The 144,179-nt window shown below is 41.4% G+C and overlaps 1 protein-coding gene across 3 annotated transcripts; it reads left to right on the forward strand.

Annotated features, from left to right (window-relative positions):
• Positions 1-3,939: 3,939 nt before the first annotated feature.
• On the forward strand, positions 3,940-95,054 carry HNRNPLL (heterogeneous nuclear ribonucleoprotein L like). Of its 3 annotated transcripts, XM_064277183.1 has the most exons (14): positions 3,940-4,180; positions 15,949-16,067; positions 20,492-20,729; positions 22,501-22,586; positions 24,425-24,521; positions 24,611-24,683; positions 29,120-29,191; positions 33,933-34,150; positions 37,008-37,129; positions 37,600-37,801; positions 38,456-38,513; positions 38,607-38,705; positions 42,064-62,537; positions 71,419-95,054. In XM_064277183.1, the coding sequence occupies exons 1-13, from the start codon at positions 3,995-3,997 to the stop codon at positions 42,117-42,119; spliced, it is 1,626 nt and encodes a 541-aa protein (XP_064133253.1). In that variant the 5' UTR covers positions 3,940-3,994; the 3' UTR covers positions 42,120-62,537; positions 71,419-95,054. The 3 variants fall into 3 exon arrangements, with proteins under 3 accessions (XP_064133253.1, XP_064133255.1, XP_064133254.1); XM_064277185.1 differs by lacking the exons at positions 15,949-16,067; positions 71,419-95,054 and having other exon boundaries at positions 42,064-48,096; XM_064277184.1 differs by lacking the exons at positions 29,120-29,191; positions 71,419-95,054 and having other exon boundaries at positions 42,064-48,095.
• The last annotated feature ends 49,125 nt before the right edge of the window (positions 95,055-144,179 follow it).

Below are 144,179 nucleotides of genomic sequence, written 5' to 3' on the forward strand. Positions count from 1 at the left end.
CCACTAATCTCATGGTGAGAGATAATGGGAAGGCAGGGAATTCACCCAAGGGGGATAAATAAAATGTGGTTGAATTCAGTCTTTTGAAATAGGTTCAAAAGATAGGAATTCTCTCCTTAGCTTTCTTAATTTCATCTACTCTTCAGTTCTTGATTTTACCTCCTCCAAAAAATCCCTAATCTTTCTCCTGAATGCCTATAACATGCATTGCCCTTATCATTCTTTTTTTCCAATTCAGCTTTTTACAGGTGTACAATTTATTGACAGCAGTTACAAGAATCTGCTGTGTAATACCCTTAGTCAATGTGATTTTCCACCTTATCATTCTTTTGATGAAGAGTACTGGCTCTGGAGTCAGATTGCTTGGTTTCCAATCGTGGCTCTCCAGCTTACTAGCTGTGCCTCTAGAGCAGGTTTGTTAGCCTCGCCTAGACTGCTTGACTGTACAATAAGCATAGTAATAAGAGTGCCTTTGGTAGAGGGCTTCTCTAGGAATTTATCTCCTTGGCCCTTGTAGCGGTTAGCACAGTGCCTGGCACGTTGTAAGTGACTGTTGTATTACATGTGTGCTATATGTGTCTTGAGGCTTATCTCTTGGGTGTGTGCCTAATTTCCCAACTTGACTGCATGGTTTATAAATTAGTTCACATAACAAATGAGAGAGTAATTCCAAATTCCAGTAATGGGAGAGATAACTAAAGGGCAATCTGGGGCTAGATTATGAAGGATGTTAACTATCAGTTTCTCCAGGGCTGATCTGGGCCCACTTCCCACTCTATTATAACCCCTGAATCCACTTTAAGTTGTAGCAATGTGAATTCTTGACCACTGCCTATCCCACTCAACAGCAGCCAATCCAATACATTCAGACAATTGGCCAAAAACCTGAGGCTGTACTGCACATGAGGTTCTGGACGGTCATAGTATTTAAGAACTGTTTCTGATTTTCTTAGGTACTTTTGGCTACTAGGCAATGGGTAATTTCGTTACTTCATCTAAGTCAAATCACACAGAATACAATTTATGCCCTCCTCCTTTTTTTTTTTTTTTTTCCTTTAGTTCTTCTCATGGTATGGAGGTGAGCTAGCTTGCATTTTCCTTATCAAAGAACCTACTGTCACTGTCTGAACAATTCATTTGCAACAAGGTCAAAGGTTGCCCATCGTTAATATACTGAACTATGTCCTTTAAAAATGCTTTGTCGGTTTTACTTCTCTGGCATTTTTTTTTTTTCTCAACAGTTTGATTCAAGCTATTTGAAAAAAGGATAAAGTTTAATACTGGTACATATTGACTCCTACCCACTGTGAAGTAAATGCCAAGTATAGCAGCCTGGATTTTGCCAAGACTGGGTTTCCTTACAGGTTGGTGTGAGAGGTACATTTCAACTTGGTATAGGTTGAATGCAGGGGTTTGAGAATTTTAAATGTCTTCATCATCACAAGAAATATTTGGAAAACCTGTATAAGGCCCTCTGGCTGCCCTCACCCCTCCAGAGCCCCGTGGATGTCATTTCCTCATCTGCAGCTCTTTCATCTTTCTTCTCTTCACTTCCATTTTATATCAACTTTAAAAAATGAAGTTCTAATTATTTTTTAGTCCTATTTTGTCAAAATACACCTGCAGCCACACAAAAATTTGATTATAGCTGTACAATACTGTGGAAAAGCTTGCAATTGGATTCCAAAATGACAGGCAGTGTAAATTACAAAGTACAAAAGAGTGTATGGTAAAGCACTATCAGCAACAAATAAAAATAGCTTTTTCAGAGGAAATAACTTTGGAAAGGAGAGAGAACTAGGCTGGAGCAGAAAACAATCTTCACAGGAAGAGCCACATTTAGGGAAGCACCTTTGGGACAAGGACAATAGGCACATTTAAGAGACTCTTAATGCCAGGCAGTTCTCCAAGGGTTAAGTCATAGAAGTTGCATTACAGATTTGCCAGTCTCTTTCTTAAGGATCATTTCATAGAGACCCTATAAAAAAAATTTTTTTTTTCTATAGGGACCCTATGAGTTGCAATCAACTCCATGGCAACGGGTTTGTTTTCCCCTAAAGATATACCCATTGCTGTTTAGTCATCTGACTCCTAGAGACTCTATAGGACAGAGTAGAAGTGCCCCATAGGGTTTCCAAGGCTGTACTCTTTAAGGAAGCAGATTGTCACATGTGGGTTCCAACCACGACCTTTCTGTTAGCAACCAAGCTCTTAACTGCTTTGCCAACAGGGGTCCTTCTTCCTAAAGATACATTGTTGCTGTGTGCCCTGCGTCCTGAAGATACATTGTTGCTGTGTGCCCCGCAGTCGGTTCCAACTCATAGCTATCCTATAGGACAGAAAAGAACTGCCCCATAGAGTTTCCTAGGCTGAAATCTTTAAGGGAACAGATCACCAGCTCTTTTCTTCTGTGGAGCGCCTGGTGGGTTCCAACTGCCAACCTTTTGGTTAGCAGCTGAGCGCTTAACCGTTAAGCCACCAGGGCTCCTTCCCCTAAAGATATACTGGACCTTCTTTCCCAAGGACCACTCATTCAGTATTGTTGAGCGCCTAAACTGAGCCGAGGACTGGCTCAAGAGATGGGTTTACAAAGATGGAGAGAGCACAGTTCCTATCCTAAATCGCTGCTCATTTTAAAAGTAGAACAGGTTAGGAAGTGGGTACACAGGGCCCTGTGGCAAAAAGAGCACGGAGAAAGAAGCAACTTAAAGCCCAAGCCAGGAGTCCACAGGGCTCCACAGAGGAAGTGGTCTGTGATCTGTAGGACAATTTTGCTAGGCTTTTGTATCTTTCAAAACGAAATGATTAAAAGAAATAAACAGATCGTCCAGAAGAGAAAGAGCTGGGAAGGATGAGATTTTATACTGAAGGTTTAAAACACGTTTACCTGGAGCAAGAACTTGCACAGACAAAGCCCCTGAAATTGTCAGCAAAGAAGGGTCCAGGTTACGAACGAGGGATAACTGATCACACTGCCATTAGCCCATGTGGAGTGTCTTCTACAGACTTGCACCTTTGGCATTCGGTAAATGTTGCTGGTGTTCTTGAATATCACGTTAGGGGCTGGGAGAGAGAGAGTTCACCCGCTTGTCTCAGATTTCGCACACGACAGGAGGGGAAGGATCATTTTATGGTTACAAACCCTTTTCCCCTTTTCTCCCCTCCCAACCCTGCAGTTTTAGTTTGTGCGTATGTATGCAGGGATTTTAGAGGTTTTCCCAATCCTTTTTTTGAATAAAAAAGTAATAAAAGCATTTAAATGAGCGGGAGGGCGGTTAACACCCGCAGCCCGGCCCACCGCACGCCTCCTGGCCCGTCCCGTTTCGCTCTGCGCCGCGTCTCGGGCACAATCCCAACAGCGCTAACGGCCCCGGGGCAGCAACGGCTCCGGGGCGGCGCGCGCCAGGCGTTGCGCAGCCGGGACTGCCGGGCCAGCGGCCAGTTCCGAAGGCGCAGGGAGCGAGGCAAGGCCGGGCCGTGGGCGGATTTTGACAAACAGCCTTTAGAGCCAATTGGAACCCCGGTCGACTTTTCTCCCGCCAATAGGAGAAATAGGACCCAGGCTGGGGGGGGTGCTTCCCGCGGGCTGCGGCTGGATTCGATCCCGTGAGCGGGCCGCGAAGGCGGGGGCGGAGGCCGGGCTGGGCGGTGGGGAGCGGATTTGGGGAGGAGGGAAGACCGGAAGCCACGGGCTCGTCCCCATCCTTAGATTCGCTCCCCCGGGCCGGGAGCGGAGACGGAGAAGGAGGCGGAGGCTGGATGTTGGTGATAAAGCGGAGCGGCCGCTGCTGAGCCACGCGGGGCGCCCCCTGAGCCCAGCCGCTCCCCGCGCTCCCCCGGCTCCTCGGCCCCGGGGCGCGCGCCCTCCGCGGACCGCTCGGCCGCGCCCCCCGACGCAGAGGCGCTGCCCGCGGCGCGGACTGGCCGGCGGCACCGGAGGCCCGCGCGGCGCCACCCCAGCCGCCTGCCCGCCGCTCCCTCGGCCGCCGCCGCCATGTCCTCCTCCTCCTCCTCCCCCAGGGAGACGTACGAGGAGGAGCAGGAGTACGAGAGCCAGGCCAAGCGCCTCAAGACCGAGGAGGGGGAGATCGACTACTCGGCCGAGGAAGGCGAGAGCCGCCGGGAAGCGACGCCCCGGAGCGGGGGCGATGGCGGCAGCGGCCGGAGCTTCTCCCAGCCGGTAACAAAGCGCGGCGCGCGCGTGCGGTGCCTGCGGCTCCCCGAGAGCAGGGCCCGGCCTCCTGCCGCCCCGGTGCCTCCTTTGCTGCGCGGCCGGCGTGCCAAGCCGTAGTCCTCCCTCTGCCGCGTCCCCGCATCTCCGCCGCGAACCGGGCCCCGGGGTGGGAGGCCCTGCCGCGAGGCCGCCGCCGGACCCTGAACTTGGGAAAGGGGGTCGCGAGGCGGGGGCGGCGAGGCGTTGCTTCTGCGCCGGGGCTGGGGCGCGAGAGTGGCTCTTTGTCGGCTTCACTCCTCTGGGTTTTGGCGGCCGACCGGTTCCCTGCAGCCCTTCTGCCCGCAGCATCCGCGCGCTGCTGCGACCTGGCGGGTGGCCGGGGTCGCAGGGTGGGTGCGTCTGTGGTTCAGCAGAGGGCCCTCCTTGCCCGGGTCCTGCGGAGAGCCGGAGCTGAGTGGCACATTACGCCCTGCCACCCTCATGCTGGCTCCCCTGAAGGTTTAACTTAAAATCCTTACTCTTTGCAGGCATGACGTCTGTGCTTTGCTAGTGTGTGATTATTGTTTTGTGCAATTTTTAGCTCCTCGATTAACAAAATGTGTTGGTAGGTGTGTTACTGCACCCCTACTTTCACGTAAAGCAAGTCTTAGAATCCCCTCAGTTGTTCATTGGCAGTTTATTGCAAATTTACCTCACGAAAGGAGGAACTGAACTCAGGACTTCATGAAATACATGTACGTAGATTCTTCTCTTTGATCAAAAACGTTGGTTGAAGGTAGAAGGAATGTGAAATTCATTTTATCCACAGCAAAGTTTAGTTGGATACAGGTTTACTCAGGTTAAGTTGGATACACACTTTAAGGAAACAACAAAGCAAACGTTTTTGTACTTTCTTGGTACACTCTAACTGTCTTAAAGACTTAGATGCTCTTTGAACATTTAACACACTTTGTGATTAACTCAGCAAACTTTAATCAAAACTTAAACTGTTCTATTAAAATGTTTTTCACTTATAAGAGGCTATTTGAATTTTGATGTTAAAAAAAAAAAAGTCTGGTCAATAGTGATCCAGTTGTTAGGGTTTCCAGATATGATAAAGTGATGGACAAGGTTGCAACACATTTAAAAAATGGAACTTTTTCTTCTAGATAATTTCCTTGTGTCTACTTATTACTTTTGATTTTTGTGGTCAGCTATTTGGAATATTCATAACGTAATGTGGAAACGTGAATAAAGGAAGTGCATTTCTTCTTAAGAAGTCTTCAGTTCAAAGCAACTACATTGTCTTTTAAGGTTAAGAAAACAGCTGTAATATTTAGGTGTGTGGATCAGCATTCTTCTTTTGCCAAGACTCTTGCTCGAGTTTTTGTGCAGCCACATGAAATGTCTTAGAAGTGTCTTGGAAAGATACTTAAGGCAGTTTATAAAACTTTTTTTTAAAAAACAAAATAATAGGTCATTAGTATTATTTTTAATCTTGGGAAGTAAATGATATGTACTTAAGATATTCAGAGTGAATTGTGTATTAGTGGAAGTAGCACTGAGAGGGTTTGGAGGAAGGGGCAGGAGTCTAGTGGTAGCTAGCATGTCTTCTGTGTGACTGTGGGAAAGTCAGTTACTACCCCCCTGAATTCTGTTAGTCTGTAAAACATGAAAATTGAAAAACATGCATTCCATACTTGAAGTTGTAGTTCAGTGATGGAAAGAATGCAGCCTTTAAATTACCTACACAGAAACTCATATATGCAGAGTGAGTTATAAATTCTAATTTTTGTTTCTCTTAATGCTGTTGTATTTCCTAGGAGAGAATAAACCAAAAAAACCCAGTGCCGTCGAGTCGATTCTGACTCATAGATATTGTTTTTGTTTAATAGAACCAATATTGGACAATGAAGTTTAGTGAAGGTTTATTTTTCTTTTAAATATTTTTTTCTAAATTTAGTTTTTGATACTATTTTGAAATTGCCAAAAATATGGAAACCAGTACATAATAAAAATCCTGTCACTGGGACAGGAAAATCCTGGCTAGAAATTTCCTGTCTAGTACTTCATCATCTCGAAGTATGGTAATTCATCTAACTGAAGAGGGTTTGGCCCATCCTCAGTGGTCGTGAGCCCAGAGGAGAAATATTTTTGTGGTCAAACTGTGAAAGTAAGTGTAGATTAGGTAACAATGTTGAGCAAGCTTTTCAACTCTAGGTGGAAGTTTGCAAAGTGAAAAGTAAGACTGTAAAGATTTATATTGCTTGGCTTTTCATGATTAACTTTCCATGAGTGCTTTAAAAATTTAGTAATTTAAAGGAGAAAGTGAGTAAGAAAAATGTGGTCCTACCAGTTACCACATGTTCTTGAGTTGATCCTGAATCAGGTGGCCCCATGTCAGATAGAATTGTGCTCCATAGGGTTTTCAGGAGCCGATTTTTCAGTAGATCTCCAGGCCTTCTGGGGGGCCTCTGGGTGGACTCAAACCGCCAGCCTTTCAGTTAGCAGCCAATCATGTTAAGTGTTTGCACCCACGGATGCTCCTAACTTAAGGATGAGTTGATTTTTGTAAACGATCATGATATTTTAAGGTGTAAAGAGAAGTGAGAGAGTTAGTACTTTGACTCTGAGAAACAAGACATCCTTCAGATATGTGTCTTCTGGGACTTATTTTGAAGGGCAAAAACTCCCAGGCATCTTCAGATTTACTTTGCCACACTTCTTGAACAAGATGTGATCATGAAGATTTGTACCGTGTATTACACAGCTACTTTAAGTGTTCCTTATTTTGTTGCTGTTGTTGAGAATATGCACAGCAGGATATGCACCAGTTCAACAGTTCCTACATGTCCAATTTAGTGACATTGATTACATTCTTTGAGTTGTGCAACCATTCTCCCCCTACATTTATGAGTTGTTCCTCCTCCATTAACATAAATTCACTGCCCCTTAAGGACCCTTTCTAATCTTATGAGTTGCTGTTATCAGTTTGATCCTGTATTATAAAAGATAGTTCTTAAAAGAGTATAATGCTCGAGGCAAACTTTTTTACTAGTTAAGCTAAACTATCATTTGGTTTTAAGATGACTTCAGGGGATATTTTTGGTTTGAGGTTTAAAGATGATCTCAGGGTAATAATTTCAGGGGTTCACCTACCCCCCCAGGCTCCAGAAAGTCCAGAGTCCATGAGAATTTGAAACTCTGTTCTGCATTTCCCCCCCCCTTGATCAGGATTGTTTTTATGGACTCTTTGATCAAAACGTTCGGTAATGGTAGTGGGGCACCATCCAGTTCTTCTGGTCTCATGGCAAAGGAGCAATTACTTTATTATTGTGGAAAAAAATGATATTCTTAAATTTAGCAGGCAGAACTTTCAGTGTCATATTACTAGTAAATTTCTGTATCTGCTTGCTTTTAAGAAATCAGCTTGACTTTCAAGTATTAGAGCTTCACTTGGCAAAACCGATTGAGGAATTGAATTGGGAGATCACCTAGAAAAGATCTGCTTTTCTGAAGGCTGGTATCAAAAATTTATGGAGTGCTAATTCATTTTGGAGGTTGTCAAGTTATTTTTTACTCTGTTCTTCTATTGAGTAAACAGGTACATCAAAAACTGTTACTGTGATTTGTTTAATGATGAGTTGAAAGTTTCAGTTTCTCAACATTTAGTAGACTTGCAAGATGGCAAAATGATAAGGTAAAAAGGTAATATTAGAATTTTTGAGCAAAGAAATATTCACTAAGTAGAGTTATCCAGTGTGGGTCCAAGCTAATACTATTATACTTGTATGATCTAAATTACAGAAATGACATAAATATTATCATGGTTTATTGTATGAATATGGGGTGAGAGATGGGCTGAGGTCACTTTGTAGGCTTAGCTCTCACAGGAAAAGTTTAGAGACCCTGAACCTAATAACTATGCTCCCAGGAATAAGAGACCAGAATGGATGCTCCAGAGCTAAGTGCACCGTCTATACCAGTAGTGTCCCATGTCTCCTCCAGCTAAACTGCTACACTAGAGTGAAGATTACTTATTCTTAGACCCAGTTTTGAGAAAGAAATGAAAAGTAGTAGACTTCATTATCTTTGGTTTTAATGAGTGACAATTTCTTGGTGTGAGTACATATAGTGATTTTTTTTCTACAGACAGCTCTTTAGCTGTTCCTAGAGCCAGAAGCACAGCCAAGGCAGTGTCTTGGCTTTGCTGCCAGTAAGCTTTGTGACTTAACCTCTCTGAGTCTCAGTTTCTTCCTGCCTGTCTCAAAAAATGTTTATATTATATGATTGCTAAAATGTCTTGGCTCATTAAAAAATAATAACTGAGTCCTTGTCATGTGCTAGGTTCTATTCTAGGTGATGGGGATGTAATAGTGAAAAAACACTGTATCTAAAAATCTGTGATTCTACATCACTTAGTGCTTTTTTCCCCCATCTATAAAATTGAATACAACTTTCAGGGCTTGCGCTTGCAGCCACAGAAACAACTCAGTTGAGCTTAAACCAGAAAACCAAGCTTGTTGCTGTCGAGTCGATTCCGACTCATAGCGACCCCATGTGACAGAGCAGAAATGCCTGATAGGGTTTTCTTGGCTGTAATTAGAGAAGCAGATTGCCAGGTCTTTCTCCCACAGGGTAGCTGAGTGGGTTCAAACTGCCAAACTTTCAGTGAGAAACCAAGTGTGTAACTGTTGTGCCACCAGGGCATAGTATAAGTTAAAATAATATTTGCAACTGCCCCTTAAAACTTTTTTTTCCTTGGTTTATGGAAGTATCCAAAGTAAAGGAGGAGATAATCTTATTATGTCTGTAAATACTATCCTCATGTCTTGGGTACTATGTTGATAAAATGTAATGTGTCCAAAGAGTGATTATCAGGATGGAGAAGGCACTGGAGATCACGTCATAAGAGGAGTGATGGAAGAATCTGAGATATTTAGCTTGAAGGCGTGATGTAAGAAATCGTTATACATAATTGGAAACTTATTAGGTAGAAGGGGGAAATGTAGATGGGACTAGAGGGTACCAACTAATATTTATTGAACCTTTGTTCAGTAGCTACATCTAGCACTGTTCTTGATGTTTTATATACGTTCTTCTGTTTATTGTTGTAAAATAAGGATTTTTTTTTTAAATAAACAGTGAAACTGAGGCTCAGAAAAGTTTAGTTACTAGCTTATGGTTACCGAGTAAGTATCCAAACAAGCATTCAAACGTTGGTTTGATTCCAAAGGGTTGGATAGGAAGCTACAGTAAGACAGGTTCGATGCATATTATGAAGCATTTTCTAAAAGTACAGTGGATTGTCTTCTGAGGTGTAGTATGCTTCCTGGCATTGAAGGTATTCAAGGAGAGACGATAATCATTTGGAAGTAGGTCTGTGTGTTTTGGAGTGGGGAGTGAAGTGTTGAATCTGAAGTTGGACTTATAATTATAGGAAGGGAGAAAAAGTCGTTCAGTGACTGTTGTGCATGCGTTGTGGGTGGAGATGTTAGGAAAACAAACACTTTAAGGACATTATGCATGGCCTTTATGAGTTTACAGTTTTGCGCTTTGCTGTCTGAAGAGGTGTTAATAGTCGTTCTCATTCCTCTTGGATAAGAGCAGCTTCGTTTAGATTCTGTGGAGCTTCCCTCCTTCCCTTCAGTGGAGCCTGGTTTTCAGTGTACTGAAGACAGAGTTGGTACTTAGGGTTGATGTTATTAGATTGTCCTTGAGATAGCTTTTGAGGGGCTCTGGATTTGGAATGGCTGTTACAACTAGATTGGTTCTAGAAGCTGCAGTGGGGACCAGGTCATGCTTCCATTATAGTTGACCCAGTTTACCTAAAGAAGGTACATTGTACATATGTACGTTGTAAGCATGACTTCATCTGCTGGGTACTCACCTGGAGTATTGTCTCTAGCCTGATAAGTAATAGATGTGATAGACCAGGAGAGAACCTAGATAAGTAAACATTTCAAATGGAAAGAACATTGGGTCTTCTGTATAAAAGAGGATTAAAAAAAAAAAGACTCCTTATACCAGTGAAGACATGTTCAAAGTATTAATATGTGGACGGAGTAAACAATTCTGACTTATCCACCAGTGTAGGAAACATTCAAAGTATGATGCTTAATAGAGATAATGTGTAGGTAAAAGATACACTACAGATGATTTTAAAATTTATTATCAATATATAGTATAGGAAGGAGCCCTGTTGGTGCAGTGGTTAAGCACTTGGCTGCTAACCGAGTGGTCTGCAGTTTGAACCCACCAGCCACTCTGCAGGAGAAAGATGTGGCAACCTGCTTGCATAAAGCTTCACAGACTTAGAAACTGTATAGGCAGCTCTACTGTGTCCTGTAGGGTTGCTGTGAGTCAGAATCAACTTGATGGCAGTGGGTTTGGGATATAGTATAGGTAGAGATAAGAAAGTATTGATTGAAGAGGAGTGTTAGTATTTAGTGGAAAGAGGAAGAATTCAGAACTCATTAAGGAGGGGGCCAGTTGTTTGAAAAAAAATACCTTTAATGTATCAGTTTTATATTTGGAGACAACTCTAAAGCTCTTCTTTTTTTAAAAAAAATAAAGCAAGCTACAGAAAGGATGAGAAACTTCTGTTAAAGAGGATATGATTTAAAGATAAAGAAATATCAAGGTAGATTAACTCACAAATGGCAGATTCATAGTAGGTTAATAAGGAAAGGGCAAGGGGCTTAGGATGTGCCTTCAGCCCTTGAGGTTCAAATAGTTGTATCTTCTCCTAAGTACTATATTGATTGTATTTAACATTTTCCAGTTTTTACATAATTAAATAACAACATAACAAAATGAAGCCTTTTGACGGGTTTTTTAATTGGTCCTGTAATGCATGTCTTTGTGAGAAAACCAATTAGAAAAATAGTCATGTTTCTTAGAACCATATTCAGGATAGTGGTCACCCATGATGACAAGAGTAGTAGTAGGAGGAGATGTGATCAACTGATTGACAGTGTTTTTATGTATAGGTTGTTGTTAGGTGCTGTCGAATCAGTTGCAACTCATAGCAACCCTATGTACTACTAAACGAAACACTGCCTGGTCCTGCACCATGCTCACAGTCACTGTTATACTTGAGCCAATTGTTGCAGCCACTGTGTCAGTCCATCTCATTGAGGGTCTTCCTCTTTTTTGCTGACCCTGTATTTTACCAAGCATGATGTCCTTCCCCAGGGCTGATCCTTCCTGATAACACGTCCAAAGTATGTAAGATGTAGTCTCGCCATCCTTGCTTCTAAGTAGCATTCTAGTTGTACTTCTTCCAAGACAGATTTATTCCTTCTTTTTTCGGTTCATGGTATATTCTGTATTCTTCGCCAGCACCACAACTCAAAACCGTCAGTTCTTCCATCTTCCTTATTCATTGTCCAGCTTTCCTGTGCATTATGATGTGACTGAAAATAGCATGGCTTGGGTCAGGCACACCTTATCCTTCAAGGTGACATCTTTGCTTTTCAGCACTTTAAAGAGGTCTTTCGCAATAGATTTGCCCAACACAACGCATCTTTTGATTTCTTGACTGCTGCTTCCCTGGGCGTTGATTGTGAATACAAGTAAAATGAAATTCTTGACAACTTCAGTCTTTATTTATCATGATGTTGCTTATTGGTCCATTTGTGAGGATTTTTGTTTTCTTTATGTTGAGGTGTAAACCATACTGAAGGCTGTGACCTTTGATCTTCATCAGTAAGTGCTTCAAGTCCTCTTTACTTTTAGCAAGCAAGGTTGTGTCATCTGCATAACACAGGTTGTTAAATGAGTCTTCCTCCAATCCTGATGCCCTATTCTTTATACAGTCCAGTTTCTCAGACTATTTGCTCAGCATACAGATTGAATAGGTATAGCGAAAGGATACAACCCTGACGCATACCTTTCCTGACTTTAAACCACGCAATATCCCCTTGTTCTGTTCGAACAACTGCCTCTTGATCTATGTACAGGGTCCTCATGAGCACAATTAGGTGTTCTGGAATTCCCATGCTTATGTACAGGTAGTCCACAGTTTATGATGGGATTCCATTCTCACGACTCTAATCATAGGCCAGTTCTGACGTAAGTCAGATACCTTTTTTTATTTTTTGTTGTAGTTTTTGTAGCCTGTTATGTGGCAGTATTTTAAACAGTAAATCATAGCAAAGACTATCCGCAAGTGAACATCTGAGAATGATAATATCAGCAAATTAAGTGCTGTAACAAAACAGCAGGTGGTCATACGTGTTTAAGTGCATAAGTATGAATACGTTGTAAGTCAGGAACTACTTGTACTAAACTAAAAAAAGAAATATGGGTATTTGTTTACATTATTCTTCATACCCTTTTGTAGGTCCTAAATGTTGTGTAGTAAAATAATGTGCAAACTTTTTATCAACGTAAAATGTTCAATTGCATATACTTTCCACAGAGATTCAGCAGTTTTTAACATTTTGCCATTTGGGCTTTTATCCCTATATTTATATAGGAGGGTAGTGGTGGTTCTGTGGTTTATTCTTAAAAAAGATTGTTTTTTTCTATTTCTAGCTTTTTAAAAAAATTACGATTTAGGTGAAAGTTTACATAGCAAGTTAGTTTCTCATTAAGCAGTTAATACACAAATTGTTTTGTGACATTGGTTGCCAAGCCTGCAACGTGTCAACATTCTCCCCTTTTGCACTCTAGGTTCCCTCTTTCCATTAGTACAGTTTTCCTGTCCTTTCCTGCCTTCTCATCTTTGCTTTTGGGCTCGTGGGCCCATTAGTCTTGTATACATGATTGAACTATGAAGCACATTCCTCATGTGCATTATTTTTGGCCGTATAGACCTGTCTAATCTTTGGCTGAAGGGTGAACCTCAGAGTGACTTCAGTACTGAGTTAAAACGGTGTCCAGGGACTCTGCTTTCGGGGTTTCCCCAGTCTCTGTCAGACCAGCAAGCCTGGTCTTTTTTGTGTGTGTGTGAATTTGAATGTTTTTCTACAGTTTTCTCCAACTCTGTCTGGGACCCTCTATTGCGATCCCTGCCAGAGCAGCCAGTGGTGGTAACCAGGCACCATCTAGTTGTTTTGGGCTCAGTCTGATGGAGGTTGTGGTAGTTGTGGTCCTCCGTGGTAGAATTCTTGCCTTCTATGCGGGAGACTTGGGTTGATTCCTGGCCAGTGCATCTGAAGTGCAGCCACCCTGAAGGCTTGTGTTAACTTCTGAACAGGTTTTAGCAGAACCTCCAGACTAAGACATGCTGGGAAGAAAGGCCTGGCAGTCTACTTCCAAACATCAGCTAATGAAAGCTATAGGGATCACAATGGTCTACTCCTGTGGTGCATGGGTTGCCATGAGCCAGGGGCTGACTGGACAGCAGTTTACAACGTATTTATGTACATATTTATTTTACTAAACTATTTGAAAGTAAGTTGCAGACATCATGGTACTTTATCTCTAAATATCCCAGCATTCCTAAGAATGAAGATGTATTCTCACATAACCATTATACCTAAGACAACAGTAATACAAGTTTCTCCAATTGTCCTTAATATGTCTTTTATAGCAGTTCATAATATGCACGGGGTCACCAGGATTTGGAGTCGACTTGTCAGCTGGTGGTGGTGATCTATTATGAAATGAAGCTCACACATTGCATTTGGTTATCTCTTTAGACTCAATCTGGAATCCTACTTTCTCTATTTTTTGTGATACTTTTTGAAGAGACCAGCCAATACAGTTTTAAAAAGAAATTATATTTCTCACTTTTGAAGATCTACAATGTCTCCAAGTTTTCTGTTGTCCTTTTATTTTACCTCTGCCAGCTGATTTCTAAGAATCAACTGAGATAGATGACTGTCTTGACTCTTAATTGTATCTGCAGTTTATTGTGTAATTATTTTTACAGGAAAACCTGTTAAGTTAGCTATTACTTAACATCCTCTTTATGCTTTACTGTACTCGTTATTGGAAACCCTAGTGGCGTAGTGGTTAAGGGCTACAGCTGCTAACCAAGACGTTGGCACTTTGCATCCACCAGGCACTCCTTGGAAACTCTATGGGGCAGTTCTGCTCTGTCCTATAGGGTCTCTGTGAGTCAGAATCGACTTGATGGCAGTGGGTTTGGTGTTTTTTTTTTTTGGGGGGGGGGTACTTGTTATATTTAATAATAATAATAAGGTGTATTTAAGGAACTCCGGTGACGCAATAGTTAAGTGCTTGGCTGCTAACCAAAAGGTTGGTTCAAATCCACCCAGTGGCTCCAAGGGAGAGGATCTGGCGATCTGCCATGAGTCTCTGTGAGTGGAAATTACTCAACGGTATCCAACAACAATAACAGCAGTGTACATTTGGTTGTCAAGTTTCACCTAGGCGAAGATTCTTATTTGTTAGCGTTGCTAATAGATTGTTGGTTTATATAGGACATTATCAGAGAGAGTCATTTGAAGGTAATGTTTGAACATCAGTTTAACCGTAGAAAAAACTCAGCATAAGCAATTCAAATGAAATTCCAAGAACTGAATTAGTATGTACGAGGAGCTGGATTTATTTGTTGGATTTAACAATAGCGTTAAGAATAGTCCCATGGTTACCTTATGTTTTTAAGTCAGTGCCTTTAAACGCTGACGTACTTTTTTTTAATTGACGAGACACTCCGTTTGTTAAATTTTTCTAACAGTCTTTATAATAAAGAAAAATTGGTGAGTCTTTTAAAATAGCCATAAAGGGATTTAATTTTTAAAAACTGATTAAATTTTAATGGTAAAACATTTTAGATTAGTCTGTTTGTGGGGAGAAAAACTTTAATACATTTCCTTTTATATATTTGGATTTTACATGGAAGTTGTTTCTGACATTGTGATGCAAGAGAGGTGCCCAGTGGATAGGAATGAATATAGATCTTTGTCTTATTAGAACTTAAGTAAAAAAAGAGAAGTATTTGCGTTTGCAAAGTAATTCTCGTAGAAATTTCCTTTTAAAATAAACTTTAACATCATATACCCACATTTTATAACATCTTGCTGGGCATACTTAAAGATACACAATACTCCATAGAAGCCCAGGAAGGCTGGCATTTTTTCAGTGCTCTTTTTTTTTTTTTTATCAGCAGAGATTGTACTTGTAACCTTTAAGTTACCATGTGTACACTGCTGAGTAACCTCAAGTTATAAGGAGACTAGATTACCAATTAAATAGCAACAAAAGATTATATAAGCCTATTACACTACAGGAAAAAGTATTTGTTGTTGTTGTTGTTAGGCGCCATCAAGTCGGTCCCAACTTACAGCAACCCTATAGGACAGAGTAGAACTGCCCCATAGAGTTTCTAAGGAGTGGCTGGTGGATTTGAACTGCCAACTGTTTTGGTTAGCAGCTGAGCCCTTAACCATTACGCTACTAGTATATTGTCTTTATATTAAGGAAAAATTTTAAATTGGGAGTTTTTTGTTCATGTAGCCTACTTGAGATTTTGATTTTGTGGAAGGAAAACTATGAGATAAGAATAAGATAACCAATCATTGCATGATGAATTTTTTTCTGAAATTCCCTTGGAAGTGGAAATAAGTTATAAATTGATAACTTATGTGTACTTCTTTTTGAGATAGAATACTCCCTCTTTAGAAATTGAAATTTTCAAACCAAACAATTGATGATTTTACTCTCAGGCCCTTTTGCTAACTTATCAATTGGCAATTGTGTTTGGGATTTTTTTTTTTTTTTTTTTGTAATGTTTGCTTTTTTAATGCAGAGTTGAATTTCCTAAAAGATGCAATTTAGGCTTTTAAAGCTTTTAATTAGAAATTATTTTCTCTTGTTAGGAGGCAGGTGGAAGTCATCATAAAGTTTCTGTTTCACCCGTTGTCCATGTTCGAGGACTCTGTGAATCTGTGGTGGAAGCAGACCTTGTGGAGGCTCTTGAAAAATTTGGGACTATATGGTAAGGACAGTAGAGACTTCATTTAACAGATTTAACTCAGTGTGGCATAATGTTTTACTCTCAGCTTGATGTTTAACGTGGTATATGTTGTCTATGAATGTATTTCTTTGGAACCTTTTAAGCTTATTATTTTTAACCTTCTGGGGTGATGCATGGATATACTTTGTGGGTCCATGTTCACCTCTTACTCCCCAACCAGGTTGTATGTAGAATTGATGATGTACATTTTTCATCTGGTTTTCAGATGAGTCCATGATTTCTTCACACACACTACTCTAAACCAATGAATGGGCAATGTCCTTCATCTTCAGAGCTTCAAGAAGTGGTACTTAATACTGACTTTTTTGTTTGTTTGTAGGAATTCATTGGTAGCGCAAAATGGGTAGATGAATGGTAGGCATTATTTGCTTAAGTCCATGTTACTGTGAGTTCTTACTCAGATCATGAGACGCCAATGTTTCATCCTAGCTTGTCTTCCTGTTGTACTTTGTGTTTTCTCAGGCTCCTCCTTTCTTTTTCCACAGCTGGTGTATGTTCAAGCATATTGACTTAAGTGAAACATAATTAGAAAAGTAAATCTGCTGCCAAAAATAGCTGCTCAGACATTCTTTCTAAAATATTTTTGGTGTATACCCAGCTGTTCTCTTCTTAGTATGGATAATCTGGCGTTGATTTTATTCTTTTTTTTTTTTTTTTCTTGACAGATATGTTTGTGGTTTTTATTATAGGCGTCTGAGACACAGCCAACTTTGGAAATATAGAAGTAGAGAGGAATTTTCAGTGTATTTGCTAAGACAGTTGATTGCTTCAATTTAATAAAAAATGATGTGAAGTTTTTTTGAGTATGGAAAGGATGATACTTAAATAGATAGTGAGGGAGAGATGAGAGATGCCCACAAGAAACGAATCATTGCTTCAAAGTAGGAGTAGTGTCCAGTGACGCTGTCCATCATGGCAGCATTTTATTAATTTCTTGGTGACCTTATTGAGAGGCAGTAACTTGTCAAACCTGTCACCTCAATTTGTGTACTTCAGAAACCACTGTTACGTATCGTTTATCGTTGGAGGTAGAAATTGAGAATCTACATGGGCATAGAAAAGCCCATATCTTGAAGGATCACTGAGGTGACTATGTCAATTCTCAGTCTTTGAAGTGAATACGAAAAAGTTAAGTCTGTTTGGAGAGTTAAGTCTTGAAGTTATATCTAGTGTGTTGGCATTAGAGAGACTAACCACATTTATTCTAAGGTTCTTCCAATGGTTGTATAAGTGGTGCATTGTCCTAAAGGTTATAAAGAGGTGGGACTCTGGTCTAGTTTTCTTCCGTTCTTGTATATTTAAGGCTTTTTAGGTTGCTTTCTTACAGCCAAGAAACACTGAGACACATGTCAGGAAACAAGATGATGAACAAATACAGTTGGAAACTTTGGGGAGGCAGTAATGGTTTTGATAGTTGTATGTTAATTATGACCTTGACCTGAATATTAGAGGTTAAAGAAATGGAGCCAGTTGTTTAAGTCGATGAGTAATTTGAATTACTTTTAGGTGATCTGTCCACTTTTAGACTTTACATTATACTTAGTCCATGGTATAGTCTTCTAGATATGAATGACATTCAGTTGATTTCTGTAGTACACCTTTCTGCCTTCAAGATTAGTAGTTACATAGATAGAAAAGTTGTGAGGCAATTGGAACCAAATTAGTGTACAATTAAGAGCTTATCTGGCCTAAATAAGTATAAGAGGGGTTTCAGTTGTATGAAATAGTCTTGAATAAGTGGTGACTATCTGAAAGCTGAAAGAACCATGAACAGCCCCCAACCATGAGTAGAGGCTTTCCTTCAATGTGTTACAGTCACAGAATCTTTCCTTATTATTTATTTACTTACTTATTGGGGTGCGTTTGTGTGAGTGTGAGTGAGAGAGAGAGATTATAAAGATTTAAGACTATATGGAAACTGCTCATATTAAAAAAGCAAATTTCCAAGTTAAATATATACTGTTTATACCTAGAAACTAGTTGTATAGGAAAGAAGTGCAGGAGAAAACACAAGATGTTAAAATTGATTGTGTCAGGAAAATAAAATTGCTGTATTTTTACGTTTTTCTTCCTATTCCATAGTATGTTTTTGTGTATTACAATAAAAATATTTTAAAATATGTATAGCACTCTTTTCCTTTCTTGCCTTGCATTTAAAGGAGTGAAAGCTAGGTGGCAATTAGCGTTACTAGTTTAAAGTTTTAAAACAGTAAAACTTGGGGACTCATTATTTGGCAGTGAAGTGGTTGCCTCCTCCTGTTTTTATTTAAAAATTCGGAAACGTTTTTCAAGGTATAGAGTTGAATGCACTGACCCTGTCATGTGCCTTAGCCTTTTTGTTTCTTTATCCATTTATCTCTTTGGTCTTCCAGTCTTCCTCATATTGATGCTTTTTGAAGTTGTGCATGTGTGTTTTTTTTTAACTGTGTGCCAGACAGTTTAAGCACATGCTCAAATAAAATGTCTGTGACACTCTGGTTTCCCTTTCTCTATCCTCATATGATGCCATTTTCCTGGGTCATCTTTTTTACCTGTGCTTTTTTTTTCTACCTTATCCGTGCTTCTACCTTGCTTCTTATCTGAGTTCTAGAAAGCAATTTTGCTATAACCAAATCTGTAATTGGCCAATAACTAGTTTATTTTTAAAGCTTTATCCTTTATCTGAGCCAGAAGGTATTAGTAACATATTTACTTGGTGATGTAACTTAGGTGTTAAGCCAGCTTATATTTGTGAGATCAGAACCAGTTGCCATGAAGTCAGCACTCCTACTCACGGCAACCCCGTGTGTATCAGAGTAGAGCTGGGCTCCATAGGGTTGTCAGTGGCTGTTTTTTGGAAAATAGATTTCCAGGCTTTTCTTCTGAAGTGCCTCTGGGTGGACTTGAACCTCCGACCTTTTGGTTAGCAGCTGAGTGCATTAGCCATTGGCACCATCCGGGAACTTCATATTTGTGAGAGAAAAACATTTGTTTCTGAATTTCTTTAGCAGACCTGATTCTAGGGTTTTCTATTTTTGTATGCAAGACTTCAGAACTTTGGTGAGAAATCTGGTTTCTAAAAGAAATGTTTGTCTAGTGGTGTTTATATCTCGCACTTATAGTTGGTAAATTTTTTAATTCAAGGCCATATTCTTTCTGCATTTATCTCTTTAATTTTGAGTGACGTGGGTTGGGGAGAACTAAGAAGCCTCATAGACCAACAGATCCTGATTGAGCATCTGCTGTGTGCGAGGCTCAGTTTATAGATTCTGAGGATATAAAGATAAGGCAAAGCATGGAGAAAATACGGTAATAGTTACCTTTTATTGAAGACCTTCAATGTGCCAAGCACTCTGCTAAGCAGCTTGTATGCCGTGACTCTACTCTTGTCAACAGTCCAAGGTTTATGAATGAAGAAGTAGAGATTCATAAGAAATTCAGTAATTTGCCAGGCTCCAAGATGGTCTGTCTGTTATTAATACTATATTGTTTGTCAGTTTCTAAAGCATAGCAGTAGGTCCTGGATGCCTGCTTGAGAAACACTGCTGTCACTGAGTACCTGATCTGATGGGATTTTTCTCAGCCTTTTGCTGTTAAAAAAAAAAACATTTAATTGTATTTTTAAACATTTTTCACAGCATTGTTCAAGTGAATAGAGGATATGTTGTTTCCCCCTCTGTGATCCATGTGCTGTGATTTCTCTCTTCCCTCTATTTCTTCATTTCTTTATTTTTCCTTTCATATGGTAAAATAAATTCCACAAAAAGAAAAGTATAAAAAAAAAAGTATACTATGAAAAGTAAATAAATACACCACTTCCCTGCCCATAGGCAACCGTGATTATCAGTATTTACCGTATTTAGTGAATATATTTTCATGGGTTCTTTAATATTTAAAAGTATTTTAAAGGAGATTCTTTGTATGGATTTGGCTCAGTCTGCAGTTGCTTCTGTTTATCTTTTGATTATTTGTTTTTAGTAAGAAAAATGAAATTATAGTCAGTTTCTACTTATTGCTAGTGTACTTACTAATTTGGAAAATTCAAGAGAGGTAGTAGTGTCTGAGGCCCTAACTGCCAGCCTGATGTTGAATTTAATCTGTGTCGGTTTCTGTATCTCGATACTTGCCAATATCGCTTGGGAGTGGCTGCCTGAAGAGTAAACTGGGTGGTGCCATTAGCAACCGGTAACAGGAAATTACGTTTGAGGGTGGAATGAGGTACAAAAGCTTTCAAATACGTACCGTCTACTTGGTATACCACAGTTAATTAGGTGATTTAAGACTTAACATTGACTATAGGTAGTGAATGATACTAACCTGTATGATTTGACACATTTTTATTAAAGGCTAATTTTACTTTTTAACTTTTTACATTCGGGTGTTTCCTTCCAATCTCTCTTTTCCAGCTATGTGATGATGATGCCATTTAAGCGGCAGGCTCTCGTGGAATTTGAAAACATAGATAGCGCCAAAGAATGTGTGACGTTCGCTGCGGATGACCCGGTGTACATTGCTGGTCAACAGGCTTTTTTCAACTATTCTACAAGCAAGAGGATCACTCGGCCGGGAAATACTGATGACCCATCAGGAGGCAACAAAGTTCTTTTGCTGTCAATTCAGAATCCCCTTTATCCGATTACAGTGGTGTGTATTTTAGTAGGGCAAACTAAATAAAAAGTGGTTTTGGAATTTGCCTCTAATCAGCCTATATAGCGTGCTTCATTGCCATCTAGATATTTGAAAGTTGTTCCTTTTTTAAGAATCATTAAAATTAGTATTGATTCTCAACTGTCGTGTTGAAGGGACAACAAAAAAGGTATACATTGAAGCTAAGAGGCCAGAAGAACAGTTGTCCTAATTAAATAAGCACATTTATTAAATTTTATTACTTAATATCAGCGTCATTTCTGTTTGTGATAATAAGGGACTAGACAAACTTGTTGGAAGTGATCCAGGAAACCTCTCACTCAGGTGCCAGCTCATGTAGTAGGAGCATCTGCTGGATGATGGCAGCTCCGCCGTACAGCGAGAGCCACATCTCTTTTGGGATAGCGTGTTAAAAACCTGTCTTTGACTTTCTTAAAATTCCCTGATTCTTCATCCTTTTAAAAAGTGATATTAATGGAATTTTTAAGAAGAGTTCACGTCTTGAAACAGTTTAGTCTTCTTCATTATCACATTCCTTTTCATAACAAGCTGGTGAAAAAGACACTTGACTTCGTAACAGATAGAATATCCAAGTAAGGAAAGCCTTAACTGTATGATTCCTCGCATGGTTATTCGATATTGGGACATCATAAGCTTAAAGCAAAGCATAAGATACCCTTTAGATTTAATTGAGCATTATAAATCTGTTCACTTTTTTACAATATTTATTGACCTATGTTACAGTATTAATACATTTATAATATTTGCTGTTCTGGGAAGAAAGAATACTTGTGTGTGGCTATGATGCTGAACAAGTTTCAGCAGGTTCCAGACTAAGACAGACTAGGAAGAAAGGCCTTGCAGCCTACTTCCAAAAATCAACCAGTGGAAGCCCTGTGGATCATACAAGTTCAGTCCGCAGCCTATCACGGAATGGCGCAGGACCTGGCAGCGCTTCTTTCTGTTGTGCGTGGGTTCGCCATGAGTCGAGGGCAGGCTCAACGGTAGCTAACAACAGCAGATCTAGTACAGTGACTCTCATTTTTTTATTGTTGTATCCCTGTTAGTGCCTAACAGTGCAGCTGTGTAGTTGTAGATGGCCAAGACACTTCTCAAAAGTTGAGTAATTGTTTCTAAGCCGGTGTTTAGATGCCGTTTAGATGACTCGAGCATCTTCTTTGGTGACAACTCTCGTTGTATGATTGATATACTGTGGATCTTTCTCTATAGCCACTGCCCCTTGAAAAATGAATACCGGAGTTGACTGCTACCCCTTAATATTTGTTGCTGTAATTCAAGTGATTATAATATTAGACATTTTGGTTACATTTGGAAAAAATAAACATAGATTAATGATAATTTTTAGTTTATTGATTATGTATTATCAGAGAGCACCTGTGAAGAAAATAAAAATTGAGTATTTGTTTAGGAGATAAGACAGGTAACAGTGCTTCTCAAATGTTTCATTGGAAATACTTTAATGTGGGTATATTATGTCGGGGAGGAAGTAACTTTAGGCTCATTAAAGTGTAACAATTTGAAGTTAGTTAAAAAATTAGTTAAAGTTTCTAAACTTTTTTTATTGAGCTTTTTAAGTGGTCATAGTTTATGTAAAAATTACTCCTGGATGTTTAGTTAGTAATTAATAGAAATGACATCTTGACAGGTATTGGTTTTTAGGTAAAACAAAAGAAACATTAGAGTATAGCTTTAATGTTTTTCTAAATGTAAGTTATTAAGAAATCTTGTTTTTTTTTCTCCCCCATAGGATGTTTTATATACTGTATGCAACCCTGTTGGAAAAGTGCAGCGTATTGTTATTTTCAAGAGAAATGGGATACAAGCAATGGTTGAATATCCTTTATTTGTAAATATTGATATGTATGAATGCTGTCTCAGTCGTGTGAATGTGATTTCTACCTACATAAGCATTTCTAGACAAGCGATGTTTGCTTTTTTCCCATCACAAAAATCTGCTTGACTTAGTTTTTTTTTTTTTTAAACCATATTGTATTGTGTTTTTGGTGAAAGTTTACACAGCATTTTAGGTTCCCATTTAACAATTTCTGTATACATTGTTTAGTGACATTGGTTACATTTTCACAATGTGTCAGCATTCTCATTATTTCCATTCTGGTTGTTCTGTTTCCATTAATCTAGCTTCCCTGTCTGCCCTTACCTTCTCATCTTTGCTTTAGGGTGAATATTGACCATTTGGTCTCATATAGATGGTTTTTCAAAAGAGCTCAGTACTCACTGGTGATATTGTTTATTTTATGAGACAGTCTGTTGTTTAGCTGAAAGGTGGTGACCTCTGCGAGTTGTTCCAGTTCCAAGTTTAAAGGGTATCTCATGGCGACAGTCTTGGGGATTCCTCTAGTCACTACTCGTCCAGTATGTCTGGCTGTTTTTAAACAACTTGAGTTTTGTTCTACATTTTTCTCCCATTCTATCTGGGACCATCTATTGTGCCCCTGGTCAGAATGGTCAGTAGTGGTAGCTAGGCACCATCTAGTTTTTCTGGTCTCAGGATACATGGGCCATGGCTCATGTGGGCTTTTAGTCCCATAGCGTAGTTTCTTCTTTGAGTCTTTGGTTTTCTTCTTTGTCTTTTGCTCCAGACCAGTAGAAACCAACAGTTGTATTTTAGATGGCTGCTCTCAAGCTTTTAGGATCCCAGACGCTACTCACTAAACTAGGGTGTAGAACACAAAGTTTATGAACTGTGTTATGCTAATGGACTGAGTTGTCCCATGAGACTATGGTCCTAAGCCTTCAAAACCCAGTAAACCAATCCTGTGAGGTGTTTGGGTGTATCTAGGTGGGCTTAGGTTTTAAAAATGAAACTGCTACCATAAAACAGTCTAGTGCTGCATCTTATAGTGTACTTTATAATAGGGGAAAATTACACCACTCAAAATATGTATACTTTTACCTTTTTGAAACTTAACCCAAGTGAACTTTTCTGAATCATCCCTTAAAGTAGGTAATTTGAAGAACCAATACTTTAAAGCCAGTAGAACCTTTCTAACCTTATTGAGCTTTTTTAGTGCTCATGGTTTATATAGAGGTTACTTCTGGATATTAAATTTGCTGTATGTTGAGTTAAAAAGAGAAAGTTGCATAAGAGTATATATAGGACAATACCATTTTTAAGTGAAAAAGAAAAACTAACCTATCTCTGCATGCATAGAAAAGATAGAGCTATACATCAGACTGTTAATAGTGCTTACTTCTGGCAAGGAATTTTTTTGATTGATTTCTTTATTTTTATTGTTTGATGTATACGTATACATATATACATACTACAAGCATGGACTAATGCAATAAAATGAAGATAGTTAAGTGATCATAAAAACCTCCTTTCTTAGAAATATATATAAAAATTTTGTATTGTTTTTGATTTTTTGTAACGTTCTTCCTACGTTGAGTAGTATTTCTGTTTCAGGGTAGCAAGCTGCCCTTAGAGAATGGGACCACATGCTATTTTTTTTTTTTTTTTTTCAATTTGGTTTGGTTATATGATGTTTTATTTGAAACCCTTGATCTTAAAATTGGTTTCTCCTAAAATTCAGCTAGAAAATGTATTAGTAAAACATTTCCAAAAGTGAATATTTTCAGCCCTTTCTTTAGAGACTGGATGATGATTAAATATTGGACACCTTAAACCAAATTTCCTTAATAGAAGTTATGTTTGAATCAGTCCTTTGTGCCCAGAAAGCTAAAGCAGCACTCAATGGAGCAGACATATATGCTGGATGTTGCACACTAAAAATTGAATATGCCAGGGTAAATACTTTTTTTTTCAACATTTTGCCAAAGAAATATTTATACTTTGGATATATAATTTGAACTTACTTTCTTTTTAATCTTAACAGCCAACGCGTCTAAATGTTATTAGGAATGACAATGACAGTTGGGACTACACTAAACCATATTTGGGAAGACGAGGTAGGTATTTTCTTCATTTTAGAATGTACTTACATCTGTTGAAAAATTTTAACATGCAGTTAGATTCCTTTTTCCTGATAGGAACTAGTTAATTCAAATGAAAACCTTGTTGATGAATGCTTTCATTGCAAAAGACCATGTAATGCTGGAATATAACCTTGAACGTTAGTGCCCCCTACCGGTATTTACTGAGCTACTTATATTTAGTTCAACAAGGAGCCCACACATACAGGCACGCCCGCAGTTCAAGGACTTGCATTTCTCCAAGCAGCTCTCTCTCTTTGGAGGAGAGGAAACTGATTCAGAACATTCCTTACAAACTTCAGACTTGCACACTGCTTCTCTCTGGAAAGGACTTTTCCCCCAAGCTGGACAAGGCATTAAGAAGGATAGAGGACTCCGGCAGGCTGACTCTACACCTCATCACGCACATCGGCAACAGCAAAAAGCCCTCTGAAAACTCAGACTTGCAATTCACCTTGACTGCATACTGCATGCACCACCACCCCACGTTTTCAAAGGAGGACACTTAACAGTACTTCAGACTTGCATGGGATGAGCACCATGATAGACTGTGCCCATTTACTCAAGTTGTACGTGTATATCGGTCTGATTGCCCTTCAGGTTTCAGTTGTAGAATTTAAGACTTTTCACTAACGAAAACCAGACTTTCTCTGCAGTGTTGTAAATCTTCATGCCCATTGCTGTAATTGTTTGCAGCTCAGCTTTAAATTGTTAATTGGCAAATAACCAGGGCCAATGTATCTATAGGCCTTGGGAATTAATAATGCTCAACCAGTCCACACAGGTATATTAAAGATAAAACAACCAGAGCGGTGCACACTTGCTGCCCTTAAGTTTATTTTCTTGTTTTTTTCCTCAATTGTGAACACTGAACAGAAATTCTAACGTAATGGAAAGGTGCATTATATGTAAAAGACGTTTTTCTGTGTGGTTTGATTTTTGTAAAGTGGCTGTTTATAAGTTGTCACTTTTTGTAAAAATTAAGGTTATCACTCATGTTAATTTGTGTAACTAGAAATTTTGACATTTCAAATGTAGGTTAAAGTACCATGTCTGTTCAAGGTAGAATATATTTAAACTCGATACATCTGAAAATAAGAACATTTCATTTGAGATGCATTTTCACTTATAACCTATAAATGCTAGATTTCATGAGAATAGCTTTGACTGATAAAATTGTTCAACTAACTGTGTGGCAGTTCTGGAATTTACAAATTACAATGTGGATCTTGTAAAAACAAGGGGGCTGCAGTATTGCCTACATCTCAACTACAATATCAGTATTTGAATCATGTGTTGGAAACACTCACCAGATGAGAATGTCTGTGAAACTCAATAAACTAGAAATTTTTTTTATGGCACCCAAAATATATTGGGTATTAGGGACTCTGCAGTCCATGTACTCTAGCAAAACAACAACACAGAGATAATGCGGTTATCCTTCTTCTGCATGTTCAAATATTTAGGACTTTCGGGTGATCGGCCCCTTTGACTCTGATTCACAGGGAATCATCTTGCCTTATGCTTGGGGTTGCAGAAGGGTTTGTTCTGTAACGCAGATTTTTCTGTACCCCACAGCACAGTTCACTACTCATGGAAATCTGCTTGGCTTACACTTGGTGTAATAGAATACAGTTAACGGAAAACAAGGCCTTAGTACTCAAACAATAGGACAAGTGGTTGATGAGAAACCTCTCGCTTCTGTCAGTTTACGTTCAGTGAACACTTTTTTGTTGTTGTTCACACTCATTTGAAATAGCTTTGGTTTACATTTCTCAGAACGTCTCTTAAAATATTTATTGTTGTTGTTCATGTTAGGTGCTGTTGAGTCCATTTTGACTCCTGGCAACCCCACGTGACAGAGTAGAACTGTCACGTAGGATTTTCTAGGCTGTAATCTTTATGGGAGCAGATCGTCAGGTCTTTCACCTGTGGAGCTGCTGGGTAGGCCCAAACTGCCAGCCTTTTGGTTAGCAGCCAAGCACTTAACCGATGTGCTTATCAGGGCTCCAAACGACGTTTATTAGATATGCTTTTTGTTCTTATTTTATTTCTGTTCTTTAAAGACGTTCAAAGTTTGCACAAAGCCAGTTTAGATTAGTTTTTCTTACAAGGAATATGAGTTTACAAATGTGTAAGGTAGATACTTAAATAGTGAAATATAATTAAAGGAAGTAAAACAGAATTTTAGTTTATACTTTCAGGGGAAAAAAAAAATCTTGTTTTCTATTTCCTTACAGATATTTGTGTGGCAAGACTATAGAAGTTTACATTTTTATTTCTGTGGTAATCTCAGCTTGCTCTCAAGTTGATGAAAGATACTGAAACTGTTTAGCTGCTTACCCCCAAATAAAGACCCTCATCACTTTTTCTACTCCTGCCTTCCTTCCTCTACCCAACCCCCCCTCAAAAAAAAACAAACTTTTAAACACAGTCTCATTAAAAAAAAATCCTTTTCAGGCCTAATTGCATTTTAGTGCAAAGAATCCTTAACCTGGGCTCCAGGGAACCCTTCAGAAACGTTAAGCCAAAGTTTGTAATATATTCATCTTCCTGGGGAGAAGTTCCACAGCTTCCATCAGATTTTAGAAACTGAAAAGATTATAAACCACTATTTAGAAACTGATATATTCAGTGTTTGACTCTTCTGTCCCTTCTTCAGTTCTGTCTGACCTTATAACCAGAATGTTTGGCTGAAAGAGACCTTGGAGATCATCTACTCTAACTCCTTCATTTTATGTATGGAATCTTCTGGTCCTCAAGCCGGTGCTTTTTCCTTTTTAGCGCACTGTTAACTATAACAATAAAACTGAGCCATGAAGACATTATAGTGGTTTTGGTTTATTTCTAGATCAGATAAGGAATTGTATTTAGTGTTTGGTGGCATACTTAAGCAGAGGAATAATAACAGACTGGATTAGCAGACTGGATTTATTGAAGAGTGAGATTTAAATGGTGAGATATGCTGGATGCCATGTCATGGAAAGAAGGAACTGTGAATGTTTAGTCTGGAGAAGAAATGACTTTGGAGGAGTGGAAGGATGGTGGGATATAATAACTTTTCAAGCATTTGAAAGGGTTTTGTGAGAAAGATTAAGTCTGTGAGGCCCCATTAGGGGGTAGATATATGGACAAAGAATCAGTTTCTAGACAATAAAAAAATTAATTTTGCCATGATTTAGGACTACTGGAATATGTAATATGTAAGGGAGGATAGTGAATTCCTTGTCACTGGTGTGTTGGGTAAGCAGAGACTAGATGGTCTGAATTGATCGGGATGAAGTAAAGAAAATTTATACACCAAATAAAAGTTAAACTAGATGACCTCCTAAGTCCCTTTCAGTGCTAGGATAACTTGGAATAGATAATTAAACCAAAGTGAAAATTAAACTATTTCTCATCTCCCATAAACCTCATTTGTTTAGGTGACTAAGGGTATATGGAAAGTCTCTCTCTTTGAATTTTCAACAATTAGAATGACCAGAGTCTTAAGATACGTAAAAAAAAAATCTTAGTGGGCACTGTGATTCCATCAGCAAACTTTCTAAAAGTATTATACAATGATTTTTAAATTTTACTAACCAACATAGGAAGTTCCATTTTAGAAACCTGCATTTTTTTAAATTAATATCTCAAATTAGATTTTGGAAAATTGGCCTGCCCTCCCCCAAAATATAGCTAGAATAAAAATATTCTTTAGGAGTATTGTAGTGCTCTCATGCAATAATGTAGCCCCCTTGCTTGGCTTTATCTTGGCATATTTAAACTTTGGGGGTGCTCACAATTCTGCCTGGTGTTAAGGTCTGTAGACAATGGCCGATCCATGATACAGTATGGGCCAGTGATGTGCAAAATTTCAGCTCTCCAGTCAGTAGGTGTTTGTAAATATGTGTATATACATATAAAATACTCTGTGTTTACTGATTGTGAAACCATGTAATACAGGTTGTTGTTGGCTTATGCTGAAACTTCTTGAAAGAAGCCCACTTTGAAAATGTGTTGCTGTTGAAGCTAATAGTATGATTCAGGTACTGTCTTTCAAAAGTACTGCACTTAAAGCTTGTTTTAAAGACATGTATTGGTAAAAACTTCTGTACAGTGTCAAACTCTAGCATTGTGTACATTCACTTTTTGAAAAGTATCCATTCTTCCCTTAAAATTTGAAAGCGTGTTTGTATTTGGCATTTGCCAAAAAGATATTTTCAAGTTAAGTGGAATTTGTTGGACAGAATTATTTTCCTAAACTTTTGTTGTTTGTATTTAAATTGGATATGAATGGATGTTTAAAGTTAACCAGGAATCATATTTCTTTTATGAATTGTAATGGATGTTTTGAAGGGGTGTTCCCCATGTGAGAACTGTTAAGTACGTGGGTTAAAATTGTTAAAACCATGTTTCTACTTTTGTGTCAGATAGAGGAAAGGGTCGCCAGAGACAAGCCATTTTGGGAGAACACCCTTCTTCGTTTAGACATGATGGCTATGGTAAGTTTGCCAAGGCAGAAGGAAGGTAGTATAGATGAACTATTAGATTTTTTGCATTTCTGATGAAGAATTGCACATTTCTTGCCTGTTTATTTTTTCTGTCCGTCTGACTTGGTTTATATGGGGTCAGTCCCCTTATAATACACGCCCAAGGAGTTGTCCAAAATTCTTTGTTTTCTTGGGATACTGACCTATCAAATGATCCTTGAGATAAATGAGAGTTCTTGGTTGGGAATTGAAAACTTTTTTGCCTTTCTGTTTTGTTATGTTTTGGTTTTGATTTGTAATGGCTCTACACTAGAGAACCAAAAAAGAAGTATTATGGCTCAGTAAGTGGTATTTACTTCCATTCCAGCGGTTTTGGGCAATGAGAATAATAAAGGCAGAAGGAATAGGACTATTTGTCAAAAAGGAAGCATGTTTCTGGATAGATCTTATCTTAGTTCTACAGTTGGTATTTTGGTTTTGGTTAAATTTGTATTTAATTCAGTTCCCCTTTAAAAAGTCTGAGCTTTTAGTATTTACTATTAAGATATGTTGATAAGGTTGTAAAATCCAGAATAACTTTTCTCCAGAGAAAAGTTAGTTATCCTTATAAGTAGATGTGGAGAATTGCTATTGATAAACGTTTTAGCTACTTATAAATTCTGTGGTTTTATGTGTTTTAGTCGTAGTTAATGGCCCCACCTATTCTGTGATTTAAATTTGAAGTATAATACTATCAGAAGTGGCAGGAAATAGGAATTGCTATATTGTACTCTTGGGACTTATTGAAAATCGTCTAGTGTTGCCTATTGTCTAAAATGTTTTAAAATTACCTACATATTTACTTAAAGGATCATTCTTAGTTGTGAGTTTTTGCTTATTCCTTGTGTCTTTTTTTGAACTCTAGAAATTTGTTATCTGTGTTTTATATATATATTCGTTCAAGGCTCTATAGTAGTCTATATGGCAGAAGAGATTGAAACAATCTCTATGTTATGGTAAAACAATCAATGTGGTATAGAATGAAAATCATATTATGGTTGTTTAGTGAATGTGTCCCTTGGTCATTTCACTTAGTTGTTCCTGAAACGGTAAATATTAGATATGGTCTTATGGGTAGTTCGCCTGATCCTGCTAAACTAAAAAACCACTTATTGTGAGCCCGTTGTGCTTTGCATAATGGAGGGTGACAAAACAGTTACTAGACACAAGTTTGTAGTCTAGTTGTAGAGTTAAATATGTCATGACAATCAGCTGAAGGCTAAAAGACTGGTTAAATGTTTTGCCAAAGGGGACTAGAAAAATCTGGGAAAGCATAAATTAAGGAAAAGGAACTCTTCTGTGGTACTGTTGAGACAGATTATTTTCTCAGTATAGGTTTTCAGGTTTGCCTTTCTTTATAAAATACATTCTACTGAAAATTGTATAAACAGAAATACGCTATATGCTCTAGAAGAATTTTATATTAAAAAAACTATCATAAAAGTCTCTGAAAATTTCACGCTTTAATTTATTTACTGTGTGTGTGTGCGCGCGTGTGGGCGCGCAAAATTTAAAATGTAAGCTTCCTTAAAGAGAGGTGCAACGTTTCTTTGGAGTGACAGTTGTTAAATAGGAATCATTCAGGCGCTACGAGGAGGAATGGTTGTGGTGGGCTTGTACAGGGTCGCCCTTTCTGGACTATCTCCATTAAAATTTCTGAGGATAATACGCCGTACTTTCCCAGGGATGAAAGCAGAATTGAGTGTAGGAAAAGAGAGAATAAAAAGAGGTGAAGAGAAGTAAGATAAGGAAATGGGAGATAAAAGCAAAGGAGAGGAGGTGGTAGTGATACTGTTTTTACAAGTCACAGTTGTATCGCTTCAGATGAGCAGTTCAACAAAACAGGCATTTACATTTTGAGGTTACATCTCTGGTGGCTCTTCCTGTGTGATGGTGTGTGAAATAGAGAGAATAGAAAAAGTTAATCATGGTTCAGGACCTGTAGATTCCATTAGGATAAATTTATTCAGTGGTTTATTTTAGTAGTATCATTAGAATTCTTTTAAGTCTTTTAATTTGGGGAAGCCCAACCTTAATGAGATGTCCTGGTAGCAGTACTCATACCTAAACAATGGCAAAAATGAGTATACAGATTTATTTGCTGTGAGCCTAAGAAAAGTTTATATATTCGTCAATAGCATCTCTGGTTATGGTTCCTGGACCAAAGATTTTAAAGTTCAGAGATGAGAAACACCTTTAGAATATAATAACACTATCTTTTTTGTGTGACACTTTCCCACATAGAGTTTTTTAAATACCTGAAGCATTAACCTTTTAAGCATCAAAACTGTTTGCATTAACTAGTGGAGAAAGCTTTTAAAATTCTCTTATTCTTTCCTGTCTTCTCAAACAATATAGGTAACAATTTAAATAGTACATTGTTAGCTGCTGTTGAGTCAGCCTCCAACTCATGGTGACGCCATGCCCAACGGGATTGGGCCATTGTGATCTATAGGGTTTTTACTGACTGATTTTCAGAAGTAGATTTTCAGGCCTTTCTTCCAAGTCTGTCTTAGCCAGGAAGCTCTACAGAAACCTCATTAGCATCGTAGCACCACACAAGCCACTACTGACAGATGGGTGGTAGTTGCGCTTAAGGTGCATTGGCTGGTAAATGAGCCTGGTCTGTTAGTGGAAGGTGAGAGTTCTGTCACCAAACCACCACTGTTGTTAGGTGCCGTCCAGTTAATTTTCAATTCATAGCGGCACCATGTGACAGAGTAGAACTGCCCCCCGAGAGTTTTCTTGGCTGTGATCTTTATGGAGTGCCACCACAGCACCTTCTTAAGTGGTATAGGTAACACATTAGAGACATTAGTTATTCTCTTGCACTGAATTTGGTCGTTACCTAGAGTAGTGGTTCTCAGCTTTGGACGTTGGCCAACTTAAGCAAAGTCAAAGTTTCCACTACCCACCTACCTCACATTTTTCCATTTTCCATGAAGAAGAAAATTTAGTAACAATTATAAAGTATGACGGTAGTGGTGGTGTTTGGAGAGGGGCAATATAGTATGTGTACATACTTGGCAATAAGGATAAGAATCATTGATATTTGAACCTTGGTGCATGTGTAATGGTCTAAATTAGAGGCCAACATATGTATAGTTATTAGAAAGTAACTCCCCATGAACTCTGTTGATTGTTTTGATAAGCTACCAGGTATGAGCAAGAAGAGCAGTTGAAAACCATGACCAATTTAAGGCAGTGCTGAAGCTGATGCATTGCTAAAGTATCGCTCCCTACAACTGCAGGAATTCAAACTGTTCTGCGTCTGCTCAGTGGTTGTGTTTTGTGTTGTTATGAATAGCAGCTGTAGTTAGAATACTGATTGGCGTCCGCCATAAGCTAGCTGTATAATAGCATGCTAATTTTAGTTGAATACCAAACTTTAATAATCCTTAGTAATTCACTTAGTAGATGACAGGCGTTTCTTAATCCTACAAAAAAGTGGAAGTCAGTGGCATTGGTATTATTTTCTTCTTGAGAAATGAGGAAAGGTCTTGGATTTTTGGGTTGGTTTCTTACACACTCAGGAGACCTTTGCGTGTACCTCAGACTGGGTTTCTGTAATCACTAACTCAGGGTCGCGTAACACGTATAATAAGGTTTGTTCTGAACTTCATGTCTCTATCTTAGTTGCTTCTGAGTTCTAATGCCTCTCTCCTTGCTGCTGTAAATGTGCCCTAGGCCTCGTTTTAGTATCACAGTTTCTCCAAACTCCTTACTCCTTTCCATCCCATACTCTGGCTTTATTTTTCTTGTTACTTCTAATCTTCTGTGGTTGAGAAACCAGATAAATAACTGAAGTTAACAAAATTGACTCTTAATGACGGTTCTCATGTAAGAGAGTTAGAGTTGGATGTGTGTGTGTCTGTGTTTCGGTGACAACAGTTTCAGCTACTCAGAGGCTTATTTCCTTCTGGGTTCTTGATGTTTCAAAAAATGGAGATTGCTGAATAATAAGATACCTTGGGTAGGGGAGGTGTTAACTAAGCCTAGGGTTTTCATTTCCTCAGGTAGAATTAGATTAAATACTAACCTGAAAGTTCATTATAGTAAAATATATCCAAGGAGACAACTTTTTAGTGGAACTAAAAGTGTCCTATTTATCTGTATAGAGATAGCTTCCTAGAATGCACTGTTTATTATATTATTTCTCCAAAAGATTACTACATTGGCAGAGGTTTTTTTGCTCTTTTTTGTTTTGTTGTTTTAGTTTGAGGTATAATTTATATATAGTGGCAGAAAGTTTAACGTAGATTTTTTTACCCCTCTATTTAATCTCATATGCTTTGTTTTGTTTGGTAAACTAATGTATAATGTATAAACTTGTAGCTTGATATATTTAGGTCAGTATTTGTCGGACCTGGTACAAATAAGTATAGCCTGTTGCCATCCAGTCAGTTCTGACTCATAGCTGCCCTGTAGGACAGAGTAGAACTGCCCTGTAGGGTGTCCAAGGAGTGGCTAGTAGATTCGAACTGCTGACCTTTTGGTTAGCAGCCTGAGCTCTTAACCACTGTGCCACCAAATCCCCCAAATAAGTATAGATTTTATTAATTTCCCACATGTTGTATTTAAATATTCACATGTGTAAGTTTTCCTTGAACATACATCCAACTACCTGAAACTAAGACTGTTTTTGTGTGTGGTAAAGTGTGTCTGTTAGACTATTTACAATGGCAACTATACTTTTTTTTAATCGTTTTTATAGGATCCCATGGTCCACTGTTGCCTTTACCAAGTCGTTACAGAATGGGCTCTCGAGACACACCTGAGCTTGTTGCCTACCCACTGCCGCAGGCTTCTTCCTCTTACATGCATGGAGGGAATCCCTCTGGGTCTGTCGTCATGGTTAGTGGATTACATCAACTAAAAATGAATTGTTCAAGAGTCTTCAACCTCTTTTGCTTATATGGAAATATTGAAAAGGTAAGTATCGTTTTATATATTAGTTTCTTTTGCTAGGACATCTAGTAGGACATCCTGAAAAGGCTGCAGATATGTGCCTTTTCCTTGTAACTTCACTATGTGGGGACACCAGAAATTATTTTTTATTGGTAAGTAATAAGTATACATTCTTGGTACTAAAAATACGTTCTTAATAACTAATACAGAAAGAAACCCAAACAGTAGTTTAATCAACTTTAATATTATAGGCATAGAGGCTATATTTATGATCACTTTGATGATACACTGGCATTTAAAATGTTGAACTGTGGGATTTGAAAGAGCATTTACTTTCATGGAGCTAGGTATACGTAAACATGGTTCACAGGGTATCTACAAATCATAAATTTTAGGAGAGTTCTAGGATTTTATACATTTATTTCTTACATACTAGCGTTCTAATATTTTCTGAGGAACAATGTGCTTTTTTAGCTCAATCAGTATTTGAAAGCGAGCCACTTTGATAGAATGTGTCCAGACTTTCTGACCAGAAGTTTGCACTTAGAAAGTAGCAAAACATTTAAAATTTACATATTTTGAAAGGCTTTAAAAAGTATAACTTTATTTGCACTAGCTAGTTCTCTGATTCCCCAGAATCTGTGATGTTTTATTCATATGTCTCACAAATACTTAAAATAGTACCTAGAACTTAGTTAATGCTAAAATCTTTTTGAAAGGATCATGAACGTTTAACTGGAGAAATGAGTGGTAGTCTTAAATTACTAATTGTTTGGTACACTTGCTGGTTTGAGTTTGAAAGTTGGAGTAACGTCTCCCCCAACCCCTCGTTGTGTTAAGTGATTTTAGTGTTCTTCTCAAAAGTAAAAAAGTGCCTACACATGAATTGTGTGTGAGAGGGCGAAGATGGCTTGAAAACTTGGTACTCTGTTAATTCTAAAGTTTTCTTGATCTGAGAAGGCAACTTGGAAAATCTCTGAGACAAGAATTTTCTTAATGTAATTATTTGACCACATTAAAAAAACAAAACAAAAAAGAAAGCACCACACTGTGTCTGGGGGTAACATATAACTTATAACTGCTTCTATAACTGGCTAAGTATACACAGGACAGATGGGCAACATTGGAAAAAGTGGTTTGGATTTTTCTCCTGCAGACATTTGTCTTATATCTGGGTGTTTAATTAAGATCTAGGAAATCCATGCTTGGTAACTAAATGGGCTTTTAATGTATATTTTAATCATCTTTATATAGTGTGGAAACCCTGGTGGCGTAGTGGTTAAGTGCTACGGCTGCTAACCAAAGGGACGGCAGTTCGAATCCACCAGGCACTCCTTTGAAACTCTATGGGGGCAGTTCTACTCTGTCCTATAGGGTTGCTATGAGTTGGAATTGACTCGACGGCACTGGGTTTGGCTTTTGGTTTTGGTTTTCATAGTATTACTTTTTTACTTGTGCTTTTCACATTTATAGACAGCCAGAATTAGGTAATTTCATCAATATCTTTAGTAGGTATCTATCTTTTGTGTTATAAACTGTCTCATATGATTTAGAAACCTAAGTCACTTTTTTCTAATAAAACTCGTTTTCTGTATGTTTTTTGACCAGTTCTAGTCTCTGTCACTCTACATCTCCTCAAAAGTTATTTTTAAACATTTTAAAATAGTGCATTATGATAACATTAAACTCAAGCTATTAAAATCCTTTAAAGATCTATATAGTTTTTCTTAATTTTTTTTGTGTGTGATTTACCAGTAGAAGAACTACATATTTAACACATATGATTAGTCACTATTAGATTTGTGAGTTGTTACTGGATTAAATTAAGGTAGAGGAATTTTGCCTACAAAAAAGACAAGTGATTTCAAACCAAACCAAAACCAAACCCAGTGCCGTTGAGTCGATTCTGACTCATAGATGAGTAATATCAAGTAAAGCTGAAAAATCCTGCTAGGATTGTTTTGTTCAAGTACCGTAGTATTAAAATGTAAACACAGTCCGTGAAAATTGGTAGTTGCAGTGATAGAAGAAATGGTATGTTACATTTGTTGTACGCATACATTCTCATTATTCCTTTGAGAATGATAGATAAGGAAGAAATGCGTTCAAGTTGTCACATATTGTACTTAATAGCTACTATTGATAGGGCTAGGCACTATCCCGAGTGCTTATCATTCTTTATCCCATCTGACCCTTGCAGCATTATATACTGACGTTGGAGTGTGGCTTCTGCTCAAGACGTCGTGAAAACGCGTGAAGCGTTCCCTACTTTTTAAACACCCTCTACCGTGCAGAGGCCTTCCCTGGCCATGCCATTTCCTGTTACTTATATGGCATTGTGTTTATTGCCGTAACAGCACTCTGCGTAGTCTGTAGTTGTTATTGGTTACTTTTTGATTTCTGACCTGCCTACTAGAATATAAGCTTCAAAAAAAAAACCTTGTCTATTGTGTTCATCATTAAATCCCTAATACCTAGCACAGTGCTTATTGAAACATATTAGGCACTTAAGTATTTGTCAAATGAGTAAGTATTGATGTCCTGCGAAGTGTTTATCATCATCTCCATTTTACAGGGACAGTCTGTGGCTCAGAGAAGCTAAGTAAATTACCCCCAAATTGCACAATAAGTAACAGAGTCTGGCGAAGCACGTGCATTTCTTCCGTGTGCTGTACAATAGTCAGAAATAAAGTCTTCCTTTTTAACTTTATTGTCTTTTGATAAGTTAAGGAGGTCTTACAACACAGCAGAAGAAAGTCAAGACTTCCGGGTGCTCAGTATTTCACTTTAACTGCTTAAATCGTACTACTTTTTAAAGAAATCCTGTTATTGTAAAAGGAAATTATAAATACTCACCTTTTTTGGATTTTTGTATTTACAGGTAAAATTTATGAAGACCATTCCGGGTACAGCACTGGTAGAAATGGGTGATGAGTATGCTGTAGAAAGAGCTGTCACACACCTTAATAATGTCAAATTATTTGGGAAAAGACTTAATGTTTGGTAATTATTTAAGTGATAAGTTTTAAAAATATATTTTTTAGATCTTTATCCTTCCTGTTAGAGACATTAAATTTGACTTCAGAATATTTTAGTATAACTGAGAGCATATCTGAAACTAGCAGCTGTAGTATTGTCATTTTAGACAAAATCTTAGGGTCATATCGACTCAACAGCAGTGGGTATACCTAGTTTTTAGTTTTATGATTATAAAACAGCATATTAAAATGGAGCAATTATTATGTTAAAGTTTTCTAATATGAGAATAATGGATTTTCCTTCTAATTGATGTCTGAACTATAAAAATGACTGATTATAATTGAAACTAAACATTGTGTTTAAATAGCTTTGTAAGCCCCACTCCCCCCCTTTTGAGGATTGATGCAGGTGAAATATGTTAGCATCTTGAGACTATTTGCTGCTTTTTATCGAACACAAATATGATCTGTATGCTTTTCCTTTCCAATCTTTAGTGTATCTAAACAACATTCAGTTGTTCCAAGTCAAATATTTGAGTTGGAGGATGGTACGAGTAGCTACAAAGATTTTGCAATGAGCAAAAATAATCGCTTTACAAGTGCTGGCCAAGCATCTAAGAACATAATCCAGCCACCCTCTTGTGTGCTGCATTATTACAATGTTCCGCTGTGTGTCACAGAAGAGACCTTCACAAAGGTAGGCGCTGACTACTGAAATACAAATGTGTGTAAAATGTTGCTGCTTCCTATTTTAAAATATATTTTAGCTTTACTTTTAAAGTCTTCCTGCTCTTTTTGTCTCTGCTTTTATTATGATTAGTATTTTTGTTCTTTGACCATTGTACTGTTTTGGCCTTCGTTCTTCCTTGGTCTTTAGTTGACTTTTGGCTCCGTCCTTTTGAGATTTGGAATTAGAATGAGATACCCTTATTCCTGCATTTAGAAAGTTTTTTTTTTTTCATCATGTCCTTAAATTTGACCCGTAACAAAAATTTATGTAACTAAAAAATAATTGCAAAAAATGCTTTAGAAAAGAACTGATTTTCTGAAACTTCACTCCCTGTCTTAGATACTAGATAAATTCTAGTCAACTCTGAGAATATACACTTCACTTATAAATCTGTGGTTTTATTGTTGAGCACTAAATAATTTACATCGTTTATAGAATTTCACTATTTTTAATTGATTTTCACATATAACTTGATATTAATCTAAAAACATGTTTAATTCATTCGTGTCAGACTCAAAACTTAAAATCTGCAATAAAGTTTATTTTCTAAAAAAGGTGGGAATATTATTATTACTATTATTTTGGTCATGTTTTTAATGAATTTTTACATTTCTTTGACAGTTGTGTAATGACCATGAAGTTCTTACCTTCATCAAATATAAAGTGTTTGATGCAAAACGTAAGTGGGCATTTTCTCTTTTTAAGTTTCTGGTTAGTTGATGACAAGCAAAAAACAACTGGACTTGTGTTTCTTTGTTTTGTTGTGTTTTAGCTTCTGCCAAAACACTTTCTGGGCTATTAGAATGGGAGTGCAAAACTGATGCCGTAGAAGCCCTTACTGCACTAAATCACTACCAGATAAGAGTTCCAAGTAAGTAAGATGGTTTGTTTGTGTCATAATTATTCAGTGGAGTTTAGCCTTCAGAAACATTGAAAATAATTTTAAAATAACAATTATTAGTTTTTTTTTTTAAGTATATTTAAATAAAAAAATCCAAACCCTTTGCCGTCAAGATGTTCCGACTCATAGCAACCCTACAGTGACCCTATAGGACAGAACAGAACTGCCGCATAGGGTTTCCAAAGAGTGGTTGGTGGATTTGAACTGCCAGCCTCTTGGTCAGCAGCCAAGTTCTTAACCCCTGCACCACCAGGGTTCCTTTTTCAATATAAAAAAAAAATTATAGGGAAGTATAAAGAAGAAAAAAATGACATAATCTCACAGCCCAGATAATCTCTGTATTAGCTACCTATTGCTGTGTAACAATTTACCACAAAAGTTACCAGTTTAAAAAATCAGACATTTATTATCTCATTGTTTCTGAGGGCTAGTAATCTGGGTGTGGTTTAACTGGCAGTGGTTTTGGCTCAGGGTTCTCATGAGGTTGCTGTCAAGCGGTTGTCTTTAAGTCTGCAGTCATCTAAAGCCTCTACTGGGGCTGGAGAATCCACTTCCAAGATCACTCATGTGGTTTTGGCAGGCCTCAGTTCCTTGCAAAATGGGTTTTTTCATGGTAGCTGGCTTCCTGCTAAGTGGTGATCCAAGAGAGATGAGAACAAGAGACCTACATGGAAGCCACCATGTCTTTTATAATCAGATATTAGAAGTGACATGTTGTTAGGTGCTATCGAGTTGCTTCTGATTCATAGTGACCCTGTGTACAACAGAACGAAACACTGCCCGGTCTTTTGCCATCCTTACAATCGTTGCTGTAGAAATGACGTAGCATCACTTATTCTGTATTCTGCTGCTCACACAGACCAACCTTGGTACAGTGTGGGATCACTGGGGTCATTTTGGAGGCTGGCTCCCATAGTCCCTAGTGGCCATTTTAGAAGAAAGCAATACATACATATGTTGAGAAAACTCAAACAATGTATAGTAAGGTACAAAATGAAAAGTAAAAGCTTGTCACAACTTCTAACCTTTTTTGTCTCCTCTTTTCTCCTCCCTCCCCATTGTGTGTATGTAGTTGATTCTCATTATTTGCAGTAGTTACGGTCTATAAAGTTGCCGTGAACATTGAATTAGTGAATCCTGAGCCGTTGCTCTAGGGAAATATAAGGCTAGTTTCCTGTAAGCCTCTGGTCATAATATTTTCATCAATTAATCAATACAAAACCTTGTTTTATATATATTTCTGTTGAAAGATACCTTATTTAACATATATTGTGGACTCATATCTCACAGTCAACATACTGTAACCCATGTCTGAATGAGAAGCTTATCTAACACACGTATTTTCTCTGGAAGGGACATCATGGCCTTCTTGTGATTAGGAATGCTAAGACAGCACCTCAGCACTATGCTTGAGGGCCTTTTTTTTGGTGGTAAAATAAATATAGCAGAACATTTACCATTTTAACGGTTTTTAAGTGTACAGTTCAGTAACATTAATTACATCTACAAATATCCCTACTATCAGTTTCCAAATGTTTTTCATCACCCTAAACAGAAATTCACTACCCCTTAAGCAGTAACTCCCCGTTTTTCCCTTTCTCAGTCCCTGATAGCCACTGATAAACTTTTGTCTATGTATTTACCTGTTCTAGATATTTTGCATAAGGGGGATCATGCAGTAGTTGTCCTGTGTTTCACTTGAGGGCTGTTTTAAGCAATGAAACCACCAACAAAACCCACAAAATGCAAAAAAGGTAGCATTAAATAAACCACGAAAAGGACCCTCGTTTACTGAAGCAAGAAGGCAGCGCCTCACCTGGTGCGCCCTCAGCTAGGAGTGTGCCGCCGGGCAGCTCACAGTTTTTGTACTGTCGCACATTGTCGGGAAAGCTTAATTAAAAACAAAACTACTGCCAACCTGGACAAACTTGCCACAGAAGTAGAAGAGGAAAAAACCAGTTTTATTATTGAATAAGCATTAAGCCAGAATGTGATTTACATCACAGGCAGTCTATTAAATAGATTGTAAAGACCAAAAAAAAAAAAAAAAAAAAAAAATTTTTTTTTTTTTTTTTTTTTTAAAGACAGAGAGGGATTTTATCCTTTTACACAGTCAAGCAGATAGAACCAATTTCATACATGTTCTTAAGAGAAATAGTAACTAGTACTCAAGGAAGGAGACTTGACAGCACCGTTTGTTATTGATCCCAGATTCACCTGATCATTGGGCTAGCCACTTGTGTTTGCTATTTGCCTTTATCCAAAGACAAATAAAGAAATATTTCATGTCTTTATGAAGGGAGGCATGTTTGTAACTGGAGCCAAGCGTTAGCTGGAGTTAGGCACCTTTCTTCTCAGGACACTGGGAGATAGGGTGCTGTCTTCCTTGATGACATTTCAAAGAGATGGCTTCACAGTCCTTGAGGAAACATTCAGGGTTGTAAAATTGACAAGAAGCTTATTTAGTTAGCCTTTAAAAAGATTTACATACATTTCAACGAGGCAGAGAAAGAAACTTAAATAATTAAGTTTCTAAAGGAAGTGCTCTAAGAAAGGTAGGGGCCTCTTCCCTTTTTCAGCAGAGAGAATTAAGCCTCTCCTTTTCTTTTCCTCCTTTCTTCTAATTTCTTTTTGCCGTTACAATATTGATTTTGGAATTACAAATTTTAGCGAGTATGCAAATTCACAAATATGAAATCTGCGATGGTACAGTAAGATACCAGAATTGTTTCTTTGTTTTTCATATAATTGATGAAGAGTTATCTCTTCTTGCTCTCAAAAATTAAAGAAAATTGTATAAATGGAATATTTTTGTGAACTGTACTCAAGTTTTGAGGGGTATTTCAGACCCTTTGTGTTCTACTGATGGTCTGAGATTGAATACTGGATCTCTCGGCATTCTTTTGGGCTCGTAGATGTCTTTATGTACATTCTGGTTTTGTCCTACCTCCCAAGTGGTATTTGAATTGACTTTGTAAAGGAATTACCTTTGGCAGTGTTTTCTGCACAGTGAGCAGTGCTGATGGATGTAAGCCTAATCCTAATACAATTTACTATAATCAATTCATTCAGCGAATGTCGAGTGACTTCTTTACGCCAGGTAATGTTCAGAATGGTAGGAACGTAGCAATGAGCAAAGTCTCTCCCTTCATGGAGCTTACCTTCTAGTAGATATGAACAAAAGTATCTCCTTACTTTACACAGACGTTTTTCTTCTTTATATTCTTGCTTCTAATACTAATAAAAAGGTAAAAATTTATTCTACTAATTCAAGATGATCTGAAAGTTTGGTGACATGAGCTAATGTTAACTTTTCTTTTTTTTACAGATGGTTCCAATCCCTACACATTGAAGCTTTGCTTTTCTACATCATCCCATTTATAAGAAGAGATGAGCATGTTAGAATTTATGTTCACCTTTATTACAATTTTAAAGCTTACACTTCATTTAAAAAATCTAAAGTGGTTGATCTAATGTTGCCTTGCTTACTTTGATTCAAGATCCTGTTCTGTAATAAACAGATATTTTGCCTCAAGTAAATTTGTTGTAAACTTAAATATTGAATTGTTTTCATTTAAAAATAGAATATCATAACGTAGACTATCTACAGCTTCATTGTAGATTATGCAAATACATGATTTCTAATCTTAATTGCTATAATTTTTCTTTTACAGTGAAAATATATTTGCATTCTTAATGCTAATTATCTGCAAGTATTTTTCCATTGTGTATGAGATTGATGCAGGTGAAAGTATTGCATTTTAATATTATAGAATTCCTATTATATGGTTAAGGATGTTGCAGTTATTCATATTAAACATAACTTGTATTTATTAAGTATTTTAATCAAGTTTGAGAATAACATTGCACATATTGAATTTTAAGTACTACAGAGTTGTCCGATTTTATATTTCCGAAAGGCTAGTGGACGTATGGATACACTTGTACAGTATGCACTCGAACTTATTTAAATTGGTGTATTTTTTTTTTTTAAGTCATTGTCCATTTATATTGACATGCTTCTACCTGTTTCTAGTTCCAGTTTGGAGATTTTATAAAGTTACAGCAACAAGATAATGCATTCTTCTTTATTTGTTGCATGTGACTTAATCTTGAAAATACGCCTAATACTTGACATTGAGATTTTAGTAGAAGTTGTGGTTAAGAGTTCCTCTTCTAGATAATAATCTGGGATTCGTGGATGGCCTTTACTGGGTCTGAACCCCTTAAAGTTGTATGTAGAATTTTGGGTATTTGCATTTTATTTTTTACTCTTGGATCCATCAGTAATATATGTATTTTTCTATATGGTGCAAGGTGTAAGGATCTAATTTTATTTTTATTCCAAACAAATAGCTATTTGTCTCAACACCATTTATTAAACATTTCTTTCTTCCACTGGATCTGTTTTCTTTTCTATGAAAATAATATACATAGGCAAATAAGATTTAAGAACTAAACATGGTAGTAAGACACTATAGCACACTTGTTTCAAGTTTACTGCTTTTTTGTAATAGAAAACTGATGCGTCCATTTTATTTTCATCTTTAAAAGAAAGAATACGTGTCATCTACCTGGAATAACTGTGAAGCCCATAGTTGGCAATGCCAGTTTTGTGGTCTTGAGACTTTTAAACAAATTTACAAAGAAAAGCTTCACTTAGATCTTTTGTAAGGGCTTTATTTTGGATCTTAATGTAAATAAGGCAGTCCGCCTTACTCCTTTTAGAAATGAAGTAGTGGTTTTAAAAACGTAAAGAGCTATTTAATAGAAAGTTTAGGTTGAAACCAAACACACCATCAGTTACTTCCTCTTGAATTTTGACAGCAGTAGACCAATGTCCCTTTAGCCTTCTAAACATAGAAAAATTTAAATGGAATCTAGAAGCGTTTCAGATCCCGATCGTGGGACCCAATAAGTTTTGCCACGGGAAACTTGAGTGTGAACTGTTAAGTGTGCGATACTGAATTATGTATGTTTCTTATTCATTGCCAATTTAATATCTAAGTTAACTTTACAATAAACAAAACCGTTTCCCCCTACAAATACTTTTCTCCATTTGTTGCGAAATTGAAATGTCTTAGTTTTAAAAGGTCACCTGTGGACTTACGTAGTAGTTGTCTCCTTCCCTTCCCCTCCTCTGACAACTAGTAGGGATCTTCAGGGTTACAGATATTCTGTGTCTAAGATTTGAGGAAACAAGTCTGTGGAGAGTGGCAGGGCTTGTTCAATTTAGATCCGCTTTAAGTGGTATTGACTTCTAGGTGTGAACTCTGTGTTAATACTCTCTCCCCACCAAAAACACAAATGAGTTCCTCAGGAGTAAACTAGTAAGCTGGGCCTTGCTGCAGTGACCTGTGGACAGGTATGTCAGCCCTGTATTGCAGCTGTCACTCATGTCTTTGCAGCTTGGGGATGACCACTGTGATGGAGCCTGCTGTGGCAGCACGTGCTCTTAGCCTTGACCACAACTTTCTTTCTTGTCTTTTTGCTGCCCTTCCTATCTTTTTGCTTTTAGGAGAACATGAAAGAACAGATTTTGGGAGTTGTAAAGAGTAAGTACTGGCTCTGAGTTTTGTTTTTTTTTTTTAAATTTGAAATCCAGTCTCCATGTCCAAATTGCATAAATGATACTTATATTAATATATATATATATACACAGTAATTAATTGATAATAAACCTGCCAGACCACATTATAGAATATGAGCTGCCTTCTAAAATCCCCACTTATATATATGCAACTTAAAAATTCTGTCTACTATGTAAATTAAATCTTTTTTTATTAAGTCATATAGAACTGTCATTTGAATTAAGTAAAAGAAAGCACTGAATGAATGACAGTTCTCGATTTGGAAACTTACCTAGCTCTCTTGTGGTGTGACACAGCTATCAGATAGGCCAAGCTGCTGAACAGTCTTGAAATACTTGCTTTGAGTCAATACGATAATTTATAATCATTTCTTATTCCCTGCAGTAATACCAAGTGAAATCAAGAGGCAATATTAATCCTTTCTGGGGAGTAGCTATGTTTATTGAGAGCCTAGAAAATAAGTAAATGGCTTGAAAGATTTTGGCTGTTAGCATAATTTTAGTGTAGTTTATTAGGTATTTAACTACCTGGGGAATAGCTTTGGGGCTGTAAAACTTTATTACAATTTACGATAGTGAAACTTAGCTTATTCTGATAATTTCTGGTTTTGGTTATTTGAGATAACCTTTTCCCCAGGAGAGCAGGGGAAGAAAAAAGACAAGGTAGAGAATGCCTGTGTTGCCCCGTACTTTGTGTTTGGCAGTGAATCTTGTCCTTAGCTGCATTTCTAATGTTCAAAGCAAATTGTGTAATTCGTTGATTTTCATTTAGAGTTTGTGATTTTATGATGTCACAAAGCATGAATGTAAAGTAGATGAGGTTACTTCTGCTATAACTTAGGAGATGCAAAGGAAAAATGACAGCCGGAATAAAAATGTCTTTCAGCTTCTACAAAAACCATTTTAGAAATGTCACCTGCAGCTGTTTGGTCTCTGGGACGTTGAACTCATTTGTCCAGCATCTGTGAAGTGTGTGCAGTGTGCCATACGGCATAAGCTTGGGCGAGTGGCTAGCTTTTAAAAGTCAACAGGTTAATTTAAGCTTATAAAGGAAGCAGCAGAAAAATGGCAAAAGCAATTTTCCAGATATAAGGTGAAATATGCTGTATGAGAAACTGAAATTGATTGATGAATCTTTGAGTAATATAACCTGTTTGGGATTTTATAAATTGCACTATAAAATGGAAAAATGAGGTCAAGGAATGATTGGCACTGTGTGGGGATCGGGGTGGAAAGCAGATAAAATAATTCTGTTTTACGTGTTAGGGATGAGAGACCCAGGTATTGTGGTCTGCTCAAGTTTAACGAAGTATACATATAGGAAAATTATGACTTGAAGTTAAATTTGTCTTAGAATGCAGATGTTAATCCTCAAAATTTTTATACAAACAAAAAAGCCCTTTTGCTTCACTGAAATAGTTGGCCTTTCTCAGTGGCTGGAGGTTACGGCTGTATTAGCCCCAACTATTTTAATTGCTCTGGTAAATGGTTAGAAGGCAGCTTAGTGGTTGCCAGGGCCCGGGGAGTGGGGAGTGACTGCCAGTGGGTATTTCCTGTTGGGGCGGTGAAAGTGTTGTGGAACCAGACGGTGATGATGATTGTACAACGTTTTGAATGTACTCAGTGCCACTGAACTGTACACTTTAAAATGGTAAGTTTTTATGTTTTGTGTATTTTACCACAATAAAAAAAGTAACAATTAGCCCAGTGATCCTTTAGTTTAAACAAGAGCTAGTACAGTGCTTCAAGGCTTTGATGTAGCTGGTTAGATAACGTTGAGGAAGGGGAGTGTTAGGGGGATTCTGTGGGTTAGTTTTACCTCCACATCAGCGGATGTGACATTCGGTCTGGTTTATGGTTACGATGCCTTGGTGGCTGGCTGCTTCCATGTGTTCCCGTTACTCCAGACTGTGGGGCAAGGGAGTTGGATCTAGGAAGAGAGCCCACTGGGGACTTGTGTGCAATGAGCAGTTACCAAATAGGATTTTTTGTGAGGATGGATAGGAGGCGGGCGTGATTCCATGAGTAGAAACTAGAATTTCTCTAAACCAGAGTAAGTACACTTCAGGCTCTGCTGGGACTCTACCCTACTAGTTTTGAGTTACTTGCTTACATACTCATGAATGTACTTAAATTTCCTTGAAAAATTAAAGAGTATCCAGACTACCCAGTTACATTTAGACTTTGACCATGTGCTAACGTGTATAAAAAAAAAAAAATTTATAGCTGCTTCAAAACCTTGAAGCGGGATTCAATGACACTGATTTATATATACGACAATTGCATAAAAACATTTTTGTGTGTAATATATCTGTAATCCTTCAGTGGGCTTTAGGAGACCTTTTTATCTAAAAGGAGCTAGACAATGCATTTTATTTTATGGACCTGTATGATACATGATAAAACCTGGGACTTTTCTGCCTAGTACAAAATTGACATGACTGATGCCAGTATCAGTGACCACAATCATGGCAGAGCTTTTCTTGTTGGATTGTTAAAAGGATAAGTAACACAAGACTGTTGCCAATACAAATCCAAGCTTGTCCTACACAGACCTGATAAAATTGCCTCTTAATGCCATGATATTTCCCAGTAAGGTGCTCGTATTTGAGTATAAATTCCTACTGCTTAACCAAAAAGACAGCCTGTTGCGCTCCTTGCTGTGTGATGACCTTTGGCTGCTTACAGCTTTTGCTCTAAACTGCGGTCTCAGAACTAGTAAAACCTTTATTTTCGTGAGTTTATGTTTCCGCAGTAGGTAAAAATGCTTTCGGGTGTTATTGCCATTATGTGAAAAACAGCCACATGGTTTATAAATTGTAGAGCAAGTCACCTCAAATGTAGAGGGAAAACATCTTGGAGTTTCACCCTCAGTCCACTTGTTACCAATGTGACGCATTGGACAGCGCTGTAACCCAGAGTTGTGTTAGGGGTCATGATTCTCTTCCAGTGAAGAACATGTGGCGGTATATAGGGGAAAGCAGAAGCTGAGGAAGGAGACCCAGGGTATCGTCTAGCCTCTGTCACTAACTCTATTTGGTCTTGGGCATCACTTCCTAAGTCCAGTTCTTATCTATACAGTGTGGCAGCAAGACTACATGAGATGGTTTATTCAGTAATACAGTTCTATTTCAGAGTGATTTTTTTCTTCCTGGTTCTGTTCTGGCTCAGCAGTTATCACTGGTACAAAGGGGCTGTTGTATAAATTATTTGGATAAAGTAGGTAAAATTGTTGAGAAAAAGCTTTATTTTTTGCCTGAATAATCCAGATTTCTTAAATTGATCACATTAATCTAATTATTGTTCTCACTCCCTAGTAGATTTGCTTTTGTAGCAACAGTTTTAATGACAAAAGGAAATGATCAGGCCATCTGCCAATTCCCCACGTCCTAAAAATTCTCACGTGAGGTTCCTTAAAACTGGTATGGCTTGGAGGGGTAGCTGAACTGGGGAAAGAACTTTTTATCCCAGCATATGGGAAGGTAGCTGAGGAGATGGATACCAAGCCACAGTGGTTCCATTCTATGGTGTTCCCAGAATGTCCCCAACCACTTTATTCAGGTTCTGGGTAGGATAGATGGGGCCAGGATATGGGTTGGATTGCTATGATAAGGATCAGGGGTATGTTCGTGTTGGCACATCTGGGTATTGCGTTTGGATATCTTGAAAGCTGTGCTTTTCAAGGATCAGCCTTTCTGAGTTTGAAGACTATCTGAGGTATACCAGTTCCTAACTCTGAGACTTGGAAAAAAGTAACACAGTAGTTAGAACTTTAATTTTTTTTTTTTTTTTTTTTTTTGTGAAGCCCTGTGGCTATGCGAAAAGTCTAAACTGAGCCTTCATGGTCAGAAGAAAATTTGACTGTGCCATTGACTATCTGTGGTGAGAGGGAGTGACCACAGGCATCTTAAAGACAGCTCCGTTAAATGGAAGAGGGCTCACTGAGTTGCTGGTTTCATACTACCAGCCAACTTTGATCACTTATAAATCTTGCCAGCTCTCAGATTGTTGGAAGAAATACCTCTTTGTACTGGCACATGGGTGATTGGATATACTGCAGGAAAGTGGCATTTTTCAATTAAGTTAACAGTTTATACACATGTCAATGTAATGTGTTGGGTTTAAGAAGGGACAGAAACAGAACTCATATTGCATGCTGGTTGTTTTGGATGAGTCCAAAATGGTTCCCAATAACTTTGAAGTAGCATCGTGTGATAGAGCACTGAGTTTGGACTTGCAAGAACTGGCTGCTTACCCCAGCTCTGCCACTAATGAGTTGACCTTCAAGTTATTTAGGGGACTTTTAAACCTTAGTTTCTCTTGTGTAAAATGGAAACAATAATACCTGACCTACTTATCGTACAGTGAAATAATATATATAAAGGGATTTTGGTAATAGTCAATACAGATCTCCAGTAGATATTAGGGTAGTTTCATTAAAGAGGGCCCCACACCACAGGTTCATACTGACCCTTCCTTGGGAAGGAAATACAGGCTGTACAACCCAGTCATTGCTGTTGCGAATCCGTATTCAGCTGCTTCTTTGAGATTTATTCAGCAATGCAAATAGCTTCTAGAGATAAAAAGTAGCATAGCTCAGGTATTAGAGAATCTAATAAATTAGCTATTCAAAATAATTTCTGCCTACCTGGATGGTTCTTTGTGGGTCCCCCCCGCCCCCGACATGGCTCATTCATATATTGATAAAAACCCTTCGAAATTCTGAAGGAATCCCTGGGTGCCACAAACGATTAAGTGCTTGACTGCCAGCCAAAAGGCTGGGGGTTCAAACACACCCAGAAGCACCTGGCACTCTGCTTCTAAGAGGTCACATCTTTGAAAATTCTATGAAGCAGTTCTGCTCTACACACACGGGATCACCATGAATCAAGAATCAAGGGCAACTTACAACAGCAACAACAAAATTCTAAAGGCAGGCAAAGTTACTATTCATTTTAACTATTAGGTTTAAGGGAAATTTATGGTAGAATTTACTTTTACTGTTTGTATATGTACAAATACTTGTATACACAGTTTTAGTAAATGGAGATCCCTTATATAACCAGGATATGGTACACATAGACCTTTTTATTTTTAGGTAATACGGAGTTTTCTATCCACAATATTGGATTTTAATATTATGTCGGCTGTATCTGTTGTTTTGACATGACACCCCCTTCATCAAGACCTCTCATCATACTACTGTTCATATGGGAAAATACTTCTTAATTGTCCAATTAATGATTATTTTTCAGGAACTCACTGCCTGTCTGCCTGAATATTTCTGGTTTGCACTATTTCACGGAAGTATACCAAAAACAAAAAAACCCAACTAGCTGCCACTGAGGCAGTTTCAACCCCTGGCAACCCAAGTGTTTCAGAGTAGAACTGCGTATTGGGTTTCAATGGCTGATTTTTTGGAAGTAGATTGCCAGGCCGTTATTCCAAGGCGCCTCTAGGTGGATTCAAACTGCCATCCTTTCAATTAGTAGCCAAGCACTGAACTGTTTGTGCCATCCAGAGAAGTATAGGGTTTGATATATTTGTGCTCTGCTCTGTGAAGAAGTACTGTATAGGAGTTTGAAAGACAACTAGATTATAGTATACAGCCCCTGTCAATTCTTCGTCTGTAAATCTGGATTAAACAGACTTTTTTTTTTTTTTTTTCTTTTTCGTCATCTTAATGTTTCTGGGCTGCAGAGTCTCAGTTTTCTTTCTCTTTTTTCCTTTTAATTTATTCTAGTTAAGTAGCTCTTCTTTCCCCCAAAGGCTCAAGATTCCTTCATCATTAAGTTGTCTCCTTTCTGGGTTTTCAGGTCCTTAGATGTGGCAAGCAGAATTGTATGCCAGCGGCAGGCCCCCTCCAGTTTTTGTTAAGTTTAGGGAGCCATTTTCCATTTTGGTTTCCATACCTTTAGAAGGAAGAGTGCTAAAAAGGAAAGGCCATAGAATTTGGAATCAAATTCTGGACTTAAGTCCTTGCTTGACTCTGCCTTTTTACTGGCTATATGAGTCTAAGTAAGTCTTTTAAAATGGTCTGAGCCTCAGGAGTTAATCTATAAAATGAGCATGTTAATATCTTATTTATCATTCTTATCCATTTAAAACAAATTGAGTGGTATAGAGTAGGCCTTTGCTACCATTGTAGTGACCCTATTTTTTTTTCTCATTTGTGAAAATAGCCATTAAATTGTGAACACACTACGGGCATGGGTTTTTGTATTTCCTTTCCTCTTTCAGTACCTCACCACATATTCAGGGTCTCCCACGTGAACTTTTCACAGGTGAGGGCTGTCTTCACTGGTGCCCAAGCCAAAGAGTGGCTTTGCCTAACTTCGTGACTGAGATGATGGTACAAGCGTGCTTATCAGAGGAAGATCATACAAATCTAAAAGGAAGTTATAATACTGAAGACCACAGAATCAAGATTAAAACCTATCTTTTTAAAAAATTTTTATTGTGCTTTAAGTGAAAGTTTACAAATCAAGTCAGTCTCTCACACATAAACTTATATACACCTTATTACATACTCCCCTTTACACTCCCCCTAATGAGTCAGCCCGCTCCCTCCTTCCAGTGTCTCCTATTGTGACCATTTTGCCAGTTTCTAACCCCCTCTATCCTCCCATCTCCCTTCCAGACAGGAGATGCCAACATAGTCTCAAGTGTCTACATGGTGCAAGTAGCTCACTCCTCATCAGGATCTTTCTCCAACCCATCGTCCGGTCCAGTCCACGTCTGAAGAGTTGGCTTCGGGAATGGTTCCTGTCCTGGGCCAACAGAAGGTCTGGGGGCCATGACCACCGGGGTCCTTCTAGTCTCAGACCATTAAGTCTGATCTTATGAGAATTTGGGGTCTGCATCCCACTGCTCTCCTGCTCCCTTTGGGGGTTCTCTGTTGTGTTCCCTGTCAGGGCAGTCATCGGTTGTAGCCAAGCACCATCTAGTTCTTCTGGTCTCAGGATGTTGTAGTCTCTGGTTCATGTGGCCCTTTCTGTCTCGGGCTCATAATTACCTTGTGAGCTTGGTGTTCTTCATTTTCCTTTGATCCAGCTGGGTTGAGACCAACTGATGCATCTTAGATGGCTGCGTGCTAGTGTTTAAGGCCCCAGACGCCACTCTTCAAAGTGGGATGCAGAATGTTTTCTTAATAGATTTTATTTTGCCAATTGACTTAGATGTCCCCTGAAACCATGGTCCCCAGACCCCTGCCCCTGCTACGCTGGCCTTCGAAGCATTCAGTTTATTCAGGAAACTTCTTTGCTTTTGGTTTAGTCCAGTTGTGCTGACCTCTTCTATATTGTGTGCTGTCTTTCCCTTCACCTAAAGTAGTTTCTATCTACTATCTAATTAGAGAATGCCCCTCTTGCACCCTCCCTCCCTCCCCCCTCTCATAACCACAAAAGAATATGTTCTTCTCAGTTTAAACTATTTCTCAAGTTCTTATAATAGTGGTCTTCTACAATATTTGTCCTTTTGCAACTGACTAATTTCACTCAGCATAATGCCTTCCAGGTTCCTCCATGTCATGAAATGTTTCAGAGAGATTCCTCACTGTTCTTCATCAATGCATAGTATTCCATTGTGTGAATATACCATAATTTATCCATTCATCTGTTGATGGGCACCTTCATTGCTTCCATCTTTTTGCTATTGTAAACAGTGCTGCAGTAAACATGGGTGTGCATATATCTGTTCGTGTAAAGGTTCTTATTTCTCTAGGATATTTTCCAAGGACTGGGATTGCTGGATCGTATGGTAGTTCTATTTTTAGCTTTTTAAGGAAGCGCCAAATTGATTGCAAAGTGGTTGTACCATTTTACATTCCCACCAGCAGTGCATAAGTGTTCCACAGCCTCTCCAACATTTATTATTTTGTGTTTTTTGGATTAATGCCAGCCTTGTTGGAGTGAGATGAAATCTCACTGTAGTTTTGATCTGCATTTCTCCAATGGCTAATGATCGTGAACATTTCCTCATATATCTGTTAGCTACCTGAATGCCTTCTTTAGTGAAGTGTCAATTCATATCTTTTGCCCATTTTTTAGTTTGGTTATTTGTCTTTTTGCAGTTGAGTTCTTGCAGTATCATGTAGATTTTAGAGATCAGGCGTTGATCAGAAATGTCATAGCTAAAATTTTTTCCCAGTCTGTAGATAGTCTTTTTACTCTTTTGGTGAAGTCTTTGGCTGAGCATAGGTGTTTGATTTTTAGGAGCTCCCAGTTATCCAGTTTTTCTTCTGTATTCTTAATAATGTTTTGTCTACTGTGTATGTATTAGGGCTCCTAACATTGTCCCTATTTTTTCTTCCATGACCTTTATTGTTTTAGATTTTATATTTAGGTCTTTGATCCATTCTGAGTTAGTTTTTGTGCATGGAGTGAGGTATGGGTCTTGTATCATTTTTTTTGCAGATGGATATCCAGTTATGCCAGCACCATTTGTTAAAAAGACTGCCTTTTCCCCATTTAACTGTTTTGGGGCTTTTGTCAAATATCAACTGCTCATATGTGGATGGATTTATGTCTGGATTCTCAATTCTGTTCCATTGATCCATGTATCTGTTGTTGTACCAGTACCAGGCTGTTTTGACTACTGTGGTGGTATAATAGGTTCTAAAATCGGGTAAAGTAACACCTCCCACTTTGTTCTTCTTTTTCAGTAATGCCTTATTTATCCGGGGCCTCTTTCCCTTCCATATGAAGTTGGTGATTTGTTTCTCCATGTCATTAAAGAATGTTGTTGGGATTTGGATCGGAATTGCATTGAATGTATAGATCACTTTTGGTAGAATAGACATTTTTATAATGTTAAGTCTTCCTATCCAGGAGCAAGGTATGTTTTTCCACTTGTGTAAGTCTCTTTTCATTTCTCGCAGAAGCGTACTGTAGTTTTCTTTGTATAAGTGTTTTACATCTCTGGTAAGATTTATTCCTAAGTATGTTATCTTCTTGGGGGCTACTGTAAATGGCATTGATTTGGTGATTTCCTCTTCGATGTTCTTTTTGTTGGTGTAGAGGAATCCAACTGATTTTCGTATGTTTATCTTGTATCCTGATACTCTGCTGAACTCTTCTATTAGTTTCAGTAGTGTTCTGGAGGATTCCTTAGGGTTTTCTGTGTATAAGATCATATCATCTGCAAAGAGAGATACTTTTACTTCTTCCTTGCCAATCTGGATGCCCTTTATTTCTTTATTCAGCCTAATCGCTCTGGCTAGGACCTGCAACACAATGTTGAATAAGAGCAGTGATAAAGGGCATCCTTGTCTGGTTCCCGATCTCAATGGGAATGCTTTCAGGCTCTCTCCATTTAGGGTGATGTTGGTTGTTGGCTTTGTATAAATACCCTTTATTATATTGAGGAATTTTCCTTCTGTTCCTATTTTGCTGAGAGTTTTCATCATGAACGAGTGTTGAACTTTGTCAAATGCCTTTTCTGCATCAATTGATAAAATCATGTGATTCTTGTCTTTTGTTTTATTTATGTGGTGGGTTACATTAATTGTTTTTCTTATGTTGAACCATCCCTGCCTACCTGGTATGAATCTCACTTGGTCATGGTGAATTATTTTTTGATACGTTGTTGAATTCTATTGGCTAGAATTTTGTTGAGGATTTTTGCATCTATGTTCATGAGGGATATTCTGTAATTTTCTCTTCTTGTGATGTCTTTACCTGGTTTTGGTATTAGGGATATGGTGGCTTCATAGAATTGAGTTTGGTAGTATTCCGTCCTTTTCTATGCTCTGAAATACCTTTAGTAGTAGTGGTGTTAACTCTTTTCTGAAAGTTTGGTAGAAGTCTGCAGTGAAGTTGCCTGGACCAGGGCTTTTTTTTTTGTTGGGAGTTTTTTGATTACCTTTTCAACCTCTTCTTTTGTTATGGGTCTATTTAGTTGTTCTACCTCTGTTTGTGTTAGTTTAGGTAGGTAGTGTGTTTCTAGGAATTCACCCATTTCTTCTAGGTTTTCAAATTTGAGTACAGCTTTTCATAGTAATCTCATATGATTCTTTTAATTTCAGTTGGGTCTGTTGTAATATCGCCTATCTCACTTCTTATTTGGGTTATTTGCTTCCTCTCCTGTTTTTCTTTTGTCAGTTTGGCCAATGGTTTATCAATTTTGTTAATTTTTTACAAAAAACCAGCTTTTGGTCTTCTTAATTCTTTCAGTTGTTTTTCTGTTTTCTATTTCACGTAGTTCTCTAATTTTTATTATTTGCTTTTTTCTGGTGCCTGAGGGTTTCTTTTGTTGCTCTCTTTCTATTTGTTCAAGTTGTAGGGATAATTCTTTGATTTTGGCCCTTTCTCCATTTTGGATGTGTGCATTTATTGATATAAATTGGCCTCTGAGCACCGCTTTTGCTGTGTCCCAAAGGTTCTGGTAGGAAGTGTTTTCATTCTCATCGGATTCTCTAAATTTCTTTATTCCATTCTTAATGTCTTCTATAATTCAGTCTTTTTTGAGCAGGATATTGTTCAGTTTCCAAGTGTTTGATTTCTTTTCCCGTTATTGATTTCCACTTTTATGGCCTTATGGTCAGAAAAGATGCTTTGTAGTATTTCAATGTTTTGGATTCTGCTAAGGCTTGCTTTATGACCTAATATGTGGTCTATTCTAGAGAATGTCCCATGTGCACTAGAAAAGAAAGTATAGTTGGTTGCTGTTGGGTGGAGTGTTGTGTATATGTCTACGAGGTCAAGTTGGTTGATTGTGGCATTTAGATCTTCCATGTCTTTATTGAGCTTCTTTTTGGATGTCCTGTCCTTCACTGAAAGTGGTGTGTTGAAGTCTCCTACTATTATTGTGGAGCTGTCTATCTCACTTTTCAATGCTGATAGAGTTTGTTTTATGTATCTTGCAGCCCTGTCATTAGGTGCATAAATATTTAATATGGTTATATCTTCTTGGTGTATTGTCCCTTTAATCATTATATAGTGTCCTTCCTTATCCTTTCTGATGGATTTAACTTTAAAGTCTATTTTGTCAGACATTAATATTGTCACTCCTGCTCTTTTTTGATTGTTGTTTGCTTGATATATTTTTTTCCATCCTTCGAGTTTTTGTTTGTGTCATTGAGTCTAAGGTGTATTTCTTGTAGGCAGCAAAGAGACAGGTCGTGTGTTTTTTTTTTATCCATCTGCCACTCTCCCCTTTATTGGTACATTTAGTCCATTTACATTCAGTGTAATTATTGATACCCATTGCTGTCCAGTTGATTCCAACTCATAGCGACCATATAGGACAGAGTAGAACTGCCCCATAGAGTTTCCAAGGATCGTCTGGTGGATTCGAACTGCCGACATTTCGTTAGCAGCCATAGCACTTAACCACTATGCCACCAGGATTACTGATAGGTAAGAGTTTAGTGCTGTCATTTTGATATTTTTTGTGTGTGTTGTTGACAGTGTCTTTGTTCCACTTAATTTTCTGTGCTGAGTTGTTTTTCTTTAAGTATTGTCTTTTCCTCTTTTTCATTGTTGTTGACTTTTGCTGTTGATATTTACTAAGTCTTTATGTTTTTCTTGTTTTTTATTTTGATATGTAGGATTGTTAGTTTCCTTTGTGGTTACCTTAAAATTTACCTCTGTTTTTCTAAGTTTAAACTAATCTTATTTTTCAGTATTGCCTTGACATCCTCTCTATATGAAAGTTCTATGATTACATTATTTAGTCCCTCTTTTTTTTTTTTTTAATATTGTCATCTTTTATATATTGACATCTCTCTTTCCCTGTTTTCAGTGTTTTAGCTTTCATTTATTTTTGTGACTTCCCTATCTGGGTTGATACCTGGTTGCTCTGTCCTGTGTTTTAGTCTTGGGTTGTTACCTGATGTTATTGATTCTCTAATCAGAGGACTCCCTTTAGTATTTCTTGTAATTTTGGTTTGGTTTTTGCAAATTCCCTAAACTTCTGTTTATCTGGGAATGCCCTAATTTCACCATCATATTTGAGAGACAGTTTTGCTGAATATATAATTCTTGGCTGGCATTTTTTTCTTCTTCTTCTTCAAGGCTTTATATATGTCATTCCATTGCCTTCTTGCCTGGATGGTTTCTGCTGAGTAGTCAGAGCTTAGTCTTATTGACTCTCTTTTGTAGATGACTTTTCATTTATTTCTATCCACTCTTAAAATTCTCTCTTTATCTTTGGTTTTGGCAAGTTTGATTATAATATATCTTGGTGACTTTCTTTTGCCATCTACCCTGTGTGGGGTTCGATGAGCTCCTCGAATAGATATCTTCTCATCTTTCACAATATCAGGGAATTTTTCTGCCAACAAATCTTCAACGATTCTCTCCGTATTTTCTGTTATCCCCCCTGTTCTGATAGGTTATTCCTCTTGATAGAGTTCCATATAATTCTTCAGGTTTCTTCATTTTTTTTTAATTCTTTTATCTGATTTTTCCTCAGATAAATTGGTGTCAAGTACTTTGTCTTCAGTCTCACTAATTCTGACTTCTTTTGCCTCATTCTGCTCCTATGACTTTCTATTGAGTTGTCTAATTCTGAAATTCTATTGTTAATCTTTTGGATTTCTGTTTGCTGTCTCTATGGATTCTTGTAGGCTGTTAAATTTGTCATTTTGCTGTTGTATAACCTTTTTAAGTTCCTCTATGGCTTTGTCTCTGTGTTCCTTGGCTTGCTCTGCATTTTGCCTGATCTTCTTCCTGACCCCTTGAAGAGCTCTGTATATTAATCTTTTGAATTCTACCTCTGAGAATTCCAGGACTTTCTTTTCTTCCAGGAGGTTTCCTGATTCTTTGTTTTGGTGGCTTGCTGAAGCCATCATGGTCTGCCTCTTTATGTGATTTGATATTAACTGTCATCTCGAGCCATCAATAAGTTATTATATTTATTTTATGTTTACTTACTGTGTCTTAGCTTCTTGTTTTGTTTTGCTTTAGTACACCCAGGTAGGCTGATTGTGTGAGCTACTTTGATTATTGGTGTCTTTGAAGCTCTTACATCCTGTCACCAGGTGGTTAGAGCTGCTACTAGGTATGTGAGCCCAGAAGTCCATTTACTTTTCTTGTGTGGATTCAGCTCAGGTGTCCAGGTCATTGGTCACCGAGTGTGTGGCGCAGGCTCTCACCTACAGTCCTAGGTGGGCAGGGCTACATAGAGGTGATTGAAGCAGGACAGGTATCTGGCTGCAGTAGGGGCTTATGTGCTGAGCAAGGTAGGGGCCTGATAGCTGTCCCTGAGTTCCTGGGTGGAAGGTGTGTCCCTGTTCCCTAGAGTGTGTAGGTGGTGAGTTTTGCAGGCACCCAGTGCTGTTGGCTGTAAGGACTGGGGAGCACCACTTATTCCCGGACCCCTGTCATGGGTGGCTAGATGGAGTGGGTAGAGTCACCAGTCCTCAGGCCCCTGGTGTGGGTAGGTGAGGACCCTGCTTAATGGGCAGGGTGGTGTCAAATGTCACAAATCTGACACTATCCCTTAGCTGTTGCAGTTGAAAATAGGCTTCAGGTATATACCCTGCTCTTCTATGCTAATGAGGACCTATGCTGTTGAAATGGGCCCACATAGGTCTAGGCAGGGGTAAAACGCATTCAAAGTCTGTGGACCCCTTATGTCTGTGCCTAGGCAAAGGGGCTGTACCTGCCCTGAGGTCCCCGTTTAGTGGAAGTGGCAGATTAATTTTTCCTATTTATTATTTTGTTAATTTGTTCTCTCTCCAAAGCCAGGAGAATGGCTCGGGTTGTGAGACGGGTCCCACTTCCAGCCCAGGGGTCACGAGACCGCTGACCAGAGGAGAGCAGGGAGGGTGTGGGTGAAGAGGAGAGAGTTAATTCCCAGAGGGGAAAGAGTTATTTTGATCCCGCATGGTAGATTAGATGCTTGCACTTTACTTTTTCAGATCTATCATAGCTTTCCCTTGGTTCTGGGGGCTTGTGCAGACTGTCTACCACTGGGTATCTCCCAATGTGGAAAACATGTCCCGAGTGCTACTGCTTGCCTCAGCCTGTGTGCGCCGGCCAATCCAGCCTTCAGGGTACTGGCCAGGTCAGGTCTGGTAAATCCTCACTGCTTCTGAACTGTCTCTCCCTCCCCGTGCTGCCCAGACTCCTCAACTTTGTCTTTGATGTTCAGGGCTCCTAGGTGGTCATATATAATCAATTCATTTGTTTCTTCAGGTCTTTGTTGTAAGAGGGACCACGGGAAGTGTCTGACTGCTACGCCTTCTTGGCCCTGCCTCTTCTAATTGACTTTTTAATGTCTCTGTCTTAAAGATGAATGGACTGCCAAAAATCAACACTTTAACATTCCCCAAAACCAACCAAACCCATTGCTCTTGAGTTGATTCTGACTCATAATGACCCTTTAGGACAGAGTAGAACTGCCCCATAGGGTTTACAAGGAGCAGCTGGTGGATTCAAACTGCCAGCCTTTTAGTTAGCAGCCATAGCTCCTAAGCACTGTACCACCAGGTGTCCTCTATACCTATCCCAGATCTAAACCCATTGCTGGGGAGTCAATTCCAACTCATAGTGACCCTATATAAGACCGAAGTAGAACTGCCCCACAGGGTTCCCAAGGGGTGGCTGGTGGGTTTGAACTACTAACCTTTTGGTTAGCAGCCATAGCTTTTAACCATTGTGCCACCAGGGCTCTAGTCCTATACCTATTAAAAAAAAAAATTAGAATGGCTAAAATTAAGAAGACTGACCACACAAGTGTTGGCAAAGATGTGGAGGACCTGGAACTCTCATATACTTCTGGTGGAAAAGTAAAATTGTACAACCACTTTGCAGAGGAAAATGCCAACAGTAGGCATGCCAGTTTGCACAGCAGAACTCTGAAAGGCTCAGGAATTGGAGGCACCTAGTACCTCAAACAACTGGAGGGAAGAGAGAGGCAGAGTAATATGTTGAAAGACTTGAGAAGGAACAGTTAAGCCACAGATCCCTTTCCATATCCCATCCTGCACCTTTACCGCAGAAAAAGAAAGGAAGCTTTTTTTTTTTTTTTTTGAGAAATTCAACTAGAGAAGCACCAGACTCAGGAACAAAGGTTGAGTGTTGAAGCACCGTGCTGAAAACTGAGATTAAACTATTAAAGATTAAACTGCCAAATTCAGGCAGTTTCCAAAAAAGTCAAACTATACACCTACCATATGATCCAGCCATTCACTCCTAGATTTACCCAAGAGAAAAGAAAGCATGTGTCCCTACAATGACTTGTACATGAATGTTCATAGCAGCTCTATTTTTAATAACCCCAAACTGGAAATAACCCAAATGCCCATCAGCAAGTGAATGAATAAACAAATTCTGGTATATCTATGCATAGTGTCACTTCTTTCATGTCACGAGCCTGCCCAGGTTCAAGGGACAGGAACACAGACCCTACCTCTCAGAGTCAAAGTCACACTAAGAAGAGCATGTGGGATGAGAGATATTGTTGGAACAATCTTTGGAACATACAATACGCCACAATGTGTGATGTGTATTCCCTTGAAAATACTAATGCTTTTTTAAGCCCTACTCTACATGTCAAGCTCAGAACACAAAGAATCATTGTCCCGTAGCTTGGTACAATGCTCTTGTTTGTTAAGAGCCTATTAAGTAGAGCAACTCTTCCTCTGCTTAATGAAAGTTCTTTTTTTCAGAAGGAACAGAACAGTGTTCTATCATAAACTAAGTGCTCTTCAAGACCTGCTCAAGCTCAAAGAAAATGCAGTGCAGGCTTGTGGACTGAGAATCAGATGTGAAAACTGTAGTTACCTCAAGTCAACAGTTTTGTGGAAATAGACAAAGAACACCCAAATACAAACGAAGGCTATTTATTCAGAGTTTGCTATAGCAAGGGGTCAGCCACCTTTCGTTTTCATTTGGCAGATGTAAAAGGCAGGCAGAAGAGTGGGAAAGCTTTAGAGTGGAAAATAGGGAAGGCTCCAGGTAGTCCCCGATTGGAGTCTATTGGCATGAGGAAGCTGGAGGTGGGTGTACTAGAAGCAGGGTATTTTATGTGATTGGTTAAAGCCAGGAATTAGTTGCCCTCAAGTTGATTCCAACTCATGGCAACCCCATGTGTATCAGAATAGAACTGCTCCATAAGGTTTTCAATGGCTGATTTGTTTTGGAAGAAGATAGTCAGGTCTTACTTTCAAGGTGCCTCTGAGGTGGGCTCAAACTTCCAACATTTAGTTTAGAAGCCGAGTACAGTAACTTTTCACCACCCAAGAATTATATGATCTGTAAGGGGAGCATATTGGGCTTTCTCTGGTTGGTCCTAAGTTGGAAGTGGAGACAAAAATTAAGGAAGCTGTCAGTTATTAATCAAGTCCTGGCCATTTTGAACCCATTGTTACAGGGATTGTTGCTTGGCTTCGTGGACTGGTAGCCACAGGTGGTGGTTTGACTTCGTGGTTTGAATGCTGCAGGTTGTGGGTCAGAGTTCTGTTTTTATATATGGCCTGGTCATTGTCCATTGTTCATTCAGTCTCTCACTTCTCATCATGGCTACTGTTCCCAGTGGAATATTTCTAGCTGCCAGTCATGTCTGTGCACAGTCTGGCCAAACTTTTTGGCATTATTAAGTTATCCTACACCACTCTTCTAGAAGGTGCTCACTCTTGATCGAGATGCTAAAAATGGACCCTAGAAATTGGGCCCAAGTGGCCATTAAACTAGCTTCTTAGTTTGAAAATGAAAATTAAAGGGAAAGAAATGAATATTTAACTTGCCTTTCCAGAAGGGACTGTGTTTCATGGTAATCAAATGGCCCCAGATGATGAGGAAAAAATAGGTATTTTACTAAAGAATGTTAGTCAGTAATGTAGAAGAGTTGAAAGAATTAGCAAATCAACATTCTGCAACATCCTTAACTCAGGCAGGGATTATCAATGGTGTTAAAAGCATTAGGTGTGTGGTTAATGGGAAACTGAACTTTAATATAGTCCCGAAGCAATACCATACAGATTACTTCCTAGTTGCAGGGGAGAAAAGCAGAGTCCATCCATGGAGTCAGACAGTCATTAGCCTCCTCCAGTGGTGGTTAGTCTTAGCATCACTAATGGTGCGTCAACCAGATATTTCGTGTTTCCTAATGTGATACAGGAAAACTGGGTAGCGTAGAGGTTAAGTGCTGTGGCTGGTAACCAGAAGGTCAGTGGTTCAAATCCACCAGCTGCTCCTTGGAAACTCTATGGGGCAGTTCTACTCTGTCCCATAGGTTCACTATGGGTTGGAATCAACTTGACGGCAATGGGTTTTGGTTTTAATGTGATACAAAGATGAAATAAACACATTACCTGTAGTGTAGAGCCAAACATAATTAACTTGATACTATCAAACTTTTCTTCTAATCTCCATTTGATCAGAAATACAGAAAATGGGAACAAACTAAATAACACCAAAAAGAAGGAAGTATTCAGACAAATCCAAAAGATAAGTCACTGTCATGTCAAAGAGAGACTGTTATTTGTTTAGAAGAGTCAAACTATCATAATACATGTGTGTATTGACTAAACCAGGTGCCAAATGTATAGGCATCTTAGGGATGCATGAGGAAATCTGAATATGAACTAGTATTAGAAAAGATAAAAATTTATTTATACGAAAAAATGAAGGTCATTAAATTCAAAAATCAGGTTATAAAATAGCATGTGTAGTATGGCCTGATTTTGGTATAAAATACACAATATTTGCATAGAAACAGATGATCCACACTGGCACCCTTAGGAGAGTAAGGGGGGCGGGCAGCGTTGGTACTTATGCCAGGACAACAGGTATAAACTGGGTCTTCCAGGCTAGCTGGGGGGAATGGCCACCCTACAAGCAACTGTTCTCAAACTTCAGTGTGCAGAATTGCCTGAGGAGCACGTCAAATGAGAATTCATAGGCCAGAGATTCTGACAGTAGGTTTGAGGTGGGGCCCAAGAATCACCTTTTTTTCATAAGTGCCTGGGTGATTCTGATGCTGGGGTTGGTGAGGAAATACGGCAGGGCCTAGAGCAGTTTCTGGTTGACACTACCGCTAAGCAGGATTGGCTAACCCTTATGGATAAGTTTTACTAAAGTTTGCTTTTTTTTTTTTTAGTTACCGCCACCCGTTGCTGTCAAGTTGACTCTGGCTCATGGTGACCCACGTGTGGCAGAGTAGAGCTGTGCTCCACAGGGCTTTCAATAGCTATTTTTAAGAAGTCAATCACCAGACCTTTCTTCTAAGGCATCTCTGGGTGGACTTGAACTGCCAGCCTTCAGGTTAGTAGCCAAGCACGTTAACTGTTTGCACCACCCAGGAACGTTTTTAGTTAACCACTCAGAAGTCCATCTGTTGCTCATTCAAAGAGGCTGGAAAGTGTGGTGGTTAAATTAATGGCCTTTGGCATCTGATACAACTAGGTTTGAGTTCCAGTTGAATACTAGCATTTATTAGCTTTATGACAATAGGTATGTTTCTTAACATCCCTAAGTCTGTTTTCTTGTAAGTAAAATAGGATATTAATGGAGTTGTTCGGAGGATGAAACAAGATAATGCATGTAAAGCGTAGTAAGTCTCAATGAACAGTAGTCACGACTGATTATTATCACTGTCACATTGTTCAGCAGACAGTGAGTGCACTGGGCCAACCCTGGAAGTGCCAGATATACGTCACTTGCCTTTCAGATATAGGGCATCCCCTGGAAAGCAAAATGAATACCTCTTATCTGACCATTAAGTATGATTCGTAAATGCATGGGAAGCAGCTTTTCATACACATCTTTTTCCTGACAGCTCCATAGAAGTCTGTGGAATAGTTGCCTGAAACTTTGAACATGGGAGACCTACACAGCATAGCCTGCTTCAGTACTCTGAAATCTCATGTCTGGTTACCATGTATTTTAGGCTGGGTTCTCTAGAAAAGCAAAACCAGTAAAGCATATATTTATATATAGACAGATTTATATCAAGGAAATAGCTCACGTGGTTTTTAGAGGCTAGAACGTTCCAAGTCTGTGAGGCAGAAAAGAAGCTTTTCCTGATTCATGCAGCCACAGGGGCTGGTGAGCACGCAGGCTGTGAAGATCAATGATTCTCAAGATCGGCAGGCAAGCTGTTAGCTCAAGTCCCGAGAACCGGAGGTCAGATGCACAGGAGCCAGCTGCAGGATCTAGAAAAAGCAAAAGCCCCCAGTAAAGCAAGCAGGAAGAGCTAGGTGGCAGAGGGCCGAGAGATGAAGGCTGAGGGGGTGGTGAGCCACCACGGGCCCTGCCCCAGCTGCTGCCACTCAGGAGATCCTATCACGGGGGCGATCACATATCAAATCTCAACAGGGAAGTGATCATAACATTATACAACTGCCAAAACACTGAGAGTCATGGCCCAGTCAAGCTGACACACAATCTTAACCGTCACACTATGGAATGGAAAGCTGAGGACAAGGACTAGGAGATCCGCCTGTCTTTTGAACTCTACTCATCCATTCCAGCTAAATCTTATTTCTTATCCTATGTAATTCTAAAAAGGCAAGATTTTCTTGGCAGCATAACTATTGCTGGGGAAGATCATTTCATTTTGAAGATTCTTTTTATTTTTTTAGCAGGTGGAAACTTCTGTGCTCAGCAGCTGCTGGGTGCCCTTATTGCCCATCCTGGTTTTTCCTTTCCATCCTGAGATGGGAAACAAAACATTTGTAGAAAACACTTGGCTAGTTCCATCCCAATTTGTACTGATTTTAGGAGAAAGGGGGTTTGTTTTGTTTTTATATTTTGCTTTGTTTTATTTTCTTTCTCTTTTATACATCCATTCTGTAACAATTATTGCCCATATTTTTTGAAAAGTCACGATATATCATTTAACATACAGTCTGACAGATTGACACAGACTGTCCTGAGAACTCCAGGGCTTAGGGTCATTGTGTATAATACCCACAGAGGAGTCTGAGCAGCTCTGTCTGTCTACATGTGAGGGGCTGGAAAAGGGGGCCCAGGTATATCCTACTGTAGATAAGGATGGGGCAGTTTTACTCTGAAGCTCAAGAAAATTAAGCTTCAGAATGCCTCATTTTCCAGGGTGCAGCCCTTTCTAGGTGTCCTTGGATGGCACAAATGGTGAACATGCTTGGTTAACAACTGAAAGGTTGATGGTTTGAGTCCACCCAGAGGCACCTCAGAAGAAAGGGCTGGTGATCTACTTCCAAAAAATGAGCCACTGAAAACCCTGTGAAACACAGTTCTTCTCTGACACAGATGGGGTCACCCTGAGTCAGAATCGGCTTGTCAGCAACTGGTTAACCCTTTCTAAGGCACTAGGAAGGGTCCTAGCAATGTGGTCATGTTTTTGTAGCAGTGGCAAAAATACGATATTTTTGTATTGCTTTCTGTTAAAGAGGGTCTCTTTAAACCTGGATCTGCCTCAACAAGGCTTTCTCTCTGGCCCTGCCTGCTGGGCTTCACCTGTACACAAGTCAGCAGCGTCAAGTATGTGCTTACTGTACATACAGTAAGCAGCCTCAGCTCCATGCCAGGGCACACTGGAATGCCAAGGATCATGTGGGAATGCGAGGAAAGAGGGGCATTCACCACTCAACTAGCAGCTGAATGCAGAAAAAAACTGCACGCTGGAGCAAGACCAGATCTCCTGGAGAAAAACAAGTTACAGACTTGGGGTCTGGAGAAGGAGCTCCTTCAGAGGAATGAGGAGCAGATGGCATTAATCACTTACCTGTTTCAAAGTCTTTGAAAAGAATTAATGCCCTACTTTTCAATCCTGCTCCAATAAAAATACCATTGCCTATGTGCTGTGCACAGCCACCCCCGGCCCTGGTGGGGCTGTGTCCTGTGGTGGAGAGGGCCCTGGATTGGCCCTGGCCCCGGATCCTCTGCCAAGCAGGTGTGGGACTTTGGCCAAGTTATTCATCCTTCTAAACTTCATTTGACTCATCGTTAAAAGGAGGCTGTTGGGTTAGGCTGCCTCAGTTGGCACTTGGATAATTTCACGGTAGGGAGGCCAACATGAAGTGATTTCTGCAGTGATGGCATTGCACGGGTGCACGGGTAGGAGGCAGGGTGATATACAGAGGAAAGTCGAACCATATGGGGTTAGGAAATTAAAAATTATCTCCTCCTGCTCAGAAAATGTGCCAAATATGAGCCTCTCACCCAAAGAACTGTCTTCCTTTTAGCACATAAAAAGAAGACATTATGAACATTTCCAAAATAAAAAGGATATTCATGTGTCGAATGTATGACGTTTGCAGGCAGTGATGGGTTAGGTTCTAGGAAGGAAATTTAGGTTTGAGATGTGGCCTTTGTCATTTCAGAAATTACAACTAAGGCAAGACTGGCTCGGATGAAACCGCAAACAAAGCTGATAGCATATAGCTGTAACACACGATTAACAATGGGCTGCTCAATAAATTATGATGCATCCATTCTATGGAATGCTATGCAGCCCTCAAATAGAACAAAGCAGATTTCTATGCATCAGAAAGGTGGAGAAGACATACTGTTAAGTGAAAATAAGCAAGAGGTAGGATAATATGAAGAGTATGATCACATTTTTGTAAAAAGCAAAAATGAGGACCTAAATAGGTGATTCTCTGTTTGTATATACATAGAAAAAGTATGGAATGATACACATCAAAATGCTATTACCAGGATGGGATTGGACAGGGAGAGAGTATTATTTTTACCTTTCTGTAATTCACCAGAGGGCGCTCTGATAGCACAGCGGTTAAGTGCTTGACTGCTAACTGAAAGGTTGATGGTTCGAATCCACCAGCAGCTAGCTGCCTGGGAGAAAGATGTGGCAGGCTGCTTCCACAAAGATCACAGCCTAGAAAACCCTATGGGGCAGTTCTCCTTTGTCCTACTGTATCTACTCATAGGATCACTATGAGAGAGAGTCGACTTGATGGCAATAGGAATAATTTACCAAAAAACAAACAATCCAGTTGCTATTGTGAGGACCTGGACTAATGGTGACCCTTGTGTGTCAGAGTGGAACTGTGCTCTGTAGGGTTTTCATAGTTATGACCTTTCAGAAGTAGATAGCCAGGCCTTTCTTCTGAGTTGCCTCTGGGTGGGTTTGAACTGTAAACCTTTCTGTTAGCAGCTGAGCTTATTAACCATGTTTGACACCAGGGAATCCTACAATTTAGAATTGTTGAAATTGTTACAATGAGCAGGTATTATAATTTTTAAAAGTGCTTTTGAAAAACAAAAAAGGCATAACCTTTGTTCCCTCAGCCCTCACAAGTCTGTGGCTATATGTTAGATCATATAAATGGTTATAAGTATTTCACTGTTCAGTACCCCCACAAACCAAAAAACCAAACTCACTGCCGTCGAGTTGATTCCAACTCATAGCGACCCCACAGGACAGAATAGAACTGCCCTACAGGGTTTTCAAGGAGCAGCTGATGGATTTGAACTGCTGACCTTTTGGTTAGCATCCAAGCTCTTAGCCATCGCCCTGTCAGGGCTCTGCAATACCTCCAAACCCCTCTAAATCTCACCCAGTGATTTTGGAGCCAGCCCTCTCCTGTTTTGCCTTCCTGGCCACCTCCTGCCAGGGAAGCCACTGCAGGGTGGGCTTCAGCACAATGCCAGGCAGATGTCCTCCCTGAGGGGGCCTCTGTCTGTGCTCAGGGCTCTGCCAGAGCTGCAAAGTGACTCTGCATTCCCTGGGATTCCCAAAGTACTGGTGGTGCCTTAGTGCCTAGGAAGGGATGTCTTCTCTCCCCCTCCCATCACACTTTGCTGGGTGGTCACCCAAATAGGATTGTGTGGGCTCCTCTGCATCTCAGCTTCTCAAGGCGGTCCCACTTTTCTCCAGACATGCCCGGGGCCCTCTGCTAGCACCCAGCTCCCGTGGGGACATCCACGCACAATTAGTGCTAAGTCGCGTGGCAGAGGCAGAACTTTAGCAAAGGGAAAGAGCAACTTGGGACAGTGGCTTCCCCAGAAGACCCAGGGTTTAAACAGGGCTGTGGGGAGGGCGAGGGAGACAGCAGACACCAAATGTGGGAACGGTAACTCCAGCAAAATCAAGAAAGTAGAATGAGAGCGAGAAAGAGAAAAGCAGCCCCTGACATTCAGCAGCTGGCCCAGGACTATCAGCTGGGCCTTAGAGTATGAGCCTTAGTGTATGTACTCGTGCTAAATATAAACAATCTCACAGAACATCAGCTGAGACACTCTGTGACTGTGATGGGTCAGGACAAAACAGGACCCCCCTCTGTAGTCATGTCTGAACGTGATCCAAAACGAGAAACTGTCCACGCCACAGAACTGACCAAACATCCCCCATCCTGGGAGTATGGCCGCTGCTGCTTTATCACCCACACCTGCAGGCTCGCTTTGTTCCGCCTGCCTTCTAGATGTGCATTAAGGTGGCGAATCATAGAGTCACCCCTGCTTCCTGACAGCATCCAATCCAGGGCAAAGCCCTGTTTCCTTGAACCCTCAGAATCACTTCACGCAAGCCTAAAACCGATGTCCTTTTTCATGCCCTCTTACTGTGTGCGGTCTCCCTCAATTCAAGAAGCCAGTAACCCCAACTTCGTGTGTTCTTGGTGGTTTGGGCTGGAGGGCCCTGACAAGAGGCAAGTGCTGAGGGGGACCCGTGTAGTGGGGCTGACAGCAGAGGCCTGGGGGTCTTCACCCTGTCCTTTCCTTGCCCACTTGTGGTAACATAACACACCCAGGGTTTTTATTAATGGGAATGTTGACACATTGTGAAAAATGTAACTAATGTCACTGATCAACCTGTGTAGAAATTTTCAAATGGGAACCTAATTTGCTGTGTAAACTTTCACCAAAAACTCAATAAAACATTATTTAGAAAAAAAAAAATTACAGTCATCGTAAGATTACAGCCATTAAAAACCCTGTGGAGCATAGTTTTACTCCAAAACACGTGGAATCTCTGTGAGTCAGAACTGACTAGATGGCAATGGATTTGTTTTTTGTTAGTGAAACTTCATGCTAGCACATCCCTCACTTTGCAAGGAGCCTTTGGATATGGGATGTTTATATTAAAATATAAACAAAACTGAGAATATTTGTGGATAATGTTAAAAAACAAAACAAAACTTGTAAGTTAGCTGCAGATGTTGTGAAAAAGAACAAGCCTTGGCAAGAGCAATTTCCTCCAATGATTTGAAACATCAATGCAAGCAGCATTTACTGCTGGTGTAGTGGTTAAGCGCTCAGCTGCTAACCGAAAGGTCAGCAGTTCAAATCCACCAGCTATTCCACGGAAGAAAGATGTGGCAGTCTGCTTCTGTAAAGATTACAGCCTCGGAAACTCTTTGGGGCAGTTCTACTCTGTCTTATAGGGTCGCTATGAGTCAGAATCCACTCGATGGCAGTGGGTTAGTGGGACCTTTGTGAGGATTAAATATAGTCTTGTTTTTCAAAGTGCTCTATCAGCACCAATATCAATGGTGGCAGCAGCTGCTATTATTATTATACCAGAAAACAAGATAAGCTTCTCCCAAAGAAGCTCAAAATATGGCATAGTGAAACCTGATTCTGCCTCCTGTCAGTCAGGAAGTGTGCTGTGACATACAGTGCTGAATTTTAAAAACATACAGTTGGATGAGGGCTTTATTAAATTTGTCTACTTTTCATCTTTCTCACATCTGGAGAAGTGGTTTTCTTCTTAAAATGTAGCATATGCTGACTGATGAGGAGAATTCTCCTTAGGAGAAATTCCCTGCTGAGGGAGTTCAGCCTGGAGTATGTCACTCTGGGTAAGGGAGCGACCTGGACATTCTGGCTGGGAGGGCGCCAGCAGCTGAACATATTCCCTTCCTTAGAGAGATCACCTGTCTTGAGAAGTGGAAATACTTTTCCAGCAAAGAAGCTGCTGCACCAAGTATTTCATAAACGGTTCGATATTTGGTTTCAATTTCTGTGCCAAATGATGATGTGGAAGGATTTTTAGTGCCACGGGAAACCTATGAACTGATGAAGACAAATTGAGCGTGGAGCAGTATTACATAAATGGCGAGCTTTAAAACATACTGTAGGATAGTCGAGTATTTATGAATGAAATGATATGAGATCTGGGATTTTACTTGAAAATTATCCAGCTGATTGAGGCAGAGGACGTGGAGTATAAATGAAATAGAATTAGCCATGTGTAGATAATCACTGAAGCTGCATGATGGGTATGTGGCGGTTCATTATACTATTTTCTGTACTTTCATAAACCTTTGAAAATTTGGGTTCATTATACTATTTTCTCTACTTTTATAAACCTTTGAAAATTTCCATATAAAAAGGTAGCAAAACAAAACAGGAAAAACCTGTACAACTTTCTCTTGTTTGAATAAAAAAATGTTTTTAAAAATTAATAATTTATAGAAGTTGCATAATGAAATATAAAATATAGCTAATATTATTGGTGCTTACTATGTGCTAGCTATATATATGCATATATATATAACATTTACATATATATGTAAATATACACGCATGAGTTGGAATAAACTAGATAGAAACTAACAACAAATTATATATATATGAGCAAAACCCATTGCGGGGGAGTTGATTCCGACTCATAGCGACACTCTAGGACAGAGTACAACTGCCCCACAGGGTTTCCAAGTGTCCTATAGGATCGCTATGAATCGGAATCGACTCGACGGCACGTGGTTTAATCTTTATGGAAACAGACTGCCACATCCTTGTCCCGTGGAGTGACTGGTGGGTTCGAACCGCCAACCCTTCGGTTGGCAGCCGAGCGCTTTAACCACTGAGGCACCAGGACGCACCTTGACCTTAGGGCCGAGCGTTTTAATCACCGTGCGGTGGTACCGGAGCTCCCGAGTACGAGGCTGTGCTGTTTTGTTCAAGGGACCGGCTTTCCCGGGTCTCCGGTCCCCTAAACGAACGCCCCGGCCGCCTACGCCCGGCGCGCTGACAGTCGTGCGGCGCCACCTACTGGCCAGGACCCCTGGAGCGGGACCCTGAGAAGGTGCGCGCGGGTCTCAGGTGGGATCCGCAGCCAGGACAGTGACGGCCCTGCGCCCTCCCCGACGCCCTGGCTACAGTGGGCCCCGGGCACTGGTAGCATCCGTGCCGCCCTCGGCCCCCGAGCCTGGTTCTCCCACAGGGCCGGAGCAGACGGGGTGCCCTGAGTCCTCGCAGTTACAAGCCCAGGGCAGGTGGGCCTTTTGCCTTTCCCTGGAGCTGCCCGGGTCCTCCGCCATGCCCCCCACACCCACCCCAGCAGGCATCATAAGAGGGAGCTGGGGTGCGGGAGAAGAGGACAGGAGTGGGGGCTACCCCCAGGGGCCGAGCAGGGCACGGCCTCCCCCTGGCCGCACAGCTCCCGCCTTCTGAGCCTGGAGGCAAGTCTCACTTCAAGCCTCCTTGCTGCACCTTTAAGGAAGTGGGAATTAAGTTCAGAATGGAGTGGTTTTGCCTCAGGACTTTCACTGTAACAGAAGCCCTTTAACATTTTCAGTAGTGCTTAAAATTCTTTCAAGACACGTTTGTTCGTTCTTCTGGCAGTCCACAGCATATTCGGTATTCTTTGCCGACACCGTAATTCAGAGGCATCAATTCTTCAGTCTTCCTCATTCACCGTCCAGCTTTCACGTGCATACAAAGCAATTGAAAATACTAAGGCTTCGATCAGGTGCACCTTAGTCCTCAAAGTGGCATCCTTGCTTTTCAACACTTTACAGAGGTCTTTTTGCAACATATTTGCCCAATACAACATGTTGTCTGATTTTTTGACTGCCGCATCTATGGGCGTTGACTGGATCTAAGTAAAATGATGTCCTTGACGACTTCAGGGAAACCCTGGTGGGTAGTGGTTAAGTGCCACGGCTGCTAACCAAAAGGTCGGCAGTTCAAGTCCACCAGGCGCTCCTTGGAAGCTCTATGGGGCAGTTCTACCCTGTCATATAGGGTCGTTATGAGTCGGAATTGACTCAATGGCAATGGGTTTTTTTTTTTTTTTGACAACTTTAATCTTTTCTGTTTGTCGTGATGTTGCCTATTGGTCTGGTTGTGAGGATTTTTGTTTTCTTTTTGCTGAGATGCAATCCATACTGAAGGCTACAGTCCTTGATTGTCATCATAAGTGCTTCAAGTCCTCTTCACTTTCAGCAAGCAAGGTTGTGTTATCTTTATATTTCAGGGTGTTGTCTTGGAAGAAGTACAGCCGGAATGCTCCTTAGAAGCAAGAATTGCAAGACTTCGTCTAACTTAATTTGGACATGTTATCAGGAGGAACCAGTCCCTGGAGAAGGACATCGTGCTTGGTAAAGTGGAAGGTCACTGAAAAAGAGGAAAACCCTCAACAAGATGGATTGACACGATGGCTGCAACAATTGGCTCAAGCATAACAAGAATCTTGAGGATAGTGCAGGCCTGAGCAGTGTTTTGTTCAGTTGTGCATAAGGTTGCTATGAGTTGGAATCAACTGGACGGCACCTAACAACAACTTAAAATTCACACATTTATGTATATATAGGTATTGTGGCTAAGAACCCGGCTGCTAACCAGCAGCCACTCCTCGGAAACTCTATGGGGCAGTTCTACTCAGTCCTATAGGGTTGCTATGAGTTGGAATTGGCTTGACAGCAATGGGTTTATGCATATTTCTTTATATTCTCACTTCTTTCTGGAAAGTATTAAAGCTGGAAATACTTACTATAAACTTATTTTCCCTCACAACAGCCCTCTTAGGCTTGCGAGGAACACAAATGTGGTGGTCCAAAGTTCTTGTTTACTTCTTGAATGCTGGTGTTGTACTTTAAGGCCACACCCCTCCATGAAGAGGCGAGTCCTACCAGAGGAGTGAGGTATGTTAGTCTGTTAAGTCCTGTAAGTCTGTTAAGGAGGAGGAACATTTCTCGAATTTGAGGTGGAGACCAGAGCAGAGAAGACCTGGGTGGGCAGCAGGTGGGCGGCCCCACCGATACTGCCAATGAGGGGATTCTTGGGTGCTGGGCTGGAGGATGGTGCCCTCTATGGAGAAATGAGCAACCCAGGAGGGCCCCTGAAGACTCATGCCAGCCCCTTTGGGTGGGTATGTAAGTCTCTCAGATAGTGAGTGAATTGGGTTAGGGCTTATGAACTATAGGGACAAATTAGCTACGTTGGAGCTGACCCCAATACTGGAAAAGCCACTTCGGCTTAGAGTCAAGAGGAAACCACTGGACAAGGCAAGGGCTTTCGGTGATGAGATACAAGACTCATCTCTAGATTTAGAACAAGCTTCGCCTGTTTACTGTCTGCGCCATTCTGTGGGTCTTCCACAGACCCTCCCCTCCCCTTAAACCACCTCGGCAGTGACAGCTTTTATGCATTTATTCCGGATGCTCCCTGGTATTTGTGAGGCAGAGTTTGCTTCTGGGTTGAGCCTGTTTTTCCAGAAATGAGCTCACATCTGTGTGTGTATCCACCTTTGGCAAGGACAAGCCCTCTTATAATCTAATGTCCTTGTGCTAGGCGTATGTTTGGAGTCAGCTATTGCCTTTGAGGCTCTAAGTCCTTGAGGACTAGAACTGGGAAATCATTACTGTGAATCCCCAGGCAGCTAAAAAGGTGCTCCGCCCTGTGGGTATTTGATAGATGTTTGGTGCTAGCTTTTCTTCTACATGCAATCGCAGGATTCTGTCATCTGGGGAGTCGATTCCACCTTGTCACTCCTCCCCCAAGCTCAGCTGCAGGAGATCAGCTTCAGGAGAGGAGTGTGTCTTCCCACATATGGCTCTGCTTTAAACTTAATGTGTTTCTTGAGTATCTTGATACCATGGTGATAGATGCCATAGAAATAGAGAAAAGGAGGACCCAAAACACCGGGGTGCTGTTTATTTTAAGCTGGCAGTATTATTTATGTCCCACAGTGGAGTGTTAGCCCTCTCTGTATCCTCACGCACTTAGACTCTCCGGCTCTGGACAAGAACTGAAATGCTGCGTTCAGTGTATAAAGCTACACGTCATCACCATTGCTTCTTACTTTGTGTGCCGTTGCCACTTTCGTAGGCACTTTCACACACATCACTTCCCTCCTCTGATCCTGTGTTAGGGCAGGTCTTATTCACTCCTGTGTTTCTGATGATAAATTTGAGGCTCAGAGAGTAAGTGATTTGTCAAAGTCACATGGCCAGTGAGTGGCCGGCCCCTCTGTTTTCTTCCTCTAGGCCTCCTTATACTATGATTGAGGAGACAGTGGTGGCTCAGTAGTAGAGTTCTTGCCTTCCATGCAGGAGACCCAGGTTTGATTCCTGGCCACTGCACTCCTGTGCCGTCACCACATGTCTGTCGGTGGAGGCTTGCATGTTGCTATGCTGCTGAATAGGTTCCAGCAGAGCTTCTAGACTAATAGATTAAGACAGATTAGGAAGAAAGGCCTGGAGATCTACTTCTGAAAATCAACCAGTGAAAACCCTATTGGATCACAGTGGTCTGATCTGAAACCAATCATGGGGATGGTGAAGGACCAGGTGGCATTTCACTCCATTGTGCATGGGATCACCATGAGTTGGTGACCGATTCGGCAGCAGCCAACAACAGTGTGCTGTGATTGAACTGTGCAATGGCGGGCACTCAGGATAGGCTGGTCAGATAGAAACCCGGTGCATTTTGGACTGTGCCATTCAAGTTAGAATTAGCTGTGTGGGGCAGTCTAAGCGCAAAGAGAAATGTGGGCACTTCTGCATGAAGCCCACAGAGAAATGTGATCAGCTGCGGAAGAATTTTGTTAGTTTTATGTCCCGAGGCAAAAGAAAGCTTAAGCCATGCCTGTACCCTGTTTTCAAGGCCGATGGCTCCTTGCCAGCACAGTCATCTCCAGTCGTCTCAGCTTACTGTGCCTGAGCTAGCCCAAATATTGGTCCTGAGAATGCTGCACTGCTGCCTTCACCCCTTGTACTGGGTTCGATAGTGTCCCCCCAAAACTCACGTCCACCCAGAACCTGTGAATGTGACCTTATTTGGAAATAGGGTCTTTGTCGATATAATCAAATTAAGATGAGATCGTACTGGATTAGAGTGGGCCCTAATTCAATGGCTGATATCCTTATAAGAAGAGGGAAATTTGGACACAGACACACCCAGAGGAAAGTGGCCATGTGAAGACAGAGGCAGAGACTGGAGTTAGGTAGCCACAAGCCCAGGAATGTCAAGGACTTCCTGCAACTACCAGAAGCTGGAAGAGGCAAGGAAGCATTCTTCCCTAGAGCTTTTGGAGGGAACATGGGCCTTCCAACAGAGTTAAGAGCTAGGCTGCTAACTGAAAGGTTGGCAGTTCACCCACCAGCCGCTCCACAGGAGAAAGACGTGGCAGTCTGCTTCCATAAGGATTACAACTTTGGAAACCCTATGGGGCAGGTCTACTGTGTCCTATAGGGTCTCCGTGAGTAGGAGTTCTTTTGATGGTAACAGGTTCAAAGCATCAGGGGACAGACTGAGCTCAGGCTGAGCCAACACAACATGAAATGCTTAAAAGTCCTGCAACTTCTTGTTTCTGGGCTATTGCCTTTGCTGTCTAGATGCCCTTTGCTGCCTCCTGCTTCTCACTCTTCTTTGTCAAATCTGACCTCTCCTTAAGGCCTAGTTCAAATATTCCCACGTTCAAAAAGTTTTCCCCATTCCCTACTATTCAAAGAGATCTCTCCCTCCTTGGAGCACCTGTGACACTACTAGTTTGAGCTAGGGTTTACAAGTAAGGACCAAAGGTGCTAAGTTATCCATGTTCTCAATTCAGAGATTCACCAGTAAGCTCCTCAAAGTTGGGGCCAGCTATCTCCGAACAAGGCTTACAAAGAGGAGTCTGGGCTGGTCCCACAACCCCCTATCCAAGCCCTCTCCCTACCAATCGGAAGTAAGAAGAGGATTCGAAAGGGGGAGGCTGAATTGCTTTTAGGGAGAGAGGCTGTTCACTCCCCTCCCTAAAGCCAAAGAAGGAGGTAGGGGAGCTACTATGGATTGAATTGTGTGCTGCCAAAAGATATGTTGAAGTCCTAACTCCTGGTATGTGTGATTGTGACCTTGTTTGGAAACTGGGTCTTTGAAGATGTTATCAGTTAACATGTGGTCAAACTGGAATAGGATGTGTCCTAATCCAATATGAGTGTTGTCCTATAAAAGATGAGAGGAGACACAGACACCCGCAAACAGGGAAGACAGCCATGTGAAGACAGAGGCGAAGATTGGAGTGATCTACGAGCTGATGAATTCCAAGGATTCCAGTCATCACCAGAAGTTAGGAAAGAAGCATGAACAGATTCTTTCTCAGAGCCTTAGAAGGAATGAACAGAGGGGATATTCCCCATCCTGCCTCCCCCCATCTAAAAAAACATTTTTTTAATTGTGTTTTTGGTGAGACTTTACACAGCAATTAGGTTCCCATTTAACAATTTCTACACAAATTATTCAGTTATTTAGCTAAAAGGCAACCTCAGGGACTAGTTTTGGTTCAAGGTTTAAAGAGTATCTCAGGGTGATAGTCTTAGGAAGTCCTCCAGTCTCAAGGGGTTCAGTTACGTATGGATTTCTTTTAAGAATTTGAGTTCTAGTCCACATTTTTTTCCCATTCTATCCAGATCCATTTATTGGTAGCCCTGATCACTAGGGTTGGTAGAGGTAGCTGGGCACCATCAAGTTCTTTTAGTCTCTGGGTAGGTGGGGCTGTGGTTCATGTAGACTATTAGTCCTGCAGACTAGTTTCTTCTTTGAATCTTTGGTTTCCTTTTTCTTTTTTGCTCTGGATGAGTAGAGACCAATAGTTGTATCCTAGATGGCCGCCTGCAAGTTTTTAAGACCCCAGACCCTACTCACCAAACTAGAACGCAGAACATAAACTTTATGAACTAAATTATGCCAATTGACAAAGTTGTCCCGCAGGACTATGGTCCTGTGCCTTCGAACCCAGGAAACTAAACTTGTGAGATATTTGGTTATGTCCAAGAAGTATCCACAACTATGCCATCTATGTAGTTTACACACATACCTGTCCATTTAGATACATCTGGAGCCCTGGTGGCACAGTGGTTAAGAGCTTGATTGCTTACCAAAAGTTGTCAGTTCAAATCCACCAGACACTCCTTGAAAACCCTATGGGGCAGTTCTACTCTGTCCTATAGGGTTGCTATAAGTTGGAATCTACTCAACAGCAAAGGGTTTGGTTTTTTTGGTTTTGATACAGATACATCTATATGTGTATACGCATGTACATATATATGCCCATACACATATATGCATATATACATACATATGTAACCGCACACATTTTTTTTTTGGTGGTACAAAATTACATGTCTTATCTTTTACCAAAAAAGTCCTTTTCTCTTGTGTATTTCTTAGTGGCATCATTTACCTTGGTCAAGCTGTGAAACAGTGATTCCCCCCACCTCCCTCCTGTCCTCTTCTTTCTGGTCTGATGAGCATCAAGTTTGTAGTACTTTGTTACTATAGCCCCAATACAGGGTCTAAGAGAATCATAAGAAAAAAATTAGAGGTGTTTGCTGGCATTGTTCTCCCCAGTGGTTGTTTGCTTGGCCCTTGGACTTGCTGCCGTGGGGTGTGGAGCAGGAGTAAGAGAATGGGAGGGGCGTGGTGGGGGAGGATCCTGCCGGAGAGGGTTCAGAGCTGCTGCCTTGAGTTCTCAGCTCCTGAGGGGTGGAAAATGGGTCTGTGCAAGCAGTTAAGCCCTGAAGTTGACCATGGAGGGTGGGTGAGAGAAGACGATGCTGTGGCCACAACAGTGAAGGAAGCAAAGAAGAGATGCATGGGGTTGGGGGTGGTGGTGGTGATGCATCCATGCCACCACCTGGCAATGTGCTAGAAGCAGGGCTGCACTTATACAAGGGCAGAGTGCCCTAGGGGAGCTTTGAGGGAGGGAGGGGGTCCTCACCAGCCTCACAGGGACATAGATAACAAGTGGCTAAAACCAAGGAGGGGATAGCAACCTCAACCCACTAAGTAAGGAGACACCCGTTCTTTGCCGCTCCCTTCTTCCTGCCTTAGTGCCTCCTGGAGGGGTTACCCTACAGAAGAGAGGGGGAGACGGGTAAGGGAAGACCAAGTCTAAGCTAGATTCACACATGGATCCAGCCTGCATGGGCTGAAGGGGAGGTGAGGAAACTTGAAATTTTAAAATGAATAGGACTGAGTCTTCAATCTGAAATAAGTGAAGGTGACTGGAAAGCTATGGATGTGGCAAAGATGGGATTAAGGGTTCTGCTGTTGGGGGTGGGAGGAGGGAATCAACCTGGACTAGTTAGGGGCAATTATTGGACCACAATTCATGTTTTTACCTCTCTCCCCCAAGTTGTTGAGATTCTTCAATAAACTGTTTAGAATTATTTTTGTACCTGTCTGAAGTTTTTTGGCTCATCCCTTCTACCAGTCTGAAGTTTTTTGAGGGAGGAGTGTATTTGATTTGGTGGGGGGGGGTGATCAGTAAATGCTTGTGGTGCAAAGTAAGGGACACACACTGAGTGTGATTAGGCAAGAATGTTTTATTTATTTATTTATTTTTATTGTACTTTAGATGAAGGTTTACAGAACAAACTAGCTTCTCACTAAGCAGTACGCATATTGTTTTATGACATTACTTTCCCTTCTTAACGTTGGGTTCTTTATTACCAGCTTTCCTGTCCCCTCCTGCCTTCTAGTACTTGCCCCTGGGCTGGTGTGCCCCTTTAGTCTTGTTTTGTTTTATGGGCCTGTCTAATCTTTGGCTGAAGGGTGAACCTTAGGAATGACTTCATTACCGAGCTATAAGGATGTCCAGGGACCATATTCTCAGGGTTTCTCCAGTCTCTGTCAGGTCAGTAAGTCTGGTCTTTTTTTGTGAGTTAGAATTTTGTTCCACATTTTTCTCCAGCTCTGTTCAGGGTCCTCTATTGTGATTCCTATCAGAGCAGTCAGCGATGGTAGCCAGGCACCATCTAGTTGTACTGGACTCACTCTGGTGGAGGCTGTGGTAGGTGTGGTCCATTAGTCCTTTAGACAAATCTTTCCCTTGTGTCTTTGATTTTCTTCATTCTTTCTTGCTCCAGATGGGGTGAGACTAGTGGAGTGCCTTAGATGGCCACTCACAGGCTTTTAAGACCCCAGACAGTACTCGCCAAAGTAGAATGTAGAACATTTTCTTTATAAACTATATTATACCAACTGAGCTAGATGTTCCCCAACACCACGGTCCCCTCAGCCCTCAGCCCAGTAATTGCATCCCTCAGGCAGTTTGGATGTGTCTATGGAGCTTCCATGACCTTATTTTGGACCAGTCCTGCTGGCTTCCCCAATATTCTGTACTGTCTTACCCTTCACCACAGTGACCCTATAGGACGGAGTAGAACTGCACCATAGAGTTTCCAAGGGGCGCCTGGCAGATTCGAACTGCTGACCTCTTGGTTAGCAGCCACAGCACTTAACCACTACGCCACCAGTGTCACTATGAGTCGGAATCGACTCAATGGCACTGGGTTTGGTTTTGGTTTTACCCTTCACCAGAGTTACTGCTTAACTATGTCTATTTAGTATTTTTCCATCCGCACCTCTCCCCTCCCTCGGAGCTGTCAGACATTGTTTTTTTGTGTATAAACCTTTTCATGAGTTTTTATAGTAGTGGCCTCATACGATATTTGCCTTTTCATGGATTGACTTATTTCACTCAGCATAATGCCCTCCAGATTCAACCAAGTTGTGAGATGCTTTGCAGATTCATCATTGTTCTTTATCTTTGCATAGTACTCCATTGTGTGTATGTACCATAGTGTTTTTATCCATTCATCTGTTGATGGGCATCTAGGTTGTTCCCATCTTTTTGCTATTGTGAACAATGCTGCAACGAACATGGGTGTGCATATGTCTATCTTTGTGACGACTCTTAATTCTCTAGGATAGCTTCCTAGGAGTGGGATTGCTGCATCATATGGTATTTCTAGTTCTATTTTTCTAAGGAAGTGCCATATGGTTTTCCAGAATGGTTGTACCATTTTGCATTTCCATGAGCGGTGCATAAGAGTTTCCATCTCCTTGCAGCTTCTCCAACTCTTGTTATTTTCTGTTTGTTGGATTCATGCCAGTAATGCTGGGGGTGAGATGGTATCTCATTGTCGTTTTGATTTGCATTTCTCTAACGGCTAGTGATAGTGAGCATTTCCTCATGTGTCTGTTAGCTGCTTGAATGTCTTCGTTGGTGAAGTGTCTCTTCATTACCTTTGTGCATTCTTTAATTGGATTATTTATCTTTTTGTTCTAGGGGTGTTGGATTTTCCTATAGATTTTAGAGGTTAGACCTTCGTCAGATTTGTCATAGCCAAAAATGTTTTCCCAGCCTGTAGGTTCTCTTTTTACTCCTTTGGTGAACGCTTCCGATGAGCGTGTTTGTTGAATTTTTAGAAGATCCCAGTTATCTAGCTTATCTTCTGAAGTTTGTGTGTTGTTAGTTATGGTTTGTATCATGTTAATGCCATGTATTAGGGCCTCTAGCATTGATCCCATTTTTTCTTGTATGATTTTTATAGTTTTTTGGTTTTGTATTTAGGCCTTTGCTCCATTTTGAATTAGTTTTTGTGTACGGTGTGAGGTACGGGTCCTGTTTCATTTTTTTGCAGGTGGACATCCAGTTTCACCAGCAACATTTGTTTAAAAGACCGTCTTTTGTCTATTTGACGGACAGTGTGGTACTTCTGTCTATAGCACCATGTCGGCTCTGCCCCCAGGCAAGCATGTTCTTGATGAGGTGGGTTTAACTTTTGATGGGCAAGATGGATCCCAAGTAGCAGTTCAGATTGGCCATTTGCTTGTGGCTCCCCACCCCCCTTCAATCTGTTCCTCTCTGCTCAGACAAGAGGTCCTCTGTGTGGACCCCTTACATATGGACCTTCCACTGGGTGATCCTGTTCAGTTCAGTTTAACAAGTGGTTAGCAAAGGCCTACTGGGTGCCAGGTACTGTCCAACAGGTCACAGAAGACAGCAAGGCAAAGCCCTATGCTTACTGTGTGCAGACCTGTAGGGGAGATAAAAACATAGGAATTTCAGTATAATGCAATGGGTGCTCCCTTGGGTGGCAGTAATCCACAGTAGGAGAAAGGCAAAGGAAGGCACTGAATCTGGGCAGAGGGATGAGGGAGGTCTTCCTGGAGGAAGCAGGTCAGAGGTCATCTTGACATCTGGTCTGGTTTACCCTCAGGGCAGCCTTGGGCTTCTCCACTCCTCACAGCCTAAAGGCCACCATCTGGCGTCAGCCAAAGTGGAGTCCAGTCTCCAAGGGCACACCACTGGGGGAGGAGTGGAGGGGTGTAACAATGATCTGTTATGTTATCTTTCCCCACTAACATGTTCACTCTCAGAAGGTAGAAAAATAATTCTAAACACTTTACTGAAGAGTGTAAGTCTTATCATCATTCTCCTTTTGTAGACAGAGAAAACGAGGTACAGGGAGGCTAAGCAACTGGCCCAAGGACACACAGTAGAAGCACCAGAGCCAGAATTCAAACCTGGCAACCAGGCCCCATAGCCTGTGCTCTCAGCCTCAGATTAGGTGTAATTTTACATGCCAAGAAAATGTTTCCACTTTAATCAACTTGATCAAATGGAATACTTGTTATAAATTCACTCCCTTTAAAGGTGCTAGTTCCTCACTTGCACCTTCTGGAAAATTCACCCTTGATTTAGGTGTTCAGTATGGGACTCAGTGTCACCGAGCCCTGGGAATGTGTTACCACTGAGATTCTGTCGTCCAGATGTCTGGAAACCTCATTTAAAAAAGATCTCAAAATAAAGTTCTTGTTGTTAGGTGCCATCAAGTCGGTTCTGACTCATAGCAATGATATGTATAGCAGAAGAAAACACTGCCGGGTCTTGTGCCATCCTCGCAATCATTGTTATGCTTAAGCCCATTGTTGCAGCCACTTGACCCATGTCATTGAGGGTCTTCCTCTTTCTCCCTGACCCTCTGCTTTACCAAGCATGATGTACTTCTCCAGGGACTGATCCCTCCAGACAACATAGTGAAAGTATGTGAGACATAGTCTCACCATCCTTGCTTCTAAGGAGCATCCTGGTTGTACTTCTTCCAAGGCAGATTAGTTCATTCTTTTGGCAGTCCATGGTATATTCAATATTATTCTCCACCACTGCAATTCAAAAGCATCAATTCTTCTTCCGTCTTCCTTATTCATCGTCCAGCTCTCACTTTCATCAGAGGCGAATGAAAACACCATGGCTTGGGTCAGGTGCACCTTAGTCTTCAAGGTGACATCTTTGCTTTTCAACACTTTAAAGAGGTCTTTTGCGCAGATTTGCCCAATGCAACGTGTCTTTTGATTTCTTGACTGCTGCTTCCATGGGTATTAGTTGTGGATCCAAGTAAAATGAAATCCTTGACGACTTCAATCTTTTCTCCATTTATCATGATGTTGCTTATTGGTCCAGTTGTGAGGATTTTTTTTTTCTCTTTATTTTGAGGTATAATCCATACTGAAGGCTATGGTCTTTGATCTCCATTAGGAAGTGCTTCAAGTCCTCTTCAATTTTAGCAAGCGAGGTTGTGTTTGTTACCTGCAAAATGCAGGTTGTTAATGAGTCTTCTTCCAATCCTGATGCCCCGTTCTTCTTCATATAGTCCCAAAATAAAGTTAGAAATAACTAAATGGGGAAAAAACCTCTGAGAAATGATTAAAAAGCAACCACCATACTTTTATCAATAAAATTAATAATTTATTAATATCATCTCATGCTAGAGTTCAGTTTTCTCTGATTGTTTCAAAACAGTCTTTTTATAGTTACATTTGGTTGTAGATCTCTTAAGTCTTTCCTAAGCTATGCAAGAATATCTTATTTTAAATTTTGCTCATTCTATTTGTTGAAGAAACTGGGTCGCTTGTCTTGTAGAATCACTAGGAAGACTGATGAATATGGTTTAAGATTTCTTTGTGATTCTCTCAGTCTCTAGGCTCTATCCTATCAGGGATGTTCAGTCAAAATACTGTGTTTTAAAGTCACTTGAAATAATTCTTCTTTATGTGATTATGAAATCAACTTGATACACTGTTAGTTTCATTTATTTCAGTTTGGTTTTGATTGACAGGGGTTGCCATTTCCAAATAGGATTTTGTTTTTTAATTATATAAAATATTTACATGGCTGAAAGTCAAAATTATACAATAAGATATAAATGCCTGCCCGCTTTCTCACTGAACTCATCATTCTCTTTCTCCGCCTAAAGATAATGATTTTTTATTAGTTATTGCTTTATCCTTCCATTGTTGTTTATGTTGTTGTTGTGTGCCATAGAGTCGATTCTGAGTCATAGCAACCCTATAGGACAGACTAGAACTACCCCATAGGGTTTCCAAGTGAGCGACTGGTGACCTGCTTCCATAAAGATTACAGCAAAGAAAAACCCTGTGGAGCAGTTCTACTCAGGAACACATGGGGTTGAGGTGAGTCGTAACCGACTCCGCGGCAATGGATTTGGTGTTTTTTTTTTTTTGGTTCTAACAAAAAAGGTAGCATACTATATGTACTCTTCTGACCTTGTATTCCTCACAAACCAGTATGCTTTGGAGGCCATCCTTACTCCTTTTCACAGCTATGTAATTTATTCAGCCAGCACCTTATAGATGGACACTTGAGTCGTTTCCAGTCTTTGCTATTACAAATGGTGCTGCAAAGAATAACCTGGAGCACGTGTCATTTCACAACTTTGGTAGTTATGTTTGGGATAGGCTCCTAGAAATGTGATTGCTGGGTCAAAGGGAAAAGGCACAAGCAATTCTGCTAGATGTTACAAAATCCTCGTCCAAAGAGACTGTGTACCATTTTGAATTCCTATCAACAATGTAGGAGAGTGACTATCTCCTCAGAGCCTCACCAACAGAGTGTATTTTGGAACTTTGGGATTTTTTTGCCTCCCTGAAAGATAATAAATGGTATGTCACTATAGTTTAATTTTGCATATCTTAAGCAATGGTGAACATATCTTCATTTGCTTTTGCTTTTATGTGAAATGCCTGTGTATATCTTTTGACCATTTTTCTACCAGGTTATTGGGCTTTTTCTTCTTAGAAATTCTTTCATTGTTAAGGATATTAGCCTTTTGTCTGTGATATAATTTGCAAATATTTCCCCCAGCTTTTCATTTGTCTTTTGATTTTGCTTAAGATATTTTTATATTATCACGGAGTCAAACTTATTAATCTTTTTCCTTATTATTTCTGGATTTTATGAGCCATAATTAGGGAAAATTCTAGCCTCATCTAGGTTACCAAGTAATCCACCCATTTTTTTTCTTCCTTTTTTTTTTATTTTTTTATTATTTGTATGGTTTCATTTTTACATTTGGATTTTTTTTTAATCTTGAAAAATATATAGGTGACAAAATATTTGCCATTTCAGCATCTTCACATGTATAGTTCAGTGACACTAATGTTCATCGTGTTGTTCGATACATTTAGATCTTTGATCCACTTGGAATTACCCAGGTAACTAACAACAATTTTGGATAACGGAAGGCTGGGACACTTATTGTTTAGAAAATGTAATGCAGGCCCAATTAAAAAAAAAAATTTTTTTTTAAAGAAGTTGTTTGTAATTCAGACTTAGTCAAACAAAAAGCATCTACTGAGTGTCTATGTACACACTAGAGTGCTGTGGCTGGGTGAAATTAAAAAAAAGAATAATCATCTGGACAAAAGCCTTTAAAAAGTCAAGTAACCTTGAAGAGGGGGTTGTTACTGATAGTGGCCATGGAGTCACCTCTGACTCATAGCAACCTTATGTACAACAGAATGAAATGTTGCCCAGTTCTGGGCCATTTCCATGATCATTGGTATGGGAGCGTTGCATGCCATCGAGTTGATCCAACTCATAGTGACCCTGTAGGACAGAGTAGAACTGCTCCAGAGGGTTTCCTAGGCTGCAATCTTTATTCTTTCTTTCTTTTTATTGTGCTTTAGGTGAAAGTTTACAGATCAAATTAGCTTCTCATTCAACAATTTATAAACAAAGTGTTTTGTGGCATTAGTTGCAATCCCCGCAGTGCGTCAACACTCTCCCCTTCTCCATCTTGGGTTCCCCACTTCCATTCAGCCTGTTTTCCTGTCCCTTCCTGCCTTCTTTCTTTGCTTTTAGGCAGGTGTTGCTCATTTGGTCTCATGTACATGGTTGAACTAAGAAGCATGTTCCTCTCATGTGTTATTGTTTGTTTTATAGACCTGTGTGATCTTTACTGAAGGGTGACCTTCAGGAGTGGCTTCAGTTCTGAGTCAGCAGGGTATCAGGGAACTATAGTCTCAGGGTCCTCCAGTCTCGGTCAGGCTGGTAAATCTGGTCTTTTTTTGTGAATTTGAATTTTGTTCTACATTTTTCTCCCACTCCATCCGGGGCCCTCTATTGTGATCCCTATCAGAGTGGTTGAGGTGGTAGCTGGGTACCATCTAGTTCCTCTGGACTCAGGCTGGTGGATGCTGGGTTCATGTGGTCAGTTAGTTCTTTAGACTAATATTTCCTTTGTGTCTTTGGTTTTCTTCATTCTCCTTTGCTCGGATGAGATGGGACCAGTAGATGTATCTTAGATGGCTGCTTGCAAACTTTTAAGACCCCAGATGCTACTCACTAAAGTGGGATGTAGAACATTTTGTATATGAACTATGTTATGCCAATTGACCTAGATGTCCCCTGAGACCATGGTTCCCAGCCCTGTAGGCTGTAATCTTTATGGGACCAGATCACCAGATCTTTTCTTCCACAGAGCGGCTGGTGGGTTGAACTGGTGACCCTTTCGTTAGCAGCAGAGCACTTAATCACTGCACCACCAGTGCTGCTTGATATGCGTGTAGAGGTCATGAAAAAAGCAAATGAGTGGCTCAGACAGTGAAGGCAAAGAATTCTCCCTCCACAGAGGGAGAGAGCTCTGCGGGCTGGGTGACCCAGGAGGCTTCAAGAAGGAAGTATCTTCACTTAGTCCTGGAAGGATGAATAGGATTTAGGCTGACGGAAAGCAAACAGAAGTGCATCCAAGCAAGGACAGCATTGTGAATAGAGGTAATGGGGGCTCCTGAAGGCGTTTGGAAAACCCTGTAAACAAGACTCATCATAGAGGACATATGCGAAGCATCTGACACTGTCCCACTGCAATTGGAAAGCAAAGCTCTCTGCTCCAGAAATGAGGAGGCTGTCTTCAGTCTCTATGGGCAGGGACCATCTTAGAGGACCCGGGCATAAAAGAACCCCTCCCCAGTTAACTCATTTTTGGTGGTGAGCTGCTTGCAGATGCTGAACTCCATGGGCAAAGACACTGTGAAGATTGGGATTTGGTTTTGCTTTAATCATTCCATTCTTTGCTGGCACTGATGGGGTGGGGGGTCCTTGAGTCTGCAAGAGGACCCAGCCAGCTCTCCACAGATGGGGACACATAGTAGCCTTGTGTTTCCTGCTTGGCCAGCCCATGGAAGGTAGACACCTAGGCTTGGAGGGGTCTCTGCTTAGGCACCACTGCTTCTCCTCCTCCCCCTGCCCCCATATCCCCTTCTTCTCTCCAACAGTCAGAATAAGCACTGGCATTTATCTTGGAGGGGCAGACAAGCCTAACAGCCTAAAACAGCCACCTCACCACCTGCCACTATACACTAGAATCTCATCTCCTTGAGTATTAAAGTAAAAAAGGCCCCCCAATTTTCAATTAATCTATTCGTGTGTGTGTGTGTATTTGCAGGGGTGGGAATATTTTGTGGCTTTCCCTCTTCTGTTACTCCCAAGAACCACTTGCAGGCCCCACACCCATGCCTCTTTGTCTGGGCTGCCCCTGGATTGCAAGGGCCCCCTCACCATGCATCCTCCCACTTCAAGGCAGGGTGACACTGCAGAATCATCCCCCAAAAGAATTTATTTAACTTCTTGAGAGAATCTATTTCCTACTTATGTCTAACCTAAGGTTTTTAAGGAAGACCAAAGAAGAATTGATGCCTTTGAATTGTGGTGTTGGCAAAGAATATTGAATATACCGTGGACTGCCAAAAGAACAAACAAATCTGTCTTGGAGGAAGCACCACCAGAACGCTCCTTAGAAGCAAGGATGGCAAGACTGTGTCTTATATACTTTGGGCACATTGTCAGGAGGGATCAGCCCCTGGAGAAGGACATCGTGCTTGGTAAAGTACCTGGTCAGTGTAAAAGAGGAAGACCCTCAATGAGATGGATTGGCACAGTGGCTGCAACAATGGGCTCAAGCATAACAACGATTATAAGAATGGTGTAGGACCAGGCAGTGTTTCGTTCTGTTGTGCATAGGGTCACTATAAGTCGGAACTGACTCGATGGCCCCTAACAACAACAACGACAAAAACAACAATAACGCTTTCATGCTGCAGAAATACAAAATACCTGCATATCACCATTTCTTGATTACAGATGCTACTGTTTTTCCCTCTTAGAGGGCCACCTGGACAGTGGGTACCCTGGCTCTGCCACTATCCACTGGGTGACCTTGGGCAAGTGACTTGGGTCAGAGTCTGTGTCTGCACCTGTGATAACAGGGACAGCAAGCCATGCTTTGCCCGGTTGTGGTGAAGACTACAAGTGCCTGGCTCATGGGCAGAGCTCTACGAAAATTTGCTTTATTGATATGTCCAAAAGCCTCTATTAGTGTAGTCCTCAGCCTTCTGTGTCTCCTAACCTTACCCATCCTGTTTTCCAACACTTTAACCAGTCCCTCTTTTTGAGGGCATTGCTCTGCTACAGCACTGAGCTCACCCAGAAGCATCTTTTGAGCCTCTATTGGAAATATTCCTTTCCAAGCAAGGTTTCCACCGACAAAACTGGCCTCTAGGCCCAAGTAGGCTGCCCCAGGGAGAAAGCATTCCTTAGATACTGCTAGCAGGACAGGAGCAGACAGAGGTGATGTATTTACCATTTTGTCCTCAGCTACTGGACACCAGGCTCTGTGGGAATTAGTGAAAGGCATCTTGAATTTCAGGGCACATATTTCTATCCGAGGTTGAGCTATCTACCTTCTCCCTCCACGGACCTGCACCATATCCTCCCAGAAATAAGTGACCCAACCTCCTTGTGGAATGACCTACCCAGAAAGCAAGACTTCCTGGGTATAGGAAGAGAACTGGGACAGCACATGAGGGAAAGATGAGGCTCTGGTGAATTAAACAGGGCACATATGGCTGGTCGGAGCCAAGTCATTAATGTTTCTGCTGATTTCCCCTTGGGGTCATAGGAACTATTTTTCTCTCACCTTTACTTCTCTCTTGCAATCTGCAACCTTTTTTATAACCAAGATGGTGGTACACAAAGTCAGGCACCCCAACACCTCCCCATAATCCTTATTTCAATGTCTTCCTCCCTCCCTTTTCCTTTGGCAGAAATTCCCAAACTTGTCCCCAGGCTGCCCCTTTACCTCACTTTCTCCTAAAAGCATGGCTGATTTTAGCCATGGTCCTACCCAAAGGACTCCTTTGTATCTTATTATCTCAGGACCTGTGATTATTAAGGTTCTGTGTCAGCTTGGCCGGGCCATGACTCTCAGTGTTTTGGCAGTTATGATGTGGTTTGGCAGTTATGATGTATTTTGGCAGTGGTATAATGGTGTAATCACCTCCATGATGAGATCTGATACAGTGTAATTACCTCCATGATGGGGTCCTCTGTGAGTAGCTGATCACTTGAAAGGGAGTTTCCTTGGGAGTGTGGCCTGCATCCAATATAGGTAGGCTTTCTGGCAAGACTGGTTTGCTTTTGTTCTCTCTGGATCCTGCAGCTGGCTCGTATTCATTTGACCTTCAGTTCTTGGGATTTCTTGCCTGCCAGTCTTGTGTTCGCCAGCCCCTGCAGCTATGTGAGTCGGAAGAAGCCTCCAGCCTGACCCACAGGCTTGGGACTTTCAATCCTCTACAACTGTGTGTGCCAGTTCCTTGTTATAAATCTCTCTCTCTCTCTCAACCTCTCTCTCTCTCTATATATATCTATATATACATATAGACACTTCACTGGTTTTGCTTCTCTAGAGAATCCAGCCTCAAAATGTTAATGATTGTAGACCAGATGAATTGTGGAATGACATTGTCTTAGGCAGAGTTCTCTAGAGAAGCAAAACCAGTAAAGCATATAAATATGTGTAGAGAGAGATTTACATCAAAGAAATGGCTCATGCAATTATACAGACTGGAACATGCCAAGTCCGTGGATTAGTATAGAGGCTTCTCCCAATTCACGAAGCTGCAGGAGCTGGTGAATCCAAGATTGGCAGGTCAGAAGGCAAGGCTCTTGCTCACAGGCTGTGAATATCGATGAATACCAAGATTGGCAGGAAAGACTGCAAGGCTTCTCCTGATTCATGCAGCTCAGGGGTTGGCAAACACAAGATTGACAGGTCAGAGAGCAGGGTTCCACTCATAAGCTGTGAAGATTGACAAATCCCAAGATCAGCAGATAAGTTGATAGCTCAAGTTCCAAGAACCGGAGGTCAGACGAATGGGAGGCAGCCACAGGACCCAAGGTGAGAAAAAAGCCAGAACATCTGCTTATATTTGAATGCAGGCCACACCCCCAAGGAAACTGGTTTTAACTGATTGGCTACACACAGCAGATCCCATCATGGGAGTGATCACATATAAACACTGAGAATCATGGCCCAGCCAAGTTGACACATGATTTTAACCACCATGGTCCACCCTTGTCACATGTACACATCTCATTAAACCATACATAATCTCTGAATAAAGACAATTATAAAGTCATACTTGTGCCTAACATAATACAACTAACATGTGTACAACCAAAAACACACTAGCCCTGTTTATATCTTATATTTTATATGTGGAAGAAAACAAAAATTTCTGATCCACACATACAAAGTAGAAATACTCATAACAATTACAGCCCTTGTTTCTGCAACTGGTCACGTGGCCGTAACTGGTATTTAGAACTATCTTCTTCATTTTTTTTTTTTTCTTCCACCACCCATTCTGTATTCTCTTTGCCCTCAGCAAGCACCTTAGCTGGCTGTGGTTCTTGCCTGGTAGGGTGACCCAAACCTTTATTCCTGAAGGGTCTGGGTCATTAGTAGTCATATCAGAATTAGGTTGTCTACTTCTGTAATTTTATTGTTAATCTTCTGAATTTCTGATTGCTGTCTGTCTATGGATTTTTCCAGCTTATTAAATTTTCCATTATGTTCCTGAATAATCTTTTTAATTTCCTCAATTGCTTTGTCTGTGTGATCCTTGGCTTGTTCTGCATATTGCCTCATTTCCTTCCTGATGTCTTGAAGCGTTCTGTATATTAATCTTTTGTATCCTGCCTCTGGTAAGAAGGCACTTTCATCTAGAAGATCCCTGGATTCTTTGTTTTGAGAGCTTGTTTAGGTGATCATGGTCTGTTTCTTCATGTGACTTGATATTGACTGTTGTCTCTGAGCTGTCTGTAAGTTATTGTATTAGTTTATCTTATGTTTGCTTACTATGCCTTAGCTGCTTGCTTTGTTTTGTTTTGATAAGCCCAAATGGGTTGCTTGAGTGAGCTAAGAAGCTTGATTATTTTTGCCTTTGAATCTCTTACGTCCTGTCCCCAGCTGGCTAGAGCTGTTATCAGGTATATCAGTCTAGGAGTCCATTCACTTTTCTTGTATGAATTCAGCTCATGTGTCCAGTTAGCTGATCACCAAATGCGTGGTACAGGCTCTGTACTACAGTCTTAGAGGGGTAGGAGTGATTGGTGTAGGTACCGGTATCTGATTGCAGCAGGGGATCACACTCTGAACAAGGCAGGGGGCTGAGAATCATCCCCCATGTGTCTCTGAGGAAAGCATGTCTCTGTTCCCTAGAGCGTGCAGGTGGGTGGGTTCTGCAGATGGACCATGGGCACCTAATGTTTTTGGTTGTAAGGACTGGGAGGTACCAGTTATCCTTGGACACCTGTCACAGGTGGCTGGGTGACCTGAGTGGAGCCACCAGTTGTTAGGCCCCTGATGTGGGTAGGTGAGGGCCCTGTATAATAGGCAAAGCAATGTCAAACATCAAATACCCACCTCTCTGCCGCGCAGCTGAAATGGTTGGAGTCTGCCAACAAGGGCCTCTTCTCCTGAAATAGGCCCACACAGGTCCATGCAGGGGGGAAAGGTACTCAAAGTCTATGGATCATTTATGCCTGGACAGGAGCCACTTCTGTCCTAAGCTCCCCCGGTTAGTGGAGCTGGCAAATTATCTTTTCCTTTAATTGCGAATTTATTCCTTCTCCAAGGCCGGGAAGATGGCGCTAGGTGCTCAACAGGGCCTATCTCAGGCCCAGGGAAATCAACCTCCGAAGCTGGCTTAGGGGTGGGGGGCGGGGGCGTGGTAAAATATACGCAAGTACTTAGCTTTTGCTGAGAGCGCCCTTCTTCTCTGGTACGGGAGGTGTGAGCAGGCTGTGTGGCTGGCTGCTTCTCTCTGAGGAAACTGCAGCTGAACGCTAGTACCAGCCTGCCACCGCTGCTCCCGGGAATGGTGCCTGAGGGCTCCCCGCAATTCAGGCCTGGTAACTCCTCTCCGCTGAACCATCTCTTCCTCCCCCTTGCCCCGTAGTTCATTTTATAAGCTTGCCTTTGATGTTCAGGGCTCCTAGCTTGTCATAAATACACTTGTTTCACTTGTTTTTTCAGGTCTTTGTTGTAAGAGGGCTCACCGGAAGCATCTGTCTATTCTGCCATCTTGGCTCTGCCTCTCATGTCAGAATTGGGTTGCTGTAGGTTTCCACTGACTTTAATCATAGGGCATGGTAGTACTAAGAGACACCCTAAGGGATCACCTGCATTCCAGACATACTCTTCTTTACTTCCATTATGAAATAGCAATCCTATTTCCTCTTGGTAATCAGGATCAATCACACCAGCCAGTGTGGTAACTCCTTCTTTGCCTGTGATACAGAGGCATAAGGAACCCAAAGTGGCCAGGTGACATTCTTAGCTTCCAGTTCAACAGAATCAGTAATGTGTCTCAAGGTGAGAACATTTCTCCATTTGAAACTAAGACCTCTAGACCTACGGAGCATAAGGCCGCTGGGACAGGAAGCAAAAAACTTGTGAGTAGGTCACTAGGGGTAATAGTGAGTGATGCCACTCCCATTTCCACCCCTTGATTCCTGGACCCATGAATCCTGGCTTTGGGAGAAATAGCACCGCAGATTGAACACTGGTTTAGAGTATATACAGCCTCTTGAAGAACATTGTCCCAAACTTGCAAGGTATTGCTACCTAGCTGGGGCTGTAATTGTGTCTTTAGAAGGTCATTCCATCATTCTATCAAACTAGCTGTTTTAGGATGATGGGGGAACATGGAAAGACCAGTTATTCCATGAGCATGGGCTCGTAGCCACACTTCATTTGCTGTGAAGCGAGTCCCTTGCTCTGAGGCAATGCTGTGTGGGATAGGACAATGGTGGACAAGGCATTTTGTAAGTCCACAGATAGTAGTTTTAGAGGAAGCATTGTGTGCAGGGAAGGCAAATTCATATCCAGATTAAGTGTCTATTCCAGTAAGGACAAAACACTGCCCTTTTCATGATGGAAGTGGTCCAATGTAATCAACTTGCCACCAGCTTGCTAGCTGATCACCTTGAGGGATGGTGCCATGCTGGGGACTCAGTGTTGGTCTCTGCTGCTGACAGATTGGGCACTTGGCAGTGGCTGTAGCCTAGTCAGCCTTGGTGAGTGGAAGTCTGTGTTGCTGGACCCATACATCCCTACCACCATGCCCACTTTGTTCATGAGCCCAGTGAGCAACGATGGTAGTAGTTGTGGAAAGAGGATGACTGGTTTCCACAGAATGCATCATCCTATCCATTTAATTGCTAAAATCCTTCTCTGCTGAGGTCTTCCTTTGGTGAGCATTCACATGAGACACAAATATCTTCATTTCTTTGGCCCATTCAGAGAGGTCTATCCACATACATCTTCCCCATAAATCCTTGTCTCCAATTTTCCAGTCATGTTCCTTCCAAGTCCTTGGCCATTCAGCCAAACCATTGGCCACAGCCCATGAATCAGTATACAATTGCACATCTGGCCATTTCTCCTTCCAAGCAAAGTGAACAACCAGGTACACTGCTTGAAGTTCTGCCCATTGAGAGGATTTCCCCTCTCCACTATCCTTCAGGGAAGTCCCAAAAAGGAGCTGTAATGCTGCCGCTGTCCACTTTCGAGTAAACCGGGCACGAGTTTTCCCTTCTTCAGTCAAATGATCATAAGGAACTCGCCATGAGGCCATAGGTGCAGACTGGGAGATGGAAGGTAATGTGACAGGATTGGAGGCCACGGGTATTTGGATCACTTACTCATGCAACTTACTCTTGCCTTCAGGTGCTGCTTGGGCAGATCTTGTATATAAGACTTCCATTTAATGATGGAGTACTGCTGTGCACGTCCAACTTTATGACTCTGTGGGTCACACAACACCCAGTTCATGATGGGTAGCTCAGGCTGCAAGCTGACTTGGTGTCCCATGGTTAAGCATTCAGTCTCTACAAAGGCCCAGTAACAAGCCAAAAGCTGTTACTCAAAAGCAGAGCAGTTATCTGCAGAGGATGGCAGGGCTTTGCTCTAAAATTCTAAGGGTCTGTGCTATGATTCACCAATAGGGGCCTGCCAAAGACCCCAAACAGCATCTCTATCTGCCAGTGAAATTTCAAGCACCGTTGGATAAGCTGGATCATGTGGCCCAAGTGACAGAATAGCTTGCACAGCAATCTGACCCTGTTGCAGAGCCTTCTCTTGTTTAGGCCCCATTCAAAGCTAGTAGCTTTTTGAGTAACTTGATAAATAGGCTGGAGTAGCACACTCAAATGAGGAACATGTTGCCTCTAAAATCCAAAGATGCCCTCCAAGAGTTGTGTCTCCTTTTTAGTTGTGGAAGCAGCTAGATGCAATAACTTATTCTTCAGTTTAGAAGGAATATCTTGACATGCCCCACACCACTGGACCCCTAGAAATTTCACTGAGGTGGGAGGTGCCTGAATTTTTGTGGGATTAATTTTCCACTCTCTAGCATGAAAAAAAATTGTTTAAATTGTGCTTTAAGTGAAAATTTACAAATCAGTGTCTCATACAAAAATTTATATACACCTTGCTATGCACTCCTAGTTGCTCTCCCCCTAATGAGACAACACACTCCTTCTCTCCACCCTGTATTCCCTGTGTCCATTCAGCCAGCTTCTATCCCCTCCTGCGTTCTCTTCTCCTCTCCACACAGGAGCTGCCCACACAGTCTCATGTGTCTACTTGAGCCAAGAAGCTCACTCCTCACCACCATAATTATCTATCTTATAGTCCAGTCAATCCCTGTCTGAAGAATTGGCTGTGGGAATGGTTCCAGTCTTGGGCTAACAGAAGGTCTGGGGACCATGACTTCCGGGGTCCATCTAGTCTCAGACAGGCCGTTAAGTCTGGTGTTTTTATGAGAATTTGAGGTCTGATCCCACTGCTCCCCTGCTCCATTAGGGATTCTCTGTTTTGTTGCCTGTCAGGGCGGTCATTGTTTGTAGCCAGGCACCATCTGGTTCTTCCGGTCTCAGGCTGATGTAGTCTCTGGTTTATGTGGCCATTCCTGTCCCTTGGACTCATAATTACCTTGTGTCCTTTGCTCCAGGTGGGTTGAGACCCACTGAAGCATGAAAATGTTTTACCAATATGTCCAGAGTCATTGACACTTCTTCCTTACTAGGTTCTATCAGCATAATCTCATCAATATAATGGACGAGTGTGATGTCTTGTGGAAGGGAAAGGCAATCAAGGTCCTTGTGGACTAAATTATGACATAGGGCTGGAGAGTTGATGTAGCCCTGAGGTAGGAAAGTGAAGATGTATTGCTGGCCTTGCCAGCTGAAGGCAAACTTCTTCCGATGGTCCTTCAAACCCGTATGGAGAAAAAGGTATTATCCAGGTCAATAACTGCATACCAGGTACCAGGAGATGTATTAATTTGCTCAAGCAATGAAACTACATCTGGAACGGAAGCTGCAATTAGCATCACCACCTGGTTAAATTTTCAATAATCTACTTTCATTCTCCCAGGCCTGTTTTTTGCACAGGCCAAATAAGTGAGTTGAATGGGGATGTGGTGGAAATCACCACCCCTGCATCCTTCAAGTCCTTGATGGTGGTAGTAATCTCTGTAATCCCTCCAGGAATGCAGTATTGCTTTTGGTTTACTATTTTCCCAGGTAGGGGTAGTTCTAACAGCTTCCACTTGGCTTTTCCTACCATAACAGCCTTTACTCTATTTGTCAGGGATCCAAAGTAGGAGTTCTGCCAGTTACCGAGTATATCTATTCCAATTGTTCATTCTGGAACTGGGGAAATCACTACAGGAGGAGTTTGGTGACTCACTGAACCTACTGTGAGATGGACATGAGCCAAGACTCCAATAATAACCTGACGTCCACATGCCCCCATTCTGACTGGTGGGCCACATTGCCATTTTGTGTCTCCGGGAATTAGTGTCAGTTCAGAGCCAGTATCCAGTAATCCCCCAAAAGCCCGATTATTTCCTTTTCCTCAGTGGACAGCCACTCTTGTAAAAGGCCTTAGATCACTTTGGGGAAGTCTGGGAGAGAGATTAACAATAAAAAATTTTGACAGTGTGTTTGAGTCCTTCCTCAAGGGGACCCAGCCTCCCCATCATTCAAGGGATTGTGGGTCTTTAAACTCATTCAAATCTGGGAGTTGATTTAGAGATCATGACTCTCTGTTCTGGCCGTTCAAGTTAGATTGCTGTTCACCTGACCTAGAATTCATCCGTATGTACAGATCAAGAAAATATTTAGATTTCCTATCTATTTCATGCCTAGGGACACCAAGACTAAGTAGCCAATGTTGTAAGCCCAAAACGAGTCAGACTATTCTGATGACTGCTTTGACTTCGCTGTCCGTTACTGTAATCACACCCACTTTGTCAACTGAGTGCAGCCACTTGGCCTATACTACCACAGGGTCCAATCAGCCCCATTGCAATTAGGTGTCTTGATTCAGTTAGGGCAGTTCCCACTGCCAAATCTGATTCACATAAAATAGCAATCACAGCAGCCTTTAAGGATGGTGGAGCTCCCTTCACAAATTTGTTCCTCACAGTTGTGGTAAAAGGTATGTTGTCTGGGCACTCCATGTGTGGGTCTGTGGGTCTAACCTGATAAATCCACTCTAGCATGCCAATTTCCCTAAGCCTTTGGATACCTTCTTTTACAGTATACAAAGGCAGGTCTGGTACTTCAACTTGATTTACTGTAGGCCACCTCGTAATCCATGCTTTGACAACCCACCCTAATAAACAATTAGATCCTTTCCTAACTACTTGAGCTGAAACACTGAATGAAGAATCTGTGCTTAGTGGACCCATATCAATAAACTCAGATTGATCCATCTTTAAGTTCCTTGCACCGTTATCCCACACCCTTAATAGGCATTCCCACACATATTCCCCAGGTTCTGTTTGTACATATTAGAAAAGTCAAGCAGTTCTTTTGGAGTGTAGTGTATCTCCTCCTGGGCCACACTTTGTACTTCACCTTTTGGGGCTCAGTGGGACTTTAGTTATAGGTCTAGAAGTCAGAATCCTAGTGTGGAATGGTTTTGAGAACATTCGACACTGTCTTGTAAAGCATCTGCCTCAGGTGATGCCCCAGGCAATGACTCAGACAAGGGCTCTTTAGAGGCAGCTGAGCTAGGGCTAATTTCATTAGATAGAAGTGGAGGGGCTAATGGTTTTTCTGGGCAGGGTGGTTTAGCAGACAAACATAATCTCTTCAGATGGGAGTGGTTCTGCTGGCAGGAGTGATTCAACAGACTTTAGGGGCTCAGTGTCTCCAGCCTCCTGATTATCTGCTCATATGCCCCCATCCCAAGTTTCAGGATCCCATTTCTTCCCAATTAACACCTTTACTTTAACTTCAGACACTTCTTGAGGTTGGCAATTGAGCTGGCATTGTAATTTAGCCATTCTTACATTAAGACTCTGGGTTTGGTTTTTGGCAATATCAGCTGCTACTACAAGAAATAAGGCTTTCTTTCAAAGCACAAGTGGAAACTTGGAGGTCATTTATGTGGCACTTGAGCTTTGCTTCTGAAGCCCTGATGCTTCTCTTTCTTTCACAGGTTTGTCTAGTGAAAGTAGGACCAACCAACCAGCTCCCTTAAACCTTCTAATTGTGACAAAGTATAGAAAGATATCACACATGTGTTCACCCAGAGCATTGCCTTTCACCAATACCTGATCTAATGGTCGTGATATTTTGCGTATTTGTATTGCCACCTCACACCATGGATTAGGAGTGCCCTCTTTATTGCTGGAAGCAGAGTCATCAACATCTTTAAGACTAGCCAGACTTGAGAACCAATTTAGAAAACTCATCCTTACAATTTCGTTTCTCAGAACAATTTGGTACCAGACGTCCTAGGCTGAGCTCTCTAGAGGAGAAAAACCAGTAAAGGGTATAAATATATATACATACCCTTTGCTGTTGAGTTGATTCTGACCCATAGCCACCCTATAGGACAGAGTAAAACTGCCCCATAGGATTTTCAAGGAGTAACTGGTGGATTTGAACTGCTGATCTTCTGGTTAGCAGCTGTAGCTCTTAACCTCTTCACCACTAGGGCTGCAAAACATATATATAGAGAGAGATTGTATCAAAGAAATGGCTCATGCCATGTATTAGGGGTTTATATTTAGGTCTTTGATCCATTTAGAGCCCATTTTTGTGTATGGAGTAAGGTATGGGTCTTGTTTCATTTTTTTGCAGATGGATATCCAGTTATGCCAGCACCATTTATTAAAGAGACTGTCTTTTCCCCAATTCTGTTCCACTGGTTTATGTATCTGTTGCTGTACCAGTACCAGGCTGTCCTGACTACCATGGCAGTATAATATGTTCTAAAATCAGGTAGTGTGAGGCCTCCCACTTTCTTCTTCTTCTTCAGTAGTGGTTTACTAATCTGGGGACTCTTCCCTTTCCATATGAAGTTTGTGATATGTTTCTCCATCTTGTTAAAAAAACGTCCTTGGAATTTGGATCAGTATTGCATTGTATCTATAGATTGCTTTGAGTAGTATTGACATTTTCACGATGTTAGTCTTCCTATCCATGAGCATGGTATGTTTTTCCACTTATGTATGACTCTTCTGGTTTCTTGCAGTAGTGTCTGGTAGTTTTATTCACATGGGTCTTTTAGGTCTCTAGTTAGGTTTATCCCTAAGTATTTTATCTTCTTGGGGCTATTGTAAACGGTATTGATTTGGTGATTTCTTTTTGACATTCTCTTTTTTGGTGTAGCGGAATCCAACTGATTTTTGTATGTTTATCTTGTATCCTGATACTTTGCTGAAATCTTCTATTAGCTCCAGCAGTTTTCTTGTGGATCCTTTGGACTTTTCTGTGTATAAGATCATATCATCTGCAAATAGAGATACTTTTACTTCTTCCTTACCCAATTGGATGCCCTTTATTTCTTTTTCTGGTCTAATTGCTTTGGCTAGGACCTCCAGCACAATGTTGAATAAGAGTGCTGATAAAGGGCATTCTTGTCTGGTTCCCGTTCTCAAGTAGAATGCTTTCAGACTCTTTCTATTTAGTTATAGGTTTATTTAGTTGTTTACCTCTGTTTTTGTTAGGTAGGTAGTTGTTTCTAGAAATTTCTCCATTTCCTCTAGCTTTTCAAATTTGTTAGAGTACAATTTTTCATAGTATTCTGCTATGATTCTTTTAATTTCAGTTGGGTCTGCTGTGATATTGTCTGTCTCACTTCTTATTAGGGATATTTGCTTCCTCTCCTGTTTTTCTTCTTTCAGTTTGGTCAGTGTCTTATCACTGAGCAAGGCAGGGGGCTGACAGCTGACCCTGAGTGTCTGGAAGGAAAGCGTGTCCCTGTTCCCTAGAGGATGTAGGTGCGTGGGTTCTGCCGCTGGACTACTGGCACCCAATGCTGTTGGCTGAAGGACTGGGAGGCACCACTTATCCTTAGACCCTTGTTGTGGGTGGCTAGGTGGCATGGGTGGAGCCACCAGTCCTCAGGCCCCTAATGCAGGTAGGCGAAGACCCTGCTTAATAGGCAGAGCAGTGTCAAATATCATGAACCTACCACTCCACCATATAGCTGATACTGTTCAAGTTAGGCTTCAGGTATATACCCTGCTGTATTGTTCTAATGAGGGCCTACGCTATTGAAATGGGTCCACACAGGTTGATGCAGGGGTGAAAGGCATTCAAAATCCATGGACCCCTTATGCCTCTGCCTAGGAAAATGTGCTATACCTGCCCCGAGTTCCCGTCTTAGGGGAGCTGGCAGGTTATTTTTTCCTGTGCGTTAATTTGTTCCCTCTCCAAGGCTGGGACAATGGCTCAGGGTGTGTGACAGTCCTACTTCTGGCCCAGGGGATGCAGTAATCTTAGAGTGGGGAGGGGGCAGGTAAATGGGAGAGAAATTTGTCCCAAATAGGTGTTTTTTGATGTGCAGGGTAGTTTAGATGCATGAATTTATTTTTGTTGCCTGAGCTCCACTTTTCACTGGTTCTAGAGGCTTGAGTAGACTCTCTGCTGTTCAGTGTCTCCCGATGTGGAAAACACATCCCGAGTGCCACTGCTTACCTCATCGCTCAGCCAGCTGATCTGGCCTGCAGTGTGCAGATTCCCGCGGGTCAGTTCTGGCAACTCCTCGCTGCTTCTGAACCGTCTCTCCCTCCCCCTGCTGCTCAGTTGGATTCCTCAACTTTGCCTTTGATGTTTGGAGTTCCTAAATTATCATATATAGTGGATTCACTTGATTTTTTGGGTCTTTGTTGTAAGAGGGACTGCAGGAAGCATCTGACTACTCTGCTGGCTTGGCCTCGCCTCCTCATTTAGATTTTATATTGAGGTCTTTGATCCATTTTGAGTTAGTTTTTGTGAATGATGTTAGTTATGGGTCCTGTTTCATTTTTTTACAGATGGATATCCAGTTTTGCCAACACCATTTGTTAAAAAGACTGCCTTTTCCCCATTTAATAGGCTTTGGGCCTTTGTCAAATATCAACTGACCATAGGTGAGTGGATTTACATCTGGGTCTTGATTCTGTTCCATTGATCTATTTGTCTGTCGTTGTACCAGTACCAGGCTGTTTTCACTATTGTGTCAGGTAGTGTGAGGCCTGCTTTGTTCTTTTTCTCAATAATGCTTTGCTAATTGGGGCCTCTTTCCTTTCAATATAAAGTTGTTGATTAGTTTTTCTATTTTGTTAAAGAATGCAGTGTTAGTTATCTAGTGCTGCTGCAACAGAAATACCACAAGTAGTTGGCTTTAACAAAGAGAAGTTTATTCTCTCATAGTCTAGGAGGCTAGAACTCTGAATTCAGGGTGCCAGCTCCAAGGGAAGGCCTCCTTTCTGTGTCCGCTCTGGCGGAAGGTCCTTGTCATCAATCTTCCTCGGTTGAGGAAATCCTCAGCTCAGGGACTCCAGGCCCAAAGGATGCGCTATTCTCCTGGCTCTGTTATTGGTGGCATGAGGTCCCCTTGTGTCTCTGCTGACTTCTCTCTTTTATGTCTCAAAAGAGTTTGACTTAAGACACGACCTAATCTTGTAGAATGAGTCCTGCCTCATTAACATAATTGTTGCTAATCCCACCTCAGTAATATCATAGGGGTAGGATTTATAACAAATAGGAAAATCACATCAGATGACAATTGTGTGATGGTGGACAATCACGCAATACTGGGAATCATGGACTACCCAAGTCGACACACTTTTTTGGGGGACACAATTCAATCCATGACAAATGTTGATATTTGGATCAGGATCACCTTATATCTGTAGATTGCTTTGGGTAGGATTGACATTTTCACAATGTTGAGTCTTCCTATCCATAAGCATGGTATATTTTTCCATTTACATAGGTCTCTTTTGGTTCCTTGCAATAGCGTTTTGTAGTTTTCTTTGGGTAGGTCTTTTATGCCTTTGGTTAGTTTTATTCCTAAGTATTTTATCTTTTTAGGAGTTATTATAAATGGTATTGTTTTCCAAGTTCTCTTTGTTGATGTATGGGAATCCAGCTGATTTTTGTATGTTGATTTTATCTCCTGCTACTCTGCTGAATCTTTCTATTAGTTCCAGTAGTTTTCTTGTGCAATCTTTGGGGTTTTCTATGTATAGAATCATATCAACTGCAGTAGGGATAGTTTTACTTTTTTTGTTCCAATTTGGATGCCCTTTATTTCTTTTTCTTGCCTTATTGGTCTAGCTAGGGCTTCCAGCACAATGTTAGATAGGAATGGTGATAAAGGGCATCTTTGTCTTGTTCCCATTCCTGTTCCAGTTCTCAGGGGGAAAGTTTTAGCCTCTCTCCATCTAGAATGATGCTGGTTACTGGTTTTGTACTATTGTTTTTTTATATTTAGTATTATTTATTATTTTGAGGAATTTCCCTTCTATTCCTATTTTATAGAGAATTTTTATCAGGAATGAGTGTTGGACTTTATCAAATGCCTTTTCTGCATCTATTAAGATGATCATGTGGTTCTTTTATTTTATTTACTTGGTGGATTATGTTGATTGATTTTCTAATGTTGAACCATCCTTGCATACCTAGTATGAATCCCACTTTGTCATGGTGTATTTTTTTTTATACGATGCTGAATTCTACTGGCTAGAATTTTATTGAGGATTTTTGCATCTATATTCATGAGATATTGGTCTCTAATTTTCTCTTTTTTGTGGGATCTTTGCCTGGCTCTGGTATCAGGGTTATGCTGGCTTCATAGAATGAATTTGTGAGTATTTCTGGCTTTTCTATGCTCTGAAATAGTTTGAATAGTACTGGTGTGAGCACTTCTCTGAATGTTCGGTAGAATTCTCCAGTGAAGCTGTCTAGGTCAGGGCTTTTTTTTGTTGGGAGTTTTTTTTTTTTTTTTTTAATTACCTTTCCAATCTCTTCTCTTGTTATGGGTCTGTGCAGATTTTCTATCTCAGTTTCTTTAGTTTAGGTAGGTAGTGTGTTTCTAGAAATTTGTCCATTTCCTCTAGGTTCTCAAATTTGTTGGAGTACAGTTTTTCGTAGTATCCTGTTACAATCCTTTTTATTTCAGTTGGGTTTGTTGTAATGTCCCCCATTTCATTTCTTGTTTGGGTTATTTGCTTCCTCTCTTGTTTTTCTTTTGTCAGTTTGGTCAATGGTTTGTTGATTGTGTTGCTCTTTTCAAAGACAAGGAAAGACATTATATAATGATTGAAGGGACATTGTTAATTCTTTCCATTGTTTTTGTATTCTCTACTTAATTTATTTCTGCCCTGATCTTATTATTTCCATTCTTCTGGTGGCTGTGGGCTCCTTTTGCTGCTCTGTTTCTGTTTGTTCAAGTTGTAGGGCTAACGTTTTGATTTTGGCCCGTTCTTTTTGGATGCATGCATTTATTGCTATAAATTGACCTCTGAGCACTGCTTTTGCTGTGTCCCAAAAGTTTTGGTATGATGTGTTTTCATTTAATTCTAGGAATTTTTTTTATGCCCTCATTGATTTCTTCTGTTACTCAGTTCTTTTTAAGCAAAGTGTTATTCAGTTTCTATGTATCTTTTTTTCCTAGATCTTCCTGTTATTGATCTGTATGTCTATGATGTTGTGATCAGAGATAATGCTTTGTATTACTTTGATATTTTGGATTTTGTTGACGGTTGCTTTGTGGCCTAAAATGTGATTTATTCTGGAGAATGTTCCATGTGCATTGGAAAAGAATGTATACTTTGCTGCTGTTGGGTAGAGTGTTGTACATATATCTATAAGGTCAAGTTGGTAGATTTGGGCCGTTAGATCTTCCATATCTTTGTTGAGTTTCTTTTTAGATGTTCTGTCCTTTACTGAGTAGGGTGTATTGAAGTCTCCTACTATTATTGTGGAACTATTTCTCTTTCCAGTGCTGTTAGAGTTTGTATTTTGGAATCCTGTCATCAGATGTGTAGATATTTATTAAGGTTTTATCTTCTTGGTGGATTGTCCCTTTAATCGTTATATAATGTCCTTCCTCATCTTTTATGATGGATTTTGTTTTAAAGTCTATTTTATCTGAGATTAGTATTGCCATTCCTGCTCTTTTTTTTTTGTAGCTGTTTGATTGATGTATTTTTTCCCCCATCTTTTGATTTTTAATATATTTATGTCTTTGTGTCTAAGGTGTGTCTCTTGTAGACAGCATATTGCTAGGTCATGCTTTTTTATCCATTCTGCCACTCTCTGTCTCTTTACAGGTGCACTTAAGCCATTTACATTCAGTGTGATTATCGAGAGTTATCAGTTTATTGCTGTCATATTGTACTTTTTTTTTTAATGGTGCTGATGTTTTCTTTGTTCCTCTTATTTTTCTGTGCTGAGTTCTTTTTGTTTGTGGATTTTGTTTTCTTTTATTTCATTATTGTAGATTTTGTGTTTATTGAGAGTTTTTGTTTTTCTTCTTTTTTATTCTGATCAGTAGGTTTGTTAGCTTACTTTTTGGTTACCTTGAAATTTACCCCATCTTCCTACATTTTAACCAGTTTTTTATTACTTGATTTCCTCTCCATTTGGAAGTTCTGTATCTACACTGTTTATTCTCTGTTTTATAGTTTTGACATTGTTGCCATTTACAGATTGACATCTCTGGTTCCTGTTTTAAGTCTCTTAGCTATGTATTTTTTTTTTTTTATTAACTTTTATTGAGCTTCAAGTGAACGTTTACAAATCAAGTCAGTCTGTCACATATAAGTTAATATACAGCCTACTCCTTACTCCCACTTGCTCTTTCCCTAATGAGTCAGGCCTTTCAGTCTCTCCTTTCATGAAAACTTTGGCAGCCTCCAACTCTATCTATCCTCCCATCCCCCCTCCAGACAGGAGATGCCAACACAATCTCAAGTGTCCACCTGATATAATTAGCTCACTCTTCATCAGCATCTCTCTCCCACCCACTGTCCAGTCCCTTTCATGTCTGATGAATTGTCTTCGGGAATGGTTCCCATCCTGTGCCAACAGAAGGTTTGGGGACCATGACCACCGGGGCTCCTCTAGTCACATCCAGACCATTAAGTATGGTCTTTTTATGAGAATTCGGGGTCTGCATCCCACTTATCTCCTGCTCCCTCAGGGGTTCTCTGTTGTGCTCCCTGTCAGGGAAGTCATCGATTGTGGCCGGGCACCAACTAGTTCTTCTGTTCTCAGGATAATGTAGGTCTCTGGTTCATGTGGCCCTCTCTGTCTCTTGGGCTCTTAGTTGTCGTGTGACCTTGGTGTTCTTCATTCTCCTTTGATCCAGGTGGGTTGAGACCAGTTGATGCATCTTAGACGGCTGCTTGTTAGCTTTTAAGACCCCAGACACCACATTTCAATGTGGGATGCAGAATGTTTTCATAATGGAATTATTTTGCCAATTGACTTAGAAGTCCCCGCAAACCATGGTTCCCAAACCCCCACCCTTGCTCTGCTGACCTTTGAAGTATTCAGTTTATCCCGGAAGCTTCTTTGCTTTTGGTCCAGTCCAGTCCAGTTGAGCTGACCTTCCATGTATTGAGTGTTGTCCTTCCCTTCACCTAAAGCAGTTCTTTTCAGCTAATTAATCAGTAAAAAAACCCTCTCCCTCCCTCCCTCCCTCCCCCCCTCATAACCACAAAAGTATGTGTTCTTCTCAGTTTATACTATTTCTCAAGATCTTATAATAGTGGTCTTATACAATATTTGTCCTTTTGCCTCTGACTCATTTCGCTCAGCATAATGCCTTCCAGGTTCCTCCATGTTATGAAATGTTTCACAGATTCCTCACTGTTCTTTATCGATGCGTAGTATTCCATTGTGTGAATATACCACAATTTATTTACCCATTCATCCGTAGATGGACACCTTGGGTGCTTCCAGCTTTTTGCTGTTGTAAACAGAGCTGCAATAAACATGGGTGTGCATATATCTATTTGTGTGAAGGCTCTTGTATCTCTAGGGTATATTCTGAGGAGTGGGATTTCTGGGTTGTATGGTAGTTCTATTTCTAACTGTTTAAGATAACGCCAGATAGATTTCCAAAGTGGTTGTACCATTTTACATTCCCACCAGCAGTGTATAAGAGTTCCAATGTCTCTGCAGCCTCTCCAACATTTATTATTTTGTGTTTTTTGGATTAATGCCAGCCTTGTTGGAGTGAGATAGAATCTCATCGTAGTTTTAATTTGCATTTCTCTAATGGCCAATGATCGAGAGCATTTTCTCGTGTATCTGTTAGCTTCCTGAATATCTTCTTTAGTGAAGTGTGTGTTCATATCCTTTACCCACTTCTTGATTGGGTTGTTTGTCTTTTTGTGGTTGAGTTTTGACAGAATCATGTAGATTTTAGAGATCAGGCGCTGGTCGGAGATGTCATAGCTGAAAATTCCTTCCCAGTCTGTAGGTGGTCTTTTTACTCTTTTTGGTGAAGTCTTTAGATGAGCATAGGTGTTTGATTTTTAGGAGCTCCCAATTATCGGGTTTCTCTTCATCATTTTTGGTAATGTTTTGTATTCTGTTTATGCCTTGTGTTAGGGCTCCTAGGGTTGTCCCTATTTTTTCTTCCATGATCTTTATCGTTTTCGTCTTTATGTTTAGGTCTTTGATCCACTTGGAGTTAGTTTTTGTGCATGGTGTGAGGTATGGGTCCTGTTTCATTTTTTTGCAAATGGATATCCAGTTATGCCAGCACCATTTGTTAAAAAGACTATCTTTTCCCCAATTAACTGACACTGGGCCTTTGTCAAATATCAGCTGCTCATATGTGGATGGATTTATATCTGGGTTCTCAATTCTGTTCCATTGGTCTATGTGCCTGTTTTTGTACCAGTACCAGGCTGTTTTGACTACTGTGGCTGTATAATAGCTTCTGAAATCTGGTAGAGTGAGGCCTCCCACTTTCTTCTTCTTTTTCAGTAATGCTTTGCTTATCCGGGGCTTCTTTCCCTTCCATATGAAATTGCTGATTTGTTTCTCTATCACCTTAAAAAATGACATTGGAATTTGGATCGGAAGTGCATTGTATGTATAGATGGCTTTTGGTAGAATAGATATTTTTACTATGTCGAGTCTTCCTATCCATGAGCAAGGTATGTTTTTCCACTTAAGTAAGTCCTTTTGAATTTCTTGTAGTAGAGCTTTGTAGTTTTCTTTGTATAGGTCTTTTACATCCTTGGTAAGATTTATTCTTAAGTATTTTATCTTCTTGGGGGCTACTGTGAATGGTATTGATTTGGTTATTTCCTCTTTGGTGTTCTTTTTGTTGATGTAGAGGAATCCAAGTGATTTTTGTATGTTTATTTTATAACCTGAGACTCTGCCAAACTCTTCTATGAGTTTCAGTAGTTTTCTGGAGGATTCCTTAGGGTTTTCTGTGTATAAGATGATGTCATCTGCAAATAGAGATAATTTTACTTCCTCCTTGCCAATCCGGATGCCTTTTATTTCTTTGTCTAGCCTAATTGCCCTGGCTAGTACTTCCAGCACAATGTTGAATAAGAGCGGTGATAAAGGGCATCCTTGTCTGGTTCCCGTTCTCGAGGGAAATGCTTTCAGGTTCTCTCCATTTAGAGTGATGTTGGCTGTTGGCTTTGCGTAGATGCTCTTTATTATGTTGAGGAATTTTTCTTCAATTCCTATTTTGGTAAGAGTTTTTATCATAAATGGGTGTTGGACTTTGTCAAATGCCTTTTCTGCATCAATTGATAAGATCATGTGGTTTTTGTCTTTTGTTTTATTTATGTGGTGGATTACATTAATGGTTTTTCTGATATGAAACCAGCCTTGCATACCTGGTATAAATCCCACTTGATCGTGGTGAATTATTTTTTTGATATGTTGTTGAATTCTATCGGCTAGAATTTTGTTGAGGATTTTTGCATCTATGTTTTCATGAGGGATATAGGTCTGTAATTTTCTTTTTTTGTAATGTCTTACCTGGTTTTGGTATCAGGGAGATGGTGGCTTCATAGAATGAGTTGGGTAGTATTCCGTCATTTTCTATGCTTTGAAATACCTTTAGTAGTAGTGGTGTTAACTCTTCTCTGAAAGTTTGGTAGAACTCTGCAGTGAAGCCGTCCGGGCCAGGGCTTTTTTTGTTGGGAGTTTTTTGATTACCGTTTCAATCTCTTTTTTTGTTATGGGTCTATTTAATCGTTCTACTTCTGAATGTGTTAGTTTAGGTAGGTAGTGTTTTTCCAGGAATTCATCCATTTCTTCTAGGTTTGCAAATTTGTTAGAGTACAATTTTTCGTAATAATCTGATATGATTCTTTTAATTTCAGTTGGTTCTGTTGTGATGTGGTCCTTCTTTTTTCTTATTCGGGTTATTTGTTTCCTTTCCTGTATTTCTTTAGTCAGTCTAGCCAATGGTTTATCAATTTTGTTATTTTTTTCAAAGAACCAGCTTTTGGCTTTGTTAATTCTTTCAATTGTTTTTCTGTTCTCTAATTCATTTAGTTCAGCTCTAATTTTTATTATTTGTTTTCTTCTGGTGCCTGATGGATTCTTTTGTTGCTCACTTTCTATTTGTTCAAGTTGTAGGGACAGTTCCCTGATTTTGGCTCTTTCTTCTTTTTGTATGTGTGCATTTATCGATATAAATTGGCCTCTGAGCACTGCTTTTGCTGTGTCCCAGAGGTTTTGATAGGAAGTATTTTCATTCCCGTTGCTTTCTATGAATTTCCTTATTCCCTCCTTGATGTCTTCTATAACCCAGTCTTTTTTCAGGAGGATATTGTTCATTTTCCAAGTATTTGATTTCTTTTCCCTAGTTTTTCTGTTATTGATTTCTAGTTTTATTGCCTTGTGGTCTGAGAAGATGCTTTGTAATATTTCGATGTTTTGGACTCTGCAAAGGTTTGTTTTATGACCTGATATGTGGTCTATTCTAGAGAATGTTCCATGTACGCTAGAAAAAAAAGTATAATTTGCAGCAGTTGGGTGGAAAGTTCTGTATAAGTCAATGAGGTCAAGTTGGTTGATTGTTGTAAGTAGGTCTTCCGTGTCTCTATTGAGCTTCTTACTGGATGTCCTGTCCTTCTCCGAAAGTGGTGTGTTGAAGTCTCCTACTATAATTGTGGAGGTGTCTATCTCACTTTTCAGTTCTGTTAAAATTTGATTTATGCATCTTGCAGCCCTGTCATTCGGTGCATAAATATTTAATATGGTTATGTCTTCCTGATTAATTGTCCCTTTTATCATTATGTAGTGTCCTTCTTTATCCTTTGTGGTGGATTTAAGTCTGAAGTCTATTTTGTCAGAAATTAATATTGCTACTCCTCTTCTTTTTTGCTTATTGTTTGCTTGATATATTTTTTTCCATCCTTTGAGTTTTAGTTTATTTGTGTCTCTAAGTCTAAGGTGTGTCTCTTGTAGGCAGCATATAGATGGATCTTGTTTCTTTATCCAGTCTGTGACTCTCTGTCTCTTTATTGGTGCATTTAGTCCATTTACATTCAGCGTAATTATAGATAAATAAGTGTTTAGTGTTGTCATTTTGATGCCTTTTTATGTGTGTTGTTGACAATTTCATTTTTCCACATACTTTTTTGTGCTGAGACATTTTTCTTAGTAAATTGTGAGATCCTCATTTTCGTAGTGTTTGACTTTATGTTTGTTGAGTCGTTATGTTTTTCTTGGCTTTTATCTTGAGTTATGGAGTTATACCTCTTTGTGGTTACCTTAGTATTTAGCCCTATTTTTCTAAGTAAAAACCTAACTTGTATTGTTCTATGTCGCCTTGTATCACTCTCCATATGGCAGTTCTATGCCTCCTGTATTTAATCCCTCTTTTTGATTATTGTGATCTTTTACATATTGATTTCAGTGATTCCCTGTTATGTGCATTTTTTTTTTAATTAATCTTAATTTGTTTTTGTTATTTCCCTATTTGAGTTGATATCAGGATGTTCTGTTTTGTGACCTTGTGTTGTGCTGGTGTCTGAAGTTATTGGTTTTCTGACCAAACAATATCCCTTAGTATTTCTTGTAGCTTTGGTTTGGTTTTTGCAAATTCTCTAAACTTGTGTTTATCTGTAAATATCTTAATTTCGCCTTCATATTTCAGAGAGAGTTTTGCTGGATATATGATCCTTGGCTGGCAGTTTTTCTCCTTCAGTGGTCTGTATGTGTCGTCCCATTCCCTTCTTGCCTGCATGGTTTCTGCTGAGTAGTCTGAACTTATTCTTATTGATTCTCCCTTGAAGGCAACCTTTCTTTTCTCCCTGGCTGCTTTTAAAATTTTCTGTTTATCTTTGGTTTTGGTGAGTTTGATGATAATATGTCTTGGTGTTTTTCTTTTTGGATCAATCTTAAATGGGGTTCGATGAGCATCTTGGATAGATATCCTTTCGTCTTTCATGATGTCAGGGAAGTTTTGTGTCAGGAGTTCTTCAACTATTTTCTCTGTGTTTTCTGTCCCCCCTCCCTGTTCTGGGACTCCAATCACCCGCAGGTTATCCTTCTTGATAGAGTCCCACATGATTCTTAGGGTTTCTTCATTTTTTTTAATTCTTTTATCTGATTTTTTTTCAGCTATGTTGGTGTTGATTCCCTGGTCCTCCAGATGTCCCAGTCTGCATTCTAATTGCTCGAGTCCGCTCCTCTGACTTCCTAGTGAGTTGTCTAATTCTGTAATTTTATTGTTAATCTTTTGGATTTCTACATGCTGTCTCTGTATGGATTCTTGCAACTTATTAATTTTTCCACTATGTTCTTGAATAATCTTTTTGAGTTCTTCTACTGTTTTATCAGTGTGTTCTTTGGCTTTTTCTGCAGTTTGCCTTATTTCATTTCCGATGTCTTGAAGCATTCTGTAAATTAGTTTTTTATATTCTGTATCTGATAATTCCAGAATTGTATCTTCATTTGGGAAAGATTTTGATTCTTTTGTTTGGAGGGTTGTAGAAGCTGTCATGGTCTGCTTCTTTAAGTGGTTTGATATGGACTGCTGTCTCCGAGCCATCACTGGGAAACTAGTTTTTCCATAAAATCCTCTGACTGGGTCGCTGGCTCCAGGCTCCAAAAACAATCGCTGCTTCCCCGTATTTGTTCGTTTTCCATCTTTAAATCTGTGTTTGTTGTTCAGGGTTTGTAGATTGTTATGTATGTGATCTATTCACTTGTTTTTCTGAGTCTTTGTTGCAAGAGGGATCCGTGGTAGCATCTACCTAGTCCACCATCTTGGCCCCGCCTCAGTTATGTATTTTTATTGAGAATTATTTACCTAATGTATCAGTCATCTAGTGCTGCTATAACAGAAATACCACTAGTGGATGGCTTTCACAAAGAAAAGTGTATTCTGTCACAGTTCAGTAGGCTAGAAGTCCAAATTGAGGGTTTCAGCTCCAGGGAAACTCTTTCTTTCTCTGTTGGCTCTGGAGGAACATCCTTGTCATCAGTCTTCCCTTGGTTTGGGAGTATCTCAGCACAGGAACCTCAGGTCCAAAGGATGTGCTGTACTCCTGGCACTGGTTTCTTGGTAGCATGAGGTTCCCAGCTCTTTGCTTACTTCCCTTTCCTTTTATTTCTTGAGAGATAAAACCTTGTGCAGGCCACACCCCAGTGAAACTCCCTTTATATTGGATCGTGGATGTGACCTGGTAAGTGTGTCACAATCCCAATCTAATCCTCTTTAACATAAACTTAGAATCACAAAATGGAAGACAACCACAGAATACCGGAAGTCATGGCCTAACCAAATTAATACACACATTTTTGGGGTACATAATTCAATCCATGACATTCCACCCTTTGTCCTCCCCAAAATCACATTCTTGCAACATGCAAAACATATTTATCCCATCATATCATAGCAAAAGTCTTAACTCCAAGTCCAAAATCCAAAAATTCCTCTTCATCTGTGAAATCTAGAATACACGTTATCTGCTTCCAAAGGTCCAATGGCAGAGCAGGCACAAACTAGATATTTCCATTAAAAACAGGAGAAACTGGAGGGAAAGAAGGGATAACAGGCACCAAGCAAGTCAGCAGAACACATTACATTAGCTCTCAAGGCTTTGAAAATAATCCTATGTTCTCTGAGACTATTTTTACAATGGCCGTGCCCTACAGACTGTAGGTATTGGCCGTACTCTCTGGATTCTGAGTGACGGTCCCTTGGCCCTGGGTCAGCTCTGCCTTCCAGGCCCACCGGGGACAGCAACTCTGCTCTCTCGGCTTTAGGCGCACCATTCTCCTAGGCCATTTGAGTGATGATGGCACCCTTAGAAACACCAGAGGCCATGGCTCCACCCTTTGAAACCCCTGAGGTGATAGCCGTACCTTTTGAGACTGAGACAGCTTAGCTTCTTGTGTCCTTTGTCTCTTCAGCTTCTGCTTCCTGGTTTCTTGGCCTTTCCTTGACCCTTACGCCTGCATCTGCCCTGCTGCGCAAGTGTTCAAAAGCTTGGTAGCTCCACTGATAAGTGCCTGGAGGCATCCCACTCTGCCAGGAAGCCCTCAGTTCCTTGCTCCATGGGTCGGCAAGCCTAGCTCCACCCATAAGTGCCCAGAGGCACCCCACTCTGCCAGGAAGCCTCCTGCACACATACACTCAGCTCTCTTGCTCTGTGAGTCAGCTCCAACGCTGTCTGGCGCTGGTCTCTTGGTTCTGCTGCTGCTGGTTCTCTGTTGCTGCCAGTTATGTGCTGCTGCTGGTCCTCTGCTGCTGACTCTCACCATCTGCACCTTCTCCAGCGTTAACAGTTCTCCTCACTTCCTTCTGAGTCTACTACCCGTTCACAGTTTCAAAACCGCTTCCACATTTTAGGTATCTCTTAGATCAGCATCCCACTCTCTCAGTACCAAATTCTGTTTTAGTCATCTACTGCTCCTATAACAGAAATACCACTAGTGGATAGCTTTCACGAAGAGAAGTTTATTCTCTCACAGTCCAGTAGGCTAGAAGTCCAAATTCAGGGTGCCAGCTCCAAGGAAAGGCTTTCTTTCTCTGTCAGCTCTGGAGGAAGATCCTCGTCATCAGTCTTCCCTTGGTCTGGGAGTATCTCAGTGCAGGAACCTCAGGTCCAAAGAATGCACTCTACTCCCTGCCCTGCTTTCTTGGTGGCATGAAGTTCCCAACTCTCTGCTTACTTCCCTTTCCTTTTATCTCTTGAGAGGTAAAAGATGCTGCAGGCCACACCCCAGTGAAACTCCTTTTATATTGGATCAGGCATGTATCCTGGTGAGGGTGTTACAATCCCAACCTAATCTTCTTTAACATAAAATTACAATCACAAAATGGAGGACAACTGCAGAATACTGGGAATCATGGCCTAACCAAGTTAATATACATGTTTTGGAGAGGGACATAATTCAATCCATGACACCTAGGTTGGTATCTGGCTGTTGCTCTCCTATGTCCTAGGCTCCATTTGTTGTCTGGTGTTGTTGGTTCTCTAACTGAAGGACTCCTTTTAACATTTCTTGTAAGTTTGTTTTGGCTTTTACAAGTTGCCTTAACTTCTGCTTATCTGAAAATGTCCTAATTTCACCATCATATTTGAGAGGGAGTTTTGCAGGATACGTTATTCTTGGATGCCAGTATTTTTTCTTTCAAAGTATTTTTTCATATATAAAAATATGGAAAAACATATATAAAATTCCCATTGCCTTCTTGCCTGCATAGTTTCTGCTGAGTAATCAGAGTTTAGTCTTCTTGTTTCTCCTTTGTAAGTGGCTTCTCATTTTTCTCAAGCTTCTCTTTATTGCTTTGTTTGTGTTGTCCTCAATTTGGGCTATGTTTTTGTTGGTTTTGTCTGTGTTTTCCTTGATCTCTTTCAAAATCTCTTGGAAAGCCCTGAATATTTGTCTTTTGAATTCCATTTCAGGTAGTCCCACTGCCTTTTCTTCTACTGGAAGGCCACCTGATTCTTTATTTTGGTCACTTTCTAGGGCCAAGTTGTTCTACTTTTTTTGATATGTTTTGATATTTTCTGCTCTTTCTAAGATATTAAGGTATTATTTTCTTTATTTATTAATTGTATGTTCAGTTGATTTGCCCAATTTCTCTTTTTGTTTTATATGTCAGGTCAGGCATTCTGTGCTCTTCACTCATCTGTGGGCACGATAACTCTCACCACCTTGTCTGTGTGGGCAGGGCAGCAGTAGGCAGGTTGAGTCTGCTTCTTTGTACACTGGTTTGTGGAAGTGGCTGAGGGCAGTCTGGGCAGGTACTATCTGCCTCCTGATGTTGGTCCAGTGGTGTGGGAGCATTCACAGCCTCTCACCAGATTAGTAGGGGTGTCAGACAGGGAGTGGTACAAGCTTGTTTCCCTCCATTCAGCAGCTAGTTGATTGGCAGGAGGGGAGGGGCAGTGCAAGCCTGGTGTGGCAGCAGACCTTAGCTAGGCATGCTCTGACTGCAGTGGCACAGTGAGGTCCAGTAGGAAGGGGGATGGGGTATGGGCCTAGGAGGGGGTAACAAAGAAAAGAAAAGAGATAGAAAAAAAAGGGGGGTAGCTGGCAGGTGGAGACAGGACAGATCCAGGAGCCAATGGAAAGGGGGGAGATGGTGTACAGGGCTAGGTGGGAAAGAAAGAAATAAAATAAAAAATGGCATGGCAGGGCATTGGTAGGAGGGGCAGGTGGGACCTGGGGCAGTGGTGTGCTGGTAGCTCTCTAGCCTTGATGGTGTGGTGAGGCTTGGTGGGAAGGGGTAGAGGTGGCATACAGGGCCAGATTGGAGGGAGAAAGAAAACACAGAAACAGGAAAAAGAAAGAAAAACAAAGTAAAGGAAAAAATGGCATGGCGGGAGCTGTCAAGTGGGGTGTGGCAGACCTAGCGTGGCAGTGGGCTGGTACCTCTCTAGCAAAGGCAGTGCGTGCGGCATGGCCCCAACAGAAACAGGTAAAGGTGGGGTATGGAGTTACATGGGAGGGAAAAAGAAAATGACAAAAATAAATAAATAAACAAAATGGCTTGGTGGGAGCCAGCAGATGGGCGCTGGGGGAACATGGGCTGGTGATGGGCCAGTAGCTGTCTACCCACAGTGGGCCTGGCAGGATGGCATAGAGGTGGTGTATGGAGCTAGGTGGGAGGGAGAAAGAAAGGGAAGAAAGAGAAAAAAGAAAATAAATGTCACAGCAGGAGCCAGCAGGTGAGGGTGGGGTGAACCTGGGCTATTGGTGGGCTGGTGTCTCTCTAGCCAAGGCAGCATGACATGGCCTGGCAGGAAGGGGTAGAGGTGGGATATGGGACTAGGTGGGAGGGAGAAAGTAAAGGAGGAAAGGGGAAAAATGGTGCAGTGGGAACTGGTGAGTGGGAGTGATGGGGGACCTCGGGTGATGGTGGGCCAGTAGGTCTCTACCCATGACGGTGTGGCATGGCCTGGTGGGGAAGGGCAGAGGTGGGTTATGGGGCTAGGTGAGGGGGAGAAAGAAAAGGAAGAAAGGGGGAAAAAAAAGAAAAAAAAGTCGTGGCAGGAGCTGACATGTGGGGTGGACCTGGGCTGGTGGTGGACCTGGGCTGGGAGTGGATGAGTGTAACTCTAGCCAAGGCAGTGCAGTGTGACTTGGTAGGAATAGGTAGAGATGGGTTATGTGGCTAGGCGAGGGGGAGAAAGAAAAAGAAGAAAGGGAAAAAATGGCATAGCCAGAGCCAGCAGGTGGGGGTGGGGCAGACCTGGGCTGGCTGTGCGCTGGTGTCTCTCTAGCCAAGAGGGTGTGGTGTGCCCTGGTGGGAAGAGGTAGAGGTGAGGTACAGGCTAGGTGAGAGGGAGGAAGAAAAGAAAGGGGGGAAAAGAGAGAAAGAAATAAAAACAGTGCTGTGGAAGCCAGTGGATGGGCGTGGTGAGGACCCAGGCTGGTGAGAGGCTGGTATTTCTCTAGCTCAGGTGGCCTGTTTTGAAGAGGTAGAGGTGAGTAATGGGCTAGGTCAGAGGGAACAAGAAAAGGAGGAGAGGGGAAAGAAAGAAAAAAATGACACAGTCAGAGCTGGCAGGTGGGGGTGGGATAGACCCAGTCTGGCAGTAGGCCAGTGTCTCTCTAGACTTGTCTAGCCAAGGTGGCACAGCGTGACCTGGTGGGAAGGGGTAGAGGTGACGTACAAGCTAGGTGAGAAGGAGAAAAAAAAAGAGGAAAGGGAAAAAAAATAATGGCATGGAAGGAGTTAGCAGGTTGTGGGTGGGGCAGACCTGAGCTGGTGGCAGGCTGGTAGCTAGCTCACTAGCCAAGGTGGCTCAGTGTAGCCCATAGGGAGGAGTGGAGGTGGTGTAAGGGGCAAGTGTGTTTATCTGTTTACTGGGTGCTCTGTCTCCTGCTGGGAGCTCCGTGAAGTAGTCTTCCTCTACTCCCTGTTTGGGGTTGTTGATGGCTCTGCTCCAAGGTGGTGATGCTCTGCTGTGTTAGTTGACAGGGGACCTCCACTCTCCATCTCTCCTTGTTCTCTGTTTTCCTTCAGTTTCTTCTATTCAGCCCTTGATCTATTTCTTTAGTCCTTCATTTGATGCTTAGGGTTCAGGATTGATCTTTATATCTGTTTTACTTAACTTTTCAGGCCTTGCTGCAGAAGGACAGCATGATGCATCTGTCTAGGGTACCATTTTGGCTCCACTTCCTCAAGTAAAATTTTGCTGAAGATAGGTCAAAAGTGGTTGCAGCAGTACATTGACAGGGAACTGCTGGAAATTCAAACCGGACTCAGAAGTGGATGTGGGACAAGCGATATCATTGCTAATGTCAGATGGATCTTGACTGAAGACAGAGAATACCAGAAAGATGTTTTTCCTGTGTTTTATTGACTGTGCAAAGGCATTTGATTGTGTGGATCATAACAAATTATGGGTAACATTGCTGAGAATGGAAATTCCAGAACGCTTAAATGTGTTCATGAGAAACCTACACACAGACCAAGAGGCAGCTGTTCAAAGAGAACAAGGAGATACGGTATGGTTTAAAGTCAAGAAAGGTGTGTGTCAGGGTTATTTCCTTTCACCATACTTATTCAGTCTGCATGCTAAGCAAAAATCTGAGAATCTGGACTATATGAAGAAGAATGTGGCATCAGGAGTGGAGGAGGACTCAATAACAACCTGGAATATGCAGAGGACACAACCTTCCTTGCTGAAAGTAAAGAGGACTTGAAGCACTTACTGATAAAGATCAAAGACTGCAGCCTTCAGTATGGATTGCATCTCAACATAAAGAAAACAAAAATTCTCACAACTAGACCAATAAGCAACATCGTAATAAATGGAAAAGGATTGAAACTGTCAAGGGTTTCATTTTACTTGGATCCAAAATGTCCATGGAAGCAGCAGCCAAGAAATCAAAGGATGTATTGCATTGGGCGGATCTGCTGCAAAAGACTTCTTTAAAGTGTTAAAAAGCAAAGATGTCACTTTGAGGACTAAGGTGTGCCTGGCCCAAGCCATGGTATTTTTAATTGCCTCATATGCCTGTGAAAGCTGGACAATGAATAAGGAAGACTGAAGAAGACTTGATACCTTTGAAATATGGTATTGGCAAAGAATATTGAATACACAACAGATTTCCAGAAGAAAGAACAAATCTGTGTTGAAAGAAATACAACCAGAATGCTCCTTAGAAGCAAGGATGACAAGACTTTGGACATGTTATCAAGAGGGACCAGTCACTGGAGAATGATATCATGCTTGGTAAAGTAGAGGGTCTGTGAAAAAGAGGAAGACCCTCAAAGAGATGGATTGACACAGTGGCTGCAACAATGGGCTCAAGCATGATTGTTAGGATGGCCCAGGACCGGAAAGTGTTTTGTTCTGTTGTACATAGGGTCGCTTTGAGTTGGAACCAACTCCATGGCACTTAACAACAATAAAGTGTTAAAAACTAATTTAGTCAATATTTCCAAGCTAAATGAGAGAAGGCCAGATGGCTATTCCAGTCCCCTCTTGAGATTCCTGTGTAGGTCTAAACACACCATCCTTAGCTCTATGATTCTGATGATAAAAACTTCTCAGAAAAGGGGAATGAGTCAGTGGGTCAGTGGGTCATTCAAGGGCCTTCAGATTATACCAGGTACTGATGTTCCCCATAAATTAAAAAAAAATTATGAGTTGAACATGCTCATAAGCAATATAAACTGAACACTGAGCACAGGTGATCCAGACCAGTACTATAATTATGACTTATTCTAAAGATTATTTTGTTCTTCCTCTCAGAACTCATTACAACTAGGCATTGAGAAAGAGTACCTTTCAATCTGACTTTTCACTGGTAATACATAACTTCTGATAAGCCATAGTTTCTTTCTCCAAAATGTAGACGAGTGGCCATAAAAGTGTTTTTCCTAGACCACAGCATGAGCATCTCCTGGGAGCCTGTTAGAAATGCAGTTTCTCAGACTCCATCCCAGACCTACTGAATCAGAAATTCTAGGAGTGGGGCCCAGCAGTCTGTGTTATAATAAGCCCTCCATGAGATGCTAACCTTTGAGAATCACTGGTGTAGAGCAGGGCTTTGAATTGGTTTGTCCTGGCAAATAATCTGAACAACTGACATATAGCCCTTTCCAGATTCATGAGTTTATTCAGGGAAACTTATGGATACGGACAAGCAGTTGCTCTCCAGTGGCAGCGGTCTGGAGTATTTTCCGCAACCACCTAGCAAGTGACCCAAGCTTATATACAATTCTAGCTGGGACCAAAGCTTATCATTTTCTCCCACGTCCTTGGTCAGTCATTGTTCCCAGGGACTTCACGTCCAGGCCCAGATGTTTTCCTTCTTGTTGCTAAGGCATTCTTCAGCCTTGGCCGCTGGCCCAGTCATGCCACTCCTGGCCTTGTACCTTAGCCCGAGCCCATCTGGAATTCATCCCCAGCATGCTTCGGGGAAGAGTAAAGCTGATTTTATTAGGGAAAGGATGCGCATAGCTGAATAGCATCACCCTACACTCTTAAATGTTGATGATGTTGGGCTGAGACGGTTATAATAAGTAAACCAGGAGTTTACTTATTCTCGACTAGAGCAATAAGTAAAGTGCTACAGCAAAAATTTTCGACAGAGTGTGGATGAGTGGACCACTCTCTAAGTGGCTGCTTCAAAATTTTAGCCTGGCTTTTCCAACTCTTTTCTCCTGCTTTGGTTCTGAATCCCCTGGGGCAGGGCCCAGGGAATCAGCCTTTTTAAGAAGTCTCCAGTATTTCTTAAGATTAGGCCAGTTTGGGAAACGCTGGTCTTGAAGGAGAAAACCACTGGTTCTCTCATTTTCTTGAACTTCCAAATCAAATATCTCAGAAGCTCCCAAGAGCAGAGGCTCCAGAGCAGAGGTGTTGGAATTTCAGTGTGCATCAGAATTACCTGGAGGGCTTGTTAAAACAAAGATTGCTGAGTTCTACTCCCAGAGTTTCTGACTGATTCCTTAGGTTTGGGGAGAGGCCGAAATTTGTATTCCTAATAAGTTCCCAGGTAATGTTGATGCTGCTGGTCTTGAGACCACACTATGAAAACCACTGCACTAGACCAGTGTGTTGCATTAAAGAGTAGATTAGCCATCCAGCCACACCACAGTCCTTTTTTCACTTCAAGCTAAGATGGATAGCAATAGTGACAGCTGACATACCAAGGCTTCCTCATAAATCCCCAGCCTCCCCAATTAGTACAGACCTCTGCTCTGGGAAGGTACAGTAAGGTGTTCTATTTACTGTTAAAATGAGGTATTGGGAAACTTGGGTCCTAGGATTCCAGTTACACCTTGGATACTATGTGAATGACCACAGGGAAGAAGTCATTACCTTCCTCTGGCCTGATTTCCCCTCATTTGTGAAATGTGACATTTTGAGAAGATGAATGAAAGAATAAATTCAAATGGGTTCAGAAAAAGATTAAAGCTTGACAATGTTGACTTTTACCTGAACCCTGTGATATTAGAAAACAGTGTTTAAATGCGCTCAGGAAAACAGTTTACTGCAAATAGCCACTCTTGCCCGTATGACTTAGCTAAGACTTGGGATGCCCTCTTGTTTACCTATGACAAGGCCCAACACAGACCCCCCACATTCCCATTCCTTGTCCCATAAATGAGTACTTGAATTGCCTGTCCCCTCTGGTCAATCAGAAACAAAATGCTTGTTAATCAAACTTTGGTTAAGCTCCTCTCCTTCCCCCAAGTCCCTGAACTTTGGCTCACCCTCAGCCTGAGCCAACGTATAACTACTCGTTAAGGGCCCCTCCCGGAGAAGAGACGGACCACAGTGTCAAAATTCTGATTTACTCTCTGATGCTGTCACCCTTTCACCCCACTTTCCACACCTGGACTTTGTCTACTCCTTATTTACTCTCAGTCTGTATAAAAGAAAATGCTTTTCCCTTACTGTTGAGTCACTTCCAGATCTTATGGTCACAGTGCCCTCCTTATTATAATAGACCTCTCTCCCTATCGTGGTCACCCCTTTCCCCTTTTTTTCCTGAATAAAGCTTTTCCCTATCAAAATTTGGATCTGTTTTATATTTGACAAGCTGAAGATACAAGTACTGGCCATGACCTTTGGCCTCTGACTGGGGAGATGAGGAATGTGGTTTCTGGGTCTTGGTTTTTCGCTGATTTGCTGGGTGATGAGATGAGACCTCCGTTTCTTCATCTGGAAAATGCAAGGATTGGCCTGGGTGGGCGCAAATGTCACAGGCAGCCTGAATATTAGGCGATTTAAATTCTGACCCAGCACCTGGGATTGGCTTCATTTTTACACCAGTTGATACAGAGGTTTGTTTCTATTCTTCTTTCAATTACAATTGAGGTTTGGGACATTCTAATTAAAATATCTAGGGTGCTTGGAGGAGGTGAGAAGAAAAAGTGTCAGGGTCATTTAACACAAAACAAGGCCAAACAAAAACAAAGAGCAAGCAAAATGTGGGCTGTGGCCCTCTGCGGACCAGTGGGCCACCTTAACAAATGTGTACTCTTTGAAGCCTTTCAGAAAAGAGAGGATCGCCCCATGTCTTGTGAAATCAGATCTGTAACTGGAGAAAAGAGGAAATTGCTTAACTAGCTTGACTCATGACTGTTTTTATTTGGGAGGAGTAAAAACATCCCCTTGAACAAGAGCAGTACAGTAGTCCTTATCTGACTAGTTCCCATACTCTCTGTATACAAAACTCCACAATCCTATCCCTATTTTCAAAGCACTTTCCAAAAATCCGTTCTCTCTAATCACCTTGACTAAGATAGTAGCTGCTGAAATGGCAAAAAAGGCCAACTATAGAAGACATTTTGAAGAAAGACTGGATTAAATTTGAGCTTGCCAATCTGTATGCCCAGGTGTTACAGATGAGCTGAGATGTTGACCCACTACAGTCTTAGGGGAAGTGGGGAGCCCACCCCACAGCAGCCGATTACTTCTAGATACAAGTAGCCTCTTTTGTTTACTCCTATCTGATCAATCAAATATAATGATTTTTATGTGAGATGTGATACAAAAAATTCTGAAAATCTCTGAAATAAAGTACTCAGCTCCATACTGTACATCAGGAAAGAAGGGAAGAAAGAAGCTTTTGTGCTTCAAGACAAAATCTGTGGTGCTGATAGAAATGGCACAGTTGGGAAAAAGGACTGATGTGGAGAATTCTATTTTGAATATTTTAGTTACTGTGCATACGAGATACTCACATGAATAAATAGTTGGAAGAACAGGATTGGAACAAAGATGAGAGGTTTTTTAGAAGTGGACATTATCAGGATTGATAATGAGTAAATGTATGGGCTTATAGTCAACTGCATTTGGCTAAAAACCATGAGAGGGTGTGGATTAAAGGATTGATAGCAAGAAAAAAATCTGTTCTCTTTTGCAACTCTTGTCCATCACTCTCATCCTGTGCGCTAACTCTGCCTCTGTCTCCAACTCACAGGGCTGTCTTAGCTGTTCTCTGATTCTGTGATGGAAAGAATTCCCACAGTATAACTATCCTGACTTAGTGCTGCTGGTCTTGACCGCAGAGGAGCATCCAGGATGCGGCTGAGCACAGAGCGAAGGCAACCAGGCAGATACGATGAGTATGAATCCTTCCCTCCCTTTACATAGGGCTTGACAATTCACAAGGCTCTGAGCCTCACAGCCAGCCTGATGAGGAAGGCAGGGCAGGTAGCAGAATCCCTAGTTTCCCAGGAAGGAAGCTCTGGCTCTGAGAGGTGAAAAGAATGTCCCACGGTCTTCTGGGCAGGACTGTTATCCGTCTGGCTTAAGTCCAGTGCTCTTTTCATGTGGCTTGGAAGGTGGAGAGAACCAGAGTGTCTGACTAAACCCAGAGGAGGGGGGAAAAATTTGCTGTGGAGTAGATTCTGACTAATGGCAACCCATGTGTGTCAGAATAGAACTGTTCTTGGTAGGGTTTCCAATGGCTGATTTTTTGGAAGTAGATCTGAAGTAAGACAGAATACTTCTTCTGAGGTGCCTCTGGGGGGACTGGAACTACCAACATTTGGGTTAGCAGCTGAACATTTTAACTGTTTGCACCACCCAGGGACTTCAAACCCAGAGAAGGACCTGGATAACCAGTGCCTCCTCAGTGATGGGGAGAAGCCCTGGCTTGCACTAGAGGTGGAGGCAGGTGAAACAAAGGAGTCTTACCTGAAGCCAGCGACAGAGGATCCTGGACTGGAGAGGGGTTGTTGGCTTCAGGGGGTGTCCCGGGCCGTATAGAAGTCCCAAGTCCTAGTCAGTCCTTATAAGGAATTTACTGAATTAAGTTATGAAGTAAGTTTCATGATCCAAGCTAAACAGAACTAGACCCTGAATGGAATCTCTGAAAATTTAGCTGCTTATCCATGATTATTTGTAGTTAGCACGTTTCATTTGAAATTGTCTACTGATTGCTTTGACATTCATTCTCATTTGTTTGTAAATGCTTTCGTTTTAAGGGGAGGCTCAGTCCCAGAGACCACCACCTGGAGGGGAGGTGCAGCAGGCTGTTGGGCAGCAAAGTCTGGGTGTTGGGGACAGGGCGCTGCAAGTGCAACCAGCCTTAATCTGGGGAGCAATTTTTGGTTGTTGGGGAATGATATGACAATAAGTAAGATGCCATTAGGGCACAAATAAAATGTAATCAGCTATGTAAAGTAACTGAGAAACTCTGGTGGCGTAGTGGTTAAGAGCTACAGCTGCTAACCAAAAGGTCGGCAGTTCAAACCTACCAGGTGCTCCTCGGAAACCCTATGGGGTGATTCTACTCTGTCCTATAGGGTTGCTGTGAGTCAGGATGGACTCAACAGCAGTGGGTTTGTTTTTTGTTTTTTTTAGTTAGGGACTGACTGGTAGTAAGATACACTATTTGGCCAGGATTACTAGAGTTATCGACCGCCTGTCAGTCAGTTTGTTGTACTATGGTGTCTTGCGCATTGCTATGATGCTGGAAGCTATGCCACTGGTATTTCAAATACTAGTAGAGTTATCCATGGTGGACATATTTCACTGAAGCTTCTGAAGAAAGGCTGCGGGATCTATTTCCTAAAATTAGCAAGTGAAAACCCTGTGGATCAGAACAAAACATTGTTCAATATAGTGCTAGAAGACAAGTTCCCTAGGTTGGAAGGCACTCAAAATACACAGTGGCCACAATGGACTTGAGCATACCAACCATCATGAATATGGCAAAAGACAAGGCAAGTTTTGTTCTGTTGTACGTGGGGTTGCCATGAGTCAGAGCTGACCTGAAGGCTACTAACAACAACTACAGCCATGAGGCTTTTTGACAGGCAGCTGTAGTTGTTTACTTGTTCACAGTGCACATAGACTATGAGGTGTGTTCCGGTGGGCCCCATCTTTGTCATTCCACTGATGTTCCTTCACTGTATTTAGTAATTATTTGTTCAATTACATTGTTGAATGCAATTGATGATAGAATCGAGTTAACTTAAGAACGTCATTTTCTGGATAAATTGGCTTCACCGTAAATCCATTTTGTAAAAAGCAGGGTAAGTGCATTAATGAATGATGGTGAATGATCAAATGATTACAACAGAAAATGAAACAGACAAACAAGAAACAACTACATCGGTAGCCTCTTGGCCTGTCCTAGTGGATTGAGATTCTGAGTATCTCCTGCTCTGCAGAACATTTGGAGCTCATCAGAGGTCTGTAATAGTCCAGTCCAATGTTGATGGAGATCAAAGGAATGAGCTTGAATCATGCAGGAACCACACTGTGTGGCTTTGTCCTGCACCCCCAGACTTCAGCAGGAAACCAGCACCCCAATCAGACTAGTCCTGACAGAATGACTGTGTGAGCAGTGTTTGCTTTCTCAGGGATGCTCCTCGTGGAGTGATTTCTCTTCCTTCTCACAAGGACTGGAGCCATTCTTCATGTTCCAGGAACATGATCCCGTGAGGGTCCCTCATGGGACTGACAATGTCCCATGTGTCAGCTTTCCCCTCAATTTTCTTCCTTAAACCCCTTCCCGTGGTATTCTGTTTGCTCTGTGGACAGTGCATAAAAAACCAGTTGCCCTCGAGTTGACTCTGACTCATGGTGACTCATGTGTGTAAGAGTAGAACTGTGCTCCATAGGGCTTTTGAGGGCTGATTTTTTGGAAGTAGATCACCAGACCTTTTTTCCGAGGCACCTCTGGGTGGATTTGAACTGCCAACTTTTTGAATAGCAGCCAAGTATGTTAACCATTTCCACCACCCAGGGAGTCCATGGACAGTGGGTAGGACCAAGTTAACCTAGTTGAAAGAAATTGTCTCCAAGAGGCAGAGACTCTCATGGTGAACATGTCAGCATAACTGAAAGCCAAAGGAGAAGGTATTTCTGGGAAGATGGGCCACTGATTCCTTCTTTCTATCGGTGAGTTGTTTATATGCTAGGTACCAGGCCAAGTGCTGAAGATTAGACACACATACACAGCTCTTCCCCTCCAGAACCTTAAAAATACAAATGAAAGAGGCCATACAAATGCATAAATCATTGTAATATAAGCCATATATAATAAGAGAAATCACTTTTTGCTTAAGATATGGTTTGCTGATTCCTATATCATGGTGGGAGCACTGGTGGTTGAGAGCTCGGCTGCTAAGCAAAAGGTCGGCAGTTTGAATCCACCAGCTGCTCCTTGGAAATCCTATGGGGCAGTTCTACTCTGTCCTACAGGGTCACTATGAGTTGGAATCAACATGACGGCAACAGGTTTTTTTTTTTCATATCAAGTCACCACCACTCATTTGTCAGTTTGTTCTACTATGGTAGCTTGTGTGTTGCTGTGATGCTGGAAGCTATGACACTGGTAATTCAAATACCAGCAGGGTTACCCATGGTGGACAGGTATCAGCAGAGCTTCCAGACTAAGACAAACTAAGAAAGACCTGGTGATCTACTTCTGAAAAAATTGACCAGTGAAAACCTTATGAATAGCAGAGGAACATTGTCTGATACAACGCCAGAAGGCAAGCCCCTCAGGTTGGAAGACACTCAAAATATGACTGGGAAAGAGCTGCCTCCTCAAAGTAGAGTCAACCCTAATGACATGGATGGAGTCAAGCTTTCGGGACCTTCGTTTTCTGATGTGGTACGACTCAAAAAGAGAAGAAACAGCTGCAAACATCCATTAGTAATCAGAATGTGGGATGTATGAAGTATGAGTCTACGAAAATTGGAAGTTGTAAAAAATGAAACAGAATGCTTGAAGATCAATATCCTAGGTAGTAGTGAGCTGAAAATGGAATGAAATTGGCCATTTTGAATCAGACAATCATATGGTCTGCTATGCTGGGAATGACAAGTTGAACAGGAACAGAGTCACATTCATTTGCAAAAAGAACATTTCAAGATCTATCCTGAAGTACAATGTTGTCAGTGATAGGATAATATCCACATGCCTACAAAGAAGACCAGTTAATATGACTATTATTCAAGTTTACACACCAACCGCTAATGCCAAAGATGAAAAAATTGAAGGGTTTTACCAATTTTTGCAGTCTAAAATTGTTCAAACATGCAATCAAACTGCATTGATAATTACTGGTGATTGGAACTCAAAAGCTGGAAATAAAAAAGGATCAGTACTTGGAAAATATGGCCTTGGTAATAGAAATGACACTGGAGATCGTATGATAGAATTTTGCAAGACCAAAAACCTATTAATTGGAAATATCTTTTTTCAACAACGTGAACGACAACTTACATGTGAACTTTGCTGGATGAAATACACAGGAATCAAATCGACTACAACTGTAGGAAGAGACAATAGAGAAGCTCAATATCATCAGTTAGAATATGGCCAGGGGCCGACTGTGGAACAGACCGTCAGTTGCTCATATGCAAATTCAAGTTGAAGCTGAAGAAAATTAAAACAACTCCACAAGAGACAAAGTATGACCCTGAGTATATTCCACCTGAATTTAGAAACTATACCAAGAACAGATTTGGCATATTGAACACTAATGACCAAAGACCAGATGAGTTGTGGAGTGATTCAGACTCAGAGTGACCCTATAGGACAGAGCAGAACTACCCCATAGGGTTTCCAAGGAGCACCTGGTGGATTCTAACTGCTGACCTTTTGGTTAGCAGCTGTAGTTCCTAACCACTATGTCACTAAGGTTTCCTGAAGAAAGAAAAAGAACGTAAAAATACAAGAAAGAAAGAAAAACCAAAATGGATGTCAGAAAAGACTCTGAAACTTGCTCTTGAATATTGAGTAGCTAAAGCAAATGGAAGAAATGATGAAGTAAAAGAGCTGAACAGAAGATTTCAAAGGGCAGTTCAAAAAGACAAAGTAAAACATTATAATGAAATGTGCAAAGACCTGGAGTTAGAAAGCCAAAAGAGAAGAACATGCTTGCCATTTGTAAAGCTGAAAGCACTGAAGAAAAGATTCAAGACTCAAGTTGCAATACTAAAGGATTCTACGGACAAAATATTGAAAGACGCAAGAAATATCAAAAGAAGATGGAAGGAATACACAGAATCACTGTACCAAAAAGAACCAGTAAACTTTCAACCATTTCAGGAAGTAGCATATGTTCAAGAACCGATGGTATTGAAGGAAGAAGTCCAAGCTGCACTGAAGGTATTGGCAAAAAACAAGGCTCCGGGAAGTGACAAAATACCAACTAAGATATTTCAACAAATCAATGCAACACTGGAAGCACTCACTTGTCTGTGCCAAGAAATTTGGAAGACGGCTACCTGGCCAACAAACTGGAAGAGATCCATATACATGCTCATTCCAAAGAAAAGTGATCTAACAGAATGTGGAAATTATAGAACAATATTAATATTGTACATAAGTAAAATTTTGCTGAAGATAATTGCAAAACGATTGCAGCAGTACATCAAAAAGGAACTGTCAGAAATTCAAGGCGGATTCAGAAGAGAATGTGGAACAAGGGATACCATTGCTGATGTCGGATGGATCCTGGCTGAAAGCAGAGAATACCAGAAAGATGTTTATCTGTGTTTTATTGACTATGCAAAGACATTAGGCTTTGTGGATCATAACAAATTATGGATAACACTGTGAAGCATGGGAATTCCAGAACACTTAATTGTGCTTGTGTGGAATCCGTACATAGACCAAGAGACAATCATTTGAACAGAACAAGTGGATAAAATCAGGAAAGGTGTCAAGGTTGTATATTTTTACCACACTTATTCAATCTGTATGCTGAGCAAATAATCTGAGACTCTGGACTATACGAAGAAGAATGGGGCATCAGGATGGGAGGAAGACTCATCAACAACTTATGATATGCAGATGACACAACCATACTGGCTGAAAGTAAAGAGGAATTGAAGCACTTACCAATGAAGATCAAAGGCCAGAGCCTTCAGTATGATTATGCCTCAAAATAAAGAAAAGAAAAATCCTCACAACTGGACCAATAAGCGACATCGTAATAAATGGAGAAAAGACTGAAGTTGTCAAAGATTTCATTTTACTTGGATGCACCATCAATGCCCATAGAAGCAGCAGTCAAGAAATCAAATGATGGACTACATTGGGCAAATATGCTGCAAAAGACCTCTTTAAAATGTTGAAAAGCAAAGATGTCACTTTGAGGACTAAGGTGCACCTGACCCAAGCCATGTTATATCCAGTCACCTCATATGCATGCGAAAGCTGGATAATGAATAAGGAAGACTGAAAAAGGATTGATGCCTTTGAATTATGCTGCTGGCGAAGGATATTGAGTATACCATGGACTGCCAGAAGAATGAAAAAATCTGTCTTGGAAGAAGTGCAGGGAGAATGCTCCTTAGAAGCAAGGATGGCGAGACTTTGTTTTAAATACTTTGGACATGTTATCAGGAAGAACCAGTCCCTGGAGAAGTTCATCCTGCTTGGTAAAGTAGAGGGTCAGTGAAAAGAAGACCCTCAGGGAGATGGATTGACACAGTGGCTGCAACAATGGGCTGAAAAATAGCAATGCTTGTGAGGATGGCAGAGGACTGGGCAGTGTTTCGTTCTGTCACACATCGGGTCGCTGTGAGTCAGAAGCAACTTGAGGGCACCTAACAACAACATATCATGGTAAATTATAAAATGACTCTCTCTTGCCCTTTGTTTTCTTCCCATTAACCTTTTTTTCCTCTTTACCTTTATTTGATAGCATTTTTCCTGCTCATGGACATTACACAGAATGGCAATTCTATGAAAAGCAAGAATAAGAAAAATAATAGCTTTTCCGTCAATTCTTGTTAGCAGGAAAACACTTCACAAGGGTCAGTGAGCTGTTGATCCTGGCAATGAAATCATTAATTTATGCACTGAAAAGACAAGTCAGGACTTCCCTGGAGCCCAGTTAATCATGGTGGCATGACCAGGGGCCTGGGACTAGGTCATCAGGACACAACAACCGTAATGACCTGAGGGGGCCAAGTCAGCAAAGGCTCCCAGGAAGGACAAATCTTCTTATCTCTGCTCTTCTATGTCCTGCATGTGACTTCAGAAAGGAACCTTGCCTTTCTGAGCCTCAGTTTTAAGGCCATAACATCGATTCTATCCACTGGACAGTGTTGGCATAAATGAGTACGCGTAAGTGCGTAAGCTCCATCCTGAGCACACACCACAGTGCTTAGTGCTGCGTCTTGTTTCAGGGGAACTCAATAGAGTCCTCAAAGGCCTCTCTGGCCCTCACATTTCTTGGTTCATTGGAAAAAATTGAGATCGGCAAGTGCTGAACTGCATCCCGCAAAAGATATGTTGAAGTCCTAACCCACAGAACCACACTGTAATAAACGGCATGGCATCAGACCTCCTGCTCTAACTTCACAAGGAGGGAGGAGAATCAAGATCAATATCAGCCCAAGGCTGATTCCTGTGAGGTGGAGGTCAGACGTTCCTCCACCCTCCAACCTTTTTACCAATTCTGACACTAGCTGTCCCTCCCACAGCACTCTCTACTTCTCTCTGGGTTCAATAATTCATTGCAGTGGTCACACAGAACACGGAGACCATACTCACAGTTAAAACGTTTATTAGGGAGGTAGCAGGTTACAACTTGGAAGCAGAATCAACAAGCTACAACTCAGAATCAGGATCAGGAAGCATGTAGGCAAAGTCTCTTTTCTTCAGTGCAGGACAGCTCTCTCAGCTCCCTCAGACATGCAGGGTTCCTCTCAGCCCTCTGAGGACAGGTTCCTCTGAGGACAGGCCCTTCTCAGCCCCTAGAAGATAGGCTCCTTTGTTGGCCCTTGGGCAAGTGTTACAAAGCTCTTTAGCTCCACCGATAAGTACCTGAAGGCACCCCAATCTGCCAGGAAGCCTCCTGCCCAAAGGCGCTCTTCTCTCTCACTCTGTAGGTAGGCATGCCCATCATGATGTCTTGTGCCTGTCTCCTGGTTCTCACCCCTCCTGTGGCTGCCTCCTACAGTATTACTGCTGTTTCTCACCTGGCTCTATCCAAGCAGAACCTACATACTCCTGTCCATTGTCCTCAAAGCATTGGGTGTGGCTCACACCAGGGAACCCAGTTTACTAGCCTACAGGCTAAAGGGGAAAAAAATTCAATTTGTCTTGTGGCACCTGGGCACCATGATAACCTATGTAGTCCATAATGTTTGTATGTACTTCCTTGTGAGAGATGGTATAAAAAGTTCTGTTTCCCCTTGTTTGGGGAGCTTGATTTGAGGTGTACACCTCCTTGCTCCTTGCCTGCATGCTTGCAATAAGTGCTTTTCTTCCCTCCTCACCCTGGCGTGCCTTTATTGACGAGAAGCCATGTGGAGCAGGACCTGCTTTAGGTACAAGATGAGAAGCCTCTTCATCCTCTCTCTTGTTCTCCAGCATCACTTAGGATGGTGTGGTCTTGCATACCCCAGAGCCAACAGTCCACAGAACACTTCTTCCTGGCCTCACACAGGTCTCTGGAAAGCTGCTCACCTGCCCTCCAGTCATCAGGCCAGGTGGACACATCTCAGGTGGAAGCCTAGCTGGGAACAGCTTGAAAGCCAGGGGAGAGTGGGGGGCAAGGGACAGGCTTCATTCTAACTCCCTTTCTCAACACAGTGTCTCCACCTCCTTCTGGCCCGCTTTCTGATGTCCCCAAGGCCTTTTCAGCTAGGAGAGTGGAAGGACAAAGTAGCTCTGGCCAATCAAGAAACGATATTCTCTAATCAGGTCATCCAAGCAGCCCCTTGTCTAACCCAGCTGGCTCTGAGCCTTTTGCCAGGGGATCTTTCTGTTTTGTAACAGTGAAGCTGACGTCAAGCTAGGCCACTCTGTTCAGATCCTTATTTTAGCTAAACAAGTACAACAGCTTTTACCTGGGAGAGTTCTGTCTTGCCGGCAGGTCTCCAGACAGGGGTGTTGCTACTGTAGATGCCAGTGTAATAGGAGGGGTGTATGAACATGCCTACTCAGGGGAGTCAGCAAAGGTATCTTCCTCTACTTGGACAGTTTGGGTAACCAAGGGCAAGCACCTGCTGATGGGTTTTTCTCAGGTACCCAAATTTGCTAGATATGTGTAAAAAAAAGACCCTCATAAAATTTATAAGAGACTGCATCAAGGTTGCTAGATAAGGGATCATTATACAAAAATCAAATTGCACTTTGATATACCAACCACGCAAAACAAAAGTTTGAAAAAACTAACATTTTTAAAAAATAATTTTTATTGTGCTTTAAGGGAAAGTTTACAAATCAAGTCAGTCTCTCACATATAAACTTATATGCACCTTACTATGTACTCCCACTTACTCTCCCCCTAATGAGTCAGCCTACTCCCTCCTTCTAGCCTCTCCTTCCGTGACTGAAAAACTAACATTTTTAAGAGAAACAGAAAGAAATCTAATGAAATATATGCATGATCTTTATTGAGAAAATTATAAAATTTCATTTATTTAGGTATTCTTCAATAGATAAGGCGTGTTCATGGTAGAAAGATTCAGTCATAAGATTTCGATTCTTCCTAAATTAACCTATAAGTTCTATCTGACTCCAATCAAATTCAGGGAGGACTTTTGTGGAACTGAAGAAGATAATTCTAAATTGCTGTGAAAAAGCCAAGGGCCAAAAATAATAATTAAGAGATTTTGAAAAAAACAAGATGAATGACTTGCCCTACAAAATTCAAAGTCATTAAGTTAAGACAGTGTCGTATGAACTCAGAAAGAGGTAAATAGACCAGTGGAACAGAACAAAGAATTCAAAACAAATCCCTACTTGTATGAAGACTTGACATACAACAGAGGTGATATGCAGATCAGCAGAGAAAGGATGAACTATTAATGGCACTGGGAATTTGGTAATCCATACTGAAAATAATTGTTTAAAAATTCTAGGTGAAAAATGTGAAAAACAGAACTAAGACTTCTAAAAGAAAATATCAAAAACTAATTTGAAGATAGTATAGGCAATAATACCTTAAATAAAACACAAAAAGTATAAAGCATAAAGAAAAATAGCATAAACTTGTCTGTATGAAAATGTAAATCTTTTTTTCATCAAAAGATGACATAAGGGAAAAATAAAGGACAGACCAGAACAAACTGGAAGAAGATATTTGTCTGTGGCAGCCATGTGTCTCCCTTCAAGAGAGAAGCCTCTGCTAGGAGTGAGATCAGCTGACAGTCTCTAGCTGCTGCGCTTTTTGGGTCTACCTCAGTGCTCAAGTGGAGGTCACACTCTCCTTGGGCTGATTCCAGACAATGACTGAGCATGGTGGGGGTACTAAGTCTAGGCCACTTCTGCCCACTGTGGGGCTCCTTTAAAGAGCAAGCTTTGCTCTGGGGCTCCCCATTGGCCTGGCTGAGACTTTCTCAGAGCTGCCCTGCAAACTAAAGCTCTTCCTTACCTAGTCTTCCTTCTTCTCTCTCTTCTTTTATACGTGTCAGACCTGTACTGGGGTCTGAAAGCTCTCCCCAATCACTCCTGCTCCCTTCCCCTTTTCCTTCACAGGCATTGTCCTCTCCCCTCCACTCCCACCTCCTACATTTCTTACCTGCCTTATTCCATCTTGGTATCTGCTTCCTGGAGGACCTAAAGGACGTAGACTATAACAAGGTTTAGTGTCCAGAATGTATATGTGAAAACAAGCACACTACAGATTAATAAGAAAAAGGCAACTCAATAGAAAATTAGGCAGAAGACTGGAAAAATCTGTAGAAAAAGAAATCCGAAAGATGCTCAATCTCACTAGTAGTCACAGAAATATAAATTAAAGCAAAATGAGGTACCATTTTACACCCATCAGACTGGTAAAAACTAAAAATATTTGCCAAAGTATTGGGGAAGGTGTGGAACATATGCTGGTGGTGGGAGTGTAAATTGATGCAATGATTTAGGTGAGTTATTTAGTAATTACTGATCTAGTAAAGATGAGAAGGTACTTACCCTAAACTACCCATCAATTCTACTTATTAAAACTTTCCCATGTGTTCACATAGAGATATGCAGAAGAATATATTGAAGAATTGTTTGAAAGAGGAAAAAATAACCAGAACAACCTAAATGTTTACCAAGAGAAAAAGGGATGAATAAATTGTTGAAAAGACATTCAAACAGAATACCATAGTGCTATCAAAATAAATAAACCAAAGCAAAAATTTCCAATGGAAAGGAAGTAAAAAACTGACTTTTAAATGTTCAGAGTCCTAATAATATTTATTTTACTCATTTGTAAAAAGCAAAAAAAGAGAGAGCGAGAAAAAGAGATGTTTGTTTATCCTCTAGTGTACAGGAACTAAGTTGACTTAGAAGAAAATTATTTGTTTTGTTGAGAATATGCACAGCAAGACATACACCAACTGAACAGCTTCTACATGTATAATTCAGTGATATTGGACAAGTACTTTTGACATGATTCCTATTGGCTACACTAACTCCAAAAGTAGACAAATAATGATTTTGTAAATCCTTTATTTATTAAAAACAGATGGAAAAGAGTCATTCCTTAATGACTTTTTTATCATCAGTCCTGACAAATTGTTGAAATGGCTACAAGTTTGGCGGTATTCTCTTAAATGTCTGTCTTGGCCTTGGTATTCTGAAGTACATGTTGGGAGGAGAAGGGATGAGGTGGCAGGATGTAGGAGGAAGGGCATGGAGACTGAAGATGGCGAGTAGGAGGGAGGAGGAGGGCTGTGGGGTCCCCAGGCCTGCACCCCTGCCGGGGAGCTGCCACACTGTGCCAGGAGTTGCTTTCATTTAGCAGGAGGCTGACAGTCCAGCGGCTGCCCTATGTGTGCTGTCCTGGAATTCTTATTACATCACCGGAATCCTGGCTCTGGCCAGTGATGAAATTACAGACAGCAGGATCCAGCCTTGCCTGTGACCTGAGAGGGGAAACCTCTCTTCTGGATCCTAATTTTGGAAAACTTCCCAGGCCTGTCTGCCAGGGCCTTGTCCCCACTTGCCTTCCCGATCTGGGACCTACTGGCAACTGCTGAACTATTTACTGTCCCCTCCCTTCCCATTATGGTGTTAACAAAGAATGTTGACTATGCCATGGACTGCCAGAAGAACGAACAAATCTGTCTTGAAAGAAGTACAGTTAGAATGCTTCTTAGAAGTGAGGATGGTGAGACATCGTCTCACATACTTTGGACATGTTATCAGAAGGGACCAGTCCCTGGATAAGGACATCATGCTTGGTAAAGTAGAGGGTCAGTGAAAAAGAGGAAGACCTTTGCTGAGATGGATTGACACAGTGGCTGCAAGGATGGGCTCAAGCATAGCAACAATTGTGAGGATGGTGCAAGGCAGGGCAGTGTTTCTTTCTGTTGTACGTAGGGTTGCTGGGTTGGAACCAACTTGACTGACGGCATCTCACAACAACAACCCTTCCCATAGGAGAGCCTCCACTGACTTTGTCACTACACCCTCCAATTGAGTCAATAAATATGTAATAAACACTAATAAAGAGCAAGGCCTGGGGTGAGCCAAAGGTGAACAAAATCAGGTCTGGTACCCAAAGTGTTTTCAAAAAGAGCTTTTTATCTTATTCAGTGAATATTTATTGAGCCTTACAATGTACTTGGGGAACAACATAGAATATGATTTGGACCTTGACTTTAAGGCACTTAAAGCTCAGGGACAAGATAGACAAGTAAACAGGCAATTACAAAAGGGTGAGATAAGGGCTCAAGCAAATAAGAGCAGGAACAGCAATGTGCTTTGGAGACAGATCCAACCTAAACCTGGAAAGTCTGAGAAGACTTTCTGGGGAAGTGATATCTCAACGGAGACCTGAAGGACCAGAACTTAGCCTGGTGCTCTTTGTAGGGGGTGGGGTGGAGTAGGGGTGACTGTTATGAGTTGTAGGGGGAATCTTGTAGGCAGAGGAAATAGCAAGGGCAAAGGCTTGGTGGCAAGGTACAAGGGCAAAAGGAAATAAATAGCAAGACCAAGGATGGCTCGGAGGGGGAAGTCCCGGGATCAGGGAAACTAAATAAGAGACTGCGAATGAAAGATGGCCTTCCCTCAAAGAGCCTGTTGGAACAGCATCCCTTCTCATCCCTTTCTTCTTCGCTCCCTCTTCCTTTCCTTTCATTAAATACTTTGTAATTCTTCTGTGATCTTAGAAATTTATTGGTGACTCCAGGTGAGAGATAATGGTAGCAGTGGTGTTGGGATGGAAAGAGGCATGTTGTAGGCAGGATAATGACCTCCAAAGATGTCCATATCCTAATTCCTAGAACTTGAGAATATATCACTTTATATAGCAGGTATGATTAAATTAAAAAAACAAAACAAAATCAAACCCACTGCCGTCGAGTCCATTCTGACTCACAGCAACCCTATAGGACAGTTTAGAACTGCTCCATAGAGTTTCCAAGGATTCCCTGGTGGATTCAAACTGCTAACCTTTTGGTTAGCAGCCACAGCACTTAACCACTATGCCACCAGGGTTTTCCCTATGCCACCAGTGTTTCCATGATTAAGGGTGTTGAAATATGGAGGATTATCCAATTGGGCCTAATATAATCACAAGGGTCTTTAAAAGATGGCAAAGGAAGTAAAGAGTCAGAGTCAGAGAAAGATCTGAAGATGCTATGCTGCTGGTTTTGAAGATGGAGGAAGGGGCCATGAGCCAAGGAATGCAGGTGGCTTCTAGAAGCTGGAAAAGACAAGGGGATGGATTCTACCTCAGAGCCTCCCAAGGGAGCATGGTCCTGCCTTGACTTTAGCTTGACTTTAGCCCAGTGTGACCTCCAGAATTATAAGGTGACAGATTTAAGTAGTGATTTGTGACAGCAGCATTAGGAAACTAACACAAGGTGAACGGGTTCAAGAGTGATTTAGGAAATTATTTCATTAGAGGGAGGAGGTGAAAGAGAGGCTCTTAGGCTGGATTCTCTAGAGAAGCAAAACCAGTAAAGTGTGTGTATATATATATATGTGTATATGTATATATATATATATATATACACACACACACCAAGAGAGATTTGTATCAAGGAAATGCCTCCCATGGTTTTTAGAGGCAGTTAAGTCCCAAGTCCGTGAGGCAAGAAAGAGAATTCTCCTGATTCATGTATCCGCAGGGGCTGGTGAATCCAAGATCAGCAGGCCAGAGAGCAGTGCTGCCATAGGCTGTGAAGATCGATGATTGGCAGGCAAGACCACCAGCAAGCTGCTAGCCCAAGTCCCCTGAACTGGAGGCCAGATGAATGGGAGCCAGCTGCAGTGTGTGGAACAAGCAAAAACTCCAGCAAATCGAGCAGGAAGGCAGTAGGTGGAGAAAGAAGAGGAGATGAAGCCTGAGAGGGCGGTGAGCTGCCACAGGCCCCACCCCCACCAGTACCACCCAGCAGATTCCATCCTGGGGGTGATCCCTTACCAAATTTCAACAGTGAAGTGATCATAACGTTATACAACTGCCAAAACACTGAGAATCATGGCCCAGCCAAGATGACACACAATCTTAACCATCACAGAGACCTCACTGGATTTCTGAGTCAGGCAAAACATCAGTTGAGGTACCATTCTCTGAGCTAGGGCCCACAAGAGAGGGTTTGGGGGAGGAGGGATGGTGAAGACACATTCAGGTTTGAGGGATCTGTGGGACTTCAGGGTAAAGATATCCAGTAAACAGTTGTCTGCTAGGAGAGAGACCAGCCTGGAGACTGAGGTTGGCCCTCATGATGGAAGTCACGGGCCAGGTTGAGATAGCCCATGGAGAGTGACACTGAGAAGAGAAGAGAACTGAAGACAGAGCCCTCATTTGAGGAAAAAAATAAAAGTCTCTCTTTGTGTGTGTGTGTGTGTGTGTAAGGACACAAAACAAAATATACCTCCAGTGAATTCTTTGTTTGCCCTGGAAACTATTCTGTGCATGTATCCTCTTTGTCCCCAGGAGTCTCACAAAACTTTCTCTTGGGTATTTGGGGGCCAATTTCTGTTCTCCACTCCTGCATTCTCCCTCGCGTCCCTGTTAACGTCCTTCCAGACACAAAAGGCCACGTACAGGGGCAATTAAATGTTCCAGAGCTCCAGCCCTGACACTTGCAGCTCCCCTCTTACTGCTTGTGAATAGTAGGATCTGCAGATGGTCGTGCTCTGTCCATCTAACCAGCCAACTAACAGTCCTGTTGGCCACCCTAGCCAGGCCAGCTCTCCCAAGCCTCGTCCCCACTGGCCAATGAAGGCAAGCCTCAGATTCCAGCTGATGATCTGCGTGACCTTCCTGACCACCACCCTTCCCCCCACTCTGCTCTGTCCATTGGGTCCTGCCCTGTTCTTACCTACTGTCTTCTCTCTGGTTCTCCACTCAGATTTTGAGCACTGCTGCTGGCCCTGCCACGAGGTGGCGGCCTTCCTGACTCAGTTCCTGGCATTTGAACCTTAGCTTAATTTGACTCTTTCAGAATTAGACAGCCCCAGCCCCATTCCCTGGCTTTTGCACATACTGTTCTCTCTGCCTGTAATGCCCTTCTGGAAGGAACCACCAGGTCAGCCAGACTCAACTTTCAAAGCACTCCTGCAGGATTTGTGTACCCTGGAGATGGTTTCCTTTTATGTATCGCATAGAGTGTAAGAGTTTGTTTTCTTCTCCTGCCCATGAGCTCCTTGTGAGCAGGAACCCTGATTTATTTATCTCAATATCCCCAGGAGAACAGAGTGCATGGCTCCATACATTTTTTTGGATGGATTGAACTGAAGGCTCCTAGTGTCTTTTCCACTCCAAAAGCGAGATGAGCTTGCATTTGCTATCTGCTTGGCAGGCAGATTTTTTTCCTTGCTTGATTCCTGACAGGCAGTGCACTAATTAGCAACAGGTGAATAGCAGTGATCAAACCCACGTGCTTTGATTACATAAGGAAGCTCTTTTCCCCTGTGAGCTGTCTTCCGGCATAATGCAAAAGGTCCCGTTGCCTCATCATCTCCACGTGTCAGAAGCTGCAGGGATCACACATGCATTGGCCTCTCTAACAGATACCTGTCCTTGGCCTCGCATATCTTGCTGACAATGTGTGCCAGGCAATGGGTAGGAAGGAATTGCCTCTGTCCTGGAATGTTCTGGCAGGCCCAGAACCCAGACGGAGGAAGTCAGACGGAGGGAGCCAGGCGGAATGCGTGACTGAGGGGAAGGAGGAGAGTGGGGAAGGGTGTAACTGAGTCTGCAGGGCTATAAAGATTCCACTTTTTTGGGGGGAGAGGGTGGTGGGCAGTCAGCGTTGAGAAAAGCTAGAATGATTGAATTTGAAAATGAAAAGGAAGCATGTGAGCCTTCTTAGCGGTTACTCACCTGCCATGTGCCACCTGTGAGCTCCCTTCTGATTCCAAAGACACGAGCCGGCCAGTGTGGGTCTTAAGGACATTTCTCAGTTGCCTCACCAATTCAGGCAGCTCAGTGAAGCCAAAGGCAGCCAGAGCCAAGGTCTCTCCACATCTGCTCTTCGTTTATTTTTCTGCACTTATCTCAGCCTAGAAAAAGACAGCAGATCATGTTGGTCGAATTACATCCTGGCCTTATCATTCTGGCCTTATCGTGGCTCCTTCTCACCCCCAAGGTTAAAAAAAAGTTGACTCAGGAATATGCGTAACAATCCTGGAAATTTAGAGCTACAAATTACAGAAATCCTGTATGTTTCTGCAAAGAAAGTTTGAACACAAAAGCCAAAATAGATAAATTGCAAAAAAATAAGATATTCAAGACTTTTATACTCAGTGGGCCTGCCTATCTGCCAGAGCAGTGGTTCTCAAACTTGAACACACATCAGCATCACCTGGAGGGTCCGTTAAACCCCAGATTTAAGATAAAGTCTCTACTTCTATAGGTCTGGGATCAGACAGATAGTTTGCATTTCTAACAAGCTGCCAGGTGGTGCTCACGCTGCTAGTCTAAGAACCCCGCTCTGAAAACCACTGTTTTGTTTTTTTCTAAGTAGAATTTATTTTTTAGAGCAGTTTTAGTTTATAGAAAAATGGTGCCGAAAGTTCAGAGTTCTCATCTACCTCCTCCTCCTGTACGTTGTCAGCATCCTGCGTTCCTGACCACTGTCCTTTAACATCTAAAGAAACCTACTTAGGGGAGAAATAAAGATAATAAAACAAACGGACATAGAAGGTACTGTGTGAAAACCTGGCTCCAGGGCACTTGTCGCCCCTGTGTGGGCAGACCATCCCCTTTCAGAACTGTCCAATGGCTTTTCCAAACGGGTGCCCTGGTACTAAGGAGCCCTGATGGAACAGTAGTTAAGCGCTTGGCTGCTAACTGAAAGGTCCCACCCAGCAGCTCCTCCAGAGAAAATACCCGGTGATCTGCTATCGGAAAGATTACAGCCTAGGGAAACCCTGTGGGGCGGTTCTACTCTGGCCTATAATGTCGCTACGAGTTGGAATCGACTAGGCGGCACACAACGACATTAGTGAGTTATTTCCGATCTTTCCAATTTCCTGCTCCTTGCTACTGCCCCACCCGAGTTTGAGTCTAGTGCCTTCTAAAGCAGACTTTAAGAGCCAATGTTTCTCCCTGAAAAATTCTTCCCCTCTCCTCTCTCAAAGCTTGCATGCATGCACATTTCTTTGTGGACACTGAGTTGTTACTTTTGTTCAATGTCCTGGATGAATCAAGATGATTTTCTGCTTGGGCCCCACGTCTACCTCTTGATTTCACTCCAGTATCTCTCTCTCTATAGGGGTTTGAATGGCCTCAGTCCCCTTCCACAGAGTCTTCCCGGGCTAGTCTCTGTTGGCTCTTCACCACTCTGAGACCACAGCGTCCTGCTTAGTTCCTCTAGAGAATTCTAATTCCTCCTCCAACTAGCTGCCTCTCAACTGCTATGGCTTACTGTAGGCCACTTTGCCGAGTAAGGAAGTCTCTCTCTCTCCCCTTGGGGAGCATCTCTCACTTTTAGCCAATAATGGCACATCTGTCACCCAAGTGCAACCCATTTCCTAAGTGCCACCCCTCCCCACCGTCTAAGGTTGGATTAACAATTGGGGGGGAGGGGGGCATCATATGCTACTAGAACATTCATCATGGGGATAATCAGATCCTTGCTCTCCTACCCTTACACTTTTTAAACGATGCAGTTTGATGATATTTTTATTGAGAGCTACATGTGGGGAGAGGCTCCATAACCGTTCTGTGTTATGGTTTTATTTGGGCTCTGATCCCTGCCTCTGTAAGGAGCGAGTTGTGTGACTACAGGCTGTGTTTTTGTAAGAGAACCTTAAGTGTTGCTTAGCAGGTTGTTTTCCTTTTACACTGGTTTGAATTTTTGTTGAAGGAAAGAATGAATTAGCTCATGTGACCCTCTGGACTTTAGTTTAGCTGTATAATATGATTCGTAATAACAGTCTCATACTTCACGTAGACCTCACCTCAGCAAATACCTTAATTAAAAAAAAATTTTTTTTTTGAAGTTGAAAAAAGCAAAATCTGCAAAATATTTTTTGAACCTCACAGAGAAAATAACTTCAATGCCTGTACCCCTTACTCACATAGAGAGTAATGTGGTCCTCGAGGAATATGACATAAGTCGCCTGACAGGACCTGTGTAGGCCAGACAACTCAGTGCTCTCATTTGGCCTTTTCCTAACACAGAACCTTCTGGGATTGTGACTCTGGTGTCCTTGGTCAGGCTCAAGGTTGGAGCCGTGCTGTTGCCTGCCTCTGAGCACATAGGACAATTGTCAGGTTTTTCTCATGAAGCAACAGATGAAGTCAGGGTGGCTTGGGATCTGATTCAAGGACAAAGGCCTTCATGCCATCTGAGCAAATACCAGGGACTAGTCACTGCTGTGTACAATTCACAGCTCACAACTGGGTGTTAGAAATCCAAACCCAGAGCCAAAGAGGGCGTATTCTGGCTGGACATGAATGCTGCCATTGATGAGGCATTGCCGCCAAGTGTGGAAACCCAACCAGAAGCTAACTGGACACAAAAGAGTCACTCAGAATGAAGTGATCACCCCTGCCCCCTCCAGCCTCCTGCTCTGGAGGGGACCCTCTGCCAGAACACCTGGATGATCATCTTTGGACAGTCTGAGTTAGAAGCACTGCAGAAACCACTGAGTGACCCCCAGATGAGCACTCCAGCCCTTTACCAAGCCTACTAGCCAGGCTGGACCCAGGCTGCAGTGTGTGGGCCTTGCTTGTTTGGGAAGCTCCATGAGGAGCGGCAGTGTGGGGTCACTGCAGACTGCAGGCATGCCCTCCCTCCCCCTGGACCCATCAGTGGGATCAGTGACAGAAAACTGCAGCTCCTAGGTGCTAAGGATCCAACAGAGGGCTCTGCTGAGAAGAATGAGCTGCACTCTGAAAATTATAACTCCTTTGTAAAGTTTCCTCGTCATCCTGACTCCAGGAGGGGGATTTCTATGTTCCCAGCCAGGAAAATTAAAGTGGAAATGGAAGTGGTGGTGGTAGGGATTCTTTCCTTAAAGGTATTTAAAGCAAAAATAATTCTCCATGTCTTCTGAGTGCAGTTTGTCAGGTCCTGAGTTGTTTTCTGGATTTCTCTTTTCAGTCTGTGATGTGTGTGGCCATGTTCCCTTCTACAGTAGGACAAGCCTCCAGAAAATCATGGAGGAAGGCCTTCTGGAACCCCACAAATGAAGCAATCCAAATGATTGTTTGTGGGACAGGTCATTATGCTTGTCTTTCCTTTCTGGGGGAGAATGAGGCTCTTGGGAAGGAGAGAATTGCGTGGGGTGCCACAGTACCGGTGTGGCTGACTGTGAGGCGAGGCACCACCTCTGTGTGGGAGGACTGCTGGCCTGGCCTGGCTGCCTTCGAAGTCCACAGTAAGTGCTGTATTCCCACGTGCACAGGAGGGCTGGGCAAGTCCTCACAATGTGCTGCTGGCCAGAGGAATGTGTTGCTTTAATAACAACATTTATTGAACACTTACTCTAAGCTAGGCAATGTTCTAAGTACTTGAAATGCATTCACTTAATTAACAATTTTATGAGGTAGTTGCTATGATTATTTCCATTTTTCAGATGAGAAAACTGACACACAGAGAGGCTAATTTGTCAAGGTCACCTGTCTAGGAATTGAGAGAGCCATGATCTCAACCTAACCAAGTCTAACTCCAGAGTCGGTGCTCTCAATTTCTGCACTCTGTGGCCCCATGGTCTTCCCTGTTTGTTTGAGGATTAAGGACATACTTATCTAGCACAGGGTGTTTGCCTGAGTATGCTCATATACCTGGCCACATTTGATTGCGTTCTACCACAACCCTAAGAGGTAGGTGGATTGAATAATACTGTCCTCATTAGATGGCCGCTGGAGAAAGAGGTCACTTTGTTAGTAATAAACTACTCAGCAACCCCTATTTTTTTTTAAATAACTTATTTTATCGTTTGTTGTTGAGGATATACACAGCAGAACACAGGTCAATTCAACAATTTCTACATGTACGATTCAGTGACATTGAATACATTCTTCAAGTTCTACAACTGTTCTCACCCTCATTTTCCAAATTGTTCCTCCCTTATCAACATAAACTCACTCAGCACTCCCTTTTTTGAAAAAAAAAAAAAAAAAAGCAAAAAACCTTTGCTCCATTAAACTCACAAGGAATTAGTTTTTTAATTTTTTTAATACTTTTTATTGTGCTTTAAGTGAAAGTTTACAAATCAAGTCAGTCTCTCACACATATACACCTTGCTACACACTCCCAATTACTCTCCCCCTAATGAGGCAGCCTTCTCTCTCCCTCCACTCTCTCTTTTTGTGTCCATTTCGTCAGCTTCTAACCCCCTCCACCCTCTCATCTCCCTTCCAGGCAGGAGATGCCAACATAGTCTCCAGTGTCCACCTGATCCAAGAAGCTCACTCCTCACCAGCATCCCTCTCCAACACATTGTCCAGTCTGAAGAGTTGGCTTCGGGAAAGGTTCCTGTCCTGGGCCAACAGAAGGTCTGGGGGCCATGACCACTGGGATCCTTTCAGTCTCAGTCAGACCATTAAGTCTGGTCTTATGAGAATTTGGGGTCTGCATCCCACTGCTCTTCTGCTCCCTCAGGGTTCTCTGTTGTGTTCCCTGTCAGGGCAGCCATCGGTTGTAGCCGGGCACCATCTAGTTCTTCTGGTCTCAGGATGTTGTAGTCTCTGGTTCATGTGGCCCTTTCTGTCTCTTGGGCTCGTATTCGCCTTGAAACTCACAAGGAATTAGTTTTATGAGCTGGATTAAGAACAATCAATCAGTAATGCCCAAGACCAAACTCAGGGTGTCTGGTGGCTTACGACCCAAACCTTCCTCATCATGATCTGCTTACTTAATTCCTGTGAGCAATAAGAGAATAAAAAGGAATAATCACTTCCAGGTGCCTTTGGGGAAACCCTGGGCACTGCAAAACCCTGCAGAAACCCTGGTTAACAAGCTTGGGTGCTAACCAAAAGGTTAGAGGTTTGAGCCTACCCAGAGATGCCTTGGAAGAAATGTCTGGTGATCTACTTCCAAAAAATCAGCCACTGAAAACCCTGTGGAGTGCAGTTCTACTCTGACACACATGGGGTCACCATGAGTCAGAATCAAATTGATGGCAACTTTTTTTTTTTTTTTTTTGGTGCTTTTGGGTTGTAAGGAAAAGACAGGCCCCACTCTCTGCAGGTGATAGGTGTTCCCTGCAACCCACGGGAGAAAGTGAGGAGTCCTGGAAAGCTGTCTCCACAGTGTACAGCCATGCGGGCCCAGTGCTCCTGGTGCTGGCAGGAGGGAGTGCCCTGCAGCAGAGGAACAATGCTAGGCCTTATTTAGGGCACCCTGTCTGCCTGTGGTTGCTCCGGCACGTTCTCCGCAAGAACCTCGTATTTATCCTTTCCACACCAGAGTATGGATTGGTTTTGGCCTGGACATCTTCCCTGTGCCAGTTGGTCCAGGGCAGGGTTGCAAGGGTGATTTCTTTTAACACACAGGACGTTAGCCAGAACAACTTCACTCAAAGAGCCTTCTGGGCCCTTTGCCTCAGAGGAGGGCTGAGGGCTTGCCCAGCACTGACCATAGGAGGCCTGTTAAACACAACAGTAGAGCTCAAAGGGATCTTAGATATCAGTTTTTAAAAAATTATTATTTTATCAAATATATAGATGAAATGTAGTCAAGACACTTGCCCTAAGTCGCCGGATCTATTCGTGGCAGAGCTGGAAGCAGAGCCTGGCTCCCCAGTCTGGGTTCAGCACACTTCCCACTGCCCCCAGGAGACCACCACCAGCTCTGCAGGACACGTGATGATGGTAGCTGCTGTGGAGCCGACCCCGTGCACAACTGAAGGTTGTGTGTGAATTGAACCATTGTGATCCATAAGGTTTTACTGGTTGATATTTGGAAGCGGATTGCCAAGCCCTTCTTTCCTAGTCTGTCTTAGTCTGGAAGCTCCACTGAAACCTGTCCAACGTCACAGCAACATGCAGGCCTCCAATGAGAGACAGGCAGTGGCTGCGAATGACGTGCATTGGCCGGGAATTGAACCCATGTCTCCCACATGAAAGGTGAGAATTCTACCACCGAACTACCACTGCCCTCAATGCTCCCAGTAACTAAAAAAAAAAAAAAAAGCAGGGCTTCTTGGCTGCTAACATTTTTATATCTTCTCTCCTCCCTCAAACTTCTACTGTATAATTTGAGATGCTTCCCCAATGATGAGCCCTGGTGGTGCAGTGGTTAGGAGCTTGGTTGCTAACCAAAAGGTCAGCAGTTTGAATCCACCAGGCACTCCTTGGAAAACCTATGGGGCAGTTCTGCTCCTTTCTACAGTGTCACTACGAGTTGGAATTGACTCTCGTCGGCAGCACTTTTTTCCCCCCCAATGATGTAGACTCAGCACAGAAGAGGTGAGCGGCCGCAGGTGGGCAGGTATCAGACACCGCCGTGCGTCTGCAAGCTAGCAGCCCTGCCACACCAAGCCTACCAGGCTCTCTGGCACTGTCTGCTGGCCCCCAGAGGGATGATTCAGCCAGAGGGCACACTAGAACCTGTTAGGCATGGAACACCAAGTAAACAGCCCCTAGGAATTTCTGCTACTTGAATTTCAGCTTATTTACTTGGAAGCATCTGTCCTCCTCTTGCTGGGGATGGGGGTATGGGGGGAGGCTAAGGTTACAATGTCCTTCTGCCTAAAGGAGGCTGTGAGGTCTGCATGTACGGTAGTTTTCAAACACTGTTCCTAGGATGTTTGGGTGGGGGGTGCGTTGCAGGGGCAGAGGATGGGCAAAAGGGAGACTGAGGGGGGAGATCATTCTCTGCACCGTCATACCCCCCGCCTGCTGCTCAGCTTCTAAAAAAAAAAAAAAATTTCTAGTTGCTTTAAATTGTGGAATTGTGAGATTTTAACTCAAATGAAGATTCTGTGGCTAACATTTTTTGAGAAGCACGGGGCTAGTGGGAAACCTAGGATGGAAGAGAGCAAGGCTTTAGGTTCACACCTGCCACAGCTTCTGAGCGACTTTTCATCAAGGCTGCCTTACCCGCCCTTTCCAAGAGCCAAACCTTGGTCGCTTGTTTTTACCAATAGAAAGCTTTGCCTGGCCTCTGTCTTCTCTTCCCTCATCCTCGTGGGAACAGGGTCAGTGTAACGGTCCAGGCAGGCTGCCTTCCTCAGAATGTTCTCACGCATGAACCCATGCTCTCAGGCAGCCCCAGAGCTCCCCACTTCCCAGGCTCCCCCACCCCACATCCCATCCCTAAATTCCTTTCTGAGATGAGCTCAAAGGTGTGACACTAACTGAAGAGATAAAAGGATGATTGTAAATCAAGGTGTTATTATCAAATAAATTCACAAGGAAGAAGATAGATGGGGGGAGCGGGCAGAAAGGGGGAGGAAGAGCTCTGAGTCTGTAAACATTTTCAGGGGGCATTTTTAGCAGTTAACACTGACTGTCTTGTGTGTGTGTGATGTCTCGTTAAACAAGCTTCTTAGATTACATACAAAGGGATGCAGAGAGAACGTGAAGCCGCTCCTGCTGGCTCTGGTTAGGTAAACTGTGCTAATCAGAATGGGGTGGAAAGCCAGAAAAGGCATAATTACTGATCTGATCCCAAATGAGCCTCCCTGAACGAATGGGAAGCTTGCCACTTGTAACACACCCTGCTGAAATCAAAATCACCAAACTCAAGCTGCAGACAGGCACGAGTGTCTTC

The sequence above is a fragment of the Loxodonta africana genome, chromosome 26 (assembly GCF_030014295.1).
Source record: "Loxodonta africana isolate mLoxAfr1 chromosome 26, mLoxAfr1.hap2, whole genome shotgun sequence".
Taxonomy (NCBI): Eukaryota; Metazoa; Chordata; class Mammalia; order Proboscidea; family Elephantidae; genus Loxodonta; species Loxodonta africana.

What these genes read in the sequence shown, in the direction of transcription:
- HNRNPLL (XM_064277183.1), top strand. Translation starts at nt 3,995, where the DNA reads ATGTCCTCCTCCTCCTCCTCCCCCAGGGAGACGTACGAGGAGGAGCAG. An exon ending in GTTTAGACATGATGGCTATG is followed by an intron (nt 29,192 to 33,932) that starts GTAAGTTTGCCA and finishes TCGTTTTTATAG; the next exon opens with GATCCCATGGTCCACTGTTG. An exon ending in TATATGGAAATATTGAAAAG is followed by an intron (nt 34,151 to 37,007) that starts GTAAGTATCGTT and finishes TTGTATTTACAG; the next exon opens with GTAAAATTTATGAAGACCAT.